Below are 144,179 nucleotides of genomic sequence, written 5' to 3'. Positions count from 1 at the left end.
TTCCGTTCGTCATTAATAGTGAAGTTTCGCAATTCGGCACAAGGAAAACAAATTTAAAGATGGGCACATGCCAAGTCGTACGTATGTGTCATGTCACAAACGTCGGCGGCTTTCTAACCGTTTAACATATTATGGACATAAACACCAAAATTTAAATCTGATATATTATTTAATAAGATACTGAAATGAGAAACTCGAATTATACTGGATAGAATAAAAACTTGAAGCATATCAGTATATAAATAGTGTATCAAGCTAATACATTAGAAAATATTTAAGGAAAATACCACATATGTGATTCAACATATGCGTTACTATCCGGAAATGTATATCCGATCAGGTGCATTGGTTGCCATAGTTACAACAATAAAATAATTATTTGACAGATAAGTATGAGTGGTAGTATGGCCAGGAAATTTCTAAAATTATTTAGTTTGACATGAATCCGATTGCCAGATACTAAACTTGTTCATGGGATCGAAGCGATAAGAGCGCTTTGATGGTGATTGAATTCGCCAGCTATCGCGTCGTGAACGTTGCAGTGTTATCATGTATATCAACCCACCAAACAATGCCATGTATATCAGCATCTGAGTCGATGGTACGATGTATAATCGATAGTGCCATGATCAATTGGGCTGAGCGAAAGTGAATCTTAGTTTAGCATGGAAGTAGTGTCATGAATTTGTTTTTGCGTATCTGTTGACCGACTTAATTAGCTGATTATTAGCGAATTGCTGTGTTATGTCTGTCATCGTTTAGGCCTATTTGAAGTTTTGGACGGAACTTGGCTCAGTAGTTTGGAACTAATTACGAGATAACCGTCGCTATTCTGACTACTCTTTCTGACAGTTGGTATCCGTAGTTATTAATGTAGTGAACGATTAATCAAAAGATATGACGTATTCAGTACTTAGTGTGATTGGCTTTATGATTAAAGGTTACGCCATAGAGTCTTTTTACTGCTTTGTAATTGGTTAGAGTTTTGAAAAGGAATAAAGTTGTTTTACTTGGTCTTGGTGGATACTCCACGACAGACGCAGTCCTGGAGAGTCTAAGTCCAGTCCTAGAGAGTCTTGGGCGAGTCTTGGTTCAGCCTTGCGATAGTCTTGGGGATTTTTCCCCAGGGCGCTGTGTCTTATAGAGTGCTCAAAAGACCGACTAAGACGAGAGTTGAAACGTATTTCGTTGTGTGTGTCTTATTTGACTTTCCCGATCCCCTACCTCAAGGGGACGAGATATAGAGACGAGACGAGATTCACCCCTGACACGTGTGGAGAACCCGAGAGAGAGAATTCCCCCCTGATAGTAGGGTGGCCTGCAAAACAAGCTCATTAAATATTCAAACAAATTCAAATAATTGTTAATCTTTCAATAAAATGTTCCAGTAGGGGTTGCTGTCAATATTTTTATCGCAGTTGTCATGGCTTTGGCTTTGTCTTTAATACACTGGTACATTCCCCCCGATTTCAAGATTGAACTTATTACTATTACCCACTTCTAATTTATTTGAATACACGCTAGTCAGTCAGGGAAGCTGTAGGCACCGAACATACTGTAACTGGCATGGGGGCATCACATCGGCAGTGCTATATTGTACGTGTTTTTTTCTCTACGGCAACTACGTAACCAGTCGGCATTTGAACGGGTGTGTCAGTAAAGTCGACGGCGACACATCGGTTAATCTAACTGTACTCTGCTGAGTTATATTTGTATAACATCAACTCACCGATATACAATACAGTAAAGAGGTTAAGCAAAAGAAAATCAAACATTCTATTATACAGTATGATGAATAGATTATGTACCAAATTGAATGTGCAGAGAATAACTTAAATTACATTGCGCCAAGTTGCGAAACATCTTGGCTGGGTCGCGGAGTAAGCTGTGCACGCTATACCGTACGACATGTCCGCGGATGACTGAACAAGGGGCTTCCGAAAATGGCTGAATGAAAACGTTGAAGCTACGTCCAAAAAAAGAAAGAGAGAAGTTATTATAAATTTTCAGATTTCGGTAAAAATCGGCAAATGAGGAGATGGTGATTATAATAACATTAGCCGACATACCATACGTTCCGCAGCAAACACCAGTGTAATTGTCGGAGCAGGTGCAACCACTTCCTTCTAGCGTCCCATTAATACAGTGCCTGTTGCAGGCTTCTGTTTCCGTGTAAGTTCCATTGCACGTGCGATTTCGTACCCCACTCGGTCCACACGTGGCACTGCACTCACTCCACGGCCCCATTACGCAGCCCGCTTCCGTCGTCGACATGTAAAAACCGTTATTTGACGCCGAAAGGAAAAGCAAAATGTAAAATAAAATTCGTGTAATCTTGTATACCTCAGGCATTGTGTTCCAAAACAGGAACTATAATAAACTGTAGTACGCAGTCTCTATGAGCGGGGGGGTATCGGCTGGTATCTAGTGTAAGAAATAGACAAGGGATGAAGGCCAGCCAGCCAGCTCACATTTTTTAAACTCGAAAAAACAGACGAAAAGAATGAAAAATAAAATCTAAAAAAAATACAAGGTTGAAGAATATTAGTTGCTCCTTCAAATTTCGCCAAAGCTTTACCTACATTTTACCGATATCTGCAGAATAAATCAAGAAAACTACATAAATTGACTCCATTTAGGAATTCCTAACGGTTTGCCCGGACGCACGGCACAGTTGGAGGCGTGGCCTGTTCAGCATTTTTCAACAACCAATCACAAGACTTGTTACGAACCACATCGAGGTCACGACTCGGTTTGCCACAAGTTTTTTTGTTTTTTTAGCCAATCAGAATTCATCTTCCGAGCCAGTGCAGATCAGCCGCTCAACTGGTTCGTAACTAAAGGCACACACTAACTGCAAAAGTTGCTTCGCGTTTGTTTTTAGGAATTCCTAACGGTTTGCCCGGACGCAAGGCACAGTTGGAGGCGTGGCCTGTTCAGCATTTGTCAACAACCAATCACAAGACTTGTTACGAACCACATCGAGGTCACGACTCGGTTAGCCTTGCTCAACTGGTTCGTAACTAAAGGCACACACTAACTGTAACAGTTGTTTCGCGTTTGCTTTTAGTGGTACTATTGAGTTTTGTATTATACATCTTTTGTTTGAATCGTATGCATTACTCTGCATGGAGTAACTATGGTAATTAAGACAAGATAGGCTACTTTAATTGCCGTCGATATTAAGACATGGCGCAAGACCAATAACGTATTCCCGTTTTGTCGAATATTCCTAATTCAAAATATTCATCAAACGCAACGTTCTCTGTTACATGCACTCCAGTTATTCGCCAACGATTCATACGATTTCTGTTCGTCATTAATAGTGAAGTTTCGCAATTCGGCACAAGGAAAACAAATTTAAAGATGGGCACATGCCAAGTCGTACGTATATGTCATGTCACAAACGTCGGCGGCTTTCTAACCGTTTAACATATTATGGACATAAACACCAACATTTAAATCTAATATATTATTTAATAAGATACTCAAATGAAAAACTCAAATAGAATGAAAAGTATATCAAGCTAATACATTGGAAAATATCTATGGAACATACCACATATGTGATTCGACATGGCGGCAGTGGCAACAAATCGCCTAGCGACCAATCGTAGTTTCCATTCGCCAACAAGGTACCCCCTCTATATATATAATTTAAAGATGGGCACATGCCAAGTCGTACGTATGTGTCATGTCACAAACGTCGGCGGCTTTCTAACCGTTTAACATATTATGGACATAAACACCAAAATTTAAATCTGATATATTATTTAATAAGATACTCAAATGAAAAACTCAAATAGAATGAAAAGTATATCAAGCTAATACATTGGAAAATATCTATGGAACATACCACATATGTGATTCGACATGGCGGCAGTGGCAACAAATCGCCTAGCAACCAATCGTAGTTTCCATTCGCCAACAAGGTACCCCTCTATATATATAATTTAAAGATGGGCACATGCCAAGTCGTACGTATGTGTCATGTCACAAACGTCGGCGGCTTTCTAACCGTTTAAAATATTATGGACATAAACACCAAAATTTAAATCTGATATATTATTTAATAAGATACTCAAATGAAAAACTCAAATAGAATGAAAAGTATATCAAGCTAATACATTGGAAAATATCTATGGAACATACCACATATGTGATTCGACATGGCGGCAGTGGCAACAAATCGCCTAGCGACCAATCGTAGTTTCCATTCGCCAACAAGGTCCCCCCTCTATATTTATATATATATATATTAATCAGACGAATGATTTCAAATGTTTAGCATGACGCCGATAATATAGTCACGTGGTCTAACTTTATCACTGTAATATATTTAGAAAATCATGCGTTACTATCCGGAAATGTATATCCGATGAGGTGCGTTAGTTGTCATAGTTACAACATTAAAATAATTAAGGTAGCGAGACTATTATTTGTATTGAAAATTACGATTTTCACATTTATTTATTAATTTATGAAATGCACTATAAACTTTCATCTGATAAAGTCAACTTACCATAGAATGTCATGTAAGTTGGATAAAATGTTGATTTTCTGAATGAAAGCAAGGCAGCCTCAGTAGTGTTTTCCAAAATCAACAACACAGGTTTAATCTGTGTGCCTATATAAGTTCCAAAGATAAACTCAAGACAAATCAATGTAAGGACGTGTTATCAGTAGCTATCTGACACACAATGGTGTTTCCAAACATTTGAGTGGTTTGTCTCCGCCCCTGTTTGTTTCACAGATTAGTCATTTGCATATGAATCTGTCAGACACAAGGTCACACAGCCACTGAAAAAAAATCATTGATTTTGGTGTTTTCATCTGCCGATTTTATCCAATTATAGCTATCCCATTCCTTTATTTTTTGGTTTCCAATAGCCTTACACATTTGGATGCCCCTACACATGTTAAAACAGACCTTGATGGAAAAACAAATTGATTGTGCCGATAAACAAGCTTGAAAATCTTTGCTGTTACTTCATGGACGTTTTCTAGGAGTTTATGTTTTTCAAAATACAAGGTCTTTAACAAAAAATAACGTATACTTACTGTCGTCGGATTAACACCAAATTTTCACAGATTTAAGGTGACAGTGAGAGGAACTTGAATTTGTCCAGACAAACTATTTCATCGATTATTTACCAACGAGTTGTGGTTTGAGTTGGGGGCAATGCGACTCAAACAGTAATTGAAATTCAGCACACTATTTTTTAAAACGCGATGCTTGAATAAAACTGACCAGAGACATTCAATTTACCAGACTATTGAACAACTAGGAAAAGTGAAAAAAATAATTCTTATCGCCAGCATAAATGCGTAATTATTTTCTTTTTTACAGAAAAAGTAATTTTTCACCTTTGATTGAGTAACGCGTCGTAGATTGCAGATACAGGCATGCAAAATACACTTGTGAAAAGCTTGAAGTCTGGCGATTCTAAAAATATATACTTTCCTGGGTCTATTTGTAGTCATTTAGTCACAATTAGAAGATGAAAACAAGTATGCAAATAATAGTCCCGCTACCTTAATTTGACAGGTAAGTATGAGTGGCCAGGAAAATTCTAAAATTATTTAGTTTGACATGAATCCGATTGCCAGATACTAAACTTGTTCATGGGATCGGATCGGTAAGAGCGCTTTGATGGTGATTGAATTCGCCAGCTATCGCGTCGTGAACGTTGCAGTGTTATCATGTATATCAACCCACCAAACAATGCCATGCATATCAGCAACTGAGTCGATGGTACGATGTATAATCGATAGTGCCATGATCAATTGGGCTGAGCGAAAGTGAATCTTAGTTTAGCATGGAAGTAGGGTGGCCTGCAAAACAAACTCATTAAATATTCAAACAAATTCAAATAATTGTTAATCTTTCAATAAAATGTTCCAGTAGGGGTTGCTGTCAATATTTTTATCGCAGTTGTCATGGCTTTGGCTTTGTTTTTAATACACTGGTACATTCCCCCCGATTTCAAGATTGAACTTATTACTATTGCCCACTTCTAATTTATTTGAATACACGCCGGTCAGTCAGGGAAGCTGTAGGCACCGAACATACTGTAACTGGCACGGGGGCATCACATCGGCAGTGTTATATTGTACGTGTTTTTTTCTCTACGGCAACTACGTAACCAGTCGGCATTTGAACGGGTGTGTCAGTAAAGTCGACGGCGACACATCGGTTAATCTAACTGTACTCTGCTGAGTTATATTTGTATAACATCAACTCACCGATATACAATACGGTAAAGAGGTTAAGCAAAAGAAAATCAAACATTCTATTATACAGTATGATGAATAGATTATGTACCAAATTGAATGTGCAGAGAATAACTTAAATTACATTGCGCCAAGTTGCGAAACATCTTGGCTGGGTCGCGGAGTAAGCTGTGCACGCTATACCGTACGACATGTCCGCGGATGACTGAACAAGGGGCTTCCGAAAATGGCTGAATGAAAACGTTGAAGCTACGTCCAAAAAAAGAAAGAGAGAAGTTATTATAAATTTTCAGATTTCGGTAAAAATCGGCAAATGAGGAGATGGTGATTATAATAACATTAGTCGACATACCATACGTTCCGCAGCAAACACCAGTGTAATTGTCGGAGCAGGTGCAACCACTTCCTTCTAGCGTCCCATTAATACAGTGCCTGTTGCAGGCTTCTGTTTCCGTGTAAGTTCCATTGCACGTGCGATTTCGTACCCCACTCGGTCCACACGTGGCACTGCACTCACTCCACGGCCCCATTACGCAGCCCGCTTCCGTCGTCGACATGTAAAAACCGTTATTTGACGCCGAAAGGAAAAGCAAAATGTAAAATAAAATTCGTGTAATCTTGTATACCTCAGGCATTGTGTTCCAAAACAGGAACTATAATAAACTGTAGTACGCAGTCTCTATGAGCGGGGGGGGGGGGTATCGGCTGGTATCTAGTGTAAGAAATAGACAAGGGATGAAGGCCAGCCAGCCAGCTCACATTTTTTAAACTCGAAAAAACAGACGAAAAGAATGAAAAATAAAATCTAAAAAAAATACAAGGTTGAAGAATATTAGTTGCTCCTTCAAATTTCGCCAAAGCTTTACCTACATTTTACCGATATCTGCAGAATAAATCAAGAAAACTACATAAATTGACTCCATTTAGGAATTCCTAACGGTTTGCCCGGACGCACGGCACAGTTGGAGGCGTGGCCTGTTCAGCATTTTTCAACAACCAATCACAAGACTTGTTACGAACCACATCGAGGTCACGACTCGGTTTGCCACAAGTTTTTTTGTTTTTTTAGCCAATCAGAATTCATCTTCTGAGCCAGTGCAGATCAGCCGCTCAACTGGTTCGTAACTAAAGGCACACACTAACTGCAAAAGTTGCTTCGCGTTTGTTTTTAGGAATTCCTAACGGTTTGCCCGGACGCACGGCACAGTTGGAGGCGTGGCCTGTTCAGCATTTGTCAACAACCAATCACAAGACTTGTTACGAACCACATCGAGGTCACGACTCGGTTAGCCTTGCTCAACTGGTTCGTAACTAAAGGCACACACTAACTGTAACAGTTGTTTCGCGTTTGCTTTTAGTGGTACTATTGAGTTTTGTATTATACATCTTTTGTTTGAATCGTATGCATTACTCTGCATGGAGTAACTATGGTAATTAAGACAAGATAGGCTACTTTAATTGCCGTCGATATTAAGACATGGCGCAAGACCAATAACGTATTCCCGTTTTGTCGAATATTCCTAATTCAAAATATTCATCAAACGCAACGTTCTCTGTTACATGCACTCCAGTTATTCGCCAACGATTCATACGATTTCTGTTCGTCATTAATAGTGAAGTTTCGCAATTCGGCACAAGTAAAACAAATTTAAAGATGGGCACATGCCAAGTCGTACGTATATGTCATGTCACAAACGTCGGCGGCTTTCTAACCGTTTAACATATTATGGACATAAACACCAAAATTTAAATCTAATATATTATTTAATAAGATACTCAAATGAAAAACTCAAATAGAATGAAAAGTATATCAAGCTAATACATTGGAAAATATCTATGGAACATACCACATATGTGATTCGACATGGCGGCAGTGGCAACAAATCGCCTAGCGAACAATTGTAGTTTCCATTCGCCAACAAGGTACCCCCTCTATATATATAATTTAAAGATGGGCACATGCCAAGTCGTACGTATGTGTCATGTCACAAACGTCGGCGGCTTTCTAACCGTTTAACATATTATGGACATAAACACCAAAATTTAAATCTGATATATTATTTAATAAGATACTCAAATGAAAAACTCAAATAGAATGAAAAGTATATCAAGCTAATACATTGGAAAATATCTATGGAACATACCACATATGTGATTCGACATGGCGGCAGTGGCAACAAATCGCCTAGCAACCAATCGTAGTTTCCATTCGCCAACAAGGTACCCCTCCATATATATAATTTAAAGATGGGCACATGCCAAGTCGTACGTATGTGTCATGTCACAAACGTCGGCGGCTTTCTAACCGTTTAACATATTATGGACATAAACACCAAAATTTAAATCTGATATATTATTTAATAAGATACTCAAATGAAAAACTCAAATAGAATGAAAAGTATATCAAGCTAATACATTGGAAAATATCTATGGAACATACCACATATGTGATTCGACATGGCGGCAGTGGCAACAAATCGCCTAGCGACCAATCGTAGTTTCCATTCGCCAACAAGGTACCCCCTCTATATATATAATTTAAAGATGGGCACATGCCAAGTCGTACGTATGTGTGATGTCACAAACGTCGGCGGCTTTCTAACCGTTTAACATATTATGGACATAAACACCAAAATTTAAATCTGATATATTATTTAATAAGATACTCAAATGAAAAACTCAAATAGAATGAAAAGTATATCAAGCTAATACATTGGAAAATATCTATGGAACATACCACATATGTGATTCGACATGGCGGCAGTGGCAACAAATCGCCTAGCGACCAATTGTAGTTTCCATTCGCCAACAAGGTACCCCCTCTATATATATAATTTAAAGATGGGCACATGCCAAGTCGTACGTATGTGTCATGTCACAAACGTCGGCGGCTTTCTAACCGTTTAACATATTATGGACATAAACACCAAAATTTAAATCTGATATATTATTTAATAAGATACTCAAATGAAAAACTCAAATAGAATGAAAAGTATATCAAGCTAATACATTGGAAAATATCTATGGAACATACCACATATGTGATTCGACATGGCGGCAGTGGCAACAAATCGCCTAGCGACCAATCGTAGTTTCCATTCGCCAACAAGGTCCCCCCTCTATATTTATATATATATATTAATCAGACGAATGATTTCAAATGTTTAGCATGACGCCGATAATATAGTCACGTGGTCTAACTTTATCACTGTAATATATTTAGAAAATCATGCGTTACTATCCGGAAATGTATATCCGATGAGGTGCGTTAGTTGTCATAGTTACAACATTAAAATAATTAAGGTAGCGAGACTATTATTTGTATTGAAAATTACGATTTTCACATTTATTTATTAATTTATGAAATGCACTATAAACTTTCATCTGATAAAGTCAACTTACCATAGAATGTCATGTAAGTTGGATAAAATGTTGATTTTCTGAATGGAAGCAAGGCAGCCTCAGTAGTGTTTTCCAAAATCAACAACACAGGTTTAATCTGTGTGCCTATATAAGTTCCAAAGATAAACTCAAGACAAATCAATGTAAGGATGTGTTATCAGTAGCTATCTGACACACAATGGTGTTTCCAAACATTTGAGTGGTTTGACTCCGCCCCTGTTTGTTTCACAGATTAGTCATTTGCATATGAATCTGTCAGACACAAGGTCACACAGCCACTGAAAAAAAATCATTGATTTTGGTGTTTTCATCTGCCGATTTTATCCAATTATAACTATCCCATTCCTTTATTTTTTGGTTTCCAATAGCCTTACACATTTGGATGCCCCTACACATGTTAAAACAGACCTTGATGGAAAAACAAATTGATTGTGCCGATAAACAAGCTTGAAAATCTTTGCTGTTACTTCATGGACGTTTTCTAGGAGTTTATGTTTTTCAAAATACAAGGTCTTTAACAAAAAATAACGTATACTTACTGTCGTCGGATTAACACCAAATTTTCACAGATTTAAGGTGACAGTGAGAGGAACTTGAATTTGTCCAGACAAACTATTTCATCGATTATTTACCAACGAGTTGTGGTTTGAGTTGGGGCAATGCGACTCAAACAGTAATTGAAATTCAGCACACTATTTTTTAAAACGCGATGCTTGAATAAAACTGACCAGAGACATTCAATTTACCAGACTATTGAACAACTAGGAAAAGTGAAAAAAATAATTCTTATCGCCAGCATAAATGCGTAATTATTTTTTTTTTTTTACAGAAAAAGTAATTTTTCACCTTTGATTGAGTAACGCGTCGTAGATTGCAGATACAGGCATGCAAAATACACTTGTGAAAAGCTTGAAGTCTGGCGATTCTAAAAATATATACTTTCCTGGGTCTATTTGTAGTCATTTAGTCACAATTAGAAGATGAAAACAAGTATGCAAATAATAGTCCCGCTACCTTAATTTGACAGATAAGTATGAGTGGCCAGGAAAATTCTAAAATTATTTAGTTTGACATGAATCCGATTGCCAGATACTAAACTTGTTCATGGGATCGGATCGGTAAGAGCGCTTTGATGGTGATTGAATTCGCCAGCTATCGCGTCGTGAACGTTGCAGTGTTATCATGTATATCAACCCACCAAACAATGCCATGCATATCAGCAACTGAGTCGATGGTACGATGTATAATCGATAGTGCCATGATCAATTGGGCTGAGCGAAAGTGAATCTTAGTTTAGCATGGAAGTAGGGTGGCCTGCAAAACAAGCTCATTAAATATTCAAACAAATTCAAATAATTGTTAATCTTTCAATAAAATGTTCCAGTAGGGGTTGCTGTCAATATTTTTATCGCAGTTGTCATGGCTTTGGCTTTGTTTTTAATACACTGGTACATTCCCCCCGATTTCAAGATTGAACTTATTACTATTACCCACTTCTAATTTATTTGAATACACGCTAGTCAGTCAGGGAAGCTGTAGGCACTGAACATACTGTAACTGTCACGGGGGCATCAATCACATCGGCAGTGCTATATTGTACGTGTTATTTTCTCTATGGCAACCACGTAACCAGTCGGCGTTTGAACGGGTGTGTCAGTAAATTTGACAGCGACACATCGGTTAATCTAACTGTGCTCTGCTGAGTTATATTTGTATAACATCAACTCACCGATATACAATATAATAAAGAGGTTAAGCAAAAGAAAATCAAACATTCTATTATACAGTATGATGAATAGATTATGTACCAAATTGAATGTGCAGAGAATAACTTAAATTACATTGCGCCAAGTTGCGAAACATCTTGGCCGGGCCGCGGAGTAAGCTGTGCACGCTATACCGTGCAACATGTCCGCGGATGACTGAACAAGGGGCTTCCGAAAATGGTCGAATGAAAACTTGAACGTTGAAGCTACGTCCAAAAAAGATAGAGAGAAGTTACTATAAATTTTCAGATTTCAGTAAAGATCGGCAAATAAGGAGATGGTGATTATAATAATATTAGCCGACATACCATAAGTTCCGCAGCAAACACCAGTGTAATCGTCGGAGCAGGTGCAACCACTTCCTTCTAGCGTCCCATTAATACAGTACCTATTGCAGGCTTCTATTTCAGTGTAAGTTCCATTGCACGAGCGATTTCGTACCCCACTCGGTCCGCACGTGGCACTGCACTCACTCCACGGCCCCATTACGCAGCCCGCTTCCGTCGTCGACATGTAAAAAACGTTATTTGACGCCAAAAGGAAAATCAAAATGTAAAATAAAATTCGTGTAATCTTGTATACCCCAGGCATTCTGGTTCCTGCCAACTATTACTATAACATTACGTGTCGAAAATCGTGATCGCCCAAGTCTCGCGTCAGTTCTTCGAAGATGTCGTACTCTTGATGCAAAACGCGATATTTCCACGAAAGTAGCTTCTCTGGTAAATTTCCAACTTCCTTTTTATAATACACCCAACCGATCAAACGTTTCACCTCGAGTTCGTAGTTTGACTGCAGCAGCCTAAGCGTAACGTGAATGTTTAGTAATTCAGGCAAGCGTAATTTGAACAGGTTTTCGCCACGCGGCCGTCACGGAGATTGATTCGACGAAGATTGACCAATACGCGAAGGTGTGGTGCGAGGTTCATTGAATAGCCGACATAAGTCAGACGTCATCTCGAAGCATATTTAACGCCCTCTATGTCGTACATATAAAGCGCACAACGCAGACCGTGTAAAATAATTACATATTAGTGAACTTGCGACCTCCTTGCTAAAGTAAATCCACGTCCCAGTAAAGTTGCCATTTCGGTCAAATCACATAAAGTTATTGTTGCCTCGTAACAGTATTTTTAAGTGGCTGTCTCAAGTCGAGCCGAAAAGCTATAACTCAACCGTGACGTTCTAAGTGTCATTTCGATGGATTGGGTAGTGCACAATGAAGTACTGTGTTATAGACGGACCGTCTCGGCCAATACACACATTGGCACACTCGATTTAATTGTATTTTAATAATAGTACTGAGTCACACGTAGAATGCCTTCGGGGAATCACGAATCACCTACCTTTTAGTAATCCCCGGCTTTACACAGATAAACAAATCTGGGAAGACATCATGCTCTGAGCATGACATACACTGGGCGAGGCGTGGGTTTATGCCTGGTGATGATGATAATAATTAATAACTGAGTTATTTGTTTTATTTTTACAACTTTCAAATCTTATATTGCAATACTAGATTACAATACTTGTAAGCTGAAGTATAGATGTAAGTATTGTAAACTACTTTATTTTCAATAGGAATTTATTTTCGCTGAAGGAATGATTCAGTGAAAATAAAATCCAGAGAATATATCTTTCTTCCCAATATTGCACATTCAACTTATCACAATACAGTGAAAATATACTTCATAACAAAACACCCGAAAAATATATTCAACGAAAATTAATTCCAGCTAAAATAAAGTATTCAACCGTGACAGTATTAAATTTTGGCCCGTCCCTACGCAAATGAATTGAACTTTTCTACAAAAGTTGAGCGATGAGCAGGGGATTGAATACTAGCTACTTTAACATTGAACGAAGAGTGAGACAGGGTGATGAAGTCTCCCCTGCTATTTTTATTATCGCTTAGTTGGTGTGACAAGTATGTTCATGGAATTGAGGTCATGGGTCATGAGATGACCTCACGTGTTTCCTTTGAGATACTGAATCAGTAGAACATCTCTTCTGTACTCTCAATGACTCTTCTGCAATATCGAGGCTGACGGTAAACTACGATAAGACGGATGGGTTATGGCTCGGATCATAGCGGTATCGCAAACTAATGTGTTCGGTATTACTAGTAATTGCCCACCCAGCCCCTCCCTACCACTGATCACGGTAGTTGGAATGACCCCCGATTGGCGTATCACAAAAACATCCAATCCTTTCGACTCCCTCAAAAAAAATGCTCATAATTGAGGTTAATCCGCGGTCTTACGCTTAACGCAAACATTATTAATAATTAAACATTTCTCTACATATTTAGCTAAACAGTTATAAATATTGAAGACCTTGGGGAAAATTAGCTCGATTTTGTTTATTTGGGAAGAAATACCATGATTGGTGAAATTAAACACTTTCCGATATTTATAGGGCGAAGCAATCAATTATCAAAATTGATAAACAATACACAAACATTGAGAGAAATGCATATTTTACAGAGAGACAAACATTTTAGTCAACCAATGAATAGCGGACAATTATTGTGAAAAAAAACTATTTACAAACACATACTGAAAAGTATCTTACCCTCGATCACTATAGTAGAACAAATGGAATATAATTATTATATCAATGCAAAATAACACTCTTACAAAATACCAAAATAAATGAAAAGATTTTAAAGTTTAAATTCAGTTGTTGCTCTTCACTTGTGAACAAAATCTGTAAGTCTTTGTTGCCACCTTGCCAATGTAAGGATATCATCTTGTATTGTACTATACAAAGTAACAAGTTTGTGAAAACTCGGAGTCAAATGACATGTTTTTTTTGCGTATATGTAGACAGTCTTGGTTTTACAAGTGGGACTGTACATGTCTAACAACATTGGGAGGGGGTGGAAACAAAATCGGTCGCTCTGTACAATTCACAAGGCTGTGCGTAATTAATAAATATCATTTGTCCGTTTTCAAGTACCGACACGGCGAGAATTTCCATGTTAAAACACAAGCACTCTAGTGTACCTTTATTTTTTGTTTATTTATTTATTTATTTATTTATTTATTTATTTATTATTTATTTATTTATTTATTTATTTATTTATTTATTTATTTATTTATTTATTTATTATTATTTTTTTATTTTTTTATTTTTTTATTTATTTATTTAAGTTAGTGATTAGTTTCAAAATCTTACCAAAGTGGTGTCTGCCTCTACATGTAAACTTGAATAGCGGGCACCCTGGGCTGCCATAAATTGATCTTTTATTGAATCATTGAGAGTAGAAAGAACACGGAAGGTCACCACCTAAAAAAAACTATTGTATAGTATGTTGCGTACTATAGATTGGTGCAGAACCCGCGGAACAGTGTCCCTTTCAACGAAGGAATTGCATTCTCTTCTCCCTGCCTATCTTTGGAAGTAATATAAAACGTTGAGTGTCAATCCTCCAATTGGCGTCACGAATGTTCAGACCAAATGAAGGCGTTATTTCTGCAACCATCTCTACGGTATTACATGTCACTGTGGTTCACATACTTAGGTTATGTGATGACAATCGCTTGGTTGTGGTTCACTGAACAAACTGATTGCAATGCGCCACACGACTTACTCATTGAGTTTTTACATCAACAACATTGTTATAGGCAACCGTTGCATATTTGTAATTACAGTGTTCGACCATGGAGGTATAATGGTTCGACATTGTGAAGAAAATACAATTAAGAAAATATGAACGCTACAGCCGATAATCTGCAATGCTAAATGACTGAGGTATTGTTACGCCGAGAAGTTTTACTATGTTGTAGCAACGTTGAGTCATCAAAAGTTGACACACAGTATATTAGTACGGTGCCATCCCGCTTTAATTGCGCTGACCCGAACATGTTTACACAGCGACTTTTCAACGTAATTTCCCCCCAATAGTGTCAAACCTCACTCTGGTTGCCATTTTAAATTTGAGATTGATCAATGTCGGGTATCCCAAGTCGATAAATAAAATTAAACGAACGTGGCTGGGTGGGTTCGAAGTGGACTGACGCAGAAGTTTTCACACGAAAACACGTTCTAATTAAACCAAGCGAGTAAATTTATGAACCTACTGTTGTTGTTTTTTTGTTTTTGTGTTGTTTTCTGTACTTTTTTTCATTGTTATATTATCCTATGATTTAAAAGTCGGAAAATAATTTTCGAATTGAACGGGTCGTTTTTTTAGTTTGTCATTGCTGTTGCATCGGCATTATTGCTAAGTAGTAGCAACCATTTAGTTTTTGTTGAACGGATAGTGAATTTGTCCCGTATTCGATTTGTTCGTGACAGCCGACGCTGCTTTATGCTGTCTACACTGTTTCTGGCAAAGCTACATTTCACTATTACTAGTATATTGCTTATAACTGAATTCAGGATTCATATTATTTACAAGAGGGAAGGTCATTTGGAACGGAATAAATTACATTACAGTGGTGTTATCGGGAGTGTAACTCAGCTCTGATATACTAGTACTCAGAGAATAACGTTTATTTTGAGTGACCTTTGACCTTTTTGCCATCCACGGACGACAAGGAATGCAAGCTCTTATATAAGTAACCCCAAAGTACATAAATACGCAAGGATCGTAAATCATTTTTTTCGCATTTGGTGTAATGTAACCTATGTCATAAGGATAGCTAGCTCGATTACAGGGGTCGGCGACTGCAGGGGTCGGCACTGATGGTCCAAGGAATTTGCAACAGCTGATGTTAAAGGACGGTAACTGTCGCGCCACGCATGCGCGATATATATGAGGTCATATAAACGACGATGGCGACTTTGACTGTTTCGCAGATCAACGAGTACAAACTAAAACGTTACCAAGCTTTAATTAGGTATTTTTAGGTGATTGGAAGGTATCGACAGAGTCACCGGCAGTAATTAGTGCAAGTCGCGCCCAGGTCAAACCTCAGACTTGTGATTTCCATTAGAACTTAGAAGAGCGTATTGGATTGTGGGAAAATAAATGTTTATCAACACAAATGTCGCAAACGCAAATGCACGACCATCGCCTTTTAATAATTTCCCTTTGACTTTCCCATCTGGGGAGTTGCATACATATCTCCGTTTGAGTATTGAAACAGGACATAACACCGGTAAGAAACAAGCTGGAGTAATGTCCTGTTTGGTCCATGCTTGTTTGGTCCTGGATATCAACGTACTTTATCCTAAACAAAGTCCGTTTAGTCGTCACGGTGCTTACCAACCACATAAGTGAAACATGTATCATTTTAGACATAAATCTAGAGTAGTATTGGCATTTTGGGCCATTAAATTGATTTCCAAACCGCTTTCCCGGCTGACTAGGTCAATGTTCCTTCAAGTTGGGCAAACAAATGATATAATTAACATTTATAATTTATTTTAGAATAAGAGTGGGAGGGTCGTCCCCTACGCACGCGCGGGAATTGAGTCCCAAGCGACGATAACACACGCTAAAAACGCAAAGGCTCATGGGTAGACGCTTGTTTGTAAACAATGACACGCTATGACCATATGACGCATGCGCAGGTGACGACTCCCCCGCTTTAAGTGACCGCGCTGTATGTTACTGAGACGTACTTATTTATTCCTCAGCTCCTAAGAGCAAGGTTATTTGTAGTTATGTTGGCGATCGCTGCTGTGTCTGCGGAAGTACTATGGGAGATTGCATGATGGGAGTGAAAAGTCTTTTGACCAGGACAATAATTTAAGAAAAGTGCAAACTATAGTGACTTTGAAATAAAGGTTGATTTAAATATTAAATATCATGAAAGGAAATTGAACGGGTATGAAAGGGCAGTAAATGTGGTCAGAAATTCAAGGTCAGAATCCCGGGGTCAAAATACGTCTATATATGTAACAGTATTTGTTTTTTGTGCAATGAAAATTAATACAAGTAATGCTGCCAAAGGACATGTCCTTCTAGTAAACAAAACAACCTTGGGACGTTTATCTTGATAAATTGAGAAGACGAAAATCCCTTGGGACAGTCATAGTTGTGAAACAATGGACATACTTCTCCAGGGTATCAAGGGTATTTTTGATTATTTGAAGAGGAAAACTGCTGCTTTATGGAAGAGCAAAGTTCAATGTCATTGGCCAACAAATCGATGTAAGTTTCCAGAGGTGTTCTTGGTGTAGAAGTAATAACATTACGATGTTTTCGAGTTTTTTTCGTTTTACGTCTTGTACTAGCCGAGCCACACCTTGATAATTTATCAATATACAAATGGGAGTGATGTATGGAGGGAAATTGCACCAAAATCATCAATTGAAGATGTACATATAAATTATCTTCGTTTTCTCTTGGGGACATCCAAAAACATCACAACAATGGGCTTTTTATGGTAAAATTGGACGTTACCCATTGGAGACTTTTATCGGAAAACAAATGATAATATTTTAATCGTGTACAGATCTCGTCAAATCCATTATTACAAGCTTTCCAAGAAAACAAAGACATTATTAGTAAGAGGTACACTAAAATAGACTCCCTTTTGAATAACATCAACCAGTCTAACCTGGTCGAAACAATGGAATTCTAACAGCAAGGCAATTAGGACAAATTAATAAAAATTATGCAAACATCATTTATATCAACCTGGAAATGTGAATTACATAACGACAATCGATCATAGCAAAATGAGAACAATAAATTAAGAACACACAGAGAATTAAAAACCATAACCTGAAAGTTGAGACTGGTAGACACAAAGGAATACCCCTTGCTAATAGATTATGCAACCTTTGTGATCAGAATCAAGTAGAAGATGAGACAAGTACCACCTATACCCCCGATAGAAATGTCTTATTTGAAATGGCAAAAACCAAAATTCAAAATTTTCAAAATTTTTCACCAAAGAAAAAATTCATAGCATTGCTAAACAACAGTGGTCCAACACTCCCTGTAGCAAGGTATCTAAAGAAGTGTTTTGAAATAAGACAGCAACCCCAGTGACAATGTTCGTTCACAGTTAAGTTTTGAATTTTGTTTTTCTATCTTTTTATAGTATAATAATTTAGTCTTAATATTTTATTTCTCTGTAATGTATTAGCTTATTTTTATTTTATTTTATTTATTTATTTATTTATTGATTTTTTAACCTTTCATTCTTTCTTAAACATGTGCAACCATTGCCAATCCCTCCGGGGAATGTGTAAGTATTAATACAATTATTATTATTTAATTAATGACCCCGCACATTAGTGATTAGCCTTGGCCAGTTGAAGAGTTTTTTTTTATAGAGGGGTGACTCGCTAGAAGTATTCGCCGTGACTCCGGACTTCTCATTTGGGTTTATACAACACTTACTTACATGTTACTGTCAGGAAGGTTTAATGTCTTGTTTGTATTTGCACAATGATAAGAGTTTATTGTCAAAATATATACGGGTGCTTGTATGCGTATTGAAACAAAATTTGACTTATGTAACCAAACTTTACCAAATCACAGATTTTCATTATTTATTGTTTATAGTTTTTTTCTAAATTTCAGTTTCATTGTTCGTAATTAAACCATGTCCAGTTATTATGATTGTGTACATGACAGCTTTGCCCTACACACAATAAGATAGGATGATATGTACGAATATGTGTATGTTTCTTGGGTTAATATCACTTGCTGTTTATCATCCATATTTCGATATCCCACAATATCTAGTAATTCTAACTAACTATTATTTCGCAAAATGTGCGCAGCCTTGCTTCTATTCCCACATTGTCCTTAACAGTGAAGTTGATGCAGATATATTGTAAATTACACAGATGTAACGCTACAATACATTTTCCTTTACATTTCCTCGTGCTTGCTTGGGTTCAACTCTTCATTCATCGATGTACTTCTGACTTGACATGAAATGGACATCTAAGACTAGCGAAGCGAGAAATGTATTGTGTATTTATAGTTTGCGTGTCCATGTCTCTGCATGGAATGCGGATACCCATTCAGTGAGCTAAGACGGTAAAGAGCAGTTTACAAAGACAGACATACGGACACGTTTTGATTCGTTCGTCAAATAAGTGAATGTGACTTGCTTATTGACATGGAGACTTGTCTGGGAAACGAAAATGCACAAATGGTGCGATGTTGTAACACGTCACTTGCTTTGTTCAATTAAATAATAAATCTAGAGACCAACAGGTAAACAGACTGCTGTGTTTGTTGACATCGGTTTACGTTCTCTGGGCTGTGACAACTTGTAAATGCGGCAGGATACAGTATAACGCAGACAAGTGTTTGGCTCATATAATGAAAACACCGCCCAGTGGTATTCTTGCGAATTAGATCGGAACGCGAATTTCAAACACTGAACCCTCGAGATGATATGCCAAACTGACCGGGTTTACTACAGGCCGCCCAAGGACGCAATACATACCAATAAGAGGCTAGTTTGCCCCGGATTCAATAGGAACTAGGTATTACTGCAGGGGGTGCAGTAATAAGAGGATGCAATAAGAACTATTACTGGTTTAATGCTTAAATGAAAAATTCGTCAGTATTAAACTAGAGTTTATGATCCAACGAGGAAAACCGACGGAGTTTTCAGACACGGATACATTTTTAAGTACGTACAAGTTGTGGACACATAAGTTATACCTAAATTCGTCTCTGAGTCACGTATTATACGGTGTTTTTTTCTCTTTTTCTTCTTGAAGTTCGCGAAAAACATTGCCAAGCATTCATAGGGTAAAGGGTTCCAAGTGAAAGAACTTGGTTAGTTTTCGTTCCAGGTTATTGTAATAAAATATGATATTCGAAAAACTGTCGTAAAACGGCGTTTTTGTCGTACACAGTGGTGATCTTACTAAAAGTATAACGATACACATATTTGTTAGGCTAATGTTCTTTGTTGGTATTATATTTTAACAAAACCCGGAAGAAAATACACAATTCTAAAAATAAAAAATAAATATTTTCCGACAAAATTCTACCACGAACTAAAATTGGTTAATATGTTCACCTCTGTTATCAACTAATCGCAATCTCATTCAATCTAACCTACTGGACTCTTTCAAAAAACTATTATTTTCAAAATTCTAAAAAAGGTAATATTACTGCATTTATATCTAAATATGTAAATATATAATAATTAATATACCGCGAGTTAATCTATTTAGTAACTAGGCATGTAATTCGAAGCACGAAATATGACCACGCCATATCGACCTTTATTATAGTAACGTGGTTGCCTGTATATTTCAGAATGTAGTTCAAAAACCTACTTCCAATATTTAAGGCAGATAGATACCAGTCATTATCAGCGACTTTCTGATACCGTGTGTGCCTCTCAGCAGTTGTCTCAAGTCTTTCATCAAATTTTCTAGCATTGTAAAAACTATCAGTAATTTTGAACACTGCCTCAACAACATAGACTCATCAAGATAGACTACAATCGAAGGAAGGTCAAACATATGGGCCAAGACTTTCAGATAATAACGAGACAACATGATTGCTTTCAGTATGCCCACGCCATAAACTAGCAAGTGAGAAAATAAAATAGTAAATACAACAATATTTGGTAACGGCTGATATGACATGGTGGATAAATAAGATTCTACATAAATTATCATTTAAAAAAGACGTTGTTTTTTTAAATGAACTATGACCTGATCGTATGAATATGTATTAGTCGCTAGTGGGCACAAACTCGAGCAATTGTTGTGCATTCATGAAACTATTAACCACCTAGGGAGCCACTCCAATGTTGGAATGTTATGAATGGCGAAAACACTACCACAGGAGGGTTTAAATCTAAGTTAGGCTGACGAATGGAGTATACGAGTAGCAACCCGGAACCGGGAACGTGGATTTTTGAATTCAAACTGATAGCCTCAACGATTGATTTCTTGTCACGGTCATATGTCCTCTATTGTTATTATTATTATTATTATTATTATTATTATTATTATTATTATTATTATTATTATTATTATTATTATTATTATTATTATTATTATTATTAACTATTAAGGGTTCGACCACAGACCCTGAGATAGAGGGGCTGCGGTAGTTCGACGAACTTCGCCAACAACCGTGACTGGGCATCGAGCGGACATCTAGCGAACACGGTTGCCTGTAATTACAATGTCCCACCTGTTTATTCATTTCAGCTTAGTATTACACGTACCGATAAATAAAACACAATTGGAAACAATACAGCTCGATGGCCGTAAAACCGTTGCCTGTAAGTGCGACGTTGTATATACCGATTACGGCAGACTACGCCCTCAAGTTCCTTTCTCTATTAACATTGGCGGATTTAGATGGGGGCAGAGGGGGCCGCGGCACCCCCTTATTTTCAACAATCAACAGGGCTTCGCGCCATCAGCGCTCGCGAACTTGGCCTTCGGCCAACTATTCGCCCCCCCCCCCCATTCCAGAACCCTAGATCCGCCCCTGATCATTCGGAAATGATATTTCCTCCAACGTAAGAGAGAAATATGACGATTCCAGACAACAAAATCTAACCATTTTCACGGACACCCTTTAGTAAATGAACGCGCTGTTGCGCAAATCTCAATTGACCGGAGAAGTGGTTGGTGTTAAAATGGTCGCGAGGCCAAACAGACCGTGTCAAGTAAACACGCACGACATTTAACCAAACAGCAACAACAATACACGAAGCTTCTCACATGCAATAAAATGAACAATGCAGAGAGAATAGATACCGATACTTGTTGCGTCTTGTTTTAGAATTTAATATTATCGTTAAGGTAGTGGAACTAAGTTTTGAAAGCTTGTCGAAGTACACTTCTGGTAAAGAAATTTTCTGAATCTTTGCTAAATTATTCTTTGTGATTGGCTGTTTTACAGCCTGAAAAAAGGGTATCAAATCTGGGTTTATGATAATAGTCCTCCGTTGTATGAATTTTGCTAATTTTCCAATCTAAAATGGCCGCCACGTGAAAACTGCAAAGTCATTGCCCCATTAACACATCCCTGACCGCTGGGGTTAGACTAGAACCACGACGAGAAAACAAAATAATCCTACACTCATGCGCGTACGTGAAACAGTTTTGTAAAACATTCGTTGATAGGTAACAGTGATATCCCCTGGGATGACAGCGCATCGTCTGAATCGCACGGTTTCGCTAAAGCTGGCCATTCATAACCGGCCCACGAACCAGTGCGTAATCGTGTTAGGAAAAGCTGTATTTCACTGCAGTCATTTTATTGGGCGCGCCAAGAAGCTGGCGCTACCAATCACCGTTGTTGTATCATACATTTGAAGATCCCGGGGTCATCACAGATTAAAACAATGGTGGCGTGTAGGCTTTGCGTTGATTCAACGGGAGTCTAGAACAGAAGGACTATGTTCGTTGACACGTTTCCAAAATATTTTATTCCAACGTTGAAATTTGTTTGTGGACAAGTGAATGAAGTCTATGATTTTTTTAAATATCTGTGCAAACCGTGTTTTAGTAAACTGAAAAAACTAAACTGATAACATATCGACTTGTCCGATCGGGTCTTCACATCTTTTCCCTTAGATATAGCACTAAGTTTTTTTTCTTTGGATGGACGATAAGCTCGTTCACAGAGAAACAGCTAGCAACACGTTGATTTCTATATTCGACCGAGCTAGCGCCCTGATTTTACCAAGTAATGTGTCGTTTCTATCGTGAGTTCTGATAGGGTAATGTAAATGAGCCCAAGTGAATCTTATAATCGTTCGAGGGCATGTGACATACAGTTAATCGTGGTGAAATCTGTCAAGGGTTAATGTTGAGGCTTCGGCCAAATAAATGGGGGCTTAGACATATTACGAAACGACCCAAAAACGAGCCAAACGAGCCAAACGACCCAAAAACGAACCAAATGACCCCAAAACGAGCCAAAAACGAGCCAAATAATCAAAAAATGAGCCAAAACGACCACAACAAATCGTCAAACAAAGGCTGTCCAAATACAGCGGTATTATTACGACAGCCATTTTAAGGAGCACTTCGACCATTGAGGGCGCTGTTATCATCTGGATTGCCGCTGTCCCGAAAACCAAACACAAATATTACATTAAAATCTGAATAAACAATAATTAATAATAAACACATACATAATATAGATGAACAATAATAGTAAATAATGATAAACAAGAAAATAAATAAATGTTTACTAGAAATAAATATTATTATAAAAAATTATAAATAATAAATATATAACAACAACAAACATACAATGTTTGACAACTAATAGTCAATAAATGTATTCATTTGTTGGTTTATCTTTAAGATACAACAAATTTTTGGTTTTAATTTGAATAAGGTATTTTACTGATTTACATGTTGAACAAACCATCTGCCCTCGTCAGCCTCCTGATAAATGCGTGTAATATGAATTTCGCATCATGCCCACTTTAAAACAAAGATTTTAATTTTAGGCACTGATTCGGATGACATTTTGTGCAGACAGCATGGGACAAAAACAAGTTCTGATAATATTGTTGTGCCATTCAATTGTCTAATTTGCATAATAATTTACCATTTTCCCCGAAAATAATTTTATATTTTGAGAACTACTTATTTGATTTGAACTTATACAAACATTTGAGAGAAATTTTCCCTCTTCATACTATTACAAATACCCATCAAAAATATCAGTTATTTCACTGTTAAACTCTCATAACCCGTTTGTACCTCTGAATTCATCAAAGTATATATTCTACGGTTTCAAATTAAGAGACAACATTATTTCCAATGTTGATTAAGATGGCATGAATGATCACACCTTTTGTGAACTTTTTGTTGTATACAAGGTCAACGCTCACATATAATCGGAAAATTTTCGCCAAATATTTTATGTCGTTATATGCACGACTGAAAGGTGAATATATTGGTCGGATTTCGTCCGACAGTTGTGAATATTGTACGTGTAGAACCTTTGTTTCCCTGATTACAGAATTCCAATTATCTGTAAGCCACACGAACCATTTACTGATTAAAATATTGTTATTTTCGGCAAATATTTTGTAAATATGTTGCATTTAAAACCAATTTTCTCTGATTACAGTTTAATTGTCACGGTCTTTATGTGTATCCTTTCGTTTCATCTCGTTTCGTTTGGTTTCGTTTCATCTCGTTTCGTTTCGTTTCGTTTCGTTTCATCTCGTTTCGTTTCGTTTCATCTCGTTTCGTTTCGTTTCATCTCGTTTCGTTTCGTTTCGTTTCGTTTCGTTTCTTCGATTACAACGAGCAATGTTACCCTACCATTATTTCATTCTTGTTGACGTTCCTTTATGCCCTTTGTCTTGGTGAGCCCTCGGTGACAATACAAGTAAGTAAGCACATGGCCGGACATAGGATTATGAATATAGCGTTTACCACGATTACGAAATCTTATTACTAGCACGCGCGGAGTTAAGGGGAGTCGCGCAAGGCGCCTTCAGCCACAAACAAAAATGACAAATGAATTGACAAACACAGCCCGCCTTCGGCCACGTCAATAGGAGCGCCCTCCTTCCTCACCGAATTTCTGGCTCCGCCAGTGAGTAGAAATAACGGAATCACAGAACGCCGGGTTGATAATTTCAGATAATTCCAGACGCCATGCATAATAATTACCTACTTTGCATAATAATTTTGCAGGCTTTTCCGTGCACAACTTCTAAACCCAGAGATGGAATTTTTCTGTTGATTTTTTTTCTTATTTATAATATTATTTGCCATTTATAATACCAAATTGTGATCTGGATCTGCAGTGCCCATTATGGTGAATATACTCTAGTAGTATATAGGGGATGAGGATATGGCGGATTTTTTTGATTCAGTAAATGATTATGTAACAAGGTTAAATTTTGATGACATTGAGAACACAGAGGTTGATAATACTGACCTTGACTGCCCTATCACACAAGAGAAAATTAAAAAGAGCATAAAGAAACTAAAAAATAATAAAGCCCCTGGGCAAGATGGAATTTCTTCGGAATTTTGGAAAGATGCACCACAGAAAATTGTTGAAATGTTATTTATTTTATTTAATGTATTACTTGAACAAGGTTATTTTCCTGAAAAGTGGGCAATTGGATTAATAACACCAGTGTATAAAAAAGGGCATAAGGATAACCCTGAAAATTATCGGAGCATTATGCTTTTTATATGTTATTAGTAATATATATGAATATCCTGACAGAAAGATTGACAGTATGGTTTGATAAATATAGTAGAATTGTTGAAAATCAGAGTGGTTTTAGAAAGAAACGAAGCACATTAGATAATATGTTTATTCTGAGCACAATTATTGATAAATATGTATTTCATCTCAATAGTCGATTATATTGTGCTTTTATAGATTATGAAAAAGCATTCGATAGGGTCCACCATATTTCACTATTTTATAAATTAACAAAGGCAGGAATGAGAGGCAGACTATTAACAACTTTGTTCTCAATGTATACACATGTTAAGGCAGTAGTTAAAACCCCACATGGTGTGACTGATCTGTTTAAAATTGGAACAGGCCTGCAACAAGGCTCAGTTATTTCCCCATTACTTTTTTGTTTTTATATAAATGATATAGAAAAAGCTCTTACACAAGGTGTTGAAACTGTAATCTATGTAAACACTTAATGTATTTATTATATGCTGATGACCTCGCATTATTTAGTAAATCTCCCATTGGTCTACAGCGTCTTCTAAATAGATTGGCAAATTACTGTAAAAGATTGAGGTTAACAGTAAATTTGAATAAATCAAAAATTATTGTTTTTCGCAAATCGGGTAGACTAAAGAAATCTGAAAAGTGGTTTTGGAACGGGAATGAAATTGAAATAGTCTCAAAATATAACTATTTGGGGGTTCTTTTTTCTAGTTCAGGTATCTGGTATCAGGCCCAAAAATACATTGCTGAACAAGCAACGAAAGCCATGCACAGTATTAAAAGTATTCTTTACAAATATGATGGGTTCAAACCAGCTATTGCGTTTCGTGTTTTTGACTGCAAAATTCTCCCAATCCTGCTTTATGGCAGTGCAATATGGGAAACACATAAATCTTACGATATAGAAACAGTACATCATAAATTTTGTAAATTTGTTTTAGGGGTACACCCAAAGGCCACAAACTCTGCTGTGAGGGGGGAGTTGGGAAGACATTTAATTAGAACACATGTGAACAAAGAAATATTTCGGTATTGGTTAAAATGTATAGGTGGTGATTCCTCTGCTTTAGTAAAAGAATGTTATGGTTATCAATATGACAGGGTAGAAAGGGGATTTAATTGTTGGGCAACATATGTTAAGGATTTGTTATGTAATTTTGGTTTTGCACACGTATGGGAAAGTCAGTATGTGAATAACCCAAATTGTTTTCTGCTACAGTTTAACCAACGGTGTCTAAATATTTCCCAGCAACAGTGGCATGATCAGATTGGTAATAGTTCAAAATTATGCACTTATTCTAAATTTAAAAAATTATTAGCTGGGGAAAAATATCTGGATTCTATTACTATAAGTGTTTTTAGAAAATCTCTCGCTTGTTTTAGAATATCTGCTCATGAGCTCATGATTGAAAAGGGTAGGGCATTGGGAATACCACTTGCCCAAAGATTGTATCCTCTTGGTTGTAATCTCATTGAAAACGAGTTCCACTTTCTATTACAATGCCCCAAATTTGAGGAAATTAGAACTCGTTTTATACACAAGTTTTACTATTGCCCAGCGCTTGAATGGAAATTTATTTTGCTACTGCAATCTGAAAATACACATACAATACAAAATCTTGCAAAATACGTATTCTACTCTTTACAAAAACGTCATAGTTTGTTGGAGGGAAATTTAACTGAAATATAAATTTTATTTGGTATTCATAGGTGAAGTATAAATTTGTAATATTCAGACAAGCAGTAGCAGTGATTATTCTTGTCAAACGATCTATTTATTTATTTGTGTTACATTTAAGTGTGTACATTATGGCCTATGGCCAATGGTACTGAATAAATATATAAATATACTCTAGTAGTACTCTCATACCGAAGGGTGGTTGATTGACTTTGGGGTTGAATGACCATATCTCTTATTCTTGTTGCTCCCACAGGAACATAAGGTTAACACAAGATCCCTCCACTCAACACGGTTTTTAGCCTTGGTTTCTGCCTCTCCCCATGTTAAACCCATTTCCCTGAGTACTTGCTCAATGGTTCTCCGCCAGGTGTTCTTCGCCCTGCCCCTTGGTCGTTTTCCTTGTGGTGTCCAGCGGAGAGCTATCTTGGTTTTGCATAAATCGGGCATTCTGAGAACATGCCCAAGCCATCTGAGTTTTCTAAGCCTTATTTGTGCAATGATGTAGGTGGCTCCAGTTCTTTTGAGTAGGTCCGAGGTGGATAACCGTCAGGGCCAGAAAACTTAGCAGATGCGCCTGAGGCAGTTATGGTGAAAACTTGATAGCTTTTTCATGTCAACCTTGGTGACCTCCAGCTTTCGCTCCCATACACTAAAATGGATTTTACATTGCTGTTATAAATTTTGACTTTAGTGCTGATGTTATACTGGCTGGATTTCCGTATGAGCCACAACCTTCTGTTGCATGTGGTGTTGAGCCTCATTTCCTGGGTCTTCTTTATGTTAATTTGGAGCCCAATTTGTTTGGCATAGTAGCTGAGTTGTCTGATCTTCTCCCGCACTTGACCTTGCTTAGATGACAGGAGCGCGATGTCATCTGCGAAGTCTAGATCTTCTAAGACTGAGAACATGGACCAGGTGATCCCTCTCCTACGATCGTTGGTGGTCTTATTCATCACCCAGTCAATGACTACAAAAACTAAGACAGGTGAGATTATGCAGCCTTTGTCTTACACCAGAATGAACTGCAAACCTGCTTTGTTGTTGTTTAGTAGAACTGTACACTCAAATTCTTTGTAGAAGCATTTGATGAGGGAAACCATCCTGTCTGTTACTCCATATGATCCAAGGATTGCCCAGAGGGTGCCTCGATGAATGCTATCAAAAGCTTTTTTTGAAATCTATAAAGTTTATGTATAGGGATGATTACCACTCTTTACACTGCTTAATGATGTTTCTGAGAGCAAATATCGTCTGCCATCCTCTTCCTTTTCGGAATCCCGCCTGTTCTTGCCTCAAAGTCAGGTCAAGTGCTTTGTTGATTCTATTCAGGAGGATTCTGCAGAAAACTTTGCTTGGGATTGAGAGTAAGGTAATCCCTCTCCAGTTATCACAATTCCCAAGGTCACCTTTCTTAGGAAATTTTACAATCACACTAAATCTAAATATATATTGCTTGACAGAAATAAGAAAGAAAGACATTATCAGTAGAACTATAATCAATAGAAGCACATTATCGATTAGTTATTAATAGGGTAATATTTTCTCTGCTCCACTCTGTACATGTATATCAAAGAAAGCTTGGAAAGAACCCCAGTGTGGGAATTGAAGGCATGAAATAAATATACAAAAAATTTCCATACAATTAAATACACATATTGAAGCAAAGCTTATATGCGAGACTAACCCAGTGTACATGTCTGTGATTCTGAACTCTCCGCGACCCTTCCATTGAGGGTCACGCAGTAGCCGTATTCTCGAGGCTGAGGTATGTCACAAACAATTCTATGCTGCGACGACGTTTGTTGTTTCTTATTGATTTACTTGTATTTATTTATTTATTTATTTATTTGCTTGCTTGTTTATTAATTTATTGTTTATTATTAATTATTCTGTGTAATTTTATTATTCCGTAATTCTGGACAGCGAGAATCCAGATGAGAACAGCGCCCTCGTCGGTCGATGTGCTCATTAAAATGGCTGACGCGGTAATTGGACGATTTGTTGTTGTCATTTTGATACGTTTTTTGGGTTGTTTGGTTCGTTTTGGGGTTGTTTGGTTTGTTTTTGGGTCGTTTGGCTCGTTTTTGGTCGCTTCGTACTATGTCTAAGCCCAATAAATGGTCCTTGGTTGGCGAAGATGGTGACAGAGTTGATGGGTAACAATGTTGTATACCGTAATATTAATACAATCATGGCTCAAGAGAAGGCGAATGTCTAGACGTAACACACGGTTAGACTGTCGACAGTTCTTAGGCCTAATTTGTTAGTATACTGTAAAATAACTAATTTTCACTTGGTTTAAATTTTGCCGATTTACCATTTCAGGCATATTCAGTGGGTTTTAAATTAACGGTTTTATTATTTAGATAAAATGTGTTCCATGCTAAATTTTACATATCCATTTCCAGTCAGCGAAATAAGCAAAATTAAAAACCAGTGAATAATTAACCCTTGTACGGTACTAAATCAGCAAACGCTTGCATTTGGCCGGCGACCTGAGGATTGTTAACGCTTGCAAACTCCCTCACGCGACACTACGTGATTTTTCACCGGCACATGCATGAACTGTTAATCATTCGTTGTTGCATTTCTCATTTAGTGTGTGTCATTTATACATCCAATTACATATCTCATATATCATGCAAGTTAATGTATTAATATTTAAATGCAGCTCATTCTATAAGTAATAAACAATATTTTGCATGCTCACGTTACAGTCAGTCTACTTTTAATCATAGTATGCATTATACTACGGCAACATCCTTACTGCAATTAACCTGTTTTGTCATATAAAAATCAAAAACCGTGGCAAAACGCTAACAATTAAAAACTATCTTTATATATTTGTCATCCATTTCATTTTCACTTTTCAACCCACCTATTGAAATATGAATACAGTTTACACACTACTGTATACACCATTGTTGCTATTTTGGTGCAGTTAATCGTGTAATGTAAGAGGTGACATTTCTATCCATAATAGTATTAACATATGCAACTGTATTCACACCTTATAATATCTATCACATGTAGGGGTTTTCTAACATTTCTGTTCATCTTGTATTCTGGTGAATATTTCAATCCCATTTCTGGCTTAAACGGGTTCGATTTTCCGCGTCTAACAGTCATAGAACACAAAGGTTCGAGTAAGTTTATAAAGTTAGTCATCTAACCGCAAGGCGCTATGGGAAGGAGAATGGTTACCTACGTCCTCCTTGCCATTCGCATGGCCGGACTCCAGGAACCAGCGAAGCAAAGCCAGTAATGTCGGGTGAGGGCGTTTACAAGCTTTAACAGTCCTTGGGCCTCCGGCCTTCACTGAAATGCCTGCGGACGTCTTCGGCGTTTGCCGATTCAGTCATCGTCCGAATCGCACGGTTTCGCTAAAGCCGGCCATTCATAACCAGTCCACGAACCCGTGCGTGATCGTGTTAGGAAAAGCTGTATTTCACTGCAGTTAAATTGAGTCATTTGATTGGACGCGCCAAAGAGCTGGCGCCACCAATCAGCGTTGCTGTATCATAAATGTGAACGTCTGGGTTCATCACAGATTAAAACAATGGCGGCGTGTAGGCTTTGCACTGATTCACCGAGTCAAGAACACGTTTCCATTTTTTGTATTCCAACGTTGAAAATTGTTTGTGGGCAAGTGAATGCAAACTGTGTTTTAGTAAACTGACAAAACTGTCGGTACTGATTAACATGCCTGATCCGGTTTCGTTGCAACAAACACATTTCCCTCAGATACAGCACGTACTAAGTGTTTTTTTGATGGTTATTAAGCTCGTTCACATAGCATAAAGCTAGCAACACGTTGATTTCTATATTCCGAAATTTTAATTTTACCAAGTAATGTGTCGTTTCTATCATGAGTTCTGATTGGATAATACAAATGAGCCCAAGTGAATCCTATAATCGTTTGAGGGCGTGTGACATACAGTAAATCGTGGTGAAATCTGCCAAGGGTTAATGTTGAGGCTTTGGCCGAATAAATGGTCCTTGGCTGGCGAAGATGCGATTCAGTATACTAACAAATTAGGCCTGAGGAATTTCGACAGTTTATAAGCTCAACAAATGAGTTGAACTGTTTGTTAATTTCATGGGGTTCTTTAGTTCCAATGCGGAATATAGTTTCCTCCTCGATAGTTTCCTGTATGTGTGTTTGTATAGAAATAGAAGTGGAACCAGTGGTCCGGATACACACATGGGGAGTCACAATGTTTTAATCAAATTCAAGTCAAGTTTGCGAAGCTTAGGTTTAGTAAAGGGGAAGGTATGGTTCAATTTATATTGATATTAAAATAATTGTACCATACCTTCCCCCGTTACTAAAACTAAGCTTCGCAAACATTTCTATGTTCAGTCACGGAATATTCAAATTTTATATAATTAAACTCCAATTAATCGAGTTCATATCGCAACTATATTAAAAGTTAATTCAACTATATTACAAGTCAATCCAATGTGTGGAGTCACAACTACTGTTACATCTGTATGGGTGTGCGTGTTCGTCTGTTTCACTGATATCTCAGGAACCATATGCCGGTTTTTGATGAAACATGATGCATAGATGCTCTGGGAAAATGCACAGATTTGATTAGGTTTTGGTTAAAACCATACATATTAATTACCTAATTTGCATGATAATTAGCTAATGTTTAACTGTTCCATAACTGTTCAACTTGTATCTAAAGAACCACTAGTTGGATTTTGATAAAACTTGGTACATAGTTGATGTGGACTAATGCACAGATTTGATTAGTTTTGGGTAAAAATATATGCATATTAATGACCTAATTTGGATAACGATTAGTAAATTTTTGTCACTGATATCTGAAGTACTAATCATCACATTTCAATGGAACTTATTACATAGATGTCACAGGACAACGCACAGACCTGATTGGTTTTAGATTAATAATATTTGCATACTAGTCACATAATTTGCACATTTCACATTTTGATATGTGGTTCACATAGTTTTTATGTTGTGCAGATGAAAATAGCAGACATATACTAGTTGGCAAGCTTCTTGTTTGAAAGGGTAATATTAAATTTTGAATTAATTTTAATGTGTCTCCAATACTCTCGGCACAGTTCCTTCTAATCTTTCTTTGATTATTTTTATCTTCCCTTTTTTTAGTTCTCGAAACTGCCGGGACAATGTGCAAAGACATTTGTTTCCACCTTCAATGATGGGTAATACCACTGTGGCAATACATAGTACCGGGGCACCCGCGGGTGAGATATTTCTACCGGTATTTTACATTCAATTCATTATCTATTCCAGATTTGACGACTCGGTTATTTACTTATTTAACATGAAGAAGAACAACCAGGATGCCCAACATACAGAAGGATGCACTCACTTCAGGCTGTGGGATTGTGGGATTAGAGACTTTCTATCGCCTGTGTTCCATATATTCAATCTTCGGAACGTCGCTGGTTTCTTGATCGGTCGATTGTTAAAATTGTCGCATACTTTCCCGGCGAAATCGCCACACATATTGTCGACGTTCTTCTCAAAATTTCTTTGAATTCGTTTGTTCGATGTTCGACTGCTAGGTCACGGTGTTAAATGTTTAAAAGCGATCATATACAATTGTAGACGACTGTGAACAGAATATGCACGTGATTGTCACGTAGCTTGTACAGAATGCAAGGAAAATACGTTATTTTCGCTTGGAATTCATTTTCGCTATTTTCGCTGAAGGGATGATTCAGTGATATGACCAGAGATGGCTTTATGTCTAGACTTAAAGGTCGGTAGTCGTCGCGCCACGCATGGGCGAGATATGGGTCATATAAACAAAGATGGCAACTTTGACTGTTACGCACACCAACGAGTACATACTGACAGGTTACCAAGCTCCAATTAGTTATTTTTCTTATTTGGTATTTGGAAGGTATCGAAGGAGTCGTCGGCGCTAATTAGTGAGAGTGGCGCCCAGGGCAAAACTCCTACTCATGATTTTATTAGAAAAACGCATTGATTTATGAGAAAATCAATGTTTATCAACAAAAATGTCGCACATGCGCGACGTGATGACCACCTCCCTTTAAATGAATCAGCATTACACCAGACACCTGGATATAAGAAGCTTAATTTATTTAGCAATAACTTTCTTTTGGAATTTGTGTTAATTTCTTTCTCAGATTTTATAGAAAACAAATTAAAGTTGATTCTTGTTTCTTTTTGTATTTTGCGTTTCTAAAATACCATTTTATATCCAGCAATTCTCTTATATTAGATGGGTTTTCCAAAAAATCCTAGCCTTGTGCTTATGTCATCTATATTTTTCAATTGACGAGCTGTCATCTCAAAAATACAAAAACTGCTTTCCAGACATATTAACTCAGTTTATCATTGCTACTCATTTTCAAGAAATTGTCTTTTTGCTGTTGGTAAATCTTTTTAGCGATTTTATATAGTTCAATATCCCATATGTTTCTACGACTTAGTTCATTGAATTCATAATCTGTCAAGTTATAACTGTGTGGATTGGAATTGATATGGATGTCATCATCATGTGATATTCCAAACAATCTAGTTAACATTTCTTTAGAGGTTTTGAAATCTTCCATGAGACCAATAAAACCAAAGTTTTGTTCTAAATTTCGTTTCGCAACCAAGAAATGTTTCTTTTGAATGGCAGGAATTGTGTGGGCATCCTTTAGCTCTACTCCACCGCAACAATCCTCAAAAGTCGAATCAATCTCTGGAAAGTCACCAAACTGCAGGAGACGTACATAAAAGTTGTCCATGTCTTGGAAATGTATCTTTGACGTTTTCAGCAAATAATCAGTAAGATTTCTGGATTTTGTCACGTACTTTCTGCAAATGTCATGAACATGGAAACAATTGGTTTTTCTCGTGTAGAAATATGTTGAGAGAAGTCTGCTGATTGGGTCTCTCATCCACGTGACATAGACGAACGGACGCTCGGAGTAGGCATAGTCATGAAGACCGAATGTTCGTTTGGAGTAGAACAATGTTTGCGCGGAATTTCTTCGAAAACCTCGGCTAGATGCTTGGCGATACATATCAGAGCAATGAGAAACACGGGATTTGTGTAAAACGCCATCTTTATTTATTCCCGGGACGTTGTAAAGAACGCTCTCCACTGACGTACCTCCTGCTTTAGGTAGATGCACAAACGCTATGTTCGCATCTCGGTACTCCTTGTATGCACTCAAATTGTTAATGTTCTTATTAAGATAAAAGTTTGGAAGCGGTTTCCTACCAATCTTTGTGGAATTCAGACAACGTATTGTGTATAACATAGAAGTGTTGCAGTCAGGGTACAGTGCTTGATTCTCCGTTACAAGAACCGACAGTGCATGGCAGCTGGACTGTGACCAGCGTTCGACAGATGAGTTGACATAGTTCGCAGTATTATGTGATACGTAATTTGTAATGATATCTGGAAATATACTTTTCACAGGACCTAAAGGTGTATCCACATTCTTGACTTCTGTGCATACCTTGGTGGGGGGAACTTTCGTGAGAATCACATAAGCAAAATACACTGCCATCATCATAGTTAACAGACGCCATAGTGTCTTCATCTTCATTACAGGACGACGTGTGCGTATTACGACTGAATATCCCCAAGGAAATTATCGCAGTACATATGCAGCCACACAGAGCCCAAACTAACAACCTTTTTCCATTTTAATGCAAATTCATCTGGCACACATCATCTATTTTTATTTTATTTGCTGGTTGGTACTTAGACGATACTAGCAAAGCTCACATGGTGATAAAACTATTTTCAAAGTGCATGATTTATAATGAGGACATTCCATTCTGTAAGAAGGGGTCTGTCAGGATCATTTTTATACAAATCTATTTCACGGTATTCCATTAAATATTATACAATACATATAATAATAAAACATTTAAGTTATAAAATGAATGAAATAAACAATTACCAGTGTTATAGTAGAGGTAACATCAAGGCACACACACGCACTCATGCCCGTCACATTCCTCGCACCAAGTGTGAGCTTCTACCTTATGCTGCAAGTAATAGCCATATAGCGTGTTGAGAGACCACAGCATACGATTTGGGGTATATTCGCCCCATTTTCGTGCAAACGAGTTATTTAAAGGGCGGCAGTCGTCGTTCCGCTTCCTGTTCGATATGGGACTCATACAGTATACAGCGCGTGTTAAATACTTTGTTTATTTACATGAAATTCGAACACGCGCTGCGCGATGACCACCGCGCTTTAATTAATAAGCATGTCATTGTGCCGAAAATAACTCAAATAGTGTTTAAACTAAGTTGAGGCGCACACATACCTGTATACCGTGTCCACACGTGTTTCACAGAGCCAGCTTGACTAATTTGGTAAACATTCGTTATTAGCTTGTGTTCATACGTGCATAAAGACTAAAACTGAGCCGGCTTTGTTATCGTCCGCCATGTTTCTTTAAAATACTTGCAATGAATGAAACTCCAGAGCGAGGCTGACGTTGAGGACGTGCTTTTAAGGCGACTTTATTGTTCACACGTGTTAAACCGTTTCTGTGAGAACGGGGTTCTGGTCGAGACTTGCCATATAATGGCGGTGGTCGTCGCGCTGGTGACACCATCAATACCTTCCAATCACCTAAAACAATACCCAATTAAGGCTTGTTACGTCTCAGTTTGTACTCGTTGATCTGCGCAACAGTCAAAGTCACCATCTTTGTTTACATGAGACCCATATATCTCACCTTTAACAATGTTAGACAATGTGCCGAATATTTTGGATATACTAACATATCATGTATTTAACAAAATGCATTACCATCTGGTCATTGGTGCATTTTCTAGTTTGAAATATTGTAGTGTAGGTAAACGATCAACGAGGTCATAAAACTGGCCGCAAAATTCCATCCAGGTGCACTTTTATATTCCTACCCTGCAGTAATTCGACCAAAAAGACGAGAACTGTAAAATATCCAAATGCTCAGATGGCAAGCAATCTGCATTCTGATCGGTACATGACAGGCTTTCGAAGTAAAAACATTGTCTGCGAAATTTCCTAGTAGGGAATAGTTCATCTATACAAGCTCACGGCATACATTAATAAATCATTTTTCGTTCACTGCAAGATCACGCGTTATGTGATGAACAAAAATCACAGCATCGTAGTGGGATCAAAACTTCGCGCGGGATACATATTTGATGGTGGTCAATTTTGACGAAGTACGGGTATCTGAACGCCATATTCCTCTCCCAAAGATTCACGTTTCGTGATCTTTATTGACCTGGCAATTACAATGACGTAAATTCACAATAAACGTATGATATTAAAAATTAACATGACAAATTAAATATTAGTAGGGTGCACTGGCAGGGGTATATGCTAATCCTACAATGAAAGCAAGTACGATATTTCAAACACAACATAAAAACGAGAGCGCAGTCCAGCTAGATGCATTGGTGATTCTCTATTCTCTCACGACTTCCCCAGCCTGTGCATACCAGCTAAAACAAGAAGCTAGAGATGGTAGGAAACAAATTGGGATATTGTTGAAACCCGGCTGCCAAGAAATGGTCAATGACCGATCCATTTCCTGGGCCCTGAAATCATGCATTTTGCAGTATACAGAGGGTCAGGATTCACTGAATTCTTGTATGCAAACCCGATGGATTATGGAATCTATCTTGACAAGAATGACACCCAGAGTGTAATGATACTGTGGGATGATCAAGAGTATCGAAGAAATCTCAAACAATAAGATGGCAAAGGATAGACAACCATGATAGTAGGCCCTCTTAATAGCAACCATCTGTCTGAAAAGGATGAGTGGTGTAATGTATCCACACAAGAAACACAAGATCAAAGCAGTAACAGGTATATTTTGATTACAGGGCTTACAACATGGCGAACATCTCAAGTCACAGATGAAACTCGTTAAGGGGGGTCTCAGAGGACTAACTATGATAGGATCAAGCATCATCTCACAAGTACAAGTACAATAAAATGTGAATATACTACAAATGAATTAGAGGTGGCAAACATCATCAGACCAAAAACAAATGTGAACATTCCCAGTGTACTCATTAGATCAGCAAATCCGATGTCTAAGATGGAAGGGATCTTGAGAGAGGAAGAAAATATTGTTGCTTGGGTATCATAGCTACATCCCCAGGTAAATCAGATGCTGTGACCTGCCTACAATGATCACAAACCTAAGCAACAACAGAGAGGAAAGGATGTAATCAAGCTCTTCTCATAAGCATGATGGAAAAGCTATCTGTGGATGGAAGGATATATAAAATATATCTGACATGGAGCCGAGTTACCACCACAGGAGTCAGCCAGAGGCTAGACAGGACTTTGAACTGATATATCAAAAACTCTCAACAATAGCTGGAAGTATCAGAATGTGAAAATATGGTCAGGTTGACTGAATCTACTGTATACATTTGTTGGGTGTTGAGTGCAGATAGGTTTAACCACAGTCCCTCTATCCCCGGTCTGGAAACGTCTAGCGTTCTTTTGTCTCGAACCGTGGTGCGGGTAAACAAACCGTTCACACCCGGGCCGAGGGAGTCAGGAAGTAAGACATATTACAATACTGTCAAAATATTCATTAAAATCAGAAAATTTACCGTCATGCAAAGCGATACCTCATTGTATGACTTCACTTTGACTTCAAATTCGGGCAACCACAACAAACATGTAAACAAAATTATCACTATGAAATTTGAGTTTTTTTAACGGTGATGCGCATCAAAACCAGCCTACCAACTCATACACATCCAGCTCCTAAAGATTATGTAAAGATTAATATCGGGAATTATATTCATCTTCTAGTTTTAATAGGGAAAAAACTTCGCGTGCCAACATGCTGACATCGCTAAACAAATCTTGTCAAAATGGCGTCGTTCATGTTAACGTGATCGATCGAAAAACCTGTGATACTTCTGATTCTTGGGGGGTTCATAACAGTTCAAGTCAACTATACAACAACTAATGACTTTATTCTATGCAAAAGTATATAACAATGCTTCAATGCTTGTATATAAATGATTTTTTTTAGCACAGAATTGAGTACATTGTCATTACAAAACGTCGCCATTTGCATTTACGATCTAAAAAGCATCCATAAAAGTCGCTCAATTTAACATTAATAAAATGCGGTGTGACAAATAAAAAATCAGCCCACCAATTTTTAATGATATGTTTCAATCATAAAATGTCAAAATCGAAGACAAATATTGATTTCGCATCGAGAAGTATGGTAAATAAAATAGAGTTCATTTCAATCACCCCAAAATCAAAAACGACAAAAATCTGGGTAAAAGTATGAAAATTTGTTGCGAAAATGTTTCGCTGCTGGTAAAATAGATGAATTGGAGTACTACTCGCCGGCTAAAATATGACCTTATACAGATATCCTGATTATAAAATTATTTAAAAAAGCACGAATTCTGGAATAAACAACTAAGTTGTAAAAAAACACATAACACTGACGATGTAAAAGTAGTGGCCGGCTGCGTACTGATCACGCGACAATGCTTTGCCCAACCGGGCAATGCGCCTTTGCCAGGGAAGGAGGCCAATTCACACCTAATACAATAACCGTTTCCAGACCAGGGATAGTGTGGTTTAACACTAGTTTGAGACCACCTGTAGACTGCAACAACCTTATTATGCAACAAGGCTGCAACCTTTGTCAGCTATTTTTGATCCTTTCGCAAGACAAGAGGTTTCTTGAATTATCACACTATCACTGACAGAATAAATTTATCTGTTATTCCCCTCTTCTACTGAACCACAATGTCCTACAGGAATGAGTGGATGTGGAGGAGTATCCAGTGTGGGTTCGGAATTGAATGTCTAACTGGTTCTAACCCCAGTGTCAGTGGTGTATGCATGATTCTGGTACAAAGCACTGTTCATCTTTGAGCAATGAATCCAAAGAAATGTAAAAACTCCAAATAAAAATTTCAGACAATTCCAAAAATTTGATAAGTCACACAAAGTAACAGAACCTATGGCAGTACTTATATAGTATAGCACTTGTGTGCAAACTGAACCAGGTGATATATTTGTGAGGAATCCTCATGCACATGGAAAAAAAATGGTGGTCAGTCAGCGATTTTTGCATGTTCGTGATACAAATTTTGAATAAAAATGCCTTGTTCAAGTATCATTATTTAGCAATGTTGCGGATCAAAATGGCCACCAATCAGCCATAGTTTATCAAATGGTAATTAAAACTGATGTGCATATGTAGGTAATGGTCTGTGTTCACATGGTCTTAATGTTGAATGTGATCGATCAAAGCATGGATGGATGGACACACAGAACCCAAATTAATTCTGATTTCTAAAACAGTAATTAAAAACTTTCTAATTAAAATTGTCTTCCGAGAGAGGGTAAGCACTAAATGCTTGTTTGTGTTCAAGCTCTAAGAGGGTACAGACCCCTATTGCTTCTGACAGGGTTAAAAATGCACAAATATGCATAGTGCTTTGTATTTGGTCTGCCATGCATTCAGTGTTGTGGGTTACACCCCAATAGAGGGCCAATGAACTAACACCTGTGCAGATTGATACAGCGCGTCAGTAGAATGCATGATTTCCTTCTGGATGTACAGTGGGCCAATACCATCCAACCTTGCCAGTGTGATGAACCTCTGTGCATTTGGGTAATTCTAGATGACCAGCACACTGAATGTTTGAAAGCAGAGTAGGTCCTAATGGATGACACGGGGATTGTGTCAGCTGTGCAATCATTTCAATGAAACTGCTAGTGGAACAGATCTCTGTTCATAGTAAAATAGTGCTTGAGATACTACACTTATGCATATTGATGAGGTCACGCGATTGAATTGGTACAAGGTGAGTAATTAATATACATAGATTTCTACCCTGAAGTAATCAGAGCACTCATTTACCAAGTTTCATTGAAATCTGATGAGTAGTTGAGATATTGGTGGAAGACATTACAACAAGTAAATGAAACTTTATCAATGAAAATCCATCATCAGAAAAGGTAACTGATGAACTGACCCTTGCCAGTAAAGGCACTGAAAAAAATGTTAAGACAGCGCAAACAAAGTAGAAAGACCCCTCAGCTGGCAACATATTTTTAAAACAAGACATAGACATGAATGTCACAGTTCTCGTCATTTAATTATAAAATACTCAATTTAAAATAATACATGGAACATCTGCAAACAGTTGAATTAATATGTTCTGTATGTGGGTACAACTCATCATAAAGTGATTTCCCTTAATCTAGTATTGTACTGAAAACTTCCATTGCCCAGAGTCCAAAATCTCAGAGTACGCAAGTGCAACCAAACTACGTCTCATACATGTATACATGCTCAAGAAACTGCATTCATGAATCTGAGTAAACCTTGATGATGTAATTGACTTCTTTGTTAATTCAGGTCTTTGTATATCTTTGTAGGACCTGGGTTTGTTTCAGTATCACCACTATAATTCCCCTCAAAATGTAGCCCTGACAACCCTCTACAGTTTCAAAAGGGATTAGTAATGGTATGACCAGGTCATGACATCACTAACCCCACCCCCACCCCACCCCCCGCTCCCGCATTACAATTTAAGCTAATTATTTATTCTGAACATGCTCAGTTGTTCTCTCAGTGGTGTTGGGAGAGGTAATTTTGGATGAAAATCATGAAAGAGACCCAGTGAGGATTTTCAGATCTGAAAAAAAATTATGTGCATATTCGGCAGAGACTTATTCATCAACCTGTCAAGTTTCATCGATATCTGCTGCAGAATTTCTGAGAGAATGTTAGAGACGTCATAGACAAAAACCGGAAATAAACTATACTTCTCTTTTCCGGCTGTGCCTGAAATGGGGACTAACAAGCAAGGGTTTTATGACATTTTTTTAAAACAAAGAAGTTTATTTTTAATACACAAAAGTACATCATAAGTCATAAATACTCACAGAAATATAATTACACAACTATCTCTGAATTCCATTAAAACAAAATCTTGAGAAATGTACGCCACATTCATTTAATGCTGTTTTTCATTTACAAATAATGCTGTCTTTCATTTACAAAGAATGCTGTCTTTCATTTACAATCCACATGTCAACAATCCAAAGTTGTTGTGGTCTTCAAACAGTTTTTTAATTTGATAAATGATATAAAATAACAACCAGCTTTTTCTTGCAGTACATTTTATCAAATTTCAGATAAGTATTGAAAGCACATGTTCTGTTGATTATTACCAAGAGATGGGCAACATGTTGCTTGTCAGACGTTGGAGAAGAGCTGGTACCATGCTGATGATCAGAACACCGTTTGAATGAGGTGTGTGGAGCTCACACATAAGTGATTTAATACTATCTTTATATTTACAATGAATGTTGTCTTTCAATGTCAAAATTCTATCTTTCCTCATATATAACATATTGGTCAACGACCACTACTGCTCATGCACTGGCAAAAAAAAGTGGAATTACAAAAGCATTACCACTGAAGAAACCTACCAACATTGTTATTCGAAAAATAGATAAATAAATGAGTGTTCTGCATGTTTTTCCATATTTCATGTTTCGATACATACCACGTAATATTTTGCTCTATCATAACTGCATGTAAATAACCTGTTGAAAAGTCACAATATAAATTGGTTCAAAATCTGTTGGATGTACTTAAAATTCCATCTTAAAATAATTTCTTTGGTTGCGTAAAGTAATATGAATTATGGCAGCAAATAAATCAGAATTCTTTTGATGAAATACTTCAATGTGAAATAATAGTATATATATGTATGTAGTATAGAATAATTTGATCAATTCAACAAATGACAAGCCATGCATGGCATAGTCTTTGTTAGTTATCAAATTTAAGATATATAGTTTTGTTTATAATAATATAGTTGGAACATAAACATGTCAGAAGCATGGATCCAGAAGATGATGCTTGTACTTGTCCATATTGAGAAATATTGCCCGGCAACAGCATTAATTAAAACAAAATAGCCACCAGTCAGCCATTTTGATTACACCTATATATCTATAACATGATGTAAAATGAATATATAAAATTTGAACATAATCAGTCAAAGCATATCATAGATATGGCTCTAGAAGTGTATTCATTTAAACAAAATGGCCACCAGTCAGCCATTTTGAATCCAATCTGAAAAATAAAATGACATGCATCAGGAACCCATAATCTCTAAGAAAAACCCAAATAAAAATACTTGTTTAAGATAATAATAAAGAATGTACAAATATGTCAATTTCCGAAGACAAATTGACAAGAAACCTCTTTATTGTTATAGTTCCAAGTAATATAAATTAACAATTAATACTATGGTTTGTAATGATTTTCCAGAACTCAACTCATCTCATCTCTGTGGAATTAAGAGTCAGTTTTAAGAAATTGTCTTTTTGCTGTTGGTAAATCTTTTTAGCGATTTTATATAGTTTAATATCCCATATGTTTCTACGACTTAGTTCATTGAATTCATAATCTGTCAAGTTATAACTGTGAGGATTGGAATTGATATGGATGTCATCATTGTGTGATATTCCAAACAATCTAGTTAACATTTCTTTAGAAGTTTTGAAATCCTCCATGAGACCAATAAAACCAAAGTTTTGTTCTAAATTTCGTTTCGCAACCAAGTAATGCTTCTTTTGTATGGCAGGAATTTTGTACACATCCTTTAGTTCTACTCCACCGCAACAGTCCTCGAAAGTCGAGTCAATCTCTGGAAAGTCACCAAACTGCAGGAGACGTACATAAAAGTTGTCCATGTCTTGGAAGTGAATATTGGATGTTTTCATTAAATATTCGGTGAGATTACTAGTTTCTGTAACATATTTTCGGCAAATGTAATGAACACTAAAACAGTTGGTTTTCTTTGTGTAGAAATAGGTGGACATCATTCTGTTGATTGGTTCCCTCATCCAGGTGACATAGACAAACGGCCGCTTACGATATGCATAATTATGGAGACCAAATGTTCTTTTAGAGTAAAACAATGTTTGTGCAGAATTTCTTCGAAAACCTTTGCTAGATGCTTGGCGATACATATCAGAGCAATGTGAAACACGAGATTTGTGTAAAACGCCATTTTTATTTATTCCCGGGACGTTGTAGAGAACGCTCTCCACTGAGGTACCTCCAGCTTTGGGTAGATGTACAAACGCTATGTTCGCATCTCGGTACTCCTTGTATGCACCCAAATTGTTAATGTTCTTATTAAGATAAAAGTTTGGAAGCGGTTTCCTACCAATCTCTGTGGAATTCAGACAACGTCTTATGTATTTCATGGCAATGTCACAGTCTAGGTATTTTGTTTGTTTTTTCTCCTCCGCGACAAAAACTGAAAGTGCATCGCAGCTCCACTGTGACCACAGATCAGCTAACGAGTTGGCATAACTGTCCGTATTCAAAGGTGGCAAATCTGTTGTACTAATATTTGGAGTAGTACTTATCACAGAGTGTTGCATATTAACTGTCTTGAGTTCTCTAAATACACTATCAGTAAAAATTTGTGTAAGAATCACAGAAGTAATAGCCAATGCGATGATCATTGTTAGCAGACGGCGTAGCTTCTTCATCTTCATTAGAGAATGAGGTGTGTGCTTCAACATTCTTACCTAGTAATACACAACAAAAATATGCAATAAATAACCATGCTACATGTGTATCATCATTTTTGTAAAAGTTGGAGATAATTTAAATGACAATGTTTATTGTGTACAATTTATGGAGCTACCTGTTATCATTTAGTTCCATATGGTAACACGAAAATAACATTCTTTTGTGTGCGGTATTTTGAGAAAATTGGCCATATATTATTCAAAAATGTTTATTTTTAGAATAATTTATATTATTATACATCTGTTGCCGCAATGACTTAAGTTACAGCATGCTGTAATTTTGCGGTATATTACACTGGGCATTTTCATCCTACCATATTAAGAATTCCAAATATGGAACAAGTACTCGCGTAAGCATCCTTTAATAATAAAAAACAAACATGGCTGCCCCCAGGGTTTGACCACACCCCACACAAAGAGGTTTGTTAAATCTGTGCTAAACATTTTGGATTTCAGGATTCCCATGATGTGTTCCTGGGATGTATAATGTACAACTTAGACTGCACGTCTGTCGATACTCCCGCTGTACTGTCTCCGTGCATACTTTGCAGTATCCTCATAACAACCTCATAGTACACAATTGTTTAAAGCAAAATGGCATTTTTGGCACTAATTAAAACCAAGATTAGACTGGCGACCCTAATCATTTCATTTTTACCAGAAGTAAAATTTTTCACAAAATGGATAATTTCTAGGTATTTTCATTTTCATTCTGTCTTAACACATATTTTACCAGTATGACTGCCAAATCAACAATAGACACATATCTTCTATTGTATTTTATTTTAAATGAATAGCAGTATACAGATTTATCAGATATTTTGTGACAAATTTTTCAGTCTCTATTTTTGTACTGGATACATTATTTATTATATTAAGGTAAATTTTCAGCAAGAAAGATAAAAAATAATTTATTTAGTGTTTTCCTTTGATAATTTTGTTACAAAATATTGGATTATATTGTATCTTTCAGATTTCACTAGTAATAAATTACAAAGTTGTTATATTATTATAATAAACAAAATAATACATTGGAGTGCACAGTTTTATAGAGCTCAGGATTCTTGATATAGACAGACAGTATGAATTTCAATTAGTGTTATTTTTAATTGCATCATAATCAATAGGCAATTATACCATAGAATTTCTCAATATTATTGTCATTTAAAACATTGTTATTTAACATGGTTCACGAGTATATGTGTGACATGATGTATTTGTAAAGTTTGAGTGTGATCTGTCCTGAACAGCATTCGTTAAAACACAATGGCCACCAGCCAGCCATTTTTAATCAGATCTGTGAAAAAAAATGAAGTGCATTAAAAACTCATTATACATGTATCTAATATACTGTACATACCAAACTTGAAAGAAATATGTTTATGTGCGACTGTAATTTGGTTAAAAAATGACAGAAAATAATTGACTGTGCTCAAAACAAAAGCAGAACATACAAAGGTGTAATTATACACAATTAAATCCAAACGAGAAAACGTTATTGTAAAACATGATTACAGCAGTTGCACCGATTACAGCAGTTGCACCGATTACAGCAGTTGCACCGATTACAGCAGTTGCACCGATTACAGCAGTTGCACCGATTACAGCAGTTACACCGATTACAGCAGTTACATCGATTACAGCAGTTACATCGATTACAGCAGTTACACCGATTACAGCAGTTACACCGATTACAGCAGTTACACCGATTACAGCAGTTACATCGATTACAGCAATTACACCGATTACAGCAGTTACACCGATTGCAGCAATTACACCGATTACAGCAGTTATACTGATTGTGGAGATTCAATTTTACCAATATCTATAATACAATACTGTAAAATACTTTAATTTTGCTTGAAACTAAATTTTGTTATTTTCGATGAAGGAATAATTCAGTAAAAATAAAATTCAGCATATAAACCTTTTTTCCTATATTTTGCATTGAACTTGTAAAAAATCAGTGAAAATAAATTCCAAACAAAACACCCAAAAAGTCTTTTCAGCGAAAATGAATTCCAGCTAAAATAAAGTATTCTACAGTATACATGTATGTGCCACCAACATTGAATTGATAATAATAGCAACATTGATTGATAATGTACAGTACATAAGTTTGGGAAAGATTCAAGGAAAATTACTGACAACGACAGACTATTACCCCTAACATGTACCTGCAGTTTCAATTCATTACAGACAAGGCAATTAACTAATAATTAAATAATATTAGAATTCAGTGGTGGTAAAAATATCAAATTGCATGCCACATTTTCAACATGTTTTACAGTATTTTTATGTAAGAATGGCAAATTATGTGTAGTTTTACAATAGGTTTCCCCATTATTGTGCAAGTTGCAAAGCTTTATAGTTTCATAGCATATACAACTTACTGTGAAAGCCTTACTTTCACGGTTTTCATCACAAAATAAGATCAAAGAAAGCTTAGAAAGAACTCCCATGTGCCGAGAGTATTGGAGACACATTAAATATAATTCGAAATTACTTAGCTGAAAACTAATTAATTATGCAAATCAGAAAATTAATATGACCAGATTTGAGTGTAAAACTAATGAGGTCTGCGCAATGTAACAGAAAATCTATGTCTCCAAGTTTAATTGAAATGTGATTAGAACCAAAAAATTATGAATTATTATGCTTATTAGGGAATTAATATGAACAGATTTTTACCCCAAACTAATTAGGTTTGTACATTGTCCTAGAGCATCTTTGTACTAAGTTTCATTGAAATGGAATAATTAGTACCGTGAAAACTCCAAAATTTCGACCCCTCTAAAAATTCGATTGGCTATTTATTTGCCGGGTTTCGGTGTTTTATTTACCTCCAAATTATCGACTCCACTAAAAATTGCCGACTCATTCTTATTCGAAAATTGCGACCAGTTTTAGTTTTCCCCCAAACGAAAAAAAAAAACGATGTGAGCGTTCAAACGGGACCTTCCTCGAAGGCATGAATCCGGGTTTCTGATTGACTGAGAGATTTTTATTTTATTGGTAACGAAAATATATTCTAAATAAACGAAGTTTCAAATAAAAACGAACACAAAAATCTCGGCATGCTGCGTTTCTGAATTGTTGATTATTACTGTACTCAGTAGTGATTATAATAATGTACACAAAATAAATTTGTTGAATGGTTATGAAATACAAATAAAAGTCAACTAAGTTTCATCGTAAGCGAATGATTCCGGTCTCGTATAAACGTTTGATGCTGTAGGATATCCGCCATGTTCTCTTAGGTCAAATAGGTCAAATCGCTAATTAACCAATCAAAAAGCTGGATGATGCCAATGTGTTCAAATTACCATAGCTTATTTAAATATGTTAATGTTATTGAACGCAATGCGAAGAGATTGATGTTGTAGTACGATATTTTGGCTTGGATTTTGATGCGAAAACGGCATGATTTTTTTTTAAATAAAAAAATTAGTTGTTTTTAAAAAATAAACTGGTCATCTGAAGAATAATTTAACATTGTTCACAGTGATAACAGCTCATTCTCGAAAGGAAGCTTACCCGCTCACGCTAGTCACGATAAAAATCATACACGTGTACTCTTGAATAGACAGACGTCAATGACTACGGTAAAACTTAGACTCTATTTTAGCCGGCAGGATTGATTGAAATGTCCGAAAAATGACGCCAAAATACACCTTAAAAGTCCCATTTTATTTTCTTAAATCCCATTTTATTTTTTAATCCAAGGGCGAATTTACGGCAGAATTTGGTCCCTCAAATAAGGGACACGTGAGCTTTGATTCTAACCGGATACATTGCACTGGGTCGGGGAGATAGTTTGCTAAACTTCCATGTATCTTTTGTCCAATGGGTACCTGTACTTCGAACATTCGCAAGTTTTCCTAGGTAGTGCGAGACAGCTTTGTCTTTTGACCTATTAGTTTTGTGCTGACCTCTTCTGCGCGTCTTGATGTTTTGTTTTGCTTGTCATAATACTCACTGATTGATGACTTTGTTTAGATTTTGAGTTACAACTCGGCCACGACTCTAAAAACATGTCACATTTCTAACGCCAATTATTTAAAACCGGTCGAAATTTTGGAGTTTTTACGGTACTTTAGATATCAGTGTGAAAGCTTAAAATTGGTTAATTATGCAAATTAGGTAATTAATATGTACAGATTGTAACCCACAATTATTCAGGTCTGTCTATTGTCCTACAGCATCCATGTACATTCATTGATATGTGATGTATAGTACCTGAGATATCAGTGTGAAAGTTGGTTAATTATGCAAATTAGGTGATTAATATGCACAAATATTTACCGGAAACTAATTGGGTCTGCATAATTCTAGATTCATTGAAATGTAAATGATTAGTACTTTAGATATCAGTAGAAAAGCTGAAAATTAATTATGCAAATTAGGTAATTAATATGCACAATTATTTACCCTAAAACTAATCAGGTCTCTGCATAGTCCTAAAGGATCTATGTACCAAGTTTCATTGAAATGCGATGATTAGTACTTGAGATACCCATGGAAAAGCTGAAAATTAACTAATTATGCAAATTAGGTGATTAATATGCACAAATATTTATCGAAAACAATCAATCTCTGCATAGTCCTTGAGTATGTAAGTACCAAGTTTCATTGAAATGTAATGCTAACTACTTATATCAAATGCTGAAAATTAATTAATTATGCAAATTAGGTAATTAATATGTACTGATATTACCATAAAAACTATCAGGTCTGTGCAGTGTCGTATGACATCTATGTACCAAGTTTCATTTGAAATGTGATGATTAGTACTTGAGATATCAGTGGAAAAACCGAAAATTGACTAATCATTATGCAAATTAGGTAATTAGTATCCACGGATTATTACCAAAAACTAATCAAAACCTAGCATTAGTTCAGAGCATCTATGTACCAAGTTTCATCAAAATCCAATGAGTGGTTGTTTAGATATCAGTGGAACAGTCATGGAACCACTAAAAAATAGCTAATTATCATGTAAATTAGGTAATTAATATGCACGGATTTTTACCAAAAATTAATCAAATCTGCGCATATGTTCAGAGCATCTATGTACCAAGTTTCATCAAAATCCAATGAGTGGTTCTTTAGATATCAGTGGAACAGTCATAGAACAGCTAAAAATTAGCTAATTATCATGCAAATTAGGTAATTAACGAGCATGGATTTTTACCAAAACCTAATCAAATCTGCGCATTGGCCCAGAGCATCTATGCACCAAGTTTCATCAAAAACCGATGTATGGTTCTTGAGATAGCAGTGGAACAGTCGGACACACATACACATACACACATACACACATACACACATACACACATACAGACACACTAACTGCAAAGACTCCCATTTTGTGCTTCGCACATGGGAGTCAAAAAAAGGTGCAGAAAAATTAGGGATTTAAATTAAGAATTTCCCCTCATGACTTTCAATTTTATTTCAAATATCGAGGTTTACCGGTAAACAAGTTTACTAAACACCTAATATGACTAGCCCCCCCCCCCCCAAAAAAGAATTATTTTGTTTCCATTAACAGGTTAAAAAAATACTTGGTAGGTGGGCAGATGTTTTTTTTTTCCCCCAATGAGCTGCACATGTATGTATACTAGTCCTAAGTTCAGTTTGCATGGACATACCAGTTACAACAGTTTTTAAAACATGTAGATTGATCGACTCCGAGGTACCGTCATTTCCAATCGAGAGCCAATTTTCTAAATTTATCTTGAAAAAACAATATGGAATGCATGATTTATTGTAAAATAAAAGTTTCGGCTACAAATATAACTGTATTAGTTTGATGAAATAATGAAACTGCTATGTATCTGTACTTTGAATTTATCAAATAAATATTCCTATGTCTGCTGCCGAAACGCAGTAATAGTGAATATTAAAAACAGCATGTATATAGGAGACAGCCACACATTCAACCAACTTAAAAATTCCTCAAATACTACCTACAGATACGATATTATTGGATTTTAATTATTAGACAGTGACAGGAAATTGTTTCGTAACTATGGTATATTCCATTGTGTAACCATTATTATTTCCCAGTTGTTTATATTTGAATGTGAATTTTTTTTGGTTATTTTTTTTTTTTTTCCCCGATTGTTTTTCTATTTTTATGTAACCATTTTAATATTTTCGTGAAATTTTGTTGAAATTATGTACAATCATCTCTTCAAATTTCCATGGTACAGTACATTTATCAATCTAATAAATTGTTTTGTTGAAGTTAAACGGGCCAAAATCCAAATATTTGGTAACCTAAGGAGTCAAGTGTAGGTTTGGCCAAAAAACCTAACAATTTTTTGAACTTTTTATATATTACTATTGCACTGAACAGAAATATTAATAACAAGATTCACAGTTGTGAAGTACGACTAGTGTGAAATATCACTGGCTTTGGCCATAACTGCAAATGCGAGTCCACCAACATGTTTAAGCATTATGCTAATTAGCATAAATTTGCATATGTTATTCCTAAGCATAGTTCCAGAAAATTATGATTTTCCAGCCATTTTGGACCTGAATTGATAAACAAGTTAATGAAAAGACATTAATATTTGCTGGTTTTAATTTAGCTATTTTGGACCTCAATTGATAAACAAGTTAATGAAAATACATTAATTATTTGCTGGTTTTAATTTAGCCATTTTGCAAAAAGTTAAATCACTAAATTTAACTCACGTTAACAAGTTTGTGAACTTGAAAAACCAGGTAAAATTGCTGAAATCACCAAAATAGTGAAAATACATGCCAGTTTTACAGTATCACCTGAATTCAATATTGTTGTTAATTGTTACTCAAAAAAGACTGGCCCCCTAATTTTCAGTATATTTTTTTTAACTTGTTTAAAAAGACGATTGGAAAAAATTTACTGAATAGTTAAACAAGAACAATAGTATCTTTTGATTTCATGGTGGGATTAAAAAACTCTGGTTTAAGGTAGAAGCCTGCTCATCATTTTTGAGAAAGTTTGTCATAAATTGCATGACAATGTTCATTGGTTTATGATGTAAAATCATGGAGCTATTGCCCCAATAGCATTCTTTTGTGTGTTACAGTGATGTATTTAGAGAAACTTGTTCTAATATTTTTCAAAAATCGCTATTTTTAGAACAATTCCATAGATTGCAATGTTAAACAAAAATTGCATTTTTCGACACTTTTTAAAACACGGATTTTTGAAAAAATTCAGGAAAACAAAAACCCATTATTTACAATATATTATTTTATCAGCCTATGTCACCAGCTCACACTTTGAGATATGGCATAATATCATAACAAAAGCACTAAAATACTACCAAAATGGCCACTATCCACTAAAATACAACCATGATTTTCTCAAGGTTAACCTGGTGATCCCAAACTTTTTTTAAGTCGAATATTCTTATATTGCCGGGAATTACAATTTATTAAAAAAATAATAAATTCTGGGTATTTGAAATCATGAGTAGGCTTCTACCTTAAAATAGTATATGTTCGTCAAAATCAACACAACTTTTGAAAAAAATATTGGTTACCACAAAAACCACATCAATGATAAAACCTAATATTTATTTGTAATTTTTTTTATTTGGCTCACCAAATACACTAGACTAGAACATATTTTCCAGTGTTTTTCAGCTTACCTTCCTCTGTCTATTGTGTGGGAATGGGAAGTATTTAGTAAATATAAAATCTTTATTAACACTTACACACTTCTTGGAGGAAGTGGAATTAGTTGCGTTCACGCACAGCTCCTTAGCACGGGTTAAGAGGTCAAATTCCTTAGCCCATGCTAAGCAAACATGTGTGAACGCTTAGCACGGGCTAAGGAACGCTAAGTACGGGTTAAATCTGATCCGAATTTAAGACGCGGTCTAGACCCTTAGCACGGGCTAACGAAGTGTGCACGAACGCTTAGCCCAGGGCTAAGCGCCCTCTGCAGCGACCTTTGAGTGTGAACATTATGAACGTGATCAAATATATCCAACTATCTCATTTCCAAAATGGCAATCGAGCTCAGTGTACATGCTTCCATACTGATCGGGTCGCTGTAGTAGAGCGTACAGCAGCTCCAATCGTAGACAAAATAAATTTGGTTCGCTGTTTACGACATGCATTAATAAAACTCTGTATTCTGTTACGCTATTGTATACTGTTTCTATGCATCCAAATAAGTTAGGATCGTCTTCTCTCGCGTTCCTGTGCACGTCGCTTCAAAATTAGAACGAAACATGTCAGCAGCAAAAATAGAACCTCGCGCGTGTCATCCATTTTTCGTTCACAAATAGCGGCTTACCAAAGGTCACCAACTGATGGCGCCCTTTAGCCCGTGCTAACGACTGTCCCTCCCTGTGCGTGGGCGCAATTGGGTTTAGCCAAAACGCAAATTTGCTAGATAAGCCTAAATCAGCTTAAATCTTAGCCCGTAACGTGAATACAACTAATGGTTACAAAAACTTCTATTGAAAACAACAATGAAAGAGAAGAAAAAACACAGAATAAACACTGTATTTACCATTGAACAAACAAACCAAAGGTCAGTTGTACCATTACCTCCATGGGTGTACAAATATGCTGATGTGTGGTGTCATTAACCGTGGATACATGTACATGTATACTGAGTGGCTGGGGGTTGAAATAACAAATTTTACCAGTATGCTTTTTAGCTCACGTTTTACAAGATAAGTGATAATTCAATGTTCCCTGCATCATAATATTATTTATTAGATCTTGATATCTCCCGGAGACAATAAAAATGATCACACACAAAATAAAGAAAAACATCAGCAACAAAAGCACAAAGCTCCAACCTCATTCAAAAACAGTTTCTGTCTGGTATTAAGACTAACCTTAATGAGTTGAGCTATAGGAAGCGTGCATGCCATAGTGACTGTATTGTTAAGCAGCTATAATGGATGGTCTTCAGTGACTTCACGATTAGCGACTATCGCACTAAACATGTACATGTATATAATTTTTTTTAAATCATGGGTTATATATTTACTGAGCTGATTAATTATTTAAAATGTACATGCATGACGTGAGTGCACATTGGGTTTCATATCGACTTGTACAGTCTCAGCCCTCTTATTTCGACGGCTCTTAACATGTCTGCCCACAGTGAAAGGGAATGTAGGTCTCATGCCACTAATTAACCAATGCCTTGCAAGAACCAATGAAATTTTGTAAATATTTTTTTTCTCAGGTGCTCCCTGTTTGAGGGCGTAATCACCTGGGTCAAAGGTGAGACCAACATGTGTTCTTTTGTTTACTACTTAGCGGCTGTGTACCTGTGGGTTTATTTTGTGTGTATTTGGATGTTCTAATCTTGGTGTTTTTCCAGTGATTTCTCTAGGTGCAATCCAAATACAGTAGGTGTGTGTCTTGTTTACCTGAGATTTGTAAGAGTTTGAGCTGGGCATGTTGATTTCTCATTTTTGAGCCATGTTTTCAACTTTCTTCATCATTTTCATATAGCAATCTCGTCATATGTTAACATGTTAACATTGTCGTCTATGGAAATTCAATTAGTGGTATGAGCCCTGTAGCAGTCAGCTGCCCACTAAGCAGTAAAACATAGCGTAACTATTACAACCTTGTTCACTGAAAACCTTGAAACATGCTTCGAAGTCCTGAAACACTGCAATAAAATATTATCCAAGCATTTTGGGAGAAAGTACATAAAAATACGATGACACAGACAAGTTAAAAGAAGCACATAAATTCTGCCTACTTTTCAGGGTTGTGGCACATCTAATTGGGAAACGACGCCCAGTTGCAGAAGACGTATAAAACTGTTGATCACGTTAATGGTTTGTCAAAAAGGCAACAGATTTTTCCGTGATATGGATGTGTTTATTTGGCAAATTCTGATCAGCAAATTAGCACACTCTTCAAGAACTCACATTGCCACATGGTATATCAACTCTGTGTATATTTGGCAGGTGCTTTAATCTGATATTTTTACCAAGGGGCAATCCATAGAATTCCATACAGCTTTTGTGACGGCATATGTTTATATCAAGTTTGCGAAATCAGGAGATTCTGACCATGATCATCTGAGTTAGCAATGGCCAACAAGTGATTACAGTAAAACAATTTTATTTTCACTGGCATTTATATTTTGAATAATTTCACTGTGTTTCAAGTTCACAAATGTGGCAGGGAAACAATGAGTTGTATTGTCATTCTACATGTTCACATGGATTTAATTTAGTGAATTTTAATTGTCAGTGAAAATAGCGAAATTAAAAACTAGTGAAAAATTAAAATGCATTTAAAGAATCGTATTGTGATGTGATGTGTCATACAGTGTATGATGTACGTATCAAGTTTGAACACGATCAGTCAAGACATATACCGGTATTCATTAAAACAAAATGACCATCAGTCGGCCATTTTGACAAAATTTTGTGTACTGTAAAATACATTATTTTAGCTGGAATTAATTTTCGCTGAAAAGACTTTTTGGGTGCTTTGTATGGATTTTTGAATGTTGAATGTAAAATATACAAAAAAAGTATATTCGCTGGATTTTATTTTCACTGAGTCATTCCTTCAGCGAAAATAGCAAAAATTAATTCTAAGTAAAAATAAAGAATTTCACAGTATCTAAGTTCTAGGATGTTCAATTTAGGTACAAAGTTTAAATGAAACGCATCCAAGCATGCATGACCAAGATACAGTTTTGAAAAGGCCGTCCTTCACATCCATTATGAATTGAAGCATGAAAGAAATGCAGGTGCATTTTATGTATTAGACTCCAAGTGGGTCTCGACTAACGTGAACGCAACTGCTGTAATCCTCTTCAAACTCGAAAAATTAAAAATTTAGGCATGTGCAGAGATTGTGAGCGGAGCATAAATGTGGCTAGTCTGTTAAAGTGTTAAGACACTGTATAAAGTAAATACAGAAAGTCTGCCTAAGGTAGCGAGAAGGGTTTTGTGACGTTTTCGAATAAAACATTCTCTGTCTGTTGTCTCATTTAGAACAGTAATTTAGCTTATATATTTCAAAAGACTAAGTATAGAGGTACAAGTTCGCAAAAACTGGACAGTCATTGTTTACATAATTATCATCTGACATCAAAAATGGCGAACCTTGTAAAAATGACTAGGATTGACAAAAGTTTATTCACAAGGAACATCTACTTTTTCTTCTCTGCCCTGCCCTCAAATCTAGGTTTCAAAGGAGACCTTGAGCAATGCTCAAGTAATCCTAACTTTGGCAAACAACCAGCCCTATGATACCGGTACTTAAAGTTGTAAATTGCAGATAAATGAACTGTGAAATATGCAACATACTGGATCGTTCGTCAGAGGTGTTGCCTGTACACAGATGTTACGGTACTGTCGTCTTTGTTTCAAGTTTATTATATAGCCACAATGGGAGTTTAAAGTAAAAAGCTCCACTCATTATGATAAATAGGCAAGCTCCAAAAAACACTTGTAATTGGGTAATAAATTGAAACATTGTATTATGCAGAGGTTCGTCCAGACAGACAGCGCCCTCATACCCGAGGCATGCGCCCTCTTACCAAACATGGAACAGTCGGTAGATTATGATCAGTTATAACAAATACAGTGTTACAAATGGTAACAAAGGTGTGCTCCCTTCAAAAAGTATTTCTAGAAAAACATGTTGACCCCCAGACTTTCTCGTCCAAATTTGTCTGCTCTTTTTTTCTGATTTTGGAGCCAACAGACAAAAGGAGTAAATTTTTACTTTTTATTCAAAAAATTTGGCTGTTTTTGTCCCAATCCTCTAAAGGAAAGTGCAGACTATAAACAGGGTTATTTTGTGAATTTATGATGACAAGGGGGAACTGGTGGTGAAGAGGTATTCAAAAGTTTTAGGCGATAGGAATGTGTTTGAACAGCTCTGCTATAATTCTATGCATATGGCATGACTGAAAGATCACTAAACTGGCCCAACCCTGTCAATTTTGTTTCACGATAGTTCCTTTTACAAAAAAGAACGAGTCAAAGGTTATGACACAAAATTATCGCAATTTTATGTCAGAACAACAGATTGTGCAAATTCATCCATCAAGGAATCATAATATAAAATCAAAGAAAGTTTAGAAGGAACTCCTCCTGTAAGAAAAATTAATTAAAAATTTAAGATTAGCCTTTCAAACTAGAAGCTTGGTGACTAATACTGTCTACTATTCGAGATGCACAGCATGAAAACAATTTGATCACAATGCTCACAGATAATAAATTTGATTGTACATCTGTGGTTTGCTGTCTGATTTATACCAGATATTGACCAATAAAAATTAGGTACTGTAAAATGCTTAATTTTCGCTTGAAATTTATTTTTGCTATTTTCGCTGAAAGTATGATTCAGCGAAAAGAAAATTTAGTGAATATACCTTTTTTTCTATATTTTACATTCAACTCGTCAAAAATCAGTGAAAATAAATTCCATACAAAACACCCAAAAAAACTGCCAGCTAAAATAAAGTATTTCACAGTAATTAATATATGCATAATTTTCAACCATATCTGTGGTTTGCTGTCTGATTTATACCAGACATTAACCAATAAAAATAAGATACTGTAAAATATTTAATTTTCGCTTGAAATTTATTTTTGCTATTTTCGCTGAAAGTATGATTCAGTGAAAATAAAATTTAGTGAATATACCGGTACTTTTTTTTCCTATATTTTTCATTCAACTCGTCAAAAATCAGTGAAAATAAATTCCATACAAAACACCCAAAATATTCCAGCTAAAATAATGTATTTCACAGTAATCAATATATGCATGGTTTTTAACATTATGCTGATCATGTATTTGGATTAAACTACTATGTACCAAATTTCAATGAAAAAAGAACTAATCAGGTCTTTAGAATTGTCCTCAGAGTAATAATACCATGAAATGAATTAATTGAGATATAGACCTAAAATTGGTTAATTATTTTACAAATTAGGTAATTAATATGCAAGGATTTTAAAATGAAACTAATCAGGGTTGTGTATTGTCCCAGAGCACCCATGTAATTATTATGCATATTATGCAAATTATGATATCAGTATGCTTGATTTTTCAATCAGATCTTTAGCACTTGTATATCAAGTCTCATCAGTAGTACACAGAACGCCTGCCTACCCAGAGTTCTTTGCAATTTGTACCAATGAATATGCCAAAATTCACCGCATTGTGGCACTATAATGAAATGTTCACTTCTGGGATCGAGTTTATTTATAGGTCTATATAATATATATATATACATTATTTATAGGTCTACATCATATAAACATGTCTATTTTGTGTTTTCAACATTTTTTACCCAAACGTTTTAGCCAGTGTTATTAAGTATTGTGGACTGCGTTGAAAAATTGTATTTTTGGCGGTTTTTGGTCTACTACTGCTTCACTTTTTTTTCAATACGGCGGAAGCGACTTCTTTAGCTCAGCAACATGGCTTCCAAAAAAAGTATGTTTAGAAATTCATTTTATTTTTATGTTTTACACAAAAAAACATTTTTTTCAAGAATAACAGGTACTATCCTTGGATTTTAGTGCCTTTTTTCGTTGTTTGTGAAAATGAAAAACGTATTTCTTAGGACATTTCAAGAACTTTGCAACGATAGGTCGGACGAGTACTAGTCTATTGAGTTTCTACATGAAGAAAAGTAGTATTTGTCGACTCTGAAGGAATATTGTTCATGATTTTCAAACCTTATAATGCCATTGAGTTCTATATGTATAGTATTTACTGAGTATTCCACTAGTGAACTATTGTATTATTACTATAAACACATTACAAATTGCTTGATATATAGGCCTATTGGTGGTATACTGTGATAACAAGTACTAGGTATAATGTCCTGTCTGGGGTTTCGTAGCTCTTTTCTGTCAACTTATTTCCACCTTTTTAAATTTTATTTGTACGTCTTTTCTTATTGTTTTGTGTTGTTCAAAGAATTTACTACATGTAGTGTAATGTAGTGTAGGCACGACTGCCTGTGGCTTTCTTGGAAAATGCTGACCTTCGTGGCTGATTAAGTCTGAAAAAGAGGCATCAAAATATTTCCTTGACTGCCCTACCTCGTAACCTTTTAAAAGGCCAAGGAACTTGCATGTAACTTGTTTGACCTGGACTGGCCCTTTCTTGATAATTATATCAGTAAGTCAATTTCATTAGCCACATGCAACCTAGCCTTCATTAGCTTAAATCTGTGGAAAATCGTGGCGTTACTAAAAGCCAGGTCATTCCCATAACAAACAGATCGCTTGACCCGATAGCATAAAATCGTCTACAAACCATTTGGAGAGTGCAAAGTGTTCTCACTTTTTCAAATTTGTCATTTTCGTCATCTTGTACATTGACAAAACAACAACCAAAAATATGTGTCAAAATCTTCAAAGAAAATTGTATGTAAAAAACCTTGCTTGACGATCAGGAACGTTCACAGTCCACAATACCCATTGGTACAAAGTACAATGAGTTCTGGATAAGATATCATACTGTGTAGTATAGCCAAAACTTATTGAATTATTATGCAAATTAGGTAATTAATATGCACAATTTTTTTACCCAAAACTGATAAGGTCTGTGCATTGTCCTAGAGCAGCTACTTATTAAGTTTCATTGAAATATGATCAGCGGTTCTTGAGATATCCATGGCCCAGACATAAATACATGCACAGTGCATGTCTAATTTACATTGTGACGACATACCATTTACAACATATTATATTACATTTGATTAAATTTTAATATAGTTGCGTTATGTTTGGATTAAAATGCAACTCTATATAGTGTTGCGATTTAATTGGAATTCAATTAAATGAAAGTCCAACAATATAGAAATAACATCATACATCCTGTTACTCAACATAGAAATGTTTGTGAAGCTTTGGGTTAGTAATAGGGGTAGCTTCAATGCTGTAATGCACTGGTATGTATTTTGTCAGCAGCCTGAACGAAATTTGTGTCACATTCGTAGTGCCGACAGATTTCCCGTATTCCACTCACTGCTACCTTGCACTGATTTATTCCATCTTACTTGTTCCGTTGACGAAATGCATAAAATTCTTTCTTCTTTTAAATGCACTTCTAACCTTTTCACCACCTTTTTATAAATAGGTTAATAGAGCAAATACAATAGCAACGTATCATTTTCATCTACAGGTATTGCACAATACTTACAACATGCTTTTAGTATTTTAGCCAGCTAGCTGTCAACTTGACAAGCAATTATATTTTAATATTTGTTTCTTTTTTTTTTTCATTTGTTCTTCAGCAATTTTGTCAAATACGATGCCAAAAATCATCTTTTCAGGATATTTTTGACGGACACTTTTAAATTTCTAGCTGACACCCTGCTTGTAGTGACTGCTGGCAATGGAATGGATTGAATGTGTGAAACAGAGACTAAGTTATGAATATTGCTACTTGATGCCTAGTTCGCCATGCTCATGTCTTCAAAACAATGGATATTAAGAGTCATTTTACAACTGTCTGCTAATACAGTAGTTGTGTACATGCACAACTCAAATGATAGCCTGTGGTAGAAAAACGTGCACGTGCTAAGCACAGGCTTAAAAACACTAATTAAGGATTAAATCTGATCTGTTTTTAAGACCTGGTCTAGATCATTAGTAGGTTAAAGAAGTATGCATGAACACTTAGCTTGAGTTAAAGGGGAACTAATACTATAAATAGGGGCAAGATGGCCACCGCAATTAGTATGCTAATTCGAACCAAGCCGCTCACATCATGGCAGGAGCTCCTGGAAATGTGCCATTTACGATGTTTGAAGATCAAGCTGTGATTCCAAATACTACGGGGACATGAATATGTACGCTAGCGATTACACCCGTCTGGTTGGGCTAATATCAGCAAAATTAATAAACCCTGATATAAAACTAAAACATATTTTCAGTACACTGGAAAAAATGTAGTACAGGATATATGATGAAAATAGAAGGAAATATAATGGAAGAAATAAACTACTAGTAAGAACCTATCATCTTTTCAAAAAAACTATCAGTTTAGAAGATTATTCGACAAATTTTGAAAAATATTGAACTCCAGTAATTAATTAGTAAGTTTCGTCTAAGTAACCATTCACTGAGAATTGAAACAGGGCACCATACTCAGTTACCAGCAAATGAAAGGGTATGGTCTTCTCTAACACAAATCAGATCAAAGATGAACACCATTTTGTGATGGATTGCCATGTCTATGCTCAAAACAGGAACATTCTATTTACGGAAGCAAGGAAAATATCCCCAAATAACAACGACGACAAATTCAGATTTATCTTTAGCAATAAATTCCTGTCAATTCTTTTAGGCTATTATTTGCGAATCTGTTTTGAGTCTAGAAGACCTTCACAACTCTTGCATTTTCTGCCATTTTCATTTTCACTTTTAATTGTTGTTTACATTGTGTATGTGTGTATTTGTCATATCACTGTTCATCTTTTGTTTTTTTTGTGTATTATATTCATTATCATCCATTCCAATGGATATTAAGTAATCAAATAAATAAATTCATAACTATTCATTTGGTATGCCATTTCAGAATGAAAATGAAATATCTAGTCGATTCTCAAAAAAGAAGAAAAGTAACACTGTAATCTACTGTAAAATACTTTATTTTCGCTTGGAATTAATTTTCACTGAAGGAATGATTCAGTGAAAATAAAATCCAGCGAATATCCATTTTTTCCTATATTTTACATACAACTTGTCAAAAATCAGTGAAAATAAATTCAATACAAAACACCCAAAATGTCTTTTCAACGAAAATTAATTCCAGCTAAAATAAAGTATTTTACAGTATTCTATTAAATTCTTGAAGGTCAAGTTGCACGCTGTAGCCTGTATATTTGAGTAAAACTAACTGTAATTTACATATCAATGACGTGGAATGAACGTTCAAATCAAAAAGCCATGACCAGACGAACATTTTTTTCTAGGTCATAATGCCACAGTGCCAACTCCCGTCACCGCGATCGACTTAAAGCAACCGTGATTTGACAGTTTTGGACAAACTTTTGATAAAGTAAACGCAATATGCCTTTCTTGTAAAAATATTGGTTAAAAACGTGAATTCGAAGTCAACTAACCTGTAGACCGGTGCCGAACTGGACGAGTGTGCCGACGGTGACTCAAGTTATAAAACTCACACAACTTCTTCACTGTCAGTGTCCGAGCTTCGGCTTGTTCAAACTTCAACAATATCGACCTCTTGTGCCACGTACACTTGTTGTACTCCAAAGAGTACCTCAAAACACCACTCCTGTCACTGTGATCCTCGGTACAAATACACTAAAAAGCCAGACTTTTACAAATACCGGAGACGTCAATGCATGCCCATTCAAAACAAGATTGTATTGTTGAAAGTAGTGACCCGACGACCTGTAGCACGACATATCGTTTTGGGTGTAACGATGGAGCAAACATTGTTAGAGCGCCCTCAATCACAAACTACTGTAAAGGGGTAATTATTCACTGGGTTTTAATTTAGCTTATTTCGCTGACTGGAAAAATGCGCTAAATTAAAACACAGTGAATATGTAAAATTTAGCATAGAACACATTATCTAAATGACGAAACCGTGAATTTAAAACCCACTGAATATGTCTAAAATGGTAAATCAGTGAAATTTAAACCCAGTGAAAATTAGTCTGTCGGAAATAGATATGGATAGAATTATTGTTTACTATTTTTACTGATATTGTGTATCGTGTTATATTATTATACTGTTATATACATCGTTTGTACCGCCTAAAGCTTGAATGTAACAAAACGGGATACGACCTTGAACACTGTGCTATGAGCGAACATGAGAGGCAACACCACAATATTTGTATTGACCAATCACAGTATTGTATATTTGTATCTAGTTTTCCCGCTCGAATTCAGAATCCCCACGAGGGTATTTAAGCATTCATTGTAATTGTTTCAAGGCTCTTCTATGTTATGTTCACGAATAAACAACTTGTGTTCTACTCTTGAAAGTACTTGTCTTGTCTGATTGCTGGACTGCTGGTATTATAAAGAATATTACGTCCAAAAATACGACTTCCCACATTTTTGGTGCCGAGACCAGGATAATGCCAGATCCAGCCCAGAATCCAGTTGAAGCGACAGATCCATTGCCTGATCTCAAAAAGAAACGCACAGTTTGCCGTGCTCAACTTACGAAGATCTTCAAAAAAGCAGAAGCAGAAATCGGACAATATGACGCTGAGGTTGACAAAACTAAAGCCTATGCCACGCTTCGAGCAACATACAAACTTGTTCAAGATAGATATGCAAGACTCATCGCTACTGATGAACAAATTTTCAACGCAACTCAAGACCCCGATCTGAGCAGCGACATAGAAGAGACAGACGACTATGAAATTCAGATCTCCGAGAGAAAAGAACTAATCGGACAATTTCTCGAGTCACGCGACCCCTCTACACTGAAAAAAGCTGCGACGGAGAATTTCAATGCCTCGTTTATCGCCGGAAAGCAAGTCTCCGCGCAATCATCCGCTCAACGAAGAGCCGTTCAACTACCGAAACTCGAATTACAGACATTTGCGGGAGATACACTAAAATGGGTTAGTTTCAATGATACATTCAATGCGGCCATACATAACGATGGAACACTTGACAATATCCAGAAGTTCACCTATCTGCGAAGCCTTCTGACAGGTGAAGCCGCACGCACAATTGAAGGACTTGATCTTACTGATGCCAACTACGCTAGCGCTTTGACATTACTCAGGGAAAGGTATGGACAGAAACAAGTCATAATCAGTGCCCACATGAAGTCACTGTGGGAACTACCAACGCCGACGGAAGATGCCACAAGTCTCCGTCACTTCTACGACTCGCTCGAATCCCATGTTCGCGGTCTACATGCACTGGGTGAAGACGAGAACTCATACGGAAAACTTCTTGTACCCATGATTCTAGAAAAACTGCCGACTGAAATACAACGTCTTCTAGCAAGGGCACGTGGAGATGTCGCTTGGAACCTACCCGATCTCCGAAAAGCCATACTCACCGAAATTAAGATAAGTCAGGTTGGTAACAATAACATTTTAACAAATCAACCCACGATTACTGCTACCTTTCACACTACGACGCGAGGGCAGAAATCAGCTCGTCCGAAACGCCTTTGCGCCTACTGCAAAGGATCGCATTCGCCTTCCGAATGTACGGTTGTTACAGACGCGAAGCGCCGTTTGGAGATCGTACGCCGAGACAAACTGTGTTATAATTGTTTAGCTAAGCATCTCGTTGGAAACTGTGCATCGAAACACCCCAGCAGACACTGTCAACGTAAGCATCACTCATCGCTTCACATTCATGGATATAACTGCAGTAACCCAGGAAATAATAGCAGTGCCACAAATGGATCTAATCCCAGTGGGGATACTCGTCACAATTCTGGATTACCTGCAGATTCGGCCACTGGATATAATACACCGGTTTATTCGGCCAATAATGGAAATCATTACTACTAGCAGACCTACGAACGGATCTAATACAAATGGAAATAATACTTGTGTACATTTTACTTCAACCCTGAACTTTGCGCCAAAAGGGCCGGTTCTGCTCAAAACTGCTAAAATACCCGTTTCTGTCAATAATGGAAGTATTGTCTCCGCTACTGTACTATTTGATGAGGGAGCTAATCGCACATTTGTTACTGAAAGTTTCGCCGACAAAATACACGCGAACACTACGCGTTCCGAAAACATTGATCTTGCTTCATTTGGGAACAAACATACACGCATACGCTCAATGAAAAAGGGGACATTCGATCTGCATACCATTTCCGGCAACAAAGCGAAAATTGACGCATTGCTCATACCAGAGATATCCACTTCGATGTCCAATCACGTCGATTCCGAACTATTGACACTTCCATATCTGAAAGGGCTACGCCTAGCTCACCCGGTTTCTAATGACACTTGTTACGACATCGACATTTTAATCGGTGCCGACTACTACTGGAATTTCGTCGGAGACGAAGTTATTCGTGGCAAAGGCCCTACAGCCGTGTCATCTCCTTTTGGTTACTTGTTATCTGGTCCCAAACTTAATGGGAAATCTACCGCTGCTGCTAATGTGCTACACGTAATGACTGACACTTGCAAAACTGACATTGCTATCACTTCATACTGGGACCTTGAGTCCATCGGCATCAAAGATGATACACGCTCTGATAACACGCCTACAAAGGAAACCGAATTCAAGTCGTATCGCGATACTCACCTGCGCCGAGAGGACAATCATTTTGTTGCTAAGTCACCATGGAAATCAGACCACGCTCCACTACCTACAAACTACAACGTTTCGAATTCGCGAACGCGATCCATGATTCGCCGTCTACCGCCAAATGTTGTTGATATTTACGATAGAATAATTACCGATCAAGAAAAACAAGGCTTCATTGAGGTCGTTAAGAACGATAACATTGCATGTGGTCATTACTTGCCACATCGATCCGTCAAAAAAGATTCCGAGACCACGCCAATTCGTATTGTATACGATTGTAGTTGTAAGAAGAACGCTGATTCTCCTAGCCTAAATGATTGCCTAATGACCGGACCTCCGTTACTCAACGACCTCACCTCGATACTACTACGATTTCGCGCAAATCCTATCGCATTGACAAGTGACATTGAGAAAGCTTTTCTCCAAATACGTCTTGAACCCGATGAACGAAAGTTTACAAAGTTTTTGTGGCTTTCTAATCCACGAGATATCGAGAGCGAATTCGTCACTTACCAATTCAAATCGGTTTTATTCGGCGCTGTGTGTTCGCCTTTCATTTTGAATGCCGTAGTCAAAACGCAGATGGAAGCTAATTCGGACATTCCAACCTCCTCCGATTTGAAACAGAACATATATGTGGATGACGTCATAACCGGCTGTACGTCTGAATCCGACGCCATACAATACTACAACGAGTCCAATCAACTAATGAGTTCTTGTGGTTTCAACCTTCGTTCATGGTCTTCGAACAATAATGAGATTCGTAAACTTGCCAGAAATGACAACAAACTGAAGACCGCGCCAGACGTCGGCATTCTTGGTATACAGTGGAATACCGAGAAAGATACACTTACTTACAGAGATATTAACATTCAATCACCGGGACATTTAATTACGAAACGCGACGTCGTCAGTCATACAGCGTCATTGTATGACCCGCTTGGTTTATTATCACCAGTACACGTAAAGGCAAAGTTGTTCATTCAAGACATCTGGAAAAAGAGAATCGATTGGGATGAACCTTTAAATGAAACTATGTTTAACAATTGGGAATCTATTGCTGGCGATCTAAATCAGATCACAAATACTACAATGAATCGTCAATATTTCAATGAAACCACAGATGACACAAACGATTGTGAACTGCACGTTTTCTCTGATGCTTCCATGAAAGCATATGGTGCTGTTGTTTACCTCAGGAAAAACAACAAAACTGCTATTGTTATGGCGAAAACCCGAGTCGCGCCGATCAACTGCAAAACACTGACTTTACCTCGTCTAGAGTTGATGGCAGCCTTAGTTGCCACGCGATTGAGTAAGTTTGTTTACAATGCGTTATCTCCGAAACTGAACATTACTGAACGCGTATTGTGGTGTGATAGTCAAATAACATTACATTGGATCCACAGTGATAAGAAATTGCCTTTATTCATCGCTAACAGAGTGAAAGAAATTACTGGCTTCAAACACGTGTATAAATATTGTCCAACAGTTGACAATCCTGCCGACCTCCTGACTCGAGGAATTACCGCAAAAGAATTGAACAATTCCAATCTTTGGTGGAATGGTCCACGGTGGCTTCCTGTGCAAGGAAATTGGCCAATCTGCACGCTTTTCGATTCACCTCTCTTCAGCGACGTTCAATGCGACGCGAATCCACGCTCCAATGACGTCACACATGAGGTCAACGAACTATGTACCGGGGATTCCCTTGATCTACGTTCTAACGCCATCGACGAGTCCGCGGATGTCAACATCAATACTTCCGGGTTTCCTCGCGGCCCACAGATGCCGGTAAACGTAAACAGAGACACACCCACCGTTTTTCACGTGTCGGACATTCATCAATCTGAGATTCAATCAACTCTGCCCGTTGCCATGAATACCGACGATGAACACTGCCGTTTATCGGATAATGCTATACGTGACACTTTGTTTATAGATTCACCTTCAGAATCTATAGCCTCTTCTGACATTTCTCTGGGAATGCAACGCATCATTGATCTGACTAAATATGGGTCTTTGAGTAAACTGTTGAGAGTTACCGCTTATGTTCAACGATTCGTGTCTATACTGATACGCAATAATACTACACGCAGGCCATTGACAGCCAATGAACTTGAACGAGCCGAAACCGCGTGGATTAAATGTGTGCAGAAAGAGACATACAGTGACACTATGATGTCACTTCGGGGACATAATACAAAGTACGGTCGTTTGGTGCGCCAACTGAAACTTTTTATCGATAATGATGGTATTCTGCGGTGTGGTGGGAGATTACATAACGCTCCTATTGACTTTGCTACGAAGTTTCCGATTCTTCTACCTAAGGGACATACGTTTACTACTCTGATCATTCGACATGATCATATTCGTCTATTGCACAGCGGTACGCAGGCTATTGTGACATCCCTGAGACAACGATTCTGGATCCCGCAAATTCGACGCGCAGTGAACTACGTCATTCATAAATGTGTAACTTGTCGAAAGGTGGACGGGAAACCATATCAATCTCCGTTAACTGCGCCATTACCAGATTACCGTGTCAATATGACTCCACCGTTTTCAGTAACCGGCGTGGATTTTACTGGTGCATTGCTTGTCAAATCCTCCGATAACAAAGAAAACAAGGCATACGTTTGCTTGTTCACGTGTGCGGTCACACGTGCAATACACCTTGAACTGGTACCCGACTTGAGTACTCGAACTTTCATAATGGCTTTCCGTCGATTCGCTGCACGACGCTCCTTACCAAGTAAGATGTTATCCGATAACGCGACTACCTATTTATCCGCCGCTGACGAAATTCACGCTTTGTTCGAGTCTACCGAAGTAAAGAATCTATTAGCCGAAAATCGCGTTTCCTGGACATTCATTTCTAAACGTGCACCCTGGTTCGGTGAGTTCTGGGAGCGATTAATAGGATTAACCAAAACAACGATAAAAAAGGTACTCGGTCGCGCCTTTGTTACCTTTGAAGAACTCCGAACTATTCTTACTGAAATCGAGTCAATTTTAAACGACCGACCTCTGACCTACGTGTCAACGACCGAAGATGACCCCGTCGCATTAACGCCATCACACCTTCTTAACGGGCGACCGTTAACAACGCTACCTTACATTTCCACTGACATCGATGAACTTAATGATCCTAACTATGGGGATCATAACGCTAATAACGAACGATATAAACATTTATCAACCCTACAAATGAGTTTCTGGAAACGGTGGTCAACTGAATACCTAACTGCGCTCCGAGAAAGACATCAAACGACTATTTCCGGGGTAAGAGATAATATTATACAAGTTGGTGATGTCGTTCTCGTTCATAATGACATTGATAAACGCGTACGATGGAAATTAGCTACTGTTATAAAGCTTGTGTATGGAAATGATGGCCTAGTGAGATCAGCAGACATAAAAACCTCATCTGGTATGACAAATCGTCCTATCCACAAACTGTATCCACTTGAGGTGAAGACACCCACTCCTTCAGATGAAGAGAGTCCACCACGAGACACAGAACCACTCTCGTTGTCACATGGAGGTGAAAATAGAGATGACACAACGCAACAAAGTGATACTGATGCTAGACATTCTCGCCCAAAACGACGGGCTGCCACTGCGGCTAGACATTTTATACAAGATCGTCTCAAGGACTTGTGATTATACCCTGAAATTGTTTATCGGATATTGCCTGCCAATGTCTTGGATTAATTGCCGTTAATTGGTTGAACATTATGAAATATATTGACTTTTTGTTCTCAGTTGTTTACCTATGCGAGTAATATTTGAACACATTACATCGTGACATTTTATTATCATGATAGATATATTTTCTAAAAACTTTAATGTTAACTTTGATTCGAAATGTTTGATTATTCAACTCTTATTACATGTTGTCTTCTATGATCATTGGTAGCGTTGATTTAATACATCATTGCCTCGTATTTGTTAATATGACGTGTTAGTCGATATTTTTTTCGTGGCCGGGAGAATGTCGGAAATAGATATGGATAGAATTATTGTTTACTATTTTTACTGATATTGTGTATCGTGTTATATTATTATACTGTTATATACATCGTTTGTACCGCCTAAAGCTTGAATGTAACAAAACGGGATACGACCTTGAACACTGTGCTATGAGCGAACATGAGAGGCAACACCACAATATTTGTATTGACCAATCACAGTATTGTATATTTGTATCTAGTTTTCCCGCTCGAATTCAGAATCCCCACGAGGGTATTTAAGCATTCATTGTAATTGTTTCAAGGCTCTTCTATGTTATGTTCACGAATAAACAACTTGTGTTCTACTCTTGAAAGTACTTGTCTTGTCTGATTGCTGGACTGCTGGTATTATAAAGAATATTACGTCCAAAAATACGACTTCCCACATAGTCATTTTACAGTATTTAAATGTAAATTCCTTTAAGATCTTCCCCACCGTGACGAAATCATGGGGCGTGTCACACTACCGGGGTGCGGCACAACTGAATCACCACAGACCACTAAAATCACGTAAAATACGAATTGCCAATATATTACACCGCATTTGCAGTTATATACGGGTGCTTGAAAGCGTGCCTACGTGTACGTTCTTGAGGTCACACAGACGCCAGGCGAGTCAAGTCTGCGTCACAGTTCCTCTTTAAGTAAGCCAAGGACAAATGCTGTTTTGAATAGTGACACCGTTCGTATTTTTAATTACACCGAAATAAAATAAAACAAAACGATAATGTACGAGATATTTAGAATCGAAAAAACTGTTGGTTAGTTAATACAGTCATGTTGATTCAATCGTATCATCCGTTTCGTCAACCGAACGCTAAAATTCGGACCTGTTCGACAGTAGTTTGCATATGGAACACACTGGTTATTTTTTTCTCTGGTCCATGAAACAATCAATCGGGTATTAATAGTGTGTTATTTTAGAATTATTTTTTATTGGGTTCTCTATGATAGATGGTCTAGCATTATCATATATCAAAGTAATGTCACACTTGAGATTGAGCAGCCATACACTTCAAATCAGGGGGGATTGGCACGAGAGGGCGCCATCCGATCTGAATGGAACGTTTCGACGTCAGTCGTCCGTAGCCCATCGTCAAAGCAACAATGTCCCGTTTACGAACAGATGAAATAATTTCAGCAATTTCTTTACAGAATAATCCTCAACAAAACTTAGAAACATTTCATAGACAACTACAGGCTCCAAAATTATTGTCTGTGGCAAAACAATTCAACCGACAACCAGTTTGACGCCACAATTTCTTGCTAGAGCCTGAGTTCTACGCGTGATTTTATTGCGTTCAAAACTGTTCCATTTCAAACTGCGCATGCACACACACTGTGGTTTCTCGAAATGCATACTAATTAGGTAACTTGTCACTGATAAAAGTCACCGAAAACATTTTGAGCAACTTTGAGCAATAGTACTAGAGTGAAATTTAAACGTGCCTCTGCATTCTCCATGAATTTCGTAACTTGCTATGATCATGGTAAAGAGAAAACCTATGCTTACTTTCAACAGTGAGCTGGAGTCTGATCGAAAACGTGTCTCAAAAAATACCTTTACATCATTTTTCCGATTATTTTTTCAGCTCGTAACGATAGAATCAGTCAATTTAGAACTAACATGTATGCTATCGGAAAGCATTTTGGCACAATATTACTGAAAAAACGAGTTTTTCATTGCTCATGAATATTAATTTATGCAAATGAGACGATTATTTCAACCAATCGTGTCATGCAACTCCCCCCCCCCCTGCTTCAAATTGAAGTTGGAAGATATAAAAGGCCAAGAACACCAGCAGAAAAAAAAAAATCTGTAAAAATTGCACTTCATCAGAAATTGAAGATGAAATACATTTTGTTATAGGGTGTGTTTTTTATAATAGTGAAAGAGAAATATATTATACAGAATTCACAAATATACTCCCCACTTTTCAATCAGAAAACAATATCAACTTTTTAACTTTTATTTATTTTATTTTTGTTACTATACTAAATTTTAAAATTTATTAAATAACAGCCTAAAATGTTTTGTTAACTTTCATTATAGTGTAATAAATGGAATTATTATTATTATTATTATTATTATTATTATTATTATTATTATTATTATTATTATTATTATTATGGCAACACATAATAATAATATCTCTTTATTTCGTACTGTGGCCATTGGCCTTATGTACAGATACAAATAAATACATAATACTAGTAAATTAGATTGGATTATGGCAACACATACAGGATGTCGGGTGTATAGAAAACGAAGACCTAAGACACTGGAAAACGAAGACTCTGGAAAACGAAGACCCTAGAAAACGAAGACCCTGGAAAACGAAGACCCTGGAAAACGAAGACCCTGGAATGTTCCTATGACGCAAATGATACACGAATTCGCCCAATTCGGGCATTTACTTTCATTGTGAACTAACTTCCCGTACGAAATTCTTCATAATAAATTAAACTAACTACTTTTAATTGTGAAATTAGCACAATTTTACTGAAAAGAAGAGCTTTTCAATGCTCATGAATATTAATTTGTGCAAATGGGACGGTCAACCAATCGTATCATACACCCCCGGGAAACGCACAGTAAGCTAAATAACAAAATGTCGTGGCGACGTGTAGCACGGTTACTTCAAAATTCTTCTGATAACCTTGCGTGTAAAGAGTGTGTAAGTTGTTTTCCAAACCACCAAAACCGGCGCTGCATTTTTTCACCCAGTTTTCCACAATTTTGTATGCCAACGTTGCAGGCTGTCTGTGGCATACTTCGTCAGCAAGGTGACAAATATTTATGTCGACCATGTTTTAACAAAGTAATGAAACTGTCAACTCTGAAAGAAAATTTCAGAAACACAACTAGACTGATCATTCAAGAGTTGAACTGTTGCACAATTTTCGTGATTTGCCACTCCCTGTCCTCGTTGCAACAAACTCATCTTTTTTCGGCTTATAATGCCTCAATTGCATGGTTTTGGTGACCGATGGGGCTTTTTATCTTGAAAGACTGTGTGATCTGGTCTGCTTGGGTCGCCTGTAAAAAAATCGTTCTACTGTATTTTGATACAAGATATTAGTAGGTGATTGACTGTTTATTTTTGTCACATCTCCCCCTCCTTGTCGTTAAGGGCGCCTATTAAATACACACTGTAAGTGAGTCAATCTGCAAAGGGTTAGTTTGGAGGGGTGACTCGAAACAAACGTTCCTTGGCTGGCGAAGATGAGCGGACCAATGAAGTTCACTATAAGTATTATAAAGCGTAATTCGAAATTGTTGCAACTAATTTCATATTCTTTTATTTGTCGTTAAATAAATGCACTTTTCATAGACGAATTTGTGTCATTTATTTTAAATAATTTGCTGAAAGTGAAACAAATCAGTTGAAAGTGAAACATGGCGTGGTCGCTGGACGAAAGTGTCGATGTTAACAGTCATGTCTGTCAATCAAAAACAACACAGTCCAACAATGTGTTGGGCTGCGAACTAAAGATTGTGGTATTTCAACAACAATGATTAACCTGAATTGCACTAAGAAATGGTTTGAGTTTGTAAAATATCGACCACAATCGAACTTATTTAGATTTTTATCCTAAACACTGAGTGAATACCTATTGAGTCATTTCCTATTCTACCATCTCCCGGTACCACAATAAAGTGATTACGTTCAAACTATAGACAGTATGATGTGCATAAGGCCAGACTTTTATTATCCCCTGTTTCGCGAACCCGCCGAATGAACAGGAGCCAAAAATGAAATAAAAATAAAATTTTATTTCAGCGTAATTTCTCGCGCCCGCCAACTTGTAAGCGCAAAAAATTGCTAAAAAAATATTATTTTTATCTTATTATTTTACCGCCCGCCGCATAGCAAATCCAAGTTGCATTTTCGTGGGGGTATCATGATCAAAGTATCGAAGTCTCACGCAGATGAGAAACAAGGTTATACATGGAATACAATTTTATTTCATTTCTTCTCTCCGATCAATGATCTCACTTACAATTCTTTGAAAATCACACAAATCTAATGGAAAAAAAGAATTAATTTTATTTTTTTTCCGCCCTCCTCAAAAAAATTGCCTTATAAAAACTCGAGAAACAAGGAATAAAAAAAGTATGGCCTAATTAAACGAAAGAACGAAAGATTAAATATTGGCCCTGCCATCTTTGAAACCGGACCTAGCTTCGCGCTCAATTCGTTCTATTGACATTTCCAAATATTCCCCACTGAAAACAAACCAGTTTTACTGGTAGATTAATGGATTTTATTTATCGTAATAAAACAAAAGAATCGGTACTACATGCAGGCGTGGCATCTGCGTGCCCTCAGAACGTACACGCAGATCATCACGCAGACATCAGTGTTATGGCTTCAGCGTGCCCACAAAACTCACCCGCAGATACGCTTTTGAGGTACCCGTACATACCTCGCATATTTATACATGACCACGACGCTCCATGTTGTAACCATAATGTTGTTGTTTCTTTTCATGTTTTGCTGTAACCCGGTATGTTCAACTGTCCATCCACCGCGAGACTTGGACCTGGCAATAAATCTCATTTTTAAATATCGTCTAAAAAATACCGCCCACAGTAAGAGTGACCGCACATGTTGTAGAGGTAGCAACGCACTGATTGTTAGACAACGTGGTGCGGTTAGACCCGAGTGGATCGTGTGGAGATATAAATACCAGGGGCGGATACAAGATTTTTGTATGGGGGGTCCAAACTTTAAAATCACCAGACTAAGTTAATGATTTTTTTATATTATACAAAATCAAATTGAATATTTTTTTCAACGGGGGGTCCGGACCCCAATAAAACCCCCCCCCCCCATATCCGCCACTGAATACGGTAACTGTAACTAGCACGACGAATTTTCTACTAGACATAACGGACAGGTATTCAATAACGAGCATGATTCGTGTGATAAAATTTGGGTTGTCCCGTCATAAAGCTGTTGCGATAATTTTGCACTATACATAGGCGGCGGCACAAAATTTGAAGCGAGATCTGCTCAGCAACCTTGTGTCGAAGGCGCGACCTTACTAGGTGGTCCGGGGCATGCTTCCCCTTGAAAAAATTGAAATCTAGACCCTCTGAAACGTTATTTCCTGCATTATGAGGGGCAAATTTTGCTGACACTAAGCGTTTCAGCTTGATTTTGGAGGGGCGACGCCCCCAACATTTTTTTTGAGGGGGCGACCGCCCCCTGTACCGCCGCCACTGCCATAAATTTTATCTGTGTATCGAAAACCGCGGGTGAAAACATTTATTTTCTGTTAATATACAACCCACTAACCAAGTAACCAAGTAACCAGGATCGGTTTACTCGGCTGTCGCATCACAATTACCGGTCGCCCGTGTCCATCAAGTTTTCTGTCGGACACAAAGTTTTATAACGTCGTCGCTCGGTTGTCCACCTAATTTTTTGAGAAGTAGGTTATATGATGAGCATCTGTAAGTTAATAAATTATCTAGTAATCCTGTTTCGCTTAGTATTTTTATTATAAACAAATGTTTGCCACTTGCTGTTTCGTTTTCGATAGTCTGCCTGCAAATAGTAATAGTAATACAACATTACATGTGAACTCTATGATATGGAAATGTTTTCAGAAGTTTGAAGAAGATGGATATGTTATGCCGCCCTGCAACTAACTATGCGAGTCTGGCAACTATCATAATAACCCAATTGTTTGCAAGGTAAAGTTAACTGTGGTTTCACGTTCTCTGTTAAGCAAATTACATCGTTTTTATTTTGGAATACAACCACAAAGTAAGAAGCCAAAGGCGGATTCAAATATCGCCCGCCAGCAACGATTATGAGAAAATTAAGCTGGTCTAGGGAGTTTCTGTGGATTTAAAGACGAACACCGTTCTAAGACAATTTACTGCAAGTTATGGTGCCCTCTCTGTTAATCGAAACGTGTAGGAATACATACTAGAAATATGCGCAAGGCAAGTTTGTTACTGGTAGTATCCATCTCAAGAGAAGAATGCTAAAAAAGTACGAGAAAGGGTCACCAATTAACTCTAAATTTATAGAAAAATAAAGATGCCACAAGAGGTGAAATTCCTGCAGAGAAAATAATTCAGCAGCTCGATATTTTATACTCATTCCAAATTTGAGAATGAAATGCTGAATGACGGTGATGATTGAGAATGTTGTTGTTGTTGTTGTTGTTGTTGTTTTGGCATATGTTGATCAAAATGAACTTTTTATATTATCTATAAGTATAACTTATTATTCTATGCAAATTTCAAAGCTGTATCATATTAATGGAACTTACTTAAAGCGAGGGAGTCGTCACCTGCGCATGCGTTAGATGGCCCACAGTCCCCCTGGACTGTGGCAACTGTGGGCCAAAAATTTTTTTCAGATTTTTCTTAATAACTAGGGTGAAGGTGTGATCTACCTGCCAAGTTTGAACGAAATCGAGCCAAAAAAATCACAGAAGAAATCATACGTGAAAACACTGGAAATGTACACACACAGGCACACACACACACACACACACACAAAATGACAAAAGTGATTATAAGGGCAATCCTAGCGGAGTGGATCGCCAACAAAACTGATTATAAGGGCAATCCTAGCGAAGCGGATCGCCAATATATTGCATAGCATAATATGATACAAGCTGAATGCATTGGTGGAAATTATTTCATTTTATTTTATTTGGACGTTGATATATTTGTAGGAATTGGATTCTATGTAATAAAAGAACAATACACGTCCAGTATTGGTAGTCTAAGAGTATATAACAAACACAGTTCATTTATGATGCAACTAATCAGTAAAATTCAGATAACTTTATCTGGAATTGTCCATTATATCCATTATAGTGCCACCATTGATTACCACTACTCCACTGCACAAGACACTGTGTAATTTTATAAATTTCAGTAACCCTTCCTTCACGAGGTGGATTACCGTCCTGTGGACAGAAAATACACATTATATTTTAATTTAATATTCTTCCTTAAATCTTGTGTTAATCGTTCGCACTCTACTTACTTTCCTATGAGAAGCTATCACAGATCTCTGTTTATTATTTGCATTGTGCGAACATTAGAGAGGGCATCCGATATTTTTGTTTGGTCAATTAGTGCCCTGCGCTGACATATAGCCGGAATTCAGGGCAACTCTAGATAGGCAAACATTTATTATTTTTATTTGTATTACAATACATTTAACTGGATCACGTAATCATCTTGAAATATTCAAGTTTCAGTGTTATCGGTGCATCGAGCTTATATGAACTCACAAAACTTCAACTTTGGCAGTACTTCCGGTAAACCCCAGTTAAATATTACGAACCTAGCGTGGAAACCAAGTTATAAGACGGGGTGCCAGACTCACATTCAGTACCCCCCCCCCACCCCATGAAATTCAGGTGCGAGATAAGCAAGACATCGTAACTTTTATAGACAGAGAGCGTTCAATTCGTAAATAAAGGCCAGTATGATTCATTCATTCATTATAACTTATCATATAGTGGACCTTACTATGTTTTCCCTGTTCCAATCCTTTCCTCTCGCAACAATTGACCCAACTTTTATTTTCTGTGCCATCTCTTCTTCTGTAATCAGACAGTTAATATGAGAATTAATTTATAGCAGCATCCGACAGCAATGAGGTCAAGGGTTATCACATGATTTACATACACCATAATCGTACATGTAATATATGGTGCGCATGAGTAAGAAATAGGTCAAAGGTTACTTCCCAATATACATGTACACTTATGATAGTGTGAAAACAAACTATTCTTACCGGACATGACGTCAATTATAAAAGGAGATCCGGGTATTTTTTCATCACCAATACTGATTATCAGATTATATTTTGCGACTTGTTGCCCTGGAAACATCACTTTGTAGTTTCCATCACCATCGTTAGTTGTCATTAGGTCACATGTTGTATTGTCGGGTTTCTCTATTTTAGCTTTTACGGTGATGTCATCAGTGTCAGCTACAACACGTTCACCATTTACATCCACTGTTTGTACGTCAACTTGAAATGATTCACCGTCATAGAGTATCTTAGGTATATTTGTTCTAGTTGTTTTAGAAGCATCAGGTCCGATAAGTCCTATGCTGTTTTTCATCTCAAGTACAGTTGATTTTGGGAAAAATCTAAAAATACTAATACATCCCAAATTAATATTGTCAGTGTCAATCAAACCCTCTGCCCTATTCATGGATCTCTTACATTCAGACACGATTTCTCCGGCATCTCCATAATTTACCAACGTTTTAATAAACTTTCTTGCACTGGTAACGCTCTTTTCCGTTATTTCAAGTCGATCAATTTCACATTCTAAATGTTTCTGTAAGGTATCTCGATTCTTTGTCAATATTCCCAGGGCCTTCTCCTCGTCAGTCTTTATTTTCTTGATGATTTCTTCTGCGCGTTTCTTCACTTTCGCGGTTTCTTTCTCGTAGAGATCTTGTATTTCAATCAATCTCTGATTTCCCGATTCCACAGCAAGCTTAATCTCATCTTCTTTCTTCGCTAACTTCTCTAAAACCTCTGACATCTTGGGAGTGAATTCAGCAGCAACATCTTTGACATACCGGTGTTTGTGTCCATTATGATTAACCACGGTACATTCTAAACACGTTGGAACGTCACAGTTATCGCAGTAGAATTTCACTGTGTTTTCACCATGGCCATCAACGTTACAGCGAGTAGATGGTCGAAAACTACTCAGTTTCTCTGGCGTAGTATTTTTTAACTCGTTTAATGACATCACGTTGTGGCGTTTGCAGGCTGCGATCTTGGTGAGAGTCTTTGTACAGGGAGAGCAAAGGTTGGTGGCGCAAGTGATACATCGATTTGAAGCAGTGTTTTCCTCACATCCATCACAAATCACTACGTCAGTCATCCCAGTACATAGATCACGTGATTTTACGAATTCCACCAGTCCGTTAATTAACGAGTTGTTGCGCAATAGTCCCACCCCATCTGATCCTTGGATATCAGCAGCAGTACGACAATATGGACAAACCAACATACCTCTTTTCTCCACTAATTTGATGAGACAATTCTCACAGAATGAATGTAAACACGGCAGTGTTTTGGCATTCTGGTAATAACCGAGACAAAGACCACAAGTTAGGAAATCTTTACCAATCTTGTCCAGGTCACCGGTGTCGGGTTTTGACGCCATGGTTGAAGTTGCAGCCCCTGTAATGCAAAGCAGGATGTAAGTCTCGTTGCGAGTGAGTGTCAATGGAAAGTACAAAGGTCCCCGGCAAAGGTCATGCAACTATAGGGGTCGCCATGACCTTTAAAGTTGTAGTGTCTAGCACATTCATATTGGAGTATCTTGGCCCAAAATCCCAACTTACCCCCACTGGTTATGGCATTCGTGAGTTATACCAACCGAAAGCTGATGTACTGCGCTGTTTATCGACGATGTTATTATTATATCCCATCATGCATTGCTGATCGCACTCAGCTTTGGGTGATCGCTAAACACCATGACAACTAACCTAGTAAGTACGCACAGGGTTAATATATGTGGGCTATATTAGAGCCCGCGTATAGTAACGAGGCCCTGTGTAAGTACAGTCATGTCACGGAGAGCCCTCGTGTTCGATCTCGTTACTCGACAGCGCCCCCACATTGTTCATAAACTCATCTTCAACGTGCCGTGGTTCATAAATAAACAAGCGTGGACTTACTCAAATTGTGCTCAAACGAATTATCCCATGACCGCAGTTGGTTACCGGAGACAGGATATACGGTTGAAATCGCCGTGCAGGACACATCACTCGATGCTATGGTTGTCGTTATACGTGTTAATACTGGCGATTCGCCGAGATATTATAAATCAGATACTTTCATATTCAGATTATTAGTTGTGATTTGAATGCAATCTTTACATTTAAAGGATAAAATTACCTGTAAATGTTGCTACAAACATGTTATAAAACAAACAATACACCGTTGCCCTTAGTTGCAGTATTTTCTTGTTACAAGAAACAGCATGGAGCTAAAAAGAAGTGCTGCAGTTTACTTTTGTTCAGCTCCATGGTAACAAGTGACAAATAGATGAAGAAGTTTGTACGATATAGATAACACACATGACATCAAAGATAGAACTGGACATGTAACACTTAGTATTAACAGATTACAAAGTTCTAAACGGCGATAATTTTACTTCATCGATATATGCAATAATACATAGACCGGTCCTACTCACTTGGTCAAAACATATCGTTCGAGTCGAAATACATCACTTCTAGAAATTCGATACTTCAAATAAATTTGTAGTAGAAACACAACGATTTATTTATTTATTGGTTTATTGATTGATTGATCGATTTATTTATTTATTTATTTATTTATTTATTTATTTATTTATTTATTTATTTATTTATTTATTTATTTATTTATTTATTTATTTATTTATTTATTTATTTATTTATTTATTTATTTATTTATTTATTTATTTATTTAATGATTTATTTATTTATTTATTTATTTATTTATTTATTTATTTATTTATTTATTTATTTATTTATTTATTTATTTATTTGTTAACTCACCTTGGAGCTGATGCGAGACAGAGACTCCCCAGTACATGGGTCATCCAACGCAAATGCCTGGGAGGTGAAATCTTTCCCATCCGATAGGAAAATTCTACCAAATTCTGTCGACTACATCGATCGAAACCCATCACCTTACTTTTGTTAGCACAGTTAGCAATTATTGTATAACCTAATAGTACGCAATTATGTCCTTCGATTACTGGTTAATAAAATGTATCTATGTAAATTTGGTGTGACGTTATATCTTCGATCATCAACGTCGTATTCTAAAGATGGCTGGACTAGCCGAAAGAAGTTTGTGGTTAACCACAAATTTCTACTTTAAATTTTCTCTCTAATCTCCAATTAGCCCGTTACGATCACATGACCTGCTGGGCGCATAAAGTGCTTGTTGACCCTAAGAAAGTGGCAGACTGCTGGAAGAGATTTTGGGGTTTTCAAAAACGATAGGGAGGTATTCGGCGTGGAACTCGCATTCTTTTGAATAAAAGACGTGTATTGACTGGAATTGCGGATACCCTGATGGTCTGCAAAGTGATCTCAGCTCGGTCGGCGAAGTGTGTGAAAAGTTGCCATCAATTGCTTGGAGCGGACACTTAATAACGACGCAGTGTAGTTTTCAAGTGGTCCGCAATATGTACAATATATCAACAATACCTGGAGTGCAATCGACATCGCCTAGCTGGGTGTTGGATTTCAAGGTCCGATTTATGGCGTCTCTATTTGGCGTGCAACGGAAACAATGCAATATAGTAAACGTCACCCGAGGTGCAATGAAAATAAGTAGCCTAGACTCGTTTAAAAGGAATTCATGCCTACACGCTCATTTAACTTCGTGTCAACTCAAAACCTATTGGGTCGTCTGCATTCATGTCTCTGCTAAATCCCAGTATGTTAATAGTCTAGGTGTGTATGTGGTAGATAAAGTTACGGCTATTATTGGGCTCTAGGGTTGCTGCTCTCGCCTGGCTTTCTGCGTTGGACTCTGGTAGCGGCATATCGTGAATTGTCCTGCGTGCGGACTGCTCGGGATTGGTTTGGAAGGCTGCCAGTTTGGGTGTATGTGGTTTTTTTTTCTTTGAAAGAAAAGGGCAGCCACTTATAGGTAGGTATTTTGTGGTTAGTATCGTAGATTTTATCGATAGTTTATACTTTTTAGCGCGTTTACGTGAAAATGATGTCTTATTTTTCTTTCTTTCAATTTTTTAAAAATGATAGAGTTCGAGCGATATTTATTTCGCTTTCGTAGTCGCGTAAACTTTTGGAGCGAAAATGAGCGCACTTTGTTTGCTTTCTTGATTACTAGTAAAATGAGCAGATCTTGTCGTTCTTTCAGTGCAGAATCATATGGTAACTTGTTTGAAAAATGAGCGAATTACCAAGATACTATAGTGGCCAGGCAAAGTAGCGACTTTTGATGTCCCGATCGCAAATGAATTCACCAAATAGTCAGTGTTTTTTTCTAAAAAAAAACAAACAAACTGCACAATCGATAAAATGCAAGATATTTTGTTGAAACTAAAAGGCTAGGTTAAAAAATCTACATCAAATGAACGATTTTAGATTGACACGGAAACACATGGGTTTTATAACTCGAATGAAAGATCCATCGATAGCAAAAGTTCTGATTACAGGTATGAACTGTGCAGTCCTACTGCGTGGTAGAGTGTGTGGAAAAAAGTTATCCATTGATAAAATGCGAAAGAATAGTAGTATTACAAATATTGAACGCTATTTCTTATTTTAAACTTACAACAAATAGTTGAACTATCTAAGCAATATTTCCCAAGTTTCTCAACCTGTGCAATTCTCTCTCAAAGGTCCATTTGCTCAGTTTAGCACCTGATGTTAACGTGCTATTGTCTCTATGGGTATTTCCATAGAAACGCTCTCTTTCGTCCGTGTCCACGTTCTTTCCGGATCCGCTTTTATCATTTTTGAACAGCGTGACTGTGACTACGATTATTGAAACGGTGTAAATTAATGTGTGCTCGTTGCATATGGCTATACTAGTATGCTGATTATTTAGACAGTTATTTCTCTTTTTTTAAATCGTGCTACAGGAATTTGTCAAGTTTAAATCGTTTCTGATTCCAATAGAAATACATACCATGCCACGGAATGAAACAAAATAACCCATATAAGTGCTTTTTTTCGTTTTGTGATAATTTCCAGACAGTACCTTGTTTCTTTTCTCCACTTAATCTCTTCAAACCCGCGTGGTATTCGAACTCCACAAAATTCCAAAAATTGTTGCTCGTCTGAAAAAGTTAATTGTCGGCCACAATGCCGCTATTCATCCGCCATTTTTTTTAAATTAAAAACCTGACGTTATAATACTTTGTTGAACATAATTGTTTTGAGTAAAATATGCATATATTTTCTGGGACCTACAAAGTATAGGCAGCCAAACAAGCATCCCCCGCTTCCGCGTATTCACGAGCAACAAATGAATTAGCGTTCTTGCTACAAATAAGTGAGATCACGAAACCCACATTTCTCGAAGTACGTCACGGTGCCTTTTGATTAAAATAAATGTACGTACAGTTTTCGAACCAATAGCTACCCCCCCCCCTTTTTATTTTTTTTGACGTTGTTCTAAAACTAGATTCATTATCATACTCGGCATTCAAACTCTTATGTCAAGATTTCCTATTCATAGTATGTCCTACTGAGGTTGAAAAACTATTTATTACTGTCGGAATACTAATTATTTCGGGTGATTTCCATCTCATGAATATTCACGCCGCCGTTCAATTCGGGTAATAAGTAGATACGTGAACAAAAACTAGAATAGTGTCTGAATCGCTAACGGTTATAACATTGAAGTAGTTATACAAGGGTTTTGTTTGGACAGTAAACTTTTTGGGGCATTCATAACACATCACTCAACATCCAATTACGTGGAGGCTTTGGTCGACCCATATATACATGATTGGTGTACATCGCCGCCTACTACATCTGATAAAACTACATACAAATCGAGTTCGATTTAGCAACCAATCAGAAATCGTGTTCTAGTAACGTGCACTCCAAGTGGTTGACAAATTCCGCCACAGAGAACACCTGAGCGCAATTTGCATAGCTATTTGTTCAAATGTGTTTTTTTTTTCAACGGCCGACCGAAATTAAAATCCACCAAAAACTCGGATTGTAATATCACTAAGTATACAACACCCTTAATTGGCCACAGGATCGTTTCGGGGTAAAATTCGGTATTTCCTTGGTCCAGTCGTAATTCGACTTCAGGTCTTCGTAGGAACGCGCCTGTCCCTCCCAACCAATATGCAAATCAGCTACTGACATCAACGTGTGTCAAATAGGTTTCGCTGCCTCTGATATTTCAACTTCAAGAATACAAAATAAAACATTCTCGCTATTATATGAGATGTTTGCAAATGTTTACACCAATGTATTGTTGTCGTTCGACCACCAAGAACGTTGGATCGGATTATCGCCAGTTTAGTCAGTCTAGTAAAGTAATGGCCGTGTTATGAGGGTATCATGTGACCAACCGTGTAACGGACAGCGCCATCTATTGATACCCAATTGGCCGTGAAGGCGGCCATTAACGTATGCATTTCCACACAAGGTAGACTATAGCTTTCACAGCTTCTTGGGAGTTTATCAATAAATGACTGTTTTTATGTTTTATTTATTTTATTTTTTTACTAAAAATGACTTCAAACTAACAAGCCTTGAATGTTACCGGACCACAGAAGGTTTAGAAAGTTAAAATTGATCGCGGACTAACACATCCACGGTGATTAGGCTACGGGGTCAAAGATGTTCATTCAACCATAGACAATATAATATGAAGACAATTCTATTTATTAGCAATGGTGGTCAATTTAAAGCGTATAAATAAATATATCAACATCGTAAAAATAGTACTTTTCCGAATAATAATTCTTAAAATGGTTTTTTTTCAGTATTTTGTTTGATATTAATAAATTTGATTTGGGGTTTTGTTGGATATCATTTATCGTGTACTGTACACAGCGCAGTGATATGATATGTTACATTATGTGATTCTCTTCAGATCATAAAAAGTGGAAATGCAACTTTAATACCCAGAATACACATAGGAGTTGTTGATTTACCTAAGCCAAATGCGCATGCGTTTAACATTAATGATACGTACTATTTAATCAAGTTGCATTGGTTTATTTTTTACAATAAATTATAATCCACCGTGTCAATTACTAATCATAACAGTATCCACCTATTGCGTTATCGAACAAAAAGTAGACGGCATACTGAACATTGACAAATTCTAAATTAATATACCTGTGGAACTTTAAAGCGCGGTGGTCGTCGTGCAGCGCGTGTTCAAATTCATGTAAATAAACAATGTATTTTACACGCGTTGTATACGTCGCTATGAGTCCCATATCGAACAGGACGCGGCGCGACGACCACCGCACTTTGAAGCATAGTGGTGATTACATTTTTGTCACGAATGCAAAATCGACATTACGACCACACATTTCTTACATGTTTCTTTACAATCCCTAGATTCAGTCACGTGATAAACCCCAGTGTCTCTATTCACAAATCGAGTATTTCCCAACAGTATATCATGTGACCTAGTCTGTGTTTCGTCGGATTAGCGTGCAACTTGAAACTACCAATTTCTTACCACAAAAAGAATGTTAATGCACGAAAACAAAACGTTTAGGAAATGTGTCTGGGGGAGAACTGTGAGGTTGCGTCGGACCTCGCCGAGGTCGGCACGGTTTTGTGGCAACCATTGCACAATATATCCATCTGATTTTTATCCCCAGACACAATTGTCTGGAAAAGTCTCAAACGAGCCAATAAGGTCAAGAGGTCGCAGAAGTTAATATACTAAAGTAGACAGAAAGAAAAACTGGTGAAATTTGTCGTTTTAATATGTGTAAAACATTGAAGCAGCTTGTCAGTCTTGTGATCACCGCATTCCAATATATGGAACACGGTGACCTCATAGGACAGGAAACGTTCCCCAAAGATTGTATATTTTCACAGGAATACTCGCTCCCGGGTGTTAGTGTTGATATTATTACAATCTCACTCAGCCAAATAACTTAGCCCGGAGATTAACGGATATGTTTTGTTTTAATTAAAGCATTGCATTGTGGGTGCCGGAATTAATAAAGCCTGTTTTAATATAGTGAGCTGAACGTAAAAACGTTGTTCACAAGAATTTCTTTGTACAGTGGTTCTGCAGCTAATAATTGAATTTATTTCAATTGGTTTTATCTTCGTTCTAACATTAGTCGTATAATTTTAGTTTCTAAGTTAATAGGTCAAGTGACTGTGGTCGCTATTGTTAGCGGATAAAGAGAAGTGATGTTAGTTTCTAAGTTAAGGAGCCCTCTGTTGAAGTCAAATCTTCTGTTACTCAGTAACTAAGTAAAAATGTTTGTATTTCAAGAGTTCATAAGTTTTATCATATAGGGGAAATTATGCAAAACAGATGGAATTTCGCATAAAATCGGAAATTAGCACACTGAATGCAAATGTATACATTTATCCAAAGCTTGGTAAATACGGATGAATATCTTTCATAACATAGACTGTTGTCTAAACTGGTGAATCAAAACTTGTTCAACTTTGTGCGTTCATATACGTTGTGGGTTTTTTTTTCTAATTACTATATTTGCATTCCTCCGCTTATGTAAATGTGAACAAGCTAGCCATTCAAGTATGAGATGCTGCCACAGGCAAATTTAACAGCTCAAATTTATTTCACTCCATCTAAGTATTTTTCTGTCCGTGTGTACACTCCAATATGTATACACTGTCTTACCTGTACAGTAACTGACAGAGGGCGATTGAATTAAACAACTGAATATTAACTTTTCTCTGGCTTACAACGCTAGACGGAATTCTCACGTAGTATATGTGTGCACACCAGATTGAATTAAAATATATATATATACATTTCCGAATACAACGTCATACAATATACAATCGTGGAAATTGTTATTTCTAGGTAATCCATCACCGCGAGGATATCAAGTTCCCACAGTTTAGTCAAGTTCGACCGAGACATCAACATACCTTATGGTCAAGTACGGCATGACCACACAAATTGGGTGTTATCAAAACACATATCTTCAAGTGGGCTGGCAATAATTCGGGATGTTTTTTCTAGCATAGTTATAAGAGCATTTTAAACCACATCGCAATGTCAGGGGCATTCATCGTTACAGTCTCACCAATAGTACGACATACTTAACGAATCGACTTAAAATATGCTTAATTATAAGATGACATGTCGGTGCTAGTACACAGTCGATGACTCTTGGTTTAGCTGTAACATACCCATTACTGTTTCTATTCTTGATACACGTACTTATAAATGTTTATATTGGCTGAAACAAAATTTAGCCGCACTTGACAATGTTGATTTTGAAACCTAATCACTTTCGTTTTACGTCAAATATCGAACGTTTCTTTAGATGCTGTAAATCGCTGTCATGATTTTAACAAATACGAATTTTTTCTGCACAGCGCTTATGATTTTATAAGTTTTCTAACTATGTCTAATCAAAATGGCGCCGAAAATGTCCCATGTCGAGTCTTGACTTAGCCTTCTTATACAATTCACATCAATTGCTGCAAAGTATATATTTTTAAGTTGTGCGTGAATCGTCCACTGCTGAGTTCGGGAATATCTTTTCATTTGCATATGGCTATTCGTGTCAATGACGTCACACGCGCTGAAGTTTCTCCCAAGTTCACTAATACTACTAGTATTCTGAAACAACATAGGTGGTCGAATCTCCCATTTATGGTTGATCAAGTTTAGGTCTACAATGTTCATGGACTTCGATTTTGCAAACACAGAATGTTTTGATGAAATACTTTAGACACCAACAAGATTAAGAGTCACCAATCTTTTTTTCGAGTGTCGTGATTTTGCCAATCTTATTACTTTCTTTAAAATGGTCGCAATTTGTGGTGGCGGTGATAATATATTAATGCGATAACCATATTGTGTTCTTCGTGCTCGAGTCTATTTTATTCAAATAGTAAATTAATTATCTGTCAAGAAATTTTCTCATAGTTTTGTATGGAGTTTCCGAAGAGCACCATTCTTGTAATATTATGCTAAGCTCGGCCCTCCTTTATATAGGTGCTTGTTACTTAGGAGGCTACCGAGTTTTGAAAAATAAACTAACTAAACATATATTAAGTATCCTAGTGTGTGTAAGACACACCCTACCTCACCCCGACACAGTGGGAAACATTCTCATTATATTTAGGATGAAGAAAGGACCCTTCTAAGAAATAAAGTTCAACTCGAGATAGCATTTCGAGCCGACAGTCATGATATAACAATAAACCCAATGCCCGACACCGATTTCTAGGAAGTTTGATATACACCGTGTATATCCAAGGGCGCGTGTCTGTCTTGGGGTTCATTTCTTAGTACTGTTATTTTGGCCAGATTGTCACGTGATCTATTGTAGTTTAAAAATACTTTCACATGTTTAAGTCTATTTCGGCCCGGGATGTTTATTTGCTCACACACTTAGAAATTATGATTATACTCGAGTGTTACTGTACACAGGCAACCTGATTGTATTCTTGTATATATACCGCGCATTTCTCCAGCACTCCGAAACGCAGATAGATTCGACCGTTTTAAGCACTGGTGTTTGGACAGTCACGCATAATTTCAATCTCCGATTTCGGCTGGCTCCTTGCACGTTCCGCCTGTTGGCTGTAAAACTCTACAGTGTGTTTACAGTAAAACAGTATATCGAACCGTCAACAAAGAACCTCTCATAAACTTAGAAACATGACACTTTTAAAATGTTTTTTTTTTTTTACTTGTGATTCACTTGCAGGCTGGTGCAGTGTTTCGTGGGCTCAGTTTACCGTTGGGAATACGACTATAGCTGACAGTGTTGTCCAAAAACAAGTGTTTGCTATTAAAGTAACTTTGTATCAGCTATGAGGTCGCGAGAGTCGAGGTAAGACGCGACTAATTCTTTCAGAAAAGTTATCAGTTCTTCTGTGAGTGGATGAATGTGGTTTATTTTTTATGGTGTTTTAACGGTATTTTCAAGTTTAGCCAACTTTAGCCCGCCCTTTTAAAAGAATCCATATTTGTAGAATATTCTGCCGATGTAACGAGGACTCGTATGATTTATTAATATATATATATATATATTGATGTACAATACTTTTTTAAACTTAACCTTTATTTAGTGCTCAGGTCACGTGCAAGTCACGTGAGTATCGTCGACAAAAAATCAACGGAATACATCATCATTATTTTCTACATTTAATAATACACACTACTAACCGGTGGTGATATAAACAGTTGTTATGCTCCTAACCGGAAGTATTTGTTATCGCAATGCAGTTTGGGTACTTTGATATATTTAAGTGCAATATTTAATATTTCCCTTCGGTGTTAATATTTTGTGAAATACCATCGCACACTCCAATTTTCAGTTCTCCTGGTTCGATTAAATTCAGTAATCCCACAAATAATAGTGTCGGTTTTGTCAGATTACTTCTCGGTGGGATTATGTAAATTATATTGATTCACTTCCAGGTTTACAATGGAGTTGTCATTTACGATATGTGTGTCACTGTTACTTTGCTTGCAAGTAAACTCACGTAAGTCTTTATTTTAATATACCAGTTATTTATGTATAAACCGTGGTAACACGCAATCATGTTTAAAGCGCAACAATTGTCACACAGTGCTTTTTGATTCCCGCCTCAAGTGTCATGGCGCAACAAGTGGCGCTATAGTCGTCACGCAGCGCCACAGTCGTCACGCAGCGCCACAGTCGTCACGCAGCGCCACAGTCGTCACGAAGCGCCACAGTCGTCACGCAGCGCCACAGTCGTCACGCAGCGCCACAGTCGTCACGCAGCGCCACAGTCGTCACGCAGCGCCACAGTCGTCACGAAGCGCCATAGTCGTCACGTAGAGCCACATGGGTGGGCTTCCACTTTAAAGAGAAATATCAATTCGAGAAAATAATACGCACGCGTCATATATTTACATGTGCGTACAAATAGTTCGAAACGCATGCGTACTGGAGTTTTCATTATTGCATCAAACGAATACTACAATTTTTGACACACCTCTAAAAAACACTTTTTAACCATAGCACAATTACTATGCCCCGAAAGCTTTCCACAATGTCTTAAGTATAACAACACATGATTTTGTGTGTGTTTTTTTAAATCGTTGTCGATTTATTTTGTGAAACGTAGCTGTGGTTGATTTTCTCACACGCCTCACATCATCCATGCTGAATATACGTACAGGAATTCGAGATCGAATTGCAACGATGTTTGTTTGTTTGTTTACTCGCCACCAGTACTACGCATTGATTACAAGGGGCACTTTGTAAGTCTGGCCGAAGGCGGTCCTGAACTTGAACTTCAATGAATTCTCTCTAAACAAACAGACTCTAGATGCAAATTAATTGCAGCCGGTGGTGTGCAATTGTTCTGTCATATCATCAGGTCACTTGTCGGTTGACTGTCACCGCTGAGGGCGGTTATTACAGAAAGAGCAGTGTCGTGTCTGATCGTGAGCTGGCGCTAAAATACTGCAAGGTTTTGCTCTACAGTGCAATACATTGGAATACATTTTGTTTCTTTCGTTTTTTTGTCTTTGCGCAGCAGCAGCAACAACTGCTATTTTAATGACCTCCGTCGACAAATACGAATAAATAGTAAACAGATAATATTAAGATTGTGTTTACGTTTTTTTTAATTTGATACGTTTTTGTCTTTTACAGAGTTTGACAATGATATTGATAGAATCTGTCCTGATGTTAGGATCGGAAGAGACGATCTCCCAGGTATTTATATATGGTTATAATGGTTCTAGCAATTAAGCTCAGTTTCTTTCAAGTGTAGCTGATCTAAACATATCGCATAGATTCACGGTCAAATTGTTTTTCACGGCTTATATAGCATAGCATTGGACATTACTCAGGCAACATCATATAGATATGCCCATGTGAGGAGATTTCGTCATCGAAAAGTCAAAACACTCAAACACGAAATGCATCGCCATTGAGCAAGGATTATTTTATGGGTGGTTATCTAGCCAATCAAAACTACTGCCGCCAACGACAATGCTTTACCCCAACTGCGCCATTTCTTCGTCGTTGGAGGGCGCACTATACACACTCACTGATATCAAACTGGCCTTCAACTTCTTCAAAGTTTTGTTTTATTCTTTATTTTTTTTTTTTTTTCTCTAATGTGTTTGAGTGTGTGCGCGTTTGCAAACGTAACCATTAGTCTTGATAGCTCAACCATACCTCCAGAGGGCGTTGTGATGTTTTCATGTCAGGGGCCAATTTCAAACATACTTATTAATTTCTGTTCCAGAAGGTGAAAGTGATGACCGAGGTGGTAAGGATTCATAGATATTTTCCAACTAAAAAAAAACATACTAATATTAAAATAGAATCCAAATTAATAATCAAAACTAGAGGGCTCGCCATTGTGTTTTACATTGCCGTACTAAAAATTGTGTTATTTTTAATATTGTATGTTTACTGTGTCGTAACGTGCCGGGTACCACTCACATCCAATTGCGTAGTCGCAAACTGAAATACAGATTAGAATTAATTAGGACCAATGCGAAACAGCCACGTCACATTAATAGATCGTAACGCAAGAACGGCATACAGTTTTGCGCATGCTCGGTTGAGTGAGAGTGTTATCCCAGCTGATACGTGTATATTGTCGCCATTAGCACTGCATACGCAATGTAGAAATAGTTAGTTATAATATGCACTATATTCTATATGGGGTTATTGGTACAAGTATGAACGTCATGACTAGCAAAATATGATTGGTTGGAATAGGCCACGTGAGATTGCAATGAATCTTGGGAGATTTATGCAAATGTTTCTACACGTGCATGCGCGTTCCAATATTCCTAATCATATACTTTTACCAACAACGCAGTATCGTTAATGTTCTTAGCTAGATAACAGCGTGCTTCCAGAAACCCAGAATATCGTTTCAGAACAGCCATCATTTTCATATTTACATACTTAATATTCACTCAGCATCAAGAAACTAAAATAGAAGCCTACTCCTCAATGACTACACTGGATTTATCCACTCTACTGAATGGCGCCTGTTTTTCAGTGTGCGTACGCTTTTACCTCAATGCGGAAATATAATGCCATTTCTCAATGATATAAGAAGAGAAAATAAACATATACCAAATCTGACAGAGTATCTGTCGTTATGTTAAATTATTTCAAAAATCTGGATTTTAAAAAGTGATAAAAAAAATGCTATTACGAACTATAAAATTGCTCTATTTTATCATAATACTGTACTGTAACAATCCTGTTTACTGTTACAACGGCTCAATTAGTGTTCATATTAACCAATGAACATTCACTGACATGTGATTCTAAAAAAATATGAGTAGGCTTCTACCGCGAATCAAAATAGGGCAGTCATTATAAACATCGTCTCCCGGTCGACGTAGGGAGTCTTCGTTCTACGCGAGACACCATGAAGTTGTCAACTCGCTGGGTTTCTGGAATACACTCTGACAAAATCTATTTGCACAATCCCAATCCCATTCTTACCTTTCAGCAGTTCTTTTTAAACTAAATAAAATAATTTAAATCTTTGAATAAAATATATCTAAATAAGAATTATATATACAGCGTAAGTAGTAATTGTTATCTTCTTATAACAGGTTTCCATGGTTACGTGTATCTTGTTCATTCAAAGTGTCACTTTTCAAGTATTGGCACAAATCACAAGATTATAATAATGATTATAATAATAACGTAATAATCACCCTTGTAATTTTTTATGGCATCTCTAGTTATTTTATATAAACAAATTAATTTCTCTGATAAGCAAATCGATTACTCTGCTAAATCTCAAGTTTAGAAGCGACCGTGTGCTGTATGTGTCCGCTTGACTTCGGCTTTAAACGGAGTATAACGCCCCCATACTATTTCAGTTGACATTACCTATTGCGTCATTGTAGTGTTCGGTCAACATCTCCGTGTTCGTAAAGTTTGTGCAGGTGACAGTGCCTGAATGTGGATCCTATGTCTTTTCATTTGAGGATTGTGTGAAGTTTTATTCTTCGTTTATTTTCAAAATTTTGACAAGCAGTCTGCGCGAATATGCTTAAATGTTGGATACACTACAAAACAGATTCGTCAAGAAATTGAAATTGGGATCTCTGCGTATGTCCAAGAACATGTTTTAACTATAATATTGTGGCTCAACAAAGTCCACACAATTAAAGCGATCCATTCATTTTGGTTAAGCGCCCTCTGTGTTTGTGTATTACTCTTCTGGAATTCTCACCTCCAATAATTATGTCCCGTCGACTCACGACTATTTCTCGCACACGTTCTAGAAAATGCAGAGCCTAGAGTTACTTACAAATGTTACCTTGCATCGATTTGCTCACTTTTATTTGTCCTAAGATCATTCTCTTCGAACTTTCAACGACAACAAACGAAAAACCCACACAACATGTAACTTAATTTCTTTACACCCGGAAGAAACTAATACTGGTGTCCTGGAACAAACAAATATAAACTTTAGTGGTATATTCCATTTTTATAACTTTTCAAACTTTCGATGATTTCTATAACTTATATCTGTACCTTATATTTTGTTCTAAGGTTTTGATCTGATCAGTAAATTCAATTTGGGTGTGAAGAGTGAAATTGCTGAGGGAGTTAGTCGTGTCGAAGGCTCAACGCCTTTACAGACAGCATTCAAAATGGGGAAATCGTCGCGATTGGTCGTGCCTGCCAGGTTAGTGAGTTTGATAGTGAATTAATGAGTGAAATTTTAAGCATCTGAATTTGTGAGTGTTTGAGTGTCTCGATTGGTGTTTAAATAAATTAATGACAAACATAAATACATGTTTACTCTACCTTATTTATTTCTACAGTACAATATACCCGGCTGGATTGCCAGACGAATATTCGTTTGTCGCTACTTACCGTATGTTAGGCGCTACGGTGTATGATGACTGGTATCTGTGGCAAATTACGGACCGTTCACTTAGAAATCAGGCAGCGGTGCGGTTGAATGGACAAGAACAATTCCTGGAATTCTCTTACGTTGACAGAAACGGTATCGAACAGTCCGTCAAGTTCAGGTAGGGTGACAAAATACATACGTTTACGTCGTCGCCTGCGCATGCGTCAGATGGCGATAGCGTGTCATTGTTTACAAACAAGCGTCTACCCATGAGCCTTTGAGTTTTTTAGCGTGTTTTGTTATCGTCGCTTGGGACTCAATTCCCGCGCGTGCGCAGGTGACGACCCTCCCGCTTTAACAGTCCATCAAGTTCGGATAGGCGTCACAATACATACAACTTACTTTAAAGCGCGGTGGTCGTCGCGCAGCACGTGTTCGAATTTCATGTAAATAAATAATATATTTTACACGCGTTGTATACGTCGCTATGAGTCCCATATCGAACAGGACGCGGCGCGACGACTACCGCCCTTTAACAGAAAGGTGTCGCGTACAGTTTATCAAGTTCAGTTACGGATGACACAATACAAGCGTCTCTTACGTTGGCAGAAACTTTATCGAACAGTCTCAAGTTCAGATGGCGGGCGCGATACATACAATACTAGTATACATATACTTGGTATAAATTATTATACATATACATATTATTATACATATTATTATTATTATTATACATATACTTGGTATAAATTATGCCATATTTATAGATTTACGCAATATGTACATGTTGCATATGTGAAAACATATGTGAAAACAATTAGCATATATGAAAACAATTAGCATACAATTAGCATAAACAATTAAACAATATGTGAAAGCATATGTGAAAACAATTAGCCAACATTTGTAAACTGGCATTTGCATACTGTTCTTTTAAGAATCAAATTGTTTTTACATTTTTTTTTTTGCTTTAAAAATGATTATTTCAGGACCTCATCAGAAATTATAAACGTTTGTGAAACTAACAGATTCGTTTGAGAATATAATACAAAACTATAACACTGTGTACAGCGAGTCTATTAGTGGAATCTGTGGTTGGAAAGTTCAGTGGCCATATCCTTATTTATTTTCTAGATGGTTTCATTTTAATAATCCTATACTATAGATTATAAAGGTGTTTTCTTTTCAGCGTTTTTCAGAACACGTTTTTTTTTATGTGTGTGTTTTTTATTACTTCTAGAAACGTAGACCAACTATTCGATCGTAAATATCACAAGATACTTCTCAGTGTACGAAGAGACCGTGTTTCTTTGTTTATTGACTGCGAGCTGACATCTACAGTTGGCATCGGCGAGAAAGCCCCTGTGGTGGTCAGATCAGACACAGTAACGGCACTCGGGAGGCGATACACTGACGACCAGTCTGTTACGGTAATAGTACCCTGTATATGTATTGTGTCAACTAAGCATCCCTCGAAAATTTATTTATTTATTTTTTATTTTTTTTATTTTATTTTATTTATTTATTTATTTATTTATTTATTTATTTATTTATTTATTTATTTATTTATTTATTTATTGATTTATTTATTTATTTATTTATTTATTTATTTATTTATTTATAGTTTGAGTTACAGTGGATAATACTGCATTGTGACCCTTCCATTGCTGCCAGAGACACCTGTGAAGAACTTCCGGTAAGCGCCCTCTGTGTACTGCAGGAATAATCTGAATTTCTATTTAATACATGTATATAGAAAAAATAACTCTTACAAAGAAATGTGGGTCATAATATATTTTTTGCTGTGTACATTGACTAACTGTTGTTTTTTGTGTGTTTTTTTCCATTTACTCCAGGCTATGACTGACGAATCAGGGGTAATTATAATTTTTTTTATTATTTCACTTTCATACAAAATATAGTTAATTATTTTATTCAAATTATCTACATCACTTGTATCTACATCACATTGTTTTCTCATATTGAAAACAAATTTTGGTAATCCATGTTTGAGAATATATATCAATTCAAATTAGAGAATTTTTAATTTTATCATAAATTTGTTTGTGTGATACATCTCATTATACAAGGAACATTGCTGTGTATTAAATCTATATATGTTCATTCATTTAAATGCACATTTAACCCCAGCCTTCAAAAACCTCAGACTACTATAGATATATATGTTGTAGTCTGAGCTAAAAACATAATACAAGAATTCGCGATTACATAAGCGCTTTAACCAGCGAATAAAAGCGAATAGAAGCGCCCTCTATAGTGAATAATCATGAGTTCACCACAGGCGGCGCTCATCGGCGTTGAGACACCGCCAACTTGACAATTGATGTATGCGCACGCTATATACCTCACGAATAGAACCTCACAGATACGACCTCACGAATAGGACTCAGGAAGTGACGTATTGATTGTTCAATGGCGTTGTGGCACATTATAATTTAACGTTGCCGGGCCCATTAGTATCAATATATTTGGTATTTCGTAAATAGAAACTGAGCTCGCGACGTGGACTCGGGTCGCACACAGTCGGACAGAGCAAGGGAGCAAGGGAGTGTTTGGTTATTGAATGACCCTTGGTTTGCGGTGCTACTATTCGATGACTCGCGATGTAACGGTCGGTACTGTGACTGATTCAAACGCCGTGTGCCGTTATATTCCTGGGCACAGAATGTGTTTTGAGGCCTTCGAGTTCCAGTTCATAATCTTCAACTTACCGGCAGTGATGTTTTCAACAATTAGATTTTTCGGTACTTTGTAGAAGTTGGTCATGGAGAGCGACACGTTTACTTTTGAGTCCTGTAGGTCCTAGCGAAGTACTCTGATGACAACAAACAATGATGCTCGCAAGATAATTCTAAAATAAAACAGCGTTTGCTTATAATTATAAATGTGTGGGTTGAATAGAACTGCGGTGCTATCTAAATTTAGCTTTGAAAAACAGATTTCCAAATAATCTGGGTGACAGGAAACTCTCAATCTATTACATAAAATATACATGATTCGTCTTCATAGACTAAAAAATATTTGACCCATTATTTGAATTGACCATCAGCACTAAGTTTCATGTTTTAATGCTGTAATGGAATTATTTACGTTCAACAAACTTATATAGAACTCACGGTTTCACGTTTTGTCACAGTCCGTGCTATTACAGAGAATGGCATTTTCCAGTACACTAATAACGCTTTATAAATTCTCTCAGAGTGCAAATTTTATTTCAAATGACAGCAGTGTGATGATACCATTCAAGCGAATGTTTTATTTGCAAAATCAATGTCGAAATATGTAAGATGGTATGTTTTAATAGGTGTTCTAAACTCCACTTCTTATTTATATTAGAAAAGGTCTTAAAACTCAGGCTCCATTTTGGGTAAATTGTACTAAAATGGATATTCAAATTTCGACATTTTGATGAAGATGTGTTGTCATAATAAGACATAGTTCTACATTACACTGAAAAGAGGGCTTAAACAGTTAGAAATGAGAACTCCGTAGCGCAGAATGTACCTATACCTCTCCAACACAAGGAGCTTCAACTTGGCAGTGAACCCCTTCCATTCACGGTGAATCGTCATTTAAGGATGTAACCCTGCATATTGTCCGTCTTTCTGTTGTCTAATAAGTATATTAAATGAGATTGGGTAATGCCAAAGAAATATTATTTTCTATTGCTATTTTGACAAATTATTATACTCAGTTTAGGTGATGAATTCCACGTCTTTGTTTCACTCATTTAATGAAATATACATTGCACTTACTACTAAATCAGAAAATACAACAACAGCTACATACAAATTAAAACAATATAGAGTACTGAGGCCTTTCATAGAAATGTAGATGTTTTAAGAATTATCATATTTCTACCGTTAAATGCGATTTCAACTTGTTCATTAGTACGGCTGCCAGTGAATGCAATTCATATTCACATAACTGACTTGCAGTTGATTGCCGAATGCACTGTGAATCAAAACACATTTAAAAGATGCGTAAACTAACCACTGAGCTTAATGTTTCATTTCGCCACGGTTTTGAGAATATGGGCTACTGGCAATAAGCCCCTGCAAAATTCGCCGATTGGCTTTAATACTAACCTCGGAGTATGCAATGTTATTTTTCTTTTAAGGGGCAGTTACACGTGATTCTTTGTGAACCCTGTGACAGACTCATCAAGGCGTAAAAAACAAAATATCCGACATGTACATATAATACACATATTCATGTGATACTAGTATATGACCCAACCATCCGACTACACTATACATATCCATGTGATACTAGTATATGACCCAACCATCCGACTACACTATACATATCCATGTGATACTAGTATATGACCCAACCATCCGACTACAACTACACATATACATGTGATACTAGTATATAACCTCAACCATCCGACTACAACTACACATATTCATGTGATACCAGTATATCACCTCAACCATCCGACAACTACACATATCCACGTGATACTAGTATATCACCTCAACCATCCGACTACGACTACACATATCCATGTGATACTAGTATATCGTCTCAACCTTCCGACTACAACTACATATATCCATGTGATACTAGTATATGATCTCAACCATCCGACTACAACTACACATATCCATGATACTAGTATAGTATATCACCAACCATCCGACTACAACTACATACATCCATGTGATACTAGTATATCATCTCAACCATCCGACTACAACTACACACATCCATGTGATACTAGTATATCACCCAACCATCCAACTACAACTACACATATCAATGTGGTACTAGTATATCACCCAACCATCCAACTACAACTACACATATCCATGTGATACTAGTATATCACCCAACCATCCGACTACAACTACACATATCCATGTGATACTAGTATATCACCCAACCATTCGACTACAACTACACATATCCATGTGATACTAGTATATCACCTCAACCATCTGACTACACTACACATATCCATGTGATACTAGTATATCACCTCAACCATCCGACTACAACTACACATATCCATGTGATACTAGTATATCACCTCAACCATCTAACTACAACTACATACATCCATGTGATACTAGTATATCATCTCAACCATCCGACTACAACTACACATATACATGTGATACTAGTATATCACCTCAACCATCCGACTACAACTACACATATCCATGTGATACTAGTATATCACCTCAACCATCTAACTACAACTACACATATACATGTGATACTAGTATATCACCTCAACCATCCGACTACAACTACACATATCCATGTGATACTAGTATATAACCTCAACCATCCGACTACAACTACACATATCCATGTGATACTAATATATCACCTCAACCATCTAACTACAACTACACATATACATGTGATACTAGTAGATCACCTCAACCATCCGACTACAACTACACATATACATTGATACTAGTATATCACCCAACCATCCGACTACAACTACACATATCCATGTGATACTAGTAGATCACCTCAACCATCTGACTATACTACACATATCCATGTGATACTAGTATATCACCCAACTATCCGACTACAACTACACATATCCATGTGATACTAGTAGATCACCTCAACCATCTGACTATACTACACATATCCATGTGATACTAGTATATCACCCAACTATCCGACTACAACTACACATATACATTGATACTAGTATATAACCTCAACCATCTGACTATACTACACATATCCATGTGATACTAGTATATCACCCAACCATCCGACTACAACTACACATATCCATGTGATACTAGTATATCACCCAACCATCCGACTACAACTATACATATCCATGTGATACTAGTATATCACCCAACCATCCAACTACAACTACACATATCCATGTGATACTAGTATATCACCCAACCATCCAACTACAACTACACATATCCATGTGATACTAGTATATCACCCAACCATCCGACTACAACTACACATATCCATGTGATACTAGTATATAACCTCAACCATCTGACTATACTACACATATACATGTGATACTAGTATATCACCCAACCATCCAACTACAACTACACATATCCATGTGATACTAGTATATCACCCAACCATCCGACTACAACTACACATATCCATGTGATACTAGTATATCACCCAACCATCCGACTACAACTACACATATCCATGTGATACTAGTATATCACCCAACCATCCGACTACAACTACACATATCCATGTGATACTAGTATATCACCCAACCATCCAACTACAACTACACATATCCATGTGATACTAGTATATCACCCAACCATCCGACTACAACTACACATATCCATGTGATACTAGTATATCACCCAACCATCCAACTACAACTACACATATCCATGTGATACTAGTATATGATCTCAACCATCTGACTACACTACACATATTCATGTGATACTAGTATATCACCTCAACCATCCGACTACAACTACACATATACATTGATACTAGTATATCACCCAACCATCCGACTACAACTACACATATCCATGTGATACTAGTAGATCACCTCAACCATCTGACTATACTACACATATCCATGTGATACTAGTATATCACCCAACTATCCGACTACAACTACACATATCCATGTGATACTAGTAGATCACCTCAACCATCTGACTATACTACACATATCCATGTGATACTAGTATATCACCCAACTATCCGACTACAACTACACATATACATTGATACTAGTATATAACCTCAACCATCTGACTATACTACACATATCCATGTGATACTAGTATATCACCCAACCATCCGACTACAACTACACATATCCATGTGATACTAGTATATCACCCAACCATCCGACTACAACTATACATATCCATGTGATACTAGTATATCACCCAACCATCCAACTACAACTACACATATCCATGTGATACTAGTATATCACCCAACCATCCAACTACAACTACACATATCCATGTGATACTAGTATATCACCCAACCATCCGACTACAACTACACATATCCATGTGATACTAGTATATAACCTCAACCATCTGACTATACTACACATATACATGTGATACTAGTATATCACCCAACCATCCAACTACAACTACACATATCCATGTGATACTAGTATATCACCCAACCATCCGACTACAACTACACATATCCATGTGATACTAGTATATCACCCAACCATCCGACTACAACTACACATATCCATGTGATACTAGTATATCACCCAACCATCCAACTACAACTACACATATCCATGTGATACTAGTATATCACCCAACCATCCAACTACAACTACACATATCCATGTGATACTAGTATATCACCCAACCATCCGACTACAACTACACATATCCATGTGATACTAGTATATCACCCAACCATCCAACTACAACTACACATATCCATGTGATACTAGTATATGATCTCAACCATCTGACTACACTACACATATTCATGTGATACTAGTATATCACCTCAACCATCCGACTACAACTACACATATACATGTGATACTAGTATATCACCCAACCATCCAACTACAACTACACATATCCATGTGATACTAGTATATGATCTCAACCATCTGACTACAACTACACATATACATGTGATACTAGTATATCACCTCAACCATCCGACTACAACTACACATATACATGTGATACTACTATATCACCCAACCATCTGACTATACTACACATATATATGTGATACTAGTATATCACCCAACCATCTGACTATACTACACATATCCATGTGATACTAGTATATCACCCAACCATCCAACTACAACTACACATATACATGTGATACTAGTATATCACACAACCATCTGACTATACTACACATATCCATGTGATACTAGTATATCACCCAACCATCCAACTACAACTACACATATACATGTGATACTAGTATATCACCCAACCATCCAACTACAACTACACATATACATGTGATACTAGTATATCACCCAACCATCTGACTATACTACACATATCCATGTGATACTAGTATATCACCCAACCATCCAACTACAACTACACATATCCATGCGATACTAGTATATAACCTCAACCATCTGACTATACTACACATATCCATGTGATATTAGTATATCACCCAACCATCCAACTACAACTACACATATCCATGTGATACTAGTATATCACCCAACCATCCAACTACAACTACACATATCCATGTGATACTAGTATATCACCTCAACCATCCAACTACAACTACACATATCCATGTGATACTAGTATATCACCCAACCATCCAACTACAACTACACATATCCATGTGATACTAGTATATCACCTCAACCATCCAACTACAACTACACATATCCATGTGATACTAGTATATCACCCAACCATCCAACTACAACTACACATATCCATGTGATACTAGTATATAAGCTCAACCATCTGACTACAACTACACATATCCATGTGATACTAGTATATCACCCAACCATCCAACTACAACTACACATATCCATGTGATACTAGTATATCACCTCAACCATCCAACTACAACTACACATATCCATGTGATACTAGTATATCACCCAACCATCCAACTACAACTACACATATCCATGTGATACTAGTATATAAGCTCAACCATCTGACTATACTACACATATACATGTGATACTAGTATATAAGCTCAACCATCTAACTACAACTACACATATCCATGTGATACTAGTATATCACCTCAACCATCCAACTACAACTACACATATCCATGTGATACTAGTATATCACCCAACCATCCAACTACAACTACACATATGCATGTGATACTAGTATATAAGCTCAACCATCTGACTATACTACACATATACATGTGATACTAGTATATAAGCTCAACCATCTGACTATACTACACATATACATGTGATACTAGTAGATCACCTCAACCATCCGACTACAACTACACATATGCATGTGATACTAGTATATAAGCTCAACCATCTGACTATACTACACATATACATGTGATACTAGTAGATCACCTCAACCATCCGACTACAACTACACATATCCATGTGATACTAGTATATGATCTCAACCATCTGACTATACTACACATATCCATGTGATACTAGTATATGATCTCAACCATCCAACTACAACTACACATATACATTGATACTAGTATATGATCTCAACCATCCAACTACAACTACACATATACATTGATACTAGTATATGATCTCAACCATCCAACTACAACTACACATATACATTGATACTAGTATATGATCTCAACCATCTGACTATACTACACATATCCATGTGATACTAGTATATGATCTCAACCATCCAACTACAACTACACATATCCATGTGATACTAGTATATGATCTCAACCATCCAACTACAACTACACATATACATTGATACTAGTATATGATCTCAACCATTCAACTACAACTACACATATACATTGATACTAGTATATGATCTCAACCATCCAACTACAACTACACATATACATGTGATACTAGTAGATCACCTCAACCATCCGACTACAACTACACATATCCATGTGATACTAGTATATGATCTCAACCATCTGACTATACTACACATATCCATGTGATACTAGTATATGATCTCAACCATCCAACTACAACTACACATATACATTGATACTAGTATATGATCTCAACCATCCAACTACAACTACACATATACATGTGATACTAGTATATAACGTCAACCATCTGACTATACTACACATATCCATGTGATACTAGTAGATCACCTCAACCATCCGACTACAACTTCACATATCCATGTGATACTAGTAGATCACCTCAACCATCCAACTACAACTACACATATACATGTGATACTAGTATATGATCTCAACCATCCAACTACAACTACACATATACATGTGATACTAATATATGATCTCAACCATCTGACTATACTACACATATACATGTGATACTAGTAGATCACCTCAACCATCCGACTACAACTACACATATCCATGTGATACTAGTAGATCACCTCAACCATCCGACTACAACTACACATATCCATGTGATACTAGTAGATCACCTCAACCATGCGACTACAACTACACATATCCATGTGATACTAGTATATCACCTCAACCATCTGACTACAACTACACATATACATGTGATACTAGTATATCACCTCAACCATCCGACTACAACTACACATATACATGTGATACTAGTATATCACCTCAACCACCCGACTACAACTACACATATACATGTGATACTAGTATATCACCTCAACCATCCGACTACAACTACACATATACATGTGATACTAGTATATCACCTCAACCACCCGACTACAACTACACATATACATGTGATACTAGTAGATCACCTCAACCATCTGACTATACTACACACATCCATGTGATACTAGTATATCACCCAACTATCCGACTACAACTACACATATCCATGTGATACTAGTAGATCACCTCAACCATCCGACTACAACTACACATATCCATGTGATACTAGTAGATCACCTCAACCATCCAACTACAACTACACATATACATGTGATACTAGTATATGATCTCAACCATCCAACTACAACTACACATATACATGTGATACTAATATATGATCTCAACCATCCAACTACAACTACACATATCCATGTGATACTAGTATATCACCTCAACCATCTGACTATACTACACATATACATGTGATACTAGTAGATCACCTCAACCATCCGACTACAACTACACATATCCATGTGATACTAGTAGATCACCTCAACCATCCGACTACAACTACACATATCCATGTGATACTAGTATATCATCTCAACCATCTGACTATACTACACATATCCATGTGATACTAGTAGATTACCTCAACCATCCGACTATTTTATAAAGTTTATTCTTTACTCTGGGTTTTAAGTGTTCAGTCAAGAGAGCAAGTAAACATTATTCTGTGCAAAATCCGCTATTCTTATGACGATGCACAGTCCCTCTGATGATACAAGGGTTCTTCAGCTTTTTAAATAAATTTCAAATACGTACACAATTTTTTAAAAACAACAACAACAACAACAACAAAAACATTCAATTAACAAAAACATCAAAAGTATACCCTAATGGCGTAATTTCAACACATCAATAAAACGATTGCCCTGTTAGCATTTTGCCCATCTTTATTCTAAACACCGAATATACATGTTCCCGAATGAGGTTTGCACATCCAACATTAGCCGGCCAAAAAATGAAAATATACTTCTACGAAATCCAGAAATATCATTTTGAAAAAAAAATATAATTCATCATCATGATATAATTCAGTGTTTGGCTGAACTATTCATTACAAATTAACTCACATCAAAATGTATCATACGCCTTAACGATTAGATCAACTAAGTTCTGTATTCAGGAAGGAAATTATACATATTTATGCAGTTAACACGCCAGTCTGTTCTTCGCGATTATTCAGGGGCGGGGGAATTCTGAACGTCACGTACTACTAAGTATACATTACCGGAGATTCGCTGGTAGGTTCGCCGGAGAGATTCACAGAAGAAATTACAAAAATGTAAAACTTGAAGATTGATTAGTAACCTCTTTTCCGTTTATCTTATATGTCGGAAAAAATATACCCGTATTTTGTTGTCTCGATTTTAATAACCCTACCTACGTGTAGACATTACTTTCTATTGCATAACCACATTCACGGGCATGCACGCGGGGGGCAGTTGATACATAGCTGGGTAGGGAAGTGCCCCTGAGTGCTCAAAAGTGTGGCCAATTTTATAACTGGATAGTGGCAAAATCTATACCTATATTTATACCAAAGTACCATTTCTGTCCTCACTGTTTATTTCGAATAAAACAGTTACCTAGGGATATGAGGCCGGAATCTGAGGTGGAGATATTCGCTCATATACGGAACCATAAATACACCAAATTGGGAAAATACTACCGATATTCATACCTATCTTGATCAGAAATAAGACCGATACTTATTTCTAATATTCTAAAAACGAGAACCACTTCAGGGGCACGTAAAATATGCCGCCACTCGAAAATCAAGCTGAAACCTTTTGTGTCAGCACAATTTGCCCCTCAAAATGAAGGAAATAGCTTAGGTTGTAGAGGGTCTAGATTTCAAGAATTCAAGGAAGAGTATGCCCCTGGGTTCTCCTAGTAAGCGAGGGGTGATGAGCAGATCTCGCCCCTCCATGGGATATTTCGTGTCGCCGCCTCTGTAAATCATAATAGCGATTGATTTGAATATCTCGGCAAAATGTATCCTTGTTTATATTACTGTGACCCCACCCCCCCCCCCCCCAATACGAGACCACAAAATCTTTGTGCGCGTGTGTTCTCTAGAAAAGTTTGTTCTAGATGATTGGATATAAATTGTATTATCTGATGAAATGTTGAAACCTGTCTACACAACGGAGCAAATGTAACTTCCAGCCATATGTGCTAATTGTTGTAATCTTTCATTTTCCTTCGCAGTGCTGCAAAACAGCACGAACAAGTAATATTAAAATTTACTGTTTTGTCTATTATGTTTCTTTAAGATTTATGCACACTACGAATTGTTTCCATAAAATGTTAAAAAAATATTGTCGTAACTAATAAGTTTTTGTTGTGTGATAAGTAACTGCCATTTTCGACGGATCAACATGAAACCTCAACCGCAGCCTTTCAATTAGAGTCTGCGATGAACCTCAGACCAATGGTCTGACATTTACAGATAAATATCACAACTAGGACGAAACGAAACGTTGGCATGGCAACATCGATACACATACTGTAAAATGACTAATTTTCACTTGGTTTAAATTTCGCTGATTTACCATTTCAGGTATATTAAGTGGGTTTTAAATTCACGGTTTTGTCATTTAGATAATGTATTCTATGCTAAATTTTACATATTCACTGGGTTTTAATTTAGCGCATTTTTCATTCAGCGAAATAAGCCAAATTAAAACCCGGTGAACAATTGATCCTTTTACAGTATATGGCGCATTACGTGTGAAATGCTAGAAAGTTGTAAATATGCACAATGCTTTCAAAACCTTATGCTTTCACAAAGCTTAGAAGACAGGATGCCCATGCACGATTATTTGTTCAAATACAAATCTGCAATATATGACCCTGATTTAGAGCTTGTGCTGCTGGGTGTAATCAGACCAGACGTTACAAACATGATTTATTGGTTGTCATCGTGGGTGGGAAAGTCCAATAACGTGTCGGCAGATGAACATTTGTAGACGGAGTACAGTTCATATAGCTGACGGCCGTACGTGGCTACATGGGGGTCGAAAGTTTTTTTGATAGTGGTTTGTCATCAACTAGGTCAGTTTACCAGCTACCCGAGTTACAGTTGGTTTTCCAGTTCTCATCATGAATAGCGGCTACTTTTGTTTGAAGTAGATATAAGACGCATAATAATAATAACTGTATTTAAATCTACAAATACAACACTATCAGATATTGACAATAATGAGCTAAAATCGTCACAAATGTCACGGATATACGATAAAATAAAAAAATGTATTTATAAAGCATTGGATTAACTCAATTAATGATGATAACAGACAAAACACTAATACAAAAAACAAACTGAGGACTTACATAAAATTTAAAACAAACTTCATTTTGGAAAACTACTTAATTAAGCTAAAAAATAAAGAACTGAAAAGTACCCTAACTAAATTCAGACTGAGCAATCACAGTTTAGAAATTGAAAAAGAAAGACACAACAGAATCAAAAGTAGCGACAGAATCTGCAAATTGTGTAATAAAATGATATTGAAGATGAACATCACTTCCTCATAATATGCCCAGTATATAGTAAAGAGAGGGTCGTTTTATACAATGAAGCTGAAAAGATTATTCCTGACTTTACTAATCTCACACCTGAAAATAAATTCATAAAAATAATGTCAAATAATAACTTAGCAATTCCTCTGGCACAATATCTGAAATACAGCTTTGCTATTAGACAGCAGCACCTACCCCTGGTACTTAGTCATTGACTTTTTCTTTTATTTTTTTTTTTACACCTATTCATTGGGTTTTTGTTTTTATATTCAGTTTATAGTTTTTTTTTGGTGTTTTATTTTACTTTATTATATATTTCTGTTACTAACTTTTATTCTGTTTTTAGTCTGTTTTTGGTTGTCTTTAAACTATTAGCCATTGTAATTTGATTAATTTTTTTCTGTAATTTTTGTTGTTGTTGTAACCTTCAACCTCCTTCAGTAGGTTGTTATGAGTTAATAAATTGTACTGTATTGCATCTTTAGAAATACGCAATTTTCTATCAGTACCGGTATATAGCAATAACTCCAAATGTATTAGAACAGTGTACAGAACAGTGTTGGGTGCTTCCGCAGTAAGCTATTTTGGGGGTTATGTATTGCATGGAGCTTCATGTGTAGCCAGCTGACAATGAATGTTTGTTAGTTCATGGTATTATCAGCACTTTTAATATGAAAAACATTTAAATATCATCTGAAAAAATTTCTTTTCATTGTAATGTTTCAGTGTCACTTTATTTAACCCATCGAGGAAAGGGAATTATTTCCTGGACTCGAGACTCAAGTTAACAAATGAAAATAGCTTATAAGATGATTATCAAAAAAATATTTTCATTATAAACTGAAATAATCTGGCAAAATGTCTGTCCTGACGTTGCACCCACATCTATACAATGTTGATAATTCCAGGTTAGCCAGCATTAATTTATATTATATCCAGTATACAATGCAGTAATGTTGGTTTCCATACAGCTTGTTCTAAAGAATATAAAGGAAAAAATATGGCATTCTTTATCAGCATCCTCAGTTATATTATACAGGTTCTCTAATAAAACACAATTTGTTTTATAATAATTGTAAATGGTTGCAGTGTTATTCCATACTAAATAAACTTGGTTCTGAATGTCCATATGATTTGTGTGACATTTTAGGCGCAAAACTGACAATTGAGATTTGTGTCCACAAAATATAAATAACTGTACATCCACAATTATGAGCAACTAATTTAAAGGGCCAGTGAAAATTTGCACCACAAATTTCATCAAGTATCTTAAGTAGGTAAAGATAATTTTCCAAAAAAATTGAAAACTGTAAATGTGCTGCCTTCTAGATGACTAATATGGCAAGTGGCAGTTCTGCAGTAGCAATAATTAGCTATTTAAATTTGAACTGACATCAATGAAAATCAGTTGTCACTAATACCCTCATAATTGTATTAAAGTTGCCTACAGTGCATGTAAGTAATATACTGGAATGTGGTGGATACTTATGTCATCGTCATCTCAACATTTTATTACAAACTATGGAATTATAAACTTGTTAAATAGGTTAATCAGGTCTAGTGTGCAATGTCTTCATTATAACACTGTGTGACTATCTCTATATGCACTAGTGCTCCTGACAGGACTCTGTACGAACCTGTGAAAATAGGGCATCAAGGGACACCAAATACTTTCTGCATTTTCCTATACTAATGTAACATACAAACTAGAAAAGCATGCACTCAGAATGTCAAACACACATGATATATACAAGGATGATTTATCTGTGGTTCCACAGAATTTCTGTTTTCTTAGCCATGTTTTTTAAGATTTATATATAGTTTAAGCTCAACAAAACAAAATAATGTTTCAGATCACCATGCACATCACTCAAAGATTACATGTCAAATGTTTTTTTTTGTAGTTGGCCATGGTAGTAAAGAAATGCATCAATTTTGAAAAAAATAATTTGGCCAGAAACATTGTTTTTGGGCAAAGAGTGTACAATGTCACCTTTGACTTATTGTGGTACAATTAAACTGCTATAAATAGATAAAACCCAAGTTTTACTGTATTGCCTGCCCAAAAATACTATTAACAAGTTATACAGTCCTCATTGGTTATGAAGTTTAAGTCATTGCATAAAAAACAAAATCCATCCAAGATGGGGCCTTCTGCAGTCATCTTAATAATATTTATTAGATGCATAAAATCCTCAGGGAAGAATAAAAATAAAAAGGGTCTTACAAAAAGAAATTTAAAAACTATAATTTAAAAAAAAAAAAAAAAAGAAAACACACTATTCTAAAAATAAAAAACAAATAAAAAACAAATATGAATAAAAAATATGCATCCCGAGTTGTGTGCATGTTTAAAGTTTCAGGTTAACTATCCAAGTACTTTCAAGATATGGAACCAGAATTATATTTGTTAAATCAAAAGGAAAGGACGCGCATCAAGATTCAATATTAGTTCAGAAAGGCCAATTTAAATAAGTTTAATGCATTTTTAGTACTAAATCTTGAATCAAGTAGTAGCACATGTTGTATGGTGTTTGTATAAAGTTTGAACTTGACCATTCCAGTGTTTCCAATATAGAGACCTGGAACTGTATTTGGTAAAACAAAATGGCCACCAGTAAGCCATTTTTAATTATATCTGCATGTCTCGTGCATCAAGGTCCCATTCGTTTTCATTGTACCAAGTTTGAATGTAATCAGTCTATGCATTACCAAGATCTGTTTCTGAAATGGCCAAAACAGGGAATTTTGATGTATTTTTAGCACTAAAATTGCCACTGTTTGTCCATGTTAAATAAGTCTGTATCACAAATGGATGTTCATATGTAAGTCATATGTACAAGCCTATATAACAATTTTGTAAAAGTCTGGAAAACAACCAAATTTGAGGTGAAATCAGTGAATAAATTCATTTGCACAGAAATTAAGGGTGACCAATACATTTTCAAGACTGTATTCAGAAATGGCTAAATAAAATGTTTCATTACTATACACCCTTTTTCAGTTTACATGGTTGTCTATGGGGAAAACTGCAAACATTTAATGTGATGGTCAATTTTGTAAAAAAAAAAAAATACCAGTTTTCTTTATACTCCAAAAAAATTAGAGAAAAGAAATAGAGAACAACAATTTTAATGCACCAATAGAGAAAAACTGTATTGATTGTATATTTTAATATCAGTAACATTTTCCATCAACTGTAAATTCTGCAGTACTGGTAGTAGCATTGGAAATGATGGGAAATGTTCTTAAGAAATATGTTGCTAACATAAACACTGTATTTGCTGTTTAATCTGTTTATGAAAATGATTGGTCAAACTACTACTTGTCCTAATCAATATGGAACTCATGACATACACAATACGTGTAAAATACACATTTGTTTACAGGGAATGCGCAGCAACGCTTTAATGACCATGAATACATTAAATACAATTATTTAATTGTAAATATGGCACTGCCAAACTGTGGTTATATTTATTCCCACTTTTAAGAAACTTTGTGCATGCAAATTTATGGGATCTTCGTTGATTTTATTATCAGGAACAACATAATATAATTTTTAAGATCAAAAGGTAAAATAATAAAGAAACATAATTCAACGAGCATGCAACACAAGCTATTATATAGTATTCCCTATTTTGAGTGACGTATCACTAGGAGTCCACAAACTTCAGATCTTCTGTGCAAATCAAAGACTCAGATTCCTATATTTCACATGGATGTTACCCTAATATTCAGAACTTGTAATGGTTGTCGTTTATAGATTGCATATGTGATTTGATAGCATACCATGTACACAGTGATGATTTGTGCTGTGAAATAAATCATTAATCTACTGAAAACCAAGCGACCTGACGGTCAAAATAGGTCCGCTGTCTTCATTATCATGGAACAAGAATCAGTGACGTGGCATTGTGGTTGTAATATTCATAGTCAGTCATTTAGAAAACATTGCAGTTGCAGTTTCTTGCAGTTGCAATTATGAACTTTTATAGTGTTCATAAGGATAGTGCATTTCATTGGACAAACATCATTGAGGCTAAACTTAAGAAATCATGGATGTGCAAAAACCTGAGAAATGGTCGAGAAAAAAAAAATATGTTTTTGTTTGAAAATTGTGGTCATGTTTTTGAAATGTTATCTTTCCTGATACGTTGTACATATATGTAATTGTTTTGTTACACCCAAGAACAAATGTTCAATAAATCTGTGCAGTAATAATCTTATGATCAGATATAAAAGAGTCAATTACAAATGCACTCCAGTTTTACATAAGACATTGCTGAATGCAAGATCAATTGTTGTGCCATATATGTGGTGGCTTCTGAAATAAGCTGAGAAGATCTAAAAGTTGTTTCTAATGACTGTATCAATGTTCTATTTATAATGACCGTCCAAATTATTATGTGTGCAATTTAAGGGACCTGATATAAGCAGAATAATCATCGCATTTTTCATCAAAAATACCAGTTACTTAACTCACTTGTGCTATTACATATTCAAAGTATACTTTAAAGCTGTATTATGTTTTATATTTAGTTGAAAGCTCTCTGTAAATAGGGCTTACGGTTTTGAACCAGTTGTCAAAAATAACATTTTTTACCAAAAATGAGAAAAATGTTCACTAAAAATCCAAATTTGCTTATTTTGACACCAGTTTAACAAATCTGACCATCCAACGTATCATTGCTGGAAATATGAAAGCATTTGGACTTATGGTTTCGAACTAGTTGTCGAAAATAACATTTTTTACCAAAAATGACAAAAATATTCACTTAAAATCTAAATTTCCATATTTTTACACGAATTTAACAAATCTGACAGATATATATATATAACAATTTTTTTTTAGATGGTGCCGAGCATTTTTTAGTGGAACTCTGTTAAATCCAATAGCAATGTAAATCAGCATACATTTTTACTTAACTATAAAATATGCAAATTAGCAATTATCTCTTATAAACTTTACGCTTTGACCTTTTGTTTTGAAATTTTCACAAATGATTGACAATGTGTTTATCTTCAAAACGCCGTAGGGGCATTGTTTTTGGTTGAACAGTGTTACAACAATCGTACAGACAACTAGCCTGGGTGTTAATTTATGCATAAACTTGAATTAGTGAAATTTGAGCTGCTGCCCAGGTAGACAGTTTTCAAGACAAAACTTTCTTCATAGTAAATAGATGTACCCGTAAACCAATTTTGACAGGAAACAGAGACATGGTTTAGAAGCGAATTTGTTTTAAATCACTTTTGACCAAAAAAAAAACATTTTTGTGCATATTTCAAACTACAATGTCCATAAAAAAAAATACTTACAAAATTTTAAAATTCATACAATAAGCTTTCTAAAAATATATAGTTATGTGGACAAGGGAGGTCATCTTGGTTGCCTAATTAACTAATTAAAATACCTGTCTGGTAAACTGCATCTCTACCTTAAATATCAATTGGCCCAAACCTAATAATCCCCTTATATAGCTACAATGGTATGTTAATGATTTGTAAACACAATCACTTTTCTATTTCAAAACAATATTCCTTCCATGAGAAATCTCAACCCAGGCATTTGGGATGTGGGATTCAATTAGTCTCAAAAATTGAATAATGCTGCCTAGCACAAAGGGATGGCTGGACAAATGTGAACAATAAGATACAGTATTGTATTTATATATGCAATATTATGCAATATTCAAATGCTGCACCTTTCACAATATGAATGATTAAAATATTAAATAAATGAATTTTCAGGACAGCTGATTCCAAAACTATGGTGCACACAATATATTAAGGCATGCCTGAAAAATTATATTCTTCACTTCATGATTTTAAATGGTAGAATTTGAACAAGGTGGAACTACATTTACAATTATCAGACATTAATCTTTCTTGAACTTCTATAAAACTAACAATTGCTATGCAATCTTCAATTTCAATTACCGGGGGTAGTTCACATTATTTTGTATCTTTCTCCAAGCAACCCATAAAGGGCACTGTGTATTTAAAAAAACATTCACTGGTTTGAATTCCAGTGGATACTAAATAGAAATATTCACTAGGTTAAAAATTCACTTGTTTGAGAAAGGAAACTATACATTCTACTGTTAAATCATGGACCATTTTATTAGGTTCATACTGTCTATCAGCCATCCAAATCAGCTACTGGTAATAATTTAATCTGATTTATGTACATGCAGCGGTAAATTTGATAAAAATCATTAGCCACATTTTATTTATTATAAGTAATAGAGATGACATCTATTAGTGAAATAATTTGATTTTCAATAAACACAAATTAGAAACATACATTGATCATTATTGAGAAAAAAATTGTAGCACCTGATGGTTACCAAAAGAAAGTTGTTGTAAAATACATTGCAGTAATTAGCCTGTAGTAAGCACACCAATCACTGTCTTTCTTTTATTTTAAGGAACTATTCAACATCATGAAAGATGTTTATTCCAATCACAGTTTTGAAATATAGGTTCTGTCTTGTGTATAGGAATGGGATTGAATGTTTTGATCACTGAAGCAATATAAGACCAAACATGCTAAAACAGAAACATGTTATGTTCTAAGACATCAAATTTATACTGCTCCTTATACCGGGGTATAAACCACTACTATACCAAGATAACAATGTTTAAAAATTACAAAGGTATGAAGTATTGTTTTAACGACAACAATAATACACAGTCACCTGAGTTAGCCAGTGAAATTTGTTTACATCTAATGTGGAAAGAATATTACCCAGTTCTTTAATGCTGTGTTCCCCAATCTTAAAAAAAAATTTACCCAAAAACACTCAGGTCTAGAACAAGTAATATCAGGATAACCTTACATTTATTGAAACATGTCAAATTCCTGGAGAGGAATTAAACTGGTTTTATACAATTGTACCAGTTAAATGCTACAAGCTAACATACTAGATGTTAAATAGTACATTGGAACAGTACATGCTTCAATGCCCCCAGACATCACTACCTCAAACAAGGATTAGCTGAATTAAAAAATAAATTAATTTGTCAAATAATTTATTTATTCAACACTAAAACGAACTACAGTGAGTTGTTCTATGGTCATATAACAATAAAAATAGATAAGATAAAATAAAATAAACTACACTAAGATACAGTAATGTTAATCAACTACACAGAATGCTAAATAAAGCTAAATAATATTACAAACACGCAAAAGATCATAATAAACTTATACGGTACAATACAATACACTAGCTAATATTATTAAGAGGTAACAAAATCACATTAAAATCACATTAGAGTCATAATTATGGTGGAAAGAATATTTTTAATTTTGGTGGAGCTGCTCACATCTCATTTGCATACATTTTTGTATGTATTGTGCAGTTCTTATTCCTGAACAATATTTCATGATTGCATTGAATTTTTCTAGTTCATTTAACTTCCTAAAATTTTGTATAATTTCCTTACAGTACTTGAATAATTCAATTCTGTGTGTATTGTACAGACTGCAGTCCATAAGGAAATGTATCTCATCTTCAATCTGCTTTTTAGCACAGTGTTTACAGACCCTTTCATTCCTTGGAGTTCTGCAATGCCTGCCAGTTTCAATATGAAGTTTGTGATCAGAGATTCTGAACTGGCATAAGGAGTGTCTCAGTTTAATATTACTCATTGTTATTAAACATTTTTCCATTTTAAACTGTGTTTTGAATGTTCTATAATTTTCCAATTTGTTTGTTCCACCATTTGCTCTGTTGTCATCAAATAGAGCTTCTTTCCATTTTATTTTATAATTTTCTTTCAGTAAAGCAGAGATAGTCTTGGTTTGGTGTGGTTTCTTTTTTTTATTTGTTGTTTTATTGCCTTATCAAGATTGTTGTCACTGATTATTTTGTCGACATTTCTTGTCCACCTAGTTTTTACTGTATTGACCTCATCAAAGGTGCTTTTTATTAACTTGGGCGTCTATGGAAGTTTTGATCTGAGCCAGAATTTAATTATTTGTGTGATAATTTTTATGGCAAGAGGGTATCTTCCCAATTCCCTTAAGATTGCAAGCTTAGTAGCATTCTTTTTAACCCTCAGGGGTAATCAGAAGAAAGAATAGTTAACAGTTTCAATAATATCGCTATTTTTAGTGACTTCCTCTCCCCATACTTCACACCCATAGCTAATGATGGGTGCTATCAATTTATCAAATAGGTTTAGAGCTATGCTTATTTTGAGGTTTGAGACAGAATTGAGTGTTTGTTTTAGTACGAACTTGTACTAGTGTACGTTTGTTTCAGTAATAAGCCTTCTTCCCTATACCCCCTCTAGATAACTATAGGCGTCCTTAGAAGGGACATACGCAATTAAATTGGGCTAGGAGTGGTATGGGGTGGTGGTTTTGGTAAAAGGAGCCACCCCCCCCCCCCCCGTGTTGGAGCACAGGAACTATGATCAAATTTGAAACAGCAACCAATATTCTTCAAGCTGGTATTTTTTTTTAGATTTTATTTTTTCATTCCGTTTGACTGTTTTTTCGAGTTTAAAAAATATGAGCTGGCTGGAGCCTTCATCCCTTATTTCTTAAACTAGATACCAGCCGATAACCCCCCCCCCCCCGCTCATAGGGATTGCGTACAGTTGATCAAAGTTCCTGGGCTCCGACTGGTTGGAGGGTCACAAGTGTTCATAGCAAAAATGTCTGGAGAGCATTTATAAAATAAAAACGATTAAATAATGTTGGGCTTAAGTTACAGCTCTGTTTTACTCCTGAAGAGTATGGAAATCTATTTGTTATTCTTCCGTTTAACAAGCTGTCGAAGATTCGGGTCAACGCAACGAGTCCGATGCCAATAAATATTCCAATAAATGTCAATAAATCCTACGTTCATAAACATGAATAAACATGCAAACTGAATCGCTATCTCGCGAGGCGATATTGGTTCAAATACTGCGTCAGGAAAACGTACGATTACTGGTAAACGCAAAACATCGAGTACACACTGCGAAGAAACCGAAAAAAACTAACAACTAACCTACCAGCCATTTTGTATAATGCAATATGGGTAATATGTAAAGTAGGTCGTATTCGTGAAGTCCTATTTGAGAGCTCCCAGATACGACCCAATGTGGCGTGCGCATAACCCTTCTCCAACTTGAAGGGTTATTGTTTTTATGTTGGGCCAGGATTAGTATTAATAAATATATGGAATTTATGTTTACAGGATTGTCCTATAACATGCCCAGAAGGACCTCCAGGAGCACCAGGAATCAATGTAAGTCTTGCCTCGGTCATTTGTCCTTTGTGGCAAATGCGCTTCCAAACCAGGGTTTCGTCCCGCGTTTCGTTTCTAACGGTCGTTCTGGGTTGTAGTTGTGTAGGTCTTGGTTTCGCTGTAGTTTTTGTTTTTCTCGACGTTATGGTTATTTCAACGGCGGCAAAACCAAAAGCTAAAAACTGCAGCTAGCCCTTGTGCTCGTGAAAATAAAAATAAAAAATTGAATTCCGCAAAGTCGGTTGCAAACGAAAGTCATAAAACCCATGGCTTTAAAATAGCATAACAATTCATAAGACAATTTGTAGATACCATGGAAACGATTAGATTGTCACTTTTAGAATTGGGTATCTCCATGAAAGCGAAGTGCCAGCCCAAGCCAAAATATGCTACATCCCGTCAGAGTGGCAAGTGATGAACTCGTTTTACATTGATTATTCGCTTATATCTTTCACAGGGTCCCCAAGGACTTCCAGGTTCCAATGGCCCACAAGGCCCACAAGGTTTACCAGGAGCGAATGGATTGCCAGGAGTTAGAGGACCACCAGGAGAAAAGGTATGACATCATAATAATCTTTATTGCAGAACTGTACAGCCAGAGGGCAGTGTGTGAACAAATATCAACAAACATTTACATACTAAACCGAATAGTAGTCACAGATATTATTAACTTGAATTTGAAAAAAAAAATATGTGGTAACTCATTCTCTGACTAATCACTTGGGTTGGAATGGAGGCTCTGGGGATGGCTCCGGTTTGGGGTTCTGTTATTTCAAATAATTTTCATGGGGTAAACCAGATTTCAGAATGAAATTAAATTTAATGTCAATAACAATTAATACTTGCACAGTGAAACAATTTACATCCTGTCTCATGGTGTGCTAAGTCTTCAGTTGTCATCCTGGGGCTTTCTAAAAGGTTTTGTAATAGCATTTACAAGGGAACGGGGGTGCAGCGCCCTCATGCCATATCCATGCCCTGGTAAGCAGATCCTCTGGCAACCATAAAATTGTGATTGACCAGGGATCACATGTGGCCAAAGTCTTCAACTGTGATCTGTCTGATAGTAATTTTGGCCCCAAGGAAGCCATAGAATGCTCCATTTTAACTTAGAATTATCAAAAAACTCCACACCCTGGTAGGGGGAACCCTATCTCCCCCACTTGGTGGCACCGCTGAATTGCAGTGCTCCCTCTTGCAGTTTTTTTTCTAGAAAAACCTCTGATTTAACATAACAACATAACATAGCACTGAGGGCTTATAAAATAAGACCAACAAAATATGAATTGATGTGTCAGCACACAACTTGTTTTTCTGTTATTTGTTTGTATTTGAAATTACATTTTTGGTACTTGAGAATTGTTTAAAACAACAACTTCAGTTGTAGTCATATACAAATTAATTTACATTTACATACATTGACATTTACCTTATTGAAAAATTAGTTTCTCTAAGAAATATTAATTTGAAATATTAGCATAATGCTGTCCTGCAAATTTACCAACTAATTGACCATACAATGTATGTTTTTTTTTGTGTCTGTGTCAGGGTTCACAAGGAGCATCTGGTCCCACAGGTCGACAGGTGAGTGCAGTATATGTTACCTGAATGGAGCTGAAATTGTTAGCGATAAACAAGGATTATTCTATCTGTCTAGATTGAATTATCAATATTGTTACATTGAATCTAAATAACAAATAATTGTTCTCAAACAGAAAATACTGCTTATTTTTTATAGTACATATTCTCTAAAATTGACGGTATTTATAGTACGTTGCTTCCTTTATTTACAGGGCATACAAGGCATTCCTGGCAATAGAGGAGAAAGAGGTTTACCCGGTCTTACTGTGAGTATTTTTTTAAATTAATGACTTTCAATTAGTCATATAATCCATTCTTAAGGAAAATTGTACAAAAAAAAATGTGTGTGGTTGCGATAACGAAACCATACCAAAAAATCATTGCCTACCTTAAACTTCTTTTGATCAAACATAAAAAAAAATGGTGGTGCAAAATTACGCAAGATTTTAATGAAACTTGAGTGAATGTCAATGTATTGTAATACAGCATTTGGGCCAAATTAGGAAGACTTTTCTGTAAATATCATTTAGCATGAGTTTTCAGCAAGTAAAAACTAAATGGTGTCCGATGATGGAAAAAAACAAATTTAGAATAAAAACAGATTAAAATCTGACCTACTCTACCTGTTTTTGGAATGCATGTTTTTGGAACTGCCAAATTTACATTCGTCTAGTTTTAGCAGTGCCCATCCTTAAAGGACATCAAGACAAATTCAAATTACTTTGCTGTTTGTAGTAAATAGAGAAAATTAAAATTAAAAAATTATAAAAAATCGCCATTATGATTTCTTGCATACTGTTCTAAATTACCACATTTAATTAATATCCAGAAGGAACTGATAATAAATAATCTCACAAGTTGCGTGAAAGACGCAAAAATCAAACGATACGATTTTGAACTTGAATTTCTTTATTTCGTAGCTCACATTGAATAGCCGATCTTTGACAGGGAAATATTACATTTGAATACCCTTACTTCATCGATACTGACCATCATCAAATGTGTACAGCACATGGAAATATCCCCCAAAATACTTGCGTTTGTCGAACCCCACGCAATGTTTGACACCACTATGATGCTATGACCTTTTTTTGTCTTGTTTTTACATTTGAATTCACACATAACACGAGATCTCGCAGTGAACGGAAAATGGTCTATTGTGCATCTACTGTGCTGGAAATTTATTTAAATTTGATTATATTCATCATTAAAAATATTTAAAATATTTGGATTTTTTTTCACATCTAGATGTGAAAAACAAACAAAATGAACAATGAACTTTCATTGTTTCTCATAAGATTGTATAACTGCACTCACCATTTATTTCTGTATTGTGATAACATGGTGCAGTAATATTGAGATAATGGAACTAATAAATCTGATTTATTGTTTGTTTGCAGGGACGTGATGGAAACCCAGGTGATTCCGGTCCTGCTGGCCCAAAGGTTTGTACACTGGTGGGAATTTATTTGTACATTTTTGTACCAGGTGATGGCATACAAATGTTCATCCCAACAGAAGGGAGCATACAGTTTTAGAAAACTGAGGAGCTCCTTTTTTTCAATCAATACAGAATGTTATAAAATGTACTCAATAATATATATATATATATATATATATATATATATATATATATATATATATATATATATATATATATATATATATATATATATATATATATATATATATATACCTCTTGTAGATTGTAGTTACCAGTAGTAGTTGGTAGTTTGTAGTTACCAGTAGTGGTTGGTAGTTTGTATTTACCAGTAGTGGTTGGTAGTTTGTATTTACCAGTAGTGGTTGGTAGTTTGTATTCACCAGTAGTGGTTGGTAGTTTGTATTTACCAGTAGTAGATGGTAGTTTGTATTTACCAGTAGTGGTTGGTAGTTTGTATTTACCAGTAGTGGTTGGTAGTTTGTATTTACCAGTAGTGGTTGGTAGTTTGTATTTACCAGTAATGGTTGGTAGTTTGTATTTACCAGTAGTGGTTGGTAGTTTGTATTTACCAGTAGTGGTTGGTAGTTTGTATTCACCAGTAGTGGTTGGTAGTTTGTATTTACCAGTAATGGTTGGTAGTTTGCATTTAACAGTAGTGGTTTGTAGTTTGTATTTACCAGTAGTGGTTGGTAGTTTGTATTCACCAGTAGTGGTTGGTAGTTTGTATTTACCAGTAGTAGTTGGTAGATTGTATTTACCAGTAGTAGTTGGTAGATTGTATTTACCAGTAGTGGTTGGTAGTTTGTATTTACCAGTAGTGGTTGGTAGTTTGTATTCACCAGTAGTGGTTGGTAGTTTGTATTTACCAGTAGTAGTTGGTAGTTTGTATTCACCAGTAGTGGTTGGTAGTTTGTATTTACCAGTAAGTAGTTGGTAGATTGTATTTACCAGTAGTAGTTGGTAGATTGTATTTACCAGTAGTGATTGGTAGATTGTATTTACCAGTAGTGGTTGGTAGATTGTATTTACCAGTAGTGGTTGGTAGATTGTATTTACCAGTAGTGTTTGGTAGATTGTATTTACCAGTAGTGGTTGGTAGAGTGTATTTACCAGTAGTAGTTGGTAGATTGTATTTACCAGTAGTGGTTGGTAGTTTGTATTTACCAGTAATGGTTGGTAGTTTGTATTTACCAGTAGTGGTTGGTAGAGTGTATTTACCAGTAGTAGTTGGTAGATTGTATTTACCAGTAGTGGTTGGTAGTTTGTATTTACCAGTAGTGGTTGGTAGTTTGTATTCACCAGTAGTGGTTAGTAGTTTGTATTTACCAGTAATGGTTGGTAGTTTGCATTTACCAGTAGTGGTTTGTAGTTTGTATTTACCAGTAGTGGTTGGTAGTTTGTATTCACCAGTAGTGGTTGGTAGTTTGTATTTACCAGTAGTAGTTGGTAGATTGTATTTACCAGTAGTAGTTGGTAGATTGTATTTACCAGTAGTGGTTTGTAGTTTGTATTTACCAGTAGTGGTTGGTAGTTTGTATTCACCAGTAGTGGTTGGTAGTTTGTATTTACCAGTTATGATTGGTAGATTGTATTTACCAGTAGTGGTTGGTAGATTGTATTTACCAGTAGTGGTTGGTAGATTGTATTTACCAGTAGTGGTTGGTAGATTGTATTCACCAGTAGTGTTGGTAGAGTGTGGTTACAAGTAGTGCTGATAAATCATTAATATTGGTAGATCCATGTTTCTGAGTGTTGGTGGATCATTATTGCCAGTGTTATTATTGCATAAAATACACTTCTGCACTCAGAGAAAATATCTATCTTATAATTGCAGGGCAGTCCTGGTGATGCAGGTCCACCCGGACCTCCCTTGGTAAGTATTTAAACTTTGTTCTACCCTAAGAGATTAAAACACTGCTCACTGACATCATTGCTCTTAAAATCATGAATTCAAAACAACAATCTTTGAATGTTTGAATCAACAGAATTTTGAGCATATTGCCAATCAACTACAGGCTGTGAAAGGAATGCCAGGTCTGCCAGGACTCACTGGACCCAAGGTACGTACTTAAAGGGTGGTGGTCATCATGCATGTCCGAATTTCATGTAAACAAACAATGTATCTCACACACGTTGTGTACGCCGCTATGAGTCTCACATTGAACAGGTCGCGACGTGACGACCACTGCTCTTTAATCATATTACCCAGAAACTTGCTTTCACTCCCAAGTCCACTTTTGATGTCCCTCACAAATTAAATATTTTCTTTAACATATTAACTCAGATATGTAGGTAAAGGAAAAATATGTCCATATGATTAAATATTAACAATAAAATACTACACCAACGGATCTAAGGTCACGGGTTTGGATTTGAATTATTATTGAGATATACGAGTCAATCAATACTTTGCAATGAATTACCACAGACTATAATTACTCACTACCATTTTCAATATATAATAACTCAAGTTATAGTTTAATATGTTTTTTGTCAGCCAATGCTTCTATAGCAAGTACTGGTGGTGATATTTTTTATTCAGCCATATATATTAATAATCCTAAATGTGTTTTCCCCAGGGTTCCAAAGGAGAGTCTGGTGAACCCGGTGTACCAGGACCAGTTGGGGCTACTGTAAGTATTTCCACATTATAGTACATGAGATATCTTTCATTATATTATACCAGTGTTTCACCGCCTTGAAAATGTTGTTGGGATATTGGTCGAAAGATTCTCTAATATGTATGTGCCCTATGACTCCTGTGCTATTTCATTGTTATAGCGTCTTTATTTGGGCTTAAAATATAAATGACAGATATTAATACTAAGTCACTAATATTTAAATATTTAAGAGTTAAATGATGTTTAATTGAAATGAAATTGTTGACTATTGTTTGGTTTGTACTGATTAACACATTTCAGAACAAGCTCCGCTCAAAAAACAACATGTTTTCAGCTGTTGCCATGGTAGTGGTACATTAGGTGCAAAAGTATTCAAAAATCCATGGTATTGTCTAAAATCTTTAGTTTTAAACTTAATCTCAATGATTTAATCTCATGGCAATTAAGTTATGGACAGGGACTATGTCATTTAAAAGTGAATTCTTGATTTTTTAGGGAAGGGCAGGACCTAGAGGATTTTCAGGACCACCTGGTCCACCCGGACCTTCTGTGAGTATTTGTAGTCTCAGTGAATGAAGTGAAAATGTATGATATTGATAGCTTCAGTCACTTTTTCTCACCCTTGTACACTAACACTATCTCACTGATCCTCACTGATTGATGCACTCACTCACTCATACTCATTCAGACAATCACTGAGTTTCCAATATTACTCAGTTGCACTCACTCATTGATTCACTCACAAACTCACTCGCTGCCCGAGTCAAAAACCTTCAAATGGCACTGTGACTCGCCTTTAACTCATTTGCTCACTAGCTGACTTACATTCAGTAAAATTTGCCAAGTCTCACTGTTACTCACTGAACTCATTCACTCAAACTCGCTTACTCAACTTTCAGACATTCATTGACTCACTTTTCTCATATATGCTAACTCACTGATTCACTCACTGACATGCAGTTTACAGTATAAACATTCTTTTTTGGTGATTTTTGAAAATTAACTAAAATTAATTGTTCAGATTTCAAACATGTACCTACAAAACAAAAACCTGATTTCAACTATTTTAACTAATGTTATCAATATTTGCTTTGTTTCATTTCTTTATAGGGTTCACCTGGTATTATCTATGGTAATGATGGAGACCAAGTGGGAAGACTAAGAGTGAGTTATCATATCTTAATCCGTACCGTATTAATATACATGTATGGGCATTGAAACCTTATATAGGGTCACATGACGTGTCCATGATTATCACATGACATCCCTGCAAATATCACATGACTCCCATTTGAAGATTTCCAAAGAGATGTCCAGTATAGTGAGTGACACTACTTCCAAGTCATGGGATAATCCAAAGTAATTCTATTCATTATACAGTTATTTATCTAGGATACTTTTTTTGAGCACTTGCAATGTACATCAACTATATTTTGGATAATTCTAGGGAGATGTTGGAGTTCCAGGTGAACCAGGCTCTCCAGGTATTCCTGGAATGACTGGGTTTAAGGTAAGTACATGATGTTCACATGATGTCCACATGGTAGCCACATGATAAGCTAATAGTATTTATTGTTATAGGGTCAGCCAGGTGCTTCGGGTTTTCCAGGTATGCCTGGTATGCCAGGTTTTAAGGTAAGAATGTGTCTGGCTCAAAGAGTAGATAGATGCATAGATGCAAAGCATGTCGCATAGATATACGTAGCAATAGTAAGTCGCAGCCTGTCTGGTTCTAGTATAGACATAAATATAACAAAGCCTGTCTGGTACCAGTATAGACTTAGATGTAACATAGCCAATCTGGTACAAATGTAGATGTAGATATAACAAAGTCTGTCTGGTACCAGTATAGACATAGATGTAACATAACCTGTCTGGTACCAGTATAGACTTAGATGTAACATAGCCAATCTGGTACAAATGTAGATGTAGATATAACAAAGTCTGTCTGCTACAAGTATAGACATAGATGTAACAAAGCCTGTCTGGTTCCAGAATAGATGTAAAATAACATATCCTGTCTGGTTCCAGAATAGATTTAAAATAACATAGTCTGTCTGGTTCCAGAATAGATGTAAAATAACATAACCTGTCTGGTTCCAGAATAGATATAAAATAACATATCCTGTCTGGTTCCAGAATAGATGTAAATTAACATAGCCTGTCTGGTTCCAGAATAGATGTAAATTAACATAGCCTGTCTAGTTCCAGAATGGATGTAAAATAACATAGCCTGTCTGGTTTCAGAATATATGTGAAATAACATATCCCGTCTGGTTCCAGAATATATGTAAAATAACACAGCTTATCTGGTTCCAAAATAGATGTAAAATAACATATCCTGTCTGGTTCCAGAATAGATGTAAAATAGCATATCCTGTCTGGTTCCAGAATAGATGTAAAATAACACAGCCTATCTGGTTCCAGAATAGATGTAAAATAACATATCCTGTCTGGTTCCAGAATAGATGTAAAATAACAAAGCCTATCTGGTTCCAGAATAGATGTAAATTAACATAGCCTGTCTGGTTCCAGAATAGATGTAAAATAACATAGCCTGTCTGGTTCCTGAATAGATGTAAAATAACATGGCCTGTCTGGTTTCAGAATAGATGTAAAATAACATATCCTGTCTGGTTCCAGAATAGATGTAAAATAACATGGCCTGTCTGGTTTCAGAATAGATGTAAAATAACATATCCTGTCTGGTTCCAGAATAGATGTAAAATAACATAGCCTGTCTGGTTCCAGAATAGATGTAAAATAACATAGCCTGTCTGGTTCCAGAATAGATGTAAAATAACATAGCCTGTCTGGTTCCTGAATAGATGTAAAATAACAAAGCCTGTCTGGTTCCAGAATAGATGTAAAATAACATATCCTGTCTGGTTCCAGAATATATGTAAAATAACACAGCCTATCTGGTTCCAGAATAGATGTAAAATAACATATCCTGTCTGGTTCCAGAATAGATGTAAAATAACATAGTCTGTCTGGTTTCAGAATAGATGTAAAATAACATAGCCTGTCTGGTTCCAGAATAGATGTAAAATAACATAGCCTGTCTGGTTTCAGAATAGATGTAAAATAACATTACCTGTCTGGTTCCAGAATATATGTAAAATAACATAGCCTGTCTGGTTCCAGAATAGATGTAAAATAACATATCCTGTCTGGTTCCAGAATAGATGTAAAATAACATATCCTGTCTGGTTCCAGAATAGATGTAAAATAACATAGCCTGTCTGGTTCCAGAATAGATTTAAACATATCACAGCCTGTTCGGTTCCAGTGATATAGAAATATAGAACTAACATAGTCTGTCTGATTACAGTATATATCTAGCATGTTGTTATACGTTTTGACACTAGCATAGTTCAAGTGGCATATTTAAATGCGGCAATGCCCAGGTTTCAAATCAGTATACTATTTTACTTTATGTCTGGCACATTGTAATAGATCATTGTTTCTGGTACACTTGATTAAAATAATTTCTGGTACAGTGTTATGTCATTTTGTCACTGCAAAAAAAAAAACATTTGTTTGTTTGTTTTTGAATAATGATGGTTAAATGTTATATAACCATGATTTTGATTTTGACTGTATTACAGACTGCCAGTATTTGGAGGCATTCATACAACTGAGCAAAGTTCTTTGCTTTAGGTTGAATGAAAAGCAAAATATAAATATTTGTAAACTGTACTTAGTTACAGAATTTCGTCAATATTTTGAGTGCATTAGTTCGTATCACTGAGTAATATCATGTTTATTTTATTTATTAATTATTTATAATCATTGTCTATTTTTAGGGTCATAAAGGTCACCCTGGACGTAATGGAGAACCTGGTAAAGATGGCATAGATGTGAGTTTAACTTTTCATCTATTCCTGCATTTGATTACATTGCATTCTGCTGACCACAGTTCTTACTATGAATACCAACGCTTGCAAATTTAGAATGTTATCATGCTGCTTCTGCTTTGCATCATGGGAAAATAACATTTGCGTTGAACAAAAACAGAAATTGACATAATCTCGCTGATTATTATCTTCCATGCATTTTAATTAACGTCAAACTTCCGAAACAATAAATCTCTCTTCAATGTATGCGCTGTTGTTTACCACCTATTTTAACATATACTGTTATTCATTGACAGGGAACGAAAGGTCAGAAAGGAGAAGCAGGACCACGTGGTAGAGATGGGATGAATGTAAGTCTCTCGTTTGCACATCAAATTACCCACAATGCATCGACAAACATTAGTTTAGCGCAAAAATACCCATAATGCAATAGGAAACATCAGCTTTACATTGTGGGAATTATCCATAATGCATCAGCAAATATTAGTTTTATATTGTTAAGTTACCCATAATGCATTAGCAAATATTAGTTTTTTACTGTAAAATGCCCACAATGCATTAGCAAACATTAGTTTTATACTGTAAAAAAATACCCATAATGCATTAGCAAATATTTAGTTTTTTACTTTAAAAAATGTCCACAATGCATTAGCAAATATTAGTTTTATACTGTAAAAAATGACCACAATGCATTAGAAAACATTTAGTTTTATACTGTGAAAATTCCCCACAATGCATTAGTAAACATTCAGTTTAATACTGTGAAAAATTGCCACAATGCATTAGAAAACATTTAATTTTATACTGTAAAAAATGCCCACAATTTATTAGAAAACATTTAATTTTATACTGTAAAAAATGCCAACAATTCATTAGAAAACATTTAGTTTTTTACTGTAAAAAATGCCCACAATTCATTAGAAAACATTTAATTTTATACTGTAAAAAATGCCCACAATTCATTAGCAAACATTTAGTTTTATTAGGACCGAGAGGAGGAACGAGCGGTTAATTCCAGGAATTGAAACTCTTATTTTATTTGTACATTACAGGGTGTTCCGGGAAGACAAGGTGAGCAAGGATCACTGGGCGACAAAGGAGAAATCGTAAGTGACTAAGTGACTACTACAAAGATGACACTAGATGTGAAAATATTACAATATTATTTTTGCTGCTATTAATTTGAGTGTGTAATGCAACAGTCATTTGGTGTTTAACAGTACATGATTTGATTTTTCTTTCTAGGGTCAGCGTGGTTTTCCAGGAACTCTTGGACCTACTGGACCCATGGGACCCAGAGTGAGTATATTTTTAGAACAGAATAAGCCGAATTAAAGCAATAATTTCCCCCAAGACATGTGGCATATGGACTCTTACATTGAATTGATTACATATATAGTGCAGGTAGCAACATATACAGTACATGTAGCATCATATACAGTGCAGGTGGCATCATATACAGTGCAGGTAGCAACATATACTGTACAGGTGGCATCATATACAGTGCAGGTGGCATATCACATACAGTGTGGGGACATCATATACAGTGTAGGTGGCATCATATACAGTACAGGTGGCGTCATATACAGTGAAGGTGGCATCATATACAGTGCAGGTGGCATTATATACAGTGCAGGTGGCATCATATACAGTGCAGGTGGCATCATACACAGTGTAGGTGGCTTCATGTAAGTGCAGGTGGCATCATATATGGTGCAGGTGGCATCAAATACAATGCAGGTGGCATCATATACAGTGTAGGTGGCATCATATACAGTGTAGGTGGCATATACAGTGCAGGTGACATACAGTGTAGGTGGCATCACATACAGTGCAGGTGGCATTATATACAGTGCAGGTGACATATACAGTGTAGGTGGCATAATATACGATGTCGGTTCATCACATACAGTGTAGGTGGCATCATATACAGTGCAGGTGGCATCATATACAGTGCAGGTGGCATCATATACAGTGTAGGTGGCATATACAGTGCAGGTGACATATACAGTGTAGGTGGCGTCATATACAGTGCAGGTGGCATTATATACAGTGTAGGTGACATCATATACAGTGCAGGTGGCATCATATACAGTGTAGGGGCATCATATACAGTGTAGGGGCATCATATACAGTGCAGGTGGCATCATATACAGTGCAGGTGGCATCATATACAGTGCAGGTGGCATATACAGTGCAGGTGGTATCATATACAGTGCAGGTAGCAACATATACAGTATAGGTGGCATCATATACAGTACATATGGCGTCATATACAGTGTAGAGGGCATCATATACAGTGCAGGTGGCATCATATACAGTGCAGGTGGTATCATATACAGTGCAGGTAGCAACATATACAGTGCAGGTGGCATATACAGTGCAGGTGGCATCATATACAGTGTAGAGGGCATCATATACAGTGCAGGTGTCATATACGGTGCAGGTGGCATATCATATACAGTGCAGGTGGCATCATATATAGTGCAGGTGGCATCATATACAGTGCAGGTGGTATCATATACAGTGCAGGTGGCATATCACATACAGAGTGGGGACATCATATACAGTGTAGGTGGCATCATATACACTACAGGTGGCGTCATATACAGTGAAGGTGGCATCATATACAGTGAAGGTGGCATCATTTACAGTGCAGGTGGCATCATATACAGTGCAGTGGCATCATATACAGTGTAGGTGGCTTCATGTAAGTGCAAGTGGCATCATATATGGTGCAGGTGGCATCATATACAGTGCAGGTGGCATCATATACAGTGTAGGTGGCATCATATACAGTGTAGGTGGCATATACAGTGCAGGTGACATATACAGTGTAGGTGGCATCATATACAGTGCTGGTGGCATCATATACAGTGTAGGTGGCATCACATACAGTGCAGGTGGCATTATATACAGTGCAGGTGACATATACAGTGTAGGTAGCATAATATACGATGTCGGTTCATCACATACAGTGTAGGTGGCATCATATACAGTGCAGGTGGCATCATATACAGTGCAGGTGGCATCATATACAGTGTAGGTGGCATATACAGTGCAGGTGACATATACAGTGTAGGTGGCATCATATACAGTGCAGGTGGCATTATATACAGTGTAGGTGACATCATATACAGTGCAGGTGGCATCATATACAGTGTAGGGGCATCATATACAGTGTAGGGGCATCATATACAGTGCAGGTGGCATCATATACAGTGCAGGTGGCATCATATACAGTGCAGATGGCATCATATACAGTGCAGGTGGCATCATATACAGTGCAGGTGGTATCATATACAGTGCAGGTGGTATCATATACAGTGCAGGTGGCATCATATACAGTGCAGGTGGTATCATATACAGTGCAGGTGGTATCATATATAGTTTCAATCAAGATATGCTATATTATGTTATAATTACAATAAATACAACAATTTGTTTATACTTACAGGGTATGGAGGGGCCACCAGGTGCCAGAGGAGAGATGGGTTTGAAAGGTGAAAGAGTAAGTATTGACTATAGTATACAAATACTGCGATTGATAGTGTGGAGTTAAAATTTATTTATCAAAACATGAAACATACAATGCATAATTTACTTGGTGATTGATTATATTGTTATGTACCTAGCAGGGAATGATCTACATCACTTTTCACAGTCTTCATAAATAAGTGATTTTCTGTTCACTGAACAACGTGACTACTGAGTGATCCCAGTTGATCATCTTGACTCATTGAGGTCAGGCTATAACATCTTATATGGTCATTTATAGGGGCCAGCTGGAAGGAATGGTCTTACTGGTACGCAGGGACAAAAAGGACAAAAGGTACGTCTCACCTGATAGATATCTTACCTCATATGTCATTATATGGAAATTATATATATTTTTCAAGCTAATGAAATGCACAAGTGCTTGATACCATTGCTATACAATGTGAAAAAAATAACAATATTTTTTTGTGTACTTCCTTGTTAACACATCCACCTGATGATGGTTTTATGCCATTCATATCATCTATCTGTTGATGTAAGGTATTCACTTAAGCCAGATATATATTTGTCAGCTTTGGCCGATTTATCGCTTATTAATTGGCATCTGTTGAATAACTGACCAAGACATGAATTTGTTTTATTCCAAATCATTTAGTTGAAGACAATTATGTACTCAGTTGTTTCAGCATTTTGAATACTAAAGTTGCTTCAAAATCATTCTGCATAATTTTGTTTACATTTCTTTTTAATTGTTACTCAAGTGCCTACAGCAATGGAAAATTATGTCCATTTACCAATATTGAAACATCAGATTACTATCCCAAATTGTCAATTCTCAGTCATGAAAAATTAAAAAAAGATGTATGATATATAAATGAAATAAAATATGACAACTTTAATGTGTGGAATTCAATTATAATTTAGTGTTGGTTCATATCATTACAATTACCTGTATCACATGTGTAAAGCCTCTAACAAGAGGTCTGGTGGGAAGAAACAATGCAAGGTGAAATTACCAATCAACGAAGTCTGAGTACTGTAAAATACTTTATTTTAGCTGGAATTATTTTTTGCTGAAAATACATTTTTGGTGCTTTGTATGGAATTTATTTTCACTGATTTTTGACAAGGTGAATGTAAAATATAGGAAAAAAGGTATATTTGCTGAATTTTATTTTCACTGAATCATTCCTTTGGCGAAAATTAATTCTAAGTAAAAATAAATTATTTTACAGTATATGCTTTATTCACTGTTGCATTGTTCTTATATAGGGTGAGGCTGGTATGGACGGGATGGACGGAGCACAGGGTCCCCAGGGACAGAAAGGAGCCCAGGGTGACGTCGGATTAATAGGACCTTCAGGAAAGGATGGTTTCATGGGATTGACAGGTCCACCTGGTCCAACTGGACCAGCGGGAATGAAAGGAAATCAAGGAAAGCAAGGAGAAACTGGATCCAGAGGAGCTAGAGGATTAATGGTAAGCTTGTAACCATTTTGATGGAAGTGTTTCTTCTCTGTTGCCCATATAGACTTTTGAATATCAAATTCAACATTTCAATTCAACAAACAAAAAATTTTCACTAAATAATTTGTATAGTTCTTAAACCATTTCACGACCAGACTTTCTCCCCAAATTATTCTGCGCTTTTTTCTTATAATTCTCCAATATTTCTTAAAATAGATCTTAATCAATTTTCAGTTTTTACTCAAAACATTTGACTATATTTGTCCCAATCTTCTGAAGGAAAATGCAGACTATAAACAGGACTATTTTGTGAATTTGTAATAAAAATAGGGAACTGGTGGGGAAAAAGTTACACCAGTTACGTTTTGGCATTTTAGTAGGTGACCAGTTGGTGATGTCACAATCTCAAAGGACCAATCAAACTTGACTCTCATGGGATGTAATATGGAAAAATATTTCATGTCCTTATGCTTCTGCATATGATACATGTGATGAGACATTGTTCATCTACTGATTTTTTCAAAATTCTGACAAATCTTTCGTGAAAACACATAAATATAAAGAGGTTTTAAAAATTGCTACTGCTCAGTGTATCCAATATAGTGTAATGCTGGTTCCATCTATCCATCTACCCCACTGGAAGTTGATTACTGGTTTATACTTTTTATTTACAGGGGGTACAAGGAATGCAGGGATTGCCAGGTCTTGAAGGCCCAATTGGTAAGAAAGGAGATCGAGGCCAGACTGGTGTTGCTGGAGATCCTGGAAATCAAGGACCTATGGTGAGCAATAGTGCCCTCTATGGGCAATGAGACAATTTAACGTTTGCTTTTGTTTTTGTCTTTCTATTTTTTGATCAAGTTATGTAAAAAGTCAAAAATAATAAGCATAATTGAAGTTTGACTACTACTTCTTTTTTTCACAGAAGTGAAACTTTATTGAAAACAGGGTTCTGGAATTTCTTTCTATAAGTTGTCCTTTAAAATCATATATTCTCGCATAGTAAGTTTTCCTGCGCCACTAGACATGGTTTTCCTGGAAAAAGTGTTTGCATTATAATTGATTGGCCATGAATGTTGGGATTGACGATTTAATTATTCACTTTATAAAAAATATATACAAGCTCATTGTTAATTCATGTAAATGTACTACAGGGACCGAGAGGCGAGACTGGACCTGTGGGATTGAAAGGACAGAAAGGTGATCTTGGTGTTCCTGGCATCCAGGTAAAATAAAGAAAGTGACAAACTGTATTCGTGACTGCAACTTAGGAAATACGGGAAAAGCAAAAGCTGTCCGATAAAGTATAAACTGTTTATGTGTCATTTGAATAAAGAAAAGTTTTAGTAATGTTCATGAGAATTAATGCAAAATGTTGCCTATGGATATGATTTCAAGAACTTAACTATCAATTTTTTCTCTATCGTCACTGTTTAGGGTCAAACTGGATTTCCAGGTCCTGTTGGTATGAAGGTAATAAATGAAGTTTTAAATCATAATTTATATAATTTTTTTCTCCAGTGCACACGCAATGCATCCTGGGAGTACAAATTACTGTAAAAGGCTTATTTCGCTGACTGAAAATGCGCTAAATTAAAACCCAGTGAATATGTAAAATTTAGCATAGAACACATTATCTAAATAATAAAACCGTGAATTTGAAACCCACTAAATATGCCTGAAATGCTAAATCAACAAAATTTAAATCAGTGAAAATTAGTCATTTTACAGTACCACCCTGCATGCAAGATTCATGAATTTAGTAGTAAAAATTGAAAATCTAGATATAATTTTTCAATAAATGATTTTCAATATTTCTCACAACATGCATGAATGGCTTGGATTGAATGTCTATTTTGAACTTGCAACTTTGTTTTCGAAGTTCAATGTTGAAATACCGACTTTTTGATAGTGAACAGTAAGGTTGGGAGGAACTGAAACACCTTCCCAAAACTCTTCAAAGCCTGGTCAGGGTCATCTCAAGGTCACATGTTGATTGCATGTGTATTGGGGGTTAGAAGGTCACCCCTCAAAATCTTTCAAGGAAAGGTCAAGGTCATCTCAAGATCACATGTCACATTTTGGAGATATCTGAATACTGTGAAATACTTTATTTTAGCTGGAATTAATTTTCGCTGAAAAGACTTTTTGGGTGTTTTGTATGGAATTTATTTTCACTGATTTTAGACGAGTCGAATGTAAAATATAGGAAATAAGGTATATTCGCTGGATTTTATATTCACCGAATCATGCCTTCAGCGAAAATAGCAAAAATTAATTCCAAGCAAAAATAAAGTATTTTACAGTAATGTGATTATTGCTGCCACTGACCTCTGCACTTGTCAATTACAACAGAGCTTTAACGGCCGCAAAGTCGCTTGTTTATGAGTTGAATGGCCATAGCGTGTCATTGTTTACACCCATGAGCCTTTGCATTTTTAGCGTATGTCGTTATCGTCGCTTGGGACTCAATTCCCGTGCATGCACAGGTGACGATTTTCTTGCATTAATTATAGTGAAATATAGGGTATATTTGCTGGATTTTATTGTCACTGAATCATTCCTTCAGTGATAATAGAGAAAATAAAGTTAAAATATGGAATTTTACAGTACACACTACATTTCTATGAGCCCTTATTGGATGCTGACGATTTGGTTGATTTGTTTCCAGGGCAACCAGGGTATCCACGGTAGAGAAGGTTTGATGGGACAAAAGGGAGACCAGGGACCACCAGGAGTAATGGGATTGGTAAGTCATGTCAAACTTTTTACATTGAAAGTGAATATTACATGGTGGCCTGCTTTACTGCTGTGAGATATGGTATATGGTGAGATATGCAATACAGTCCTATGCAATACAGTCCTATGCAATACAGTCCTATGCAATACGGTCCAATGTAATACAATTCTATGCAATACAGTCTTATGCGATACGGTCCTATGCAATACAGTCCTATGCAATACAGTCCTATGCGATATGGTCCTATGCAATACAGTCCTATGCGATAATGTCCTATGCAATACGGTCCTATGCAATACAGTCCTATGCAATACAGTCCTATGCAATACAGTCCTATGCAATACGGTCCTATGCAATACAGTCCTATGCGTTAATGTCCTATGCGATATGGTCCTATGCAATACGGTCCTATGCAATACAGTTCTATGCAATACAGTCCTATGCGATACGGTCCTATGCAATACAGTCCTATGCGATAATGTCCTATGCGATACGGTCCTATGCGATAATGTTGTATGCAATACAGTCCTAGGCGATAATGTCCTATGTGATACGGCCCTATGCAATACGGTCCTATGCAATACAGTCATATGCAATACAGTCCTATGCGATACGGTCCTATGCAATACAGTCCTATGCGATACGGTCCTATGCAATACAGTTCTATGCAATACGGTCCTGTGCAATACAGTCCTATGCGATAATGTCCTATGCAATACGGCCCTATGCAATACAGTCCTATGCAATACAGTCCTATGCAATACGGTCCTATGCAATACAGTCTTATGCGATAATGTCCTATGCGATACGGTCCTATGCAATACGGTCCTATGCAATACAGTTCTATGCAATACAGTCCTATGCGATACGGTCCTATGCAATACAGTCCTATGCGATACGGTCCTATGCAATAATGTTCTATGCAATACAGTCCTAGGCGATAATGTCCTATGCGATACGGCCCTATGCAATACGGTCCTATGCAATACAGTCCTATGCGATACGGTCCTATGCAATACAGTCCTATGCGATAATGTTCTATGCAATACAGTCCTAGGCGATAATGTCCTATGCGATACGGCCCTATGCAATACGGTCCTATGCAATACAGTCCTATGCGATACGGTCCTATGCAATACAGTCCTATGCGATAATGTCCTATGCGATACGGTCCTATGCGATAATGTTCTATGCGATACAGTCCTATGCGATACGGCCCTATGCAATATGGGCCTTTGCGATATGGTAAAATGCGATATTGTCCTATGTGATATGGTCCTATGCAATACAGTCCTATGCGATATGGTCCTATGCGATACGATCCTATATGATATGGTCCTATGCAATAATGTCCTATGCAATATGCTATGCAATATGGTCCTATGTGATATGGTCCTATGCAATACAGTCCTATGTGATAATGTCCTATGCGATACGGCCCTATGCGATAATGTTCTATGCGATACAGTCCTATGCGATGCGGCCCTATGCGATACGGCCCTATGCAATATGGGCCTTTGCAATATGGTAAAATGCGATATTGTCCTATGTGATATGGTCCTATGCAATACAGTCCTATGCGATATGGTCCTATGCGATACGATCCTATATGATATGGTCTTATGCAATAATGTCCTATGTGTTATGGTCCTATGTGATATGGTCCTATGCAATACGGTCCTATGCAATACAGTCATATGCAATACAGTCCTATGCGATACGGTCCTATGCAATACAGTCCTATGCGATACGGTCCTATGCAATACGGTCCTGTGCAATACAGTCCTATGCGATAATGTCCTATGCAATACGGTCCTATGCAATACAGTTCTATGCAATACAGTCCTATGCAATACAGTCCTATGCAATACGGTCCTATGCAATACAGTCTTATGCGATAATGTCCTATGCGATACGGTCCTATGCAATACGGTCCTATGCAATACAGTTCTATGCAATACAGTCCTATGCGATACGGTCCTATGCAATACAGTCCTATGCGATACGGTCCTATGCAATAATGTTCTATGCAATACAGTCCTAGGCGATAATGTCCTATGCGATACGGCCCTATGCAATACGGTCCTATGCAATACAGTCCTATGCGATACGGTCCTATGCAATACAGTCCTATGCGATAATGTCCTATGCGATACGGTCCTATGCGATAATGTTCTATGCGATACAGTCCTATGCGATATGGCCCTATGCAATATGGGCCTTTGCGATATGGTAAAATGCGATATTGTCCTATGTGATATGGTCCTATGCAATACAGTCCTATGCGATATGGTTTTATGCGATACGATCCTATATGATATGGTCCTATGCAATAATGTCCTATGCAATATGCTATGCAATATGGTCCTATGTGATATGGTCATATGCAATACAGTCCTATGTGATAATGTCCTATGCGATACGGCCCTATGCGATAATGTTCTATGCGATACAGTCCTATGCGATGCGGCCCTATGCGATACGGCCCTATGCAATATGGGCCTTTGCAATATGGTAAAATGCGATATTGTCCTATGTGATATGGTCCTATGCAATACAGTCCTATGCGATATGGTCCTATGCGATACGATCATATATGATATGGTCTTATGCAATAATGTCCTATGTGTTATGGTCCTATGTGATATGGTCCTATGCAATACAGTCCTATGCGATATGGTCCTATGCAATAATGTCCTATGCAATACGGTCCTATGCGATATGGTCCTATGCAATACAGTCCTATGCGATATGGTCCTATGCGATACGATCCTATATGATATGGTCCTATGCAATATGCTATGCAATAATGTCCTATGTCTTATGGTCCTATGCAATACGGTCCTATGCAATACGGTCCTATGTGATATGGTCCGATGCAATAATGTCCTATGCAATATGCTATGCAATAATGTCCTATGCAATACAGTCCTATGCAATATGGTCCTATGCAATACAGTCCTATGCAATATGGTCCTATGCGATACGATCCTATATGATATGGTCCTATGCGATACGATCCTATATGATATGGTCCTATGCAGTATGGTCCTATGCAATACGGTCCTATGTGATATGGTCCTATGCAATAATGTCCTATGCAATACGGTCCTATGCGATACGATCCTATGTGATATGGTCCTATGCAATAATGTCCTATGCAATACGGTCCTATGCAATACGGTCCTATGTGATATGGTCCTATGCAATAATGTCCTATGCAATACAGTCCTATGCGATATGGTCCTATGCAATACAGTCCTATGCGATATGGTCCTATGCGATACGATCCTATATGATATGGTCCTATGCAATAATGTCCTATGCAATATGCTGTGCAATAATGTCCTATGTGTTATGGTCCTATGCAATACGGTCCTATGCAATAATGTCCTATGTGATATGGTCATATGCAATAATGTCCTATGCAATACAGTTCTATGCGATATGGTCCTTGGCAATACAGTCCTATGCGATATGGTCCTATGCGATACGATTCTATATGATATGGTCCTATGCAATAATGTCCTATGCAATATGCTATGCAATAATGTCCTACATGTATGTGTTATGGTCCTATGCAATACGGTCCTATGTGATATGGTCCTATGCAATAATGTCCTATGCAATATGCTATGCAATATTGTCCTATATAATATGGTCCTATGCAATAATGTACTGTGTGATATGGTCCTATGGAATATGGTCCTATACGATATTGTCCTATACGATATGGTCCTATGCGATATTGTCCTATACGATATGGTTCTATGCGATATTGTTCTATGTGATATTGTCCTATATGATATGGTCCTATGCGATATTGTCCTATAAGTTTTTTAAAATATGTTATTAATAGCTGATAATGATTTTTACATAAATGCAAAGAAAAGGGTGAAATAATTTTACTATGTTTATCTTGTAGCAAGGCATGAAGGGAAATCAAGGTGAAGTTGGAATTCAAGGACCACGTGGTGCCGAGGGTATGCCGGGAACGCAAGGGGATGTTGGTAGGAGAGGAGAAAGAGGTCTCAGAGGTTATCAAGGTATTCCTGGAGAAACAGGAAAACCAGTAAGTGCCTCTATGAATTTGACCTGATTTTGTGCACCTAGATCAATATTATGCTCTGTGTTGTCACAATTAGTTAATTATTTCGTTTAGAAATTCGTGTGAAAATAGTCAACCAACCAATTGCTGATATTTGTTTGTTGTGTTGCCAGGGAGACACACCCTCTGAAGAGAAGATAATGGAGATGTGTGCTCGTGTGTTACAAGGTGAGTTTATACCATACTGTGTGGCTGTGTGTTACAAGGTGAGTTTATACCATACTGTGTGGTTGTGTGTTACAAGGTGAGTTTATACCATACTGTGTGGTTGTGTGTTACAAGGTGAGTTTATATCATACTGTGTGGTTGTGTGTTACAAGGTGAGTTTATACCATACTGTGTGGTTGTGTGTTACAAGGTGAGTTTATACAATACTGTGTGGTTGTGTGTTACAAGGTGAGTTTATACCATACTGTGTGGTTGTGTGTTACAAGGTGAGTTTATACCATACTGTGTGGCTGTGTGTTACAAGGTGAGTTTATACCATACTGTGTGGTTGTGTGTTACAAGGTGAGTTTATACCATACTGTGTGGTTGTGTGTTACAAGGTGAGTTTATACAATACTGTGTGGCTGTGTGTTACAAGATGAGTTTATACAATACTGTGTGGCTGTGTGTTACAAGGTGAGTTTATACCATACTGTGTGGTTGTGTGTTGCAAGTGAGTTTATACCATACTGTGTGGTTGTGTGTTACAAGGTGAGTTTATACCATACTGTGTGACTGTGTGTTACAAGATGAGTTTATACCATACTGTGTGGTTGTGTGTTACAAAGTGAGTTTATACCATACTGTGTGGTTGTGTGTTACAAGGTGAGTTTATACCATACTGTGTGGCTGTGTGTTACAAGGTGAGTTTATACCATACTGTGTGTTACAAGGTGAGTTTATACCATACTGTGTGGTTGTGTGTTACAAGGTGAGTTTATACCATACTGTGTGGTCATGTGTTACAAGGTGAGTTTATACCATACTGTGTGGTTGTGTATTACAAGATGAGTTTATACCATACTGTGTGGTTGTGTGTTACAAGGTGAGTTTATACCATACTGTGTGGTTGTGTGTTACAAGGTGAGTTTATACCATACTGTGTGGTTGTGTATTACAAGGTGAGTTTATACCATACTGTGTGGCTGTGTGTTACAAGGTGAGTTTATACCATACTGTGTGGTTGTGTGTTACAAGGTGAGTTTATACCATACTGTGTGGTTGTGTGTTACAAGGTGAGTTTATACCATACTGTGTGGCTGTGTGTTACAAGGTGAGTTTATACCATACTGTGTGGTTGTGTATTACAAGATGAGTTTATACCATACTGTGTGGTTGTGTGTTGCAAGTGAGTTTATACCATACTGTGTGGTTGTGTGTTACAAGGTGAGTTTATACCATACTGTGTGACTGTGTGTTACAAGATGAGTTTATACCATACTGTGTGGTTGTGTGTTACAAAGTGAGTTTATACCATACTGTGTGGTTGTGTGTTACAAGGTGAGTTTATACCATACTGTGTGGTTGTGTGTTACAAAGTGAGTTTATACCATACTGTGTGGTTGTGTGTTACAAGGTGAGTTTATACCATACTGTGTGGCTGTGTGTTACAAGGTGAGTTTATACCATACTGTGTGTTACAAGGTGAGTTTATACCATACTGTGTGGTTGTGTGTTACAAGGTGAGTTTATACCATACTGTGTGGTCATGTGTTACAAGGTGAGTTTATACCATACTGTGTGGTTGTGTATTACAAGATGAGTTTATACCATACTGTGTGGTTGTGTGTTACAAGGTGAGTTTATACCATACTGTGTGGTTGTGTGTTACAAGGTGAGTTTATACCATACTGTGTGGTTGTGTGTTACAAGGTGAGTTTATACAATACTGTGTGGTTGTGTGTTACAAGGTGAGTTTATACCATACTGTGTGGTTGTGTGTTACAAGGTGAGTTTATACCATACTGTGTGGTTGTGTATTACAAGGTGAGTTTATACCATACTGTGTGGCTGTGTGTTACAAGGTGAGTTTATACCATACTGTGTGGTTGTGTGTTACAAGGTGAGTTTATACCATACTGTGTGGTTGTGTGTTACAAGGTGAGTTTATACCGTACTGTGTGGCTGTGTGTTACAAGGTGAGTTTATACCATACTGTGTGGTTGTGTGTTACAAGATGAGTTTATACCATACTGTGTGGTTGTGTGTTACAAGGTGAGTTGATACCATACTGTGTGGTTGTGTGTTACAAGGTGAGTTTATACCATACTGTGTGGTTGTGTGTTACAAGGTGAGTTTATACCATACTGTGTGGCTGTGTGTTACAAGGTGAGTTTATACCATACTGTGTGGCTGTGTGTTACAAGGTGAGTTTATACCATACTGTGTGGTTGTGTGTTACAAGATGAGTTTATACCATACTGTGTGTTACAAGGTGAGTTTATACCATACTGTGTGCTCGTGTGTTACAAGGTGAGTTTATACCATACTGTGTGGTTGTGTGTTACAAGGTGAGTTTATACCATACTGTGTGGTTGTGTGTTACAAGGTGAGTTTATACCATACTGTGTGGTTGTGTGTTACAAGGTGAGTTTATACCATACTGTGTGGTTGTGTGTTACAAGATGAGTTTATACCATACTGTGTGGCTGTGTGTTACAAGGTGAGTTTCTACCATACTGTGTGGTTGTGTGTTACAAGGTGAGTTTATACCATACTGTGTGGTTGTGTGTTACAAGGTGAGTTTATACCATACTGTGTGGTTGTGTGTTACAAGGTGAGTTTATACCATACTGTGTGTTACAAGGTGAGTTTATACCATACTGTGTGGTTGTGTGTTACAAGATGAGTTTATACCATACTGTGTGGCTGTGTGTTACAAGGTGAGTTTCTACCATACTGTGTGGTTGTGTGTTACAAGATGAGTTTATACCATACTGTGTGGTTGTGTGTTACAAGGTGAGTTTATACCGTACTGTGTGGCTGTGTGTTACAAGGTGAGTTTATACCATACTGTGTGGTTGTGTGTTACAAGGTGAGTTTATACCATACTGTGTGGCTGTGTGTTACAAGGTGAGTTTATACCATACTGTGTGGTTGTGTGTTACAAGGTGAGTTTATACAATACTGTGTGGTTGTGTGTTACAAGGTGAGTTTATACCATACTGTGTGGTTGTGTGTTACAAGGTGAGTTTATACCATACTGTGTGGCTGTGTGTTACAAGATGAGTTTGTACCAAACAAAAACTTTCTGTAACACAGTCAGTGAGAATATAACAGTTATAAGAGAGGTACCACCAGCTTTTTACACACACACTTAATAATTGTCTTGAAGAAAAAATAAAATGTACGTTAAACTCAGACAAGACAAATCTGTTCACAGAACAACTTGAAGTGGTTGCATCCAAACTTCGGGGACCACCCGGAGAACCTGGACGTGGGCACCCTGGACTTCCTGGTGAACCAGGTAAGCAAGGACAACAAGGAGCAAGAGGATTACAGGGTCCACCAGGGCAACAAGGTGTACGAGGATTGCGTGGACCGCAAGGAGTACAGGGAATGGTTGGACCTAAAGGCAAGTTTGTTTTTATGTTATTGTGGCTGTTTTTGCATGAGTGTTGAAAATGGGTTATGCATTTGGACTTAAAACGTCCAATAAATAAGGAGTTTTTATAAGTAAACTAGGGGGTTTCAGTACCTTATCATTATACATAAGTTCATGTAATACAGGACAGCTTTGAATCACAGAAGTATGTTTTCTGATGACCAAACAACCCTCATTGAAGCGTCTTGTTACAAAAGCTCATTGATCGATGTAACACATGAGGGCATTTCTATATTATAGTAAGAAGCTGCTCTTGCATGAACATTCTAGACCCTGCATGTTTATTTACAATTGTAAAATAATAAAAGCACGTACTGTTCCGTTGTGACAGTATATTCCTCCCAACAAACATTTAGGAGTTTTCAGGAGTACGTCAGCAAGTGGTGCACATCATTTGGTTCATGTTCGCGCAAGATTCCTTTCCAATCTGTGCACATGTATTCTTGCTGCAGCCTGGTAGCCAACTGTACATTGTTTTCAGTCATTGTAATTCCCGCTTGACAATTGTACGAAAATTTCAAATGACGTCCTCGTAGTACATTGTTGACATTGTCCCCCAGGTGAGATTCATACATTCAACACGGCTTTGTTCACATTGTGATAAAATACAGCTTTATGCCATTGAGAGGATGGTCTACAGAGATGTTAGTTAATTGCCAGCGGTTGGTTGTTTTGTATGTCTACTCATACTGGGTCTTTGCCTTGTGTGCTTTGCATCTATATACTGTTGTTTTGACAGTCATGGAAAACACTGTACAATCTTTTCATGCAGAAATTTACAACTTTTCCAGGTTTATTTCCCATAAACAGGATTACGGTAATCCAAAGGATGCAGAAAGAAGAAAAAAAAGTGACTTCTCAGTTATCAGTCACAATTGTAAGATCCTTGATCATTTGTAAAAATTCTGTCCATGATTATTTTTGTAGGCGAGGATGGTGCGAAAGGAGTTCGTGGTCAAGAAGGCAAAGGCATCATGGGTCCAGAAGGACCTCCTGGCAACCCAGGTATGCGTGCAATGTCCTTGTAATTCAATGTAATTTAACTGCTTTCATTCAATAGGAATAATTTTTGTTACAGAGAACATTACATTTTCAGCACTGATCTTTTTCCCTTTGACTAGGAAACATATTAACAGTCACAAAACATAGTAAAGTCACAATAGATGACACATGGTCAAATCATTTAATGATAACTTGCAAAATGATTTATTTGTAAAGTAAAATAGCTGCCAAGGCCTGCTAATTTAAATTTGTCTGAAACTATTAGAAATGTTCCCAATTTCAGAATTTTATTGCATTCATTAACACAAAAGTCACTGACATTCCCCGTTTTAGGATAAAATTTAATAATTTCCCTTGAAATTTGTAATAATGTGTCTCTTACACAAAAGTGATTTAGCTCATACTAGCCATGAAATTCACATGTTAGACAAATATGTCTCATTTCATGAACTACGAGTGTGAAAGCATAACTTACCGACTCGTATCATGCATTTCAGGTGTTCCAGGTCCACAAGGTCTTAGCCTACCGGGACGGGACGGCGAAAGAGGTCCCCCTGGCCCACCTGGCATCACTGGTGAACAAGGGCAGGTTGGTTTACGTGGCCCTCCTGGTTACTGTGAATATTGTAACTATGCACCAGGATTGTCACCAATGGGATTGAGCCAGAAGAACATCAAAGGATAGGTAGCAAAATCAAACAATAGAGTAATGGCGCCCTCTATGGCAACTCATTGCACTTGAGGAAAGTAGTACAAACATTCAAATGACTTGAGGTTTTGTCCACTGACAGAAATTATTTTATTTCACACAAAAATGTTAGCATTTAGGTATTTTATTAATTGTCTATTATGATGTGGGAAATAAATTGATGTATTTCTCCATTGGATTTATAAATACTGACATTCGTTTGTCATTTTTCCACTTGTTTTGGCAAGAAACAGATAATTATTTGCGAGACATTCACAATGGTGAATGATTTGCTTGTTAACTGAATACTGTTCGTCGTTTGTACTGTACACATGACTGTCACATGACACAATGTCATTTATTTTTCCCACAAATTCATTCGAGAATTTACGTTATCTGCCTCTTTCCAAAACGCCATTTTTTCTCAAATTTTATGTATATGCTGAAATTGTATTTTATTGCTTGTAGTTGTTATAACCTCAAAAGTCTTTGTATTTTGTTAGCCATCCACCCCTATTTACTACAATGGATTAGCCCAGGAGGACATTGATAAAGGCTGTATGTGGTGGCAGTCTACACTCATCAGTATAGTATGAAAAACAATATTTTTTTTTTTTGTGGCTGCATGACCTGCCAATGTACTTCCATATATGGAGTCAGCTTGGTATACATATGTATGACATCATATCCTGTTTAAAAATGCATTATGGGTAATATCACTCGTGTTGTACAATGGTTCATATACAATAAATTTAGTCCTGGCTGATTAACAAAATTAATTTTGAGCTGGGGAATTTTTTTGTTTTTGCTAATTAGTGATACAAGGTTATCTTGAGAATACCAAAAAATATGCATGAAGGCAGTACAGCAGTCGCATTCTTGTGATAATCTTATTATCAATCAATCTTTGCTTGTAGCTTGATATGGTAATGAAAAAAAGTTTTGTGCATTAGCATTTAGTCATTGTTTTCTATTTCTATTACGGTACAAGGGAAAAATTTGAACGAGTGCAGATTACAGCTTTTTACAGGACAAATCCTATTGTTTTGGGTGTGCCGATTGTAAAATGCTCATCTGAATACAAATTTCTGCCACCTACATGTATTATGTAACATGGTTTAGAAAATAGTCAGATGGTCATTTTAATGTATCGATACTGTAAAGTACGCCATCACTTCAGTGGTAGATTTTTGGCTATGCACAATTTTAATCTCCTCTATAAAAATACAATAAAATTAACGTACAAGCATACTGATCAGGGAAATACCCAGAATTTATCGACTTCTACCTTAACACAGCAGTAGATGTATATGAAGCCATATAATCCAGAGCAACTATCTGTTAAGGGTAGACAGTCTATGTTAAGGGGAGCGCTAAATTTCCAGGACGGAATTGGATGAACAAACAACACAAACTAGGTCAGAATAGTGCGATGTATCAGTACATCAGTCCATCCCAAATTTTAAAATATCTGCAGTTGATGAAAGAGCATTCCAACTCACATTACAACCTCAGGGAATCAGTATTTTGATACAAAAGACCCATAAACAACACCTCCCAAAAAATTGACTATTACACATTGACGATTAAAAACAACAATTTTCAGACGAAGGTCACAAAATATAACTGTCTTGAAGGTACTTCATATAAAGTTTTAGGTGATAGAAGGTAGAAATATTTGTTACCAAAGCTCTGAAAAATTAGATTTTTAGTTCAATAGAGCCTTATTTTAAGAAAAGAAATGTCTACAACATAGTGTCATTCAATTTATTTTTTAAAGGATAGCCAGTGGACGAGTTTATCACACATTGTTCAAAATCAATTTAATGCATAATATTACCCACAATGCTCATCAACAGGATATGACATCGCACAACTCCCAGGACTCAAGCAATTAAATTTGTTGAAAAGATTCTTTTTTTTTTACCTCAATTTCATTCATGGTGCTATTTGTTAATTTTTTTTTTTATATAAATATATTATTCTAGATTAAAATCTGAAATATACCACTTGCCTGCGTTTCTGTTGCAGCAACAAATGTACCGTTCATTTTTTTTCTTCATCTGTGGAAATTTATTTTTTAGTCTGAAATTAGTGTCACTGGTAAGATGCAACCAAAGAGTCAGCTGGCATACGATTAGTGGTAGTAACAAATGCGACCGAGGTATACTATATGAATCGTCCTCCGACACAAAACTGTGGTGACCTCATTTTATAAATCTCAATAAAATTCTCATTTATATTACCACTTGTGGGCCAGCTGACTGTGCATGTAAAGCATACTCGAAGGGAAACAAATTTTCATGGATGTCATCCTTTGCCAAACAATGAAATCAAGTTTTTTCATACAGTACACACAAATAAAACTGATTGGCTGGTTTGTTCAAGAGACTAAAATCTGCATGTTGCTATAGGAACCAATAGGCTGTTAAATTGTAATTCATATTTTCGTGACATTGTATTGTTTTTATTGGTGCTAAAGAACACATTAGCGTGGTTTAGTGATTTCATGCAAATACAACTGTCCTTTTTTACATTGCTGTTGGAAAGTTCATCGACACCCTCCCCACCCCGAATGATTGAACCATGCAAGTCACTAGTGAATATTCACTCTGCGCCACTCGCTGTATATACCGTAATATGGAAGAAATCTATATACCCCAAGAGCTGGGAAAATGCACTTCTGCTCAGTGTGCTCTGCAATTTTGTTTGTCTCACAAATCATGCAAAACCGCTCATTCATGATAAAACATAAGGATGTTCAATAATAAAGATATAGTTTACTGGCAACGTAATGAAAATGAAACTTTGAATAATGTTTCATGTCATTTTGATCAGCGGCGACACACAAATCGC

The 144,179-nt window shown here is 36.6% G+C and overlaps 5 protein-coding genes across 6 annotated transcripts; 2 read left to right on the top strand and 3 right to left on the bottom strand.

The window, feature by feature from the left end:
- Window positions 1-33,267: 33,267 nt before the first annotated feature.
- On the bottom strand, window positions 33,268-34,738 carry LOC144342779 (uncharacterized). Its single transcript, XM_078005667.2, has one exon. The coding sequence runs from the start codon at window positions 34,736-34,738 to the stop codon at window positions 33,521-33,523; it is 1,218 nt and encodes a 405-aa protein (XP_077861793.2). The 3' UTR covers window positions 33,268-33,520.
- Window positions 34,739-41,042: 6,304 nt separating this feature from the next.
- LOC102809459 (uncharacterized) lies at window positions 41,043-61,188 on the bottom strand. The gene is made up of 2 exons (XM_085493090.1): window positions 60,888-61,188; window positions 41,043-43,783 (listed from the first exon to the last, which is right to left on the bottom strand). The coding sequence occupies exon 2, from the start codon at window positions 43,775-43,777 to the stop codon at window positions 42,518-42,520; it is 1,260 nt and encodes a 419-aa protein (XP_085349216.1). The 5' UTR covers window positions 43,778-43,783; window positions 60,888-61,188; the 3' UTR covers window positions 41,043-42,517.
- Window positions 61,189-63,564: 2,376 nt separating this feature from the next.
- LOC146731675 (uncharacterized) lies at window positions 63,565-67,707 on the top strand. The gene has a single exon (XM_085492998.1). It carries the CDS (start codon window positions 63,565-63,567, stop codon window positions 67,705-67,707), a length of 4,143 nt encoding a protein of 1,380 aa, XP_085349124.1.
- Window positions 67,708-74,707: 7,000 nt separating this feature from the next.
- Window positions 74,708-77,295, bottom strand: LOC102809350 (tripartite motif-containing protein 2-like). Its single transcript, XM_006811089.2, has 3 exons — window positions 75,839-77,295; window positions 75,571-75,644; window positions 74,708-74,999 (listed from the first exon to the last, which is right to left on the bottom strand). Exons 1-3 carry the CDS (start codon window positions 77,235-77,237, stop codon window positions 74,856-74,858), a joined length of 1,617 nt encoding a protein of 538 aa, XP_006811152.1. The 5' UTR covers window positions 77,238-77,295; the 3' UTR covers window positions 74,708-74,855.
- A 2,252-nt stretch (window positions 77,296-79,547) lies between these two features.
- LOC100374450 (uncharacterized) lies at window positions 79,548-143,859 on the top strand. Of its 2 annotated transcripts, XM_085493162.1 has the most exons (37): window positions 79,548-79,729; window positions 86,469-86,594; window positions 87,185-87,249; window positions 88,392-88,454; window positions 88,993-89,016; window positions 91,284-91,419; window positions 91,559-91,768; window positions 92,831-93,020; window positions 93,215-93,286; window positions 93,447-93,467; window positions 114,672-114,722; window positions 115,180-115,278; window positions 116,271-116,306; window positions 116,516-116,569; window positions 117,704-117,748; window positions 119,582-119,620; window positions 119,733-119,807; window positions 120,327-120,380; window positions 120,864-120,917; window positions 121,479-121,532; window positions 121,816-121,878; window positions 124,178-124,231; window positions 124,525-124,578; window positions 125,281-125,334; window positions 125,474-125,527; window positions 127,686-127,739; window positions 128,007-128,060; window positions 128,999-129,205; window positions 129,868-129,975; window positions 130,348-130,419; window positions 130,631-130,666; window positions 131,865-131,942; window positions 135,859-136,005; window positions 136,155-136,209; window positions 139,412-139,603; window positions 140,561-140,638; window positions 141,133-143,859. In XM_085493162.1, the coding sequence occupies exons 2-37, from the start codon at window positions 86,575-86,577 to the stop codon at window positions 141,318-141,320; spliced, it is 2,910 nt and encodes a 969-aa protein (XP_085349288.1). In that variant the 5' UTR covers window positions 79,548-79,729; window positions 86,469-86,574; the 3' UTR covers window positions 141,321-143,859. The 2 variants fall into 2 exon arrangements, with proteins under 2 accessions (XP_085349288.1, XP_085349289.1); XM_085493163.1 differs by lacking the exon at window positions 88,993-89,016 and having other exon boundaries at window positions 79,549-79,729.
- Window positions 143,860-144,179: the final 320 nt, after the last annotated feature.

The sequence above is a fragment of the Saccoglossus kowalevskii genome, chromosome 18, assembly GCF_978046115.1.
Source record: "Saccoglossus kowalevskii chromosome 18, keSacKowa6.1, whole genome shotgun sequence".
NCBI lineage: Eukaryota > Metazoa > Hemichordata > Enteropneusta > Harrimaniidae > Saccoglossus > Saccoglossus kowalevskii.
Note: the sequence above shows the minus strand (reverse complement) of the source record. Positions and strands in the feature narration are given on the sequence as shown.

Bases quoted from the DNA above. Each gene is read 5' to 3' on its own strand.
- LOC102809459 (XM_085493090.1), bottom strand. From the start codon at position 43,777: ATGTTGAAGCACACACCTCATTCTCTAATGAAGATGAAGAAGCTACGC.
- LOC100374450 (XM_085493162.1), top strand. From the start codon at position 86,575: ATGAGGTCGCGAGAGTCGAG. The intron at 117,749-119,581 runs GTTTGTACACTG...TTATAATTGCAG, and splicing joins CCGGTCCTGCTGGCCCAAAG to GGCAGTCCTGGTGATGCAGG. The intron at 119,808-120,326 runs GTACGTACTTAA...TGTTTTCCCCAG, and splicing joins CAGGACTCACTGGACCCAAG to GGTTCCAAAGGAGAGTCTGG.
- LOC146731675 (XM_085492998.1), top strand. From the start codon at position 63,565: ATGAAAAAGGGGACATTCGATCTGCATACCATTTCCGGCAACAAAGCG.
- LOC144342779 (XM_078005667.2), bottom strand. From the start codon at position 34,738: ATGAAGACACTATGGCGTCTGTTAACTATGATGATGGCAGTGTATTTT.
- LOC102809350 (XM_006811089.2), bottom strand. From the start codon at position 77,237: ATGGCGTCAAAACCCGACACCGGTGACCTGGACAAGATTGGTAAAGAT. The intron at 75,645-75,838 runs GTAAGAATAGTT...GTCTGATTACAG, and splicing joins TATAATTGACGTCATGTCCG to AAGAAGAGATGGCACAGAAA. The intron at 75,000-75,570 runs GTAAGGTCCACT...TTCTGTCCACAG, and splicing joins ATTGGAACAGGGAAAACATA to GACGGTAATCCACCTCGTGA.